The sequence below is a fragment of the Ceratotherium simum genome, chromosome 3, assembly GCF_057802395.1.
Source record: "Ceratotherium simum simum isolate JZ-2026a chromosome 3, ASM5780239v1, whole genome shotgun sequence".
Taxonomy (NCBI): domain Eukaryota; kingdom Metazoa; phylum Chordata; class Mammalia; order Perissodactyla; family Rhinocerotidae; genus Ceratotherium; species Ceratotherium simum.
In genome coordinates this window covers 2,457,667-2,601,845 of record NC_141902.1, presented here as the reverse complement: position 1 = coordinate 2,601,845, position 144,179 = coordinate 2,457,667, and the positions used below count along the sequence as shown (strand labels likewise).

Below are 144,179 nucleotides of genomic sequence, written 5' to 3'. Positions count from 1 at the left end.
GAAACCACCACGCACAGACCCAGCTGAGTTATTCAGTAGTGCGTTATGTCATTCATTCTCTTCTGAAGAGCAGACCTCAGGCACCATTTATGTGGGGTAGAGTTCCAACAGAAGTAAAGTCTGCTCCCAAGGAAATACCACCATCGATTTTTACTGAAATCCTTTATTGGCTAGTCTAACTTCTTTTAGGGTTAGATGAACGTCTTTCGAGTCCTATGGCCTATGAACCTGTGCCACTATTATCACTGATCTACTCCACGAGAAAACAAAAATGTCTGACCTTCAAAATTGTCAAACCAAAATTTTCATCAAAAATTTTTTGGACCTCCCAAGGTATACCTGGAAAACAGTGCAATACTTATTATCTCAGACTTCTTCACATTTCCCTCAGAGAAAATTTTCCCCCTCATCACCTTATCCCCTGCCCTTTCCAAATGCAAAACCAAAAGGCTACTCATAGTAAATTCTAAGATCTATAAGGGAAAAAAATCTCAGTAACTTTCTATTGATTAAAGCAAAAGAACACAAAAATTTTCTTCCGTCAATGAAGTCACAGGAAAAGAAAGAAAACTTGGACCAAACAAAATAGCCCTCCCCTCCCTCAGTCAAGGTTTTCGTTAAAAAGTCCATGATTTATAAGCAGTGCACACCCAGGTTTTCACCCACTGCTGGAGAGGCAGAGGTATTTTAAGTTCCAATCCTATGCATTTTCCTTAAGAAATGATACCTGCTGACCAGAGAGAAGAATTAGCCATGAATCGCCAATAAATATTATTTTATGAACTTTAAGGCCCCAGGGGGACCATTATTTTACCAATGAGCTAGCCTTTTATGCAGGATGGATGAGCACACGGCACATTAGAGCTGCCATCCTACGGCCATTGACTGTCTGTGCAGCTCCCTCTGAGACGCCAGGCAGCAAAATAAACTGCAGCCTGCAAGATGAGGCCTTAAATGACAGTAATTAATTTCAAGTGTCGCCATAAGCTAGGCCCTGTTTTGTCCCACCCTGAGGACCTAAAGCATCTTCTCTTTTTTGCCTTTCCTTCTGGGTAACTTTTCTCTGTGTCTCCGCCCCTCGTTCTGCCTCCTTCTGTGGAGGACGAGGCTGGGGTGAGGGGAAGGGCTCTCTCTCCCCTTCTGTCTTCTTCCTCTAGTGTCTCTCCCCCTGTTTCTATCCCTAAGACTCTCCTCTTCTCTCCCTCTCTCGCTTCGGTATTTCAATTCCAGTTTTCTTGTTTTGTGGGAATAGTACTGATTTTATGCTCCAGGAAATGAGAGAATGCAGCTGGGCAAGCAGCTCCCTGTGGGTGAGTGACTATTGTCCCAATGGTTCCATTTGTCTTCTTTACGGTCTCCTTGCTGCCCACAAAAGGGCCGAGCTCCTGATAAATGGGACAGCGAAGTGTCACATTTTTCCCCTCCAAATGCAGAGTAAACTTTCACAGTCTTGCTCCATTGCACTGAAAAATGAAACTGGAACTACCTGCTGGAAGGTCCTTACAGAATTCCTTTTTAGGCATGGCCCAGGAGTAGCTTCCACATGCTAAACAAGCACTTCGCAGGAAAAATATTTATCCTCATAAAATGATTTCCCACAAGAAAACTTCGGTTCTGTGACTATCTGTCCCAGGAATCCTAGTTACACCACTGACACTAGAACCCCCACCTGTGATGAGAAGTGTATCGACGGGAAAAGATGAGGAGCCCCTCCCAGTGAGCACTGAGTCCTACAGACCCTTCCATCCCTGCTGGCTGCCATGGTGTTAGCAATAAATGTGTACTGGCAATGATGAGGCCTATGTGTTAGGGCCTAGAGTCCTGCCAACACTAGAGTCCTGACCCATCCTTTCTCTTCCCAGGATATTATTAGCTCTCAAAAATAATAGACGTTTTCTTAGATGTTTCAATAAGCCACCACTGTCAAGAATAAGAGCTTCCCTCCACAAGTATATTATTTCACACCCATAGAACCTGTTGCTCCAAACCAGGAGCTGGCACACTGCGGCTCATGGGCCATATCCACCCCATCACTTTCTGTAAAAGCTTAATGGGACACAGCCATGCCCATTTCCTTACATATCGTCTGTGGCTGCTTTTGTGCTGCAATGGCAGAGTTGAGTAGTTGCCGTAGAGACTGTATGACCCTTTACAAAAACAATAGATATACCTGCCCTGCTCTAAGCAACAGAACGCCCACTTATTATACCAACAAAGGCTATCACTCACTGAGTATTTACCATGAGAACATGTAGTTGCTTTACATGGATTATCTCATTTAATTGTCACAACAACCTTATGAGTTAGACGCTTTTATTATCACCATTCTAAGAAAGAAACGAGGCACAATGTATACATATATCAAATCACCATGATGTACACTTTAAATATCTTACAATTTTACATGTCAATATAATTATACCTCAATAAAGTGAAAGAAAGAGAGAGAGAGAGGAAGAAACTAGGTATCCTGTAAGGGAAGCCAGAGTCAAACCCAGACAGACTAGCTCAGGAGCTCACACTAGTAACCACTTTTCCAAATTGTCTCCAGATTTGGGAATGCTAATGCTCTGGCAGGCAAGAAATTGGACAACAGTAGGACATAGTACAAAACAAAACAATGTCTTTTTTTAAAACTGAAGAAAGTAGGACCAAGGAATGAAAAAGTATTTGGGTTAATCAACACAAGAGTTGGAACAGCAGACTAAAATTTTACCCAAATCAAACTTTTAAGTCTCTTTCATAGATTCCTTACATGAAATCCAGGGAAGAGGGAGAAACTAACTAGGTACTGAATAAACATTTGATGAATGGATAGATAGATAATGGATGGATGGATAGATGGGTGGATGGATGGATAGACAGATAATGAATGGATAGGTGGGTGGATGGATGGGTAGATGGGTGGATGGATGGATGGATAGATGATGGATTGGAAGAAAACTAGGGTATCTCACAGATTCAAAGGGAGAATTGAATGGCCAAGAACTAGGGAACAATAGGGACCACAGTAAATCCAGAGACCTCAATAGGAGAATTTAGAGGTCTTCTCTACAGATCACTATCATCAACATGACTCAGCCCCAGTAACATTCAGTTTCTGGGTATTTCCATGCCAGATTTCAAATCCCAAGGAGACAAAAATCTTGTTAGGCCACCTTGGCTCGGGTATGTACCTCCACTAGAGCAGTGGTTTTCAGTCCTGGCCACACATTAGGATCACCTGGGGAGCTTTTCAAGCATAGCAAATCCTGAGCCTCACCTAAGATCAACTGAAACTGAATCTCGGATGGTGAAGACTTGGGTGAACTCAGGACTCCATTCAGCGATTACAGGAAGTAGGGCTTTCTCTCTCCCTGTAGTCCCAGGTGAGCTTGGCAGCCATCTTACAGAACCAACTGGAAAGAGCTGAGAGAATCTCAGAGCTGGAGCACCCGCCTCCCCCCTGCCTGCTGACTCTGGCCTTCTCGTGTACAGGAGCTAATAAAAGCCTCCTTATTCTTTAAGCTAACTTGTGTTGGGCCTTTTCTTACTTGAAAAAATGTGGTACCCTAATGAACAGAATCCTGATCTCCAAGAATGGAACACTTTCACTAATTTGCATCTTCACAATGAAATCATGTCCAGTTAGTTAATCAACATATTCCAAGTGTCCACTCTATCCCCAGACTTGTCCTGAATGCTATAGGGGGTATGAATAATTAGATTCCCTGTGTTCTCAAGAAGCTTATTAAATAATTTCTTAAAATTCTGACCTATGGAATCTAAGAGAAACAGAGCATGATCTGAACTGAGCTAGTATGCTAATAATATATTCCCTTTTTTCTGGTTACTGTCTTTTAGAAGATGGGTTTTCAAACAAATATATAGAAATTGGGTTTTGGGGGGAAATTTTTAAGAATGTTATCTTGGACATTGGCTTAGATTTTGGCCTCCTGATCTGGGAAGAAAACTGGTAATGTTTCTGGAACTATTTGCAGGGCTGACTAAAGGGCAAGCAAAGGAACTCATGAGATGATCAACAGTTGCAGAGTCATGATTTCTATTTTTTTTTAATTTTTTGTTTATTGCAGTAACATTGGTTTATAACATTGTATAAATTTCAGGTGTACATCATTATACTTCTATTTCTGCATAGATTACATCTTTTTCACCACCCAAACACTATCCCTTTCGCCCTCCTCCCTCCCCCCTTCCCCTCTGGTAACCACCAATCCAATCTCTGTCTCTATGTGTTTGTTTGTTGTTGTTATTATCTACTACTTAATGAGGGAGATCATACGGTATTTGACCTTCTCCTTCTGACTTATTTCACTTTGCATAATACCCTCAATGTCCATCCATGTTGTCACAAATGGCTGGATTTCATCGTTTCTTATGGCTGAGTAGTATTCCATTGTGTATATATACCGCATCTTCTTTATCCTTTCGTCCCTTGATGGGCGCTTAGGTTCCTTCCAAGTCTTGGCTATCATGAATAACGCTGCAATGAACACAGGGGTGCATGTATCTTTACGCATTGGTGTTTTCAAGTTCTTTGGATAAATACCCAACAGTGGAATAGCTGGATCGTATGGTAGTTCTATCCTTGATTTTTTGAGGAATCTCCATACTGTTTTCCATAGTGGCTGCACCAGTTTGCACTCCCACCAGCAGTGTATGAGAGTTCACTTCTCTCCACATCCTCTCCAACACATGTTGTTTCCTGTCTTGTTAATTATAGCCATTCTGACGGGCGTGAGGTGATGTCTCATTGTAGTTTTGATTTGCATTTCCCTGGTAGTTAATGATGCTGAACATGTTTTCATGTGCGGATCATGATTTCTGAAGCAAATCAGACTCTCCATGCAAAATCCCATCTCTCCAGTACAGCTTTGCGGGAGGCGAGAGGAGCAGCACTGGTTTCAAAGGGAGCTTCTGACCAGACTCACCCGGATCTCCGGGGCCCTCTTGCTTCTGAATAAACCACATGATCTTTGTGAAGAGAAACGAATCTTCTCCTTGGTGATTCAACTGTTAGTCCCATGGAGAGTGCTTCCGAGATTCGAAAAGACAGAAATTTAAATAATTAAAGGAATAAGCAACTGCAGCCTCTTCTCCTTCAGCACTAGGGAATTCCATATTAGACTGTCAACCTTCTGGTCTGCGAAGCAGCCTCATGGGGCACCAAAACTGCAACCATTTAGGGCCTGGATCGTGCTGCTCAGGCCACGCACAAACTCCCTGACAGGATCCACCACATAGCTGACGGGGCAATTGAACGGGGAGCTGAGGGAATTGGAACCAGGGCTTATCACCACGAGGAGATATATATATATATTTTTTTTTTAATAGAATGTTAGTCTTTTTTAAGCTTTTAATTTTTTTTTTTGAGGAAAATTGGCCCTGAGCTGACATCTGCTGCCAATCTTCCTCCTTTTTGCCTTTTTTCTCCCCAAAGCCCCAGTAGATAGTTGTATGTCATAGTTGCACATCCCTCTAGTTGCTTTATGTGGGACCCTGCCTCAGCATGGCTTGATGAGCGGTGCGTAGGTCTGCACCCAGGATCTGAACTCACGAACCCTGAGCCACTGAAGCAGAGCGCAGGAACTTAACCCTACGCCACCAGGCCGGCCCCAAACCATGAGGATATTTGAAGAAACCACTCCAATATGTTAAGCGAACCTGAGAAAAGGCAAATTCTAATAAAATTTATAAACAGAGAGGCAAACGGGTCTTGATGGTGATGGTGATGATGAGTTAAATTAAAATGTAATGCTGACTCATTTTCCCTTGGAATTCAGAAGTGGTTTTCTTTTTAACTTTTGTATCTCGAATGGTTTCCGAGACTAGCAGTGGGTATCACTCGGTAGTAGTGTTTCGTAGAATATACGCTGCAGTTGCAAAACGGATTCTTTCAGTCTCAAAGAGCAACTGTTTAAATCAACCAAAAAAAGAAACACAGTTTTCTAAATAGGTATGGCATTTTTTTAAAATACGGTTCTCCTAAAACTAGAATGTTAGCACTGTTATTGTGACACGCTTATCAGAAAGACAGATACCCAGTCAACTCCTTACCATTCCTAGTGGGAAGACCCCGTTAAGGATGAGCAGAGACCTGTTCAGCAGAGTGGTGAGCCATTTTTTTAAAAAAACTTGTTGTGTTTATAGCTGTATGGGCCATGCCACATTGCATTCCTTGCATAACTAGCAAGGGGATTTCTGCAGCTTGGAAACCAGAGATAAAATTAATATATTGGTTGATACCACAGCAGCCTCTCAGGTGACATCATTGAGAATTACTATTTTCAGCAGTTCATGGCTCATTTCTTTAAAATTAAAATTAGTGTTGTGGCACCCAAGGATAATTTTCCAGCTGTCTCTCCAGAGAATTATACAAGCCTGGTGAGTTTAATGAATGGCAGTTTACTGCCAGCAGGTGTCAATGCAGTGGACGGGTTTGCATCTAACAGGAACTGGAATCACAGCCTTACCGCTGTGTCTTCATTCAGAGGAAATGCTTATATAGCCATGTTAGCGGATAAATTATGCCCAGCATCTCAATTACGTTATCAAAGTAAATGATTCCTAATGACCAAGGAGGGGATCAGGGAGTGCAGAGAGAAATCAGGGCCAAATGAGTTGGGATGAAATTGAACCTTCTGCATTTTGGCAGATGAGGTCTGAGCTAGTTAGAGGAAATGTGTGGCCAGAGCCAGCAGGAAGAAGTGGAGGTGGCATGGAAAACAAGATTGAATAGGAAATAGGACATGAAGGTCACGAAAGGTGACCAGGGGAGGTGGCAGACCCTGCAACTTCTCGAGACAAGTAACCAGGAGGATCTCACACAGACACTGATGTCAGGTTCCCAAACACATACAGCCAAGCGTGCAACAACCCAGAGGGCTGGAACTGCTTAGGGACTCGGGGAGACCCTATGGGGAGACTCATGTTGGTGCTATGCCCAGGCGTGCCAGCCCTGGGCCCTTTCACTCCTCGATCCTTCCCAGCCTTGCCCTGCTCAACTCTCATGCAGAGGGACCAGTGCCGGCAGGCTGTTTCCCACACTTCCCCAACAACTGGCTTCCAACTGGATTTACCAACAGGGCACTAATAAGAGGCGGGAAGGCCGGAGAAAGGAGAAGCCAGAGTGTTTCTCCCATTCCCCGTCCGTTTTCAGTAGCATCTCCAGCAGAGAATGTGCTTCTTCCTTGTCCCCAGCTCACGCTGGACAGACAGCTATGGGCGACCCCAACCCATGGGCTCCAATAACACCACCTTCCCCCTCTGCCCCTCCAGATAGGCGGGGTGCAGCCTCTTGTTTCTAACCTCTGCAATACCTGCTGTCCTCCACGTGACTCCCGTCTCTTCCCTAACCCATCGTAACCAAGCCCTTGTATGAAACTCACTTTATTTTAAACACTTAGAGTGGTTTCTGTTTTCCTGGTGGGACTTGGAGTGATACAGGAAATAAGAGACGGAGAGGCCACCAGCAAAAGGCCTCAGGAATCTGTGTGACAGGCCACGTCTCTCTTACAACGCACTGGGGCCGGGGAGGTAATCCATTATGAGAAAGTGCCTACAGAGCCAGGTGCCCAGGTTCACATGAATTCACAGCCTTGTTCTCCAACAGGTAGCCTAGGAATTGAGGAAAACCAGGAGCAACACCCTTCCCAGGCAGGCCCTTGGGGAAGAAAACGGGTGTAAATCGAAGCCCTTCCTCTTGCCCTCCCTCCAGAGGAGACTTGAGAAGATGGAGAGGGAGCTACCCGACTGCAGGTGTAGAACGTCTCCCCCCATTCAGAGAGGAGGCCGTGGCATCACAGGATTTCCACAGAATCTCAACGAGATGAACACCCAGCACAACAGAAGAAAGCAGAAATTTCCAGCAACAGTGTGCACCCTTCAGGCAAACAGCAAAATCTTAATTGGAAGAAAATGCTAATTGAAATTAGCTGCTCTCTGTCTCCAAAATCAAACGAGTAGGCAAGCCTGTGAGACCAGAGGCCACGCCCCAGCACCTTGGCAAGGCCCCGGGAAATGCTTACGGAGGATGCGCACCAGTTTCTTCCTCAGATGAACCCCATGGATTCACAGATCACCAAGAACTGAAAGAATTCCGCCTTCCCCAGGGAAGAACCAAGACAATGGAATGGGATGGAGACCACCCAACCCGTCAGTGGAAGGACAGAGACAAATCACAAGATTCAGAATAAGCCGCTGTCCCCGACATTAGTAGTGCGTCTGCGGCTCCTGCTGCCTCTCAGGAACCACTGCCATGCTGCTTTCTGCAAGCTCCTGACAGCGAAATTAAGTCCCCACCACTCTTCTCTCCCTGCCTGTTTGCTCAGTGGAATGAAGTCATTCTCCTCATGCTGCAAATGAGCTGTCTACTTCAAAAATTCCTCGGACACTCATGGCATTTTCTTGAGGAAAGCCCTCCTCTAGCCACCCCTAATTAAACCAGGTGACAGGAGAGGCTCCCTCCCCACCCACTTGGGCCTGTGCCCCAGGAGTGAGTGCTTCCTCACTTTATCCTTCTCTCTCACAGTGGGCACACCGCCACATGGGCCAGCAGCGAGCCAGGTGGGCCCATGTGGAAAGCACTCAGGCCAACAACTCGGGGAACCTTTCTGCAGTGTCTTGAAGAACATCTGCCTCTGGGGGATGCGGGGAGATCTGTGTCTGAGCCCTGGAAGCAGGGTGAGGGTGAGGGAGCCCATCTCTGCAATCAATTGCAGCTCTCAGCTGACAGCTTCCCCTGCAGCCTCCCAGGCTGGAGCCAGGTCATTTCTGCCGCACCAGCCGCCGCAAGCATCCGGCCAGACGGACTGGGAACCTGACCTCCAGGTCCAGCACGAAGAGGCTCCAGCAAGCAACCGCATCAGTGTCGCCTTAGCTTTGAATGATTTTCCATCTCAGAAACTTCTGAGAATATTTAAAGGTGGAGAAATATCTTCTGAAATTAAGCCATCTGGAGGGAACGTACAGCAAAATTCAGGACGGGCTTGTGCAGAAGCAGTCAAGGTCACTAGTGCAGTGACTATGAGGATCTGAGGAAAGGTCCCTGCCAGCCCCACCCTCCTCCCAGAGGCAGTACAGAATAGCGACCAAGAACCCGACTCCAGGGCCAGAGGACCTACATTTCATTCTATGTTCCACCACGCTAGGTGACAGAGCAAGTTGCTTCTCTGGATTTTTATTTTCTTATCTGTAAAACAGAGCCGTCATTATGAAAGCAGCCACCTTGAGGTTATTGGGAGGACCAAGTGGGTGAGACTTGGTAGAACAGATGGTCTTTGCACAAGCACAACTTGCTGTGTTAGCACTCTGTTGCCTAAAAACCCGAACACTGATTTCCTGCTGGCTGCGATTCAAGGATAAGAATTGTGTTGTTTGTTTTTAAGCCATCGACCCCTCTTCTGCGGGTCCCCTGGGAGGAGGCCCGTCGGGAGTGCGTATTCTCCCAATAGGAAGGAGTTGGTAGGGAATTTCTGGAAGCCAGGAGAACTGTGAGGCCTTGCCCTGTAGCATGTAAGGGCTGCACTCCACCCAGTCTCTGGACCCCCTTACCACAGCACTTCTCAAACAAAGCACCTGGGGGTCTTGTTATATTGTATTGCATGAGTTCATAACTCCAGGGGTCCTGAAGCTCTGCATTTCCGACACACTCCCAGATGGTGCTGCTGCTGCTGGTCCGCCTGACACCCGAAGTGCCGAGGCCATTGTGCACCAAACCCGAGTGCCCTCGCTCCCCACGGCGGCACCTGTGACTATCAGCGGGCTGCCCTCGGGCTGCAGGAGCAGCTACCACACACTGAGAGCCGGAGAGCAGGTGCACTGATACCCTGGGGCAGCTCTCACTCAATGACACAGGGTATAAATTCCTCAGTGACCTCACCCCTGGCCTGGGCAAGCTCTGGGGTGTGACCACTGCTACCTCAAGAGCTCTTCTGTGGGACTGAGCCACAGTCGTTCTGTGGACCTGCTTGCCTCCGAACATGTGCTCGGTTTCCTTCTTGTTCCCATCCAGATTCCCCATGATTCTCTTCCCAGATTTGTTTTTAAGGACACTTCTTAATAAATCCCAAGGAATGGCGTTTTTATTCAACAAATACTTACTGTTCTCCCTGACTCCTGCATGTGCCTGACAATGACCCAGACACTACGGATACAGGAACAAGACTCGGTCCCTGAGTCCTCGGTCCCCCTGAGAGTCCTACAACAGCAGAGACCAAAGTCCACAAAGCTAGCTCTTGGAGAGAGCAGAAGCCCACAGTGACATGGTGGCAACCGCAGCACTGAAACCATCCCGCCTGGGAGAACATGTGCAGCTCTCAGCATGCTCATCCCCAAGTGGCCTTTTCCAGTGCTGTCCCAAACAGAGAAATTGCAGGGCTAGGACTGGTTAGCACATCAGCTGCTCTCTCTCCAGCCTTGCCTCCCTGGGGAGCTCTGACAGCAGGGCGCCAGCAGCAGTAGAGCCAGCAGCAGTAGAGCCCGCAGCTGCCCGCAGCTTGGTGGATCTGGAGCCAGATTGGCCAAGCCTGCCCTGGCTGCCCCACTGCATGGAGAGACTCATCCTGTCCAGAGCTGCAGGTGCAAGCTGGCTCTCCGTGGCTCCTGCCCACAGCTGCAGGAGAAGTCACAGCTAGTCGCAGGGTAACATAGGCTAGACCCCCTCACTCCACCCTCCCTGCACCTCTGGGAAGATGGCTGATGTTCCTGAGGCCACGTCTCTCTGGAAGCCACTCAGAGGCTCTGCCAAGCTGGGGCTGCCAAGAGCCAGAAGCCTCCTCTCCCTGGAATCTAAATGAGGAGCCACCCAGGCCAGGTGGACTGAGATCTGCACCATGATGAAGGGAAACAAGGAAAGTGCCCACAAACAGCCTGTAGATATGGAGATCTGGTCACTGTGTGAGCATCTCAAGGGATGGACAGGAGAGGGAGAAAAGCATCCCTCGGAGGGTTAAGGAGTTAAGGAAAGGAAACCTCTCTGGGACCTTGGCATTAGGAATCAGCAGAACCGTGGATTTAAAATCGTGGGCTACAGAGTGGGGCCTTTCAAACCTGGACCAGAATTCTAGCTCTGAAACACCCTCACTGTGTGCCCCCAAGCGGCTTGTAGCGTCTCCTTGTGTCCCAGTTTCCCCACATGTCAACTGGGGGGATAACGCCTGCCTCGTGGGGACGCTGTGAGGGTGGATGGTGGCCTGATGTGCCCAGAAATCAGCCCTCCCTGGGCCTCAGAGCCTCCCCCTCCTCCTTGACCCCTGCAGCTCACTTCCCGTCCCTTCTTTCAAGCAAATCTCCCTTCCTTTTAACATCCATTCTTGTCCTTGGTTTTCTCCAGGATTCACCTAAACTGGAAGGCACTCACCATCGTTGCCCCCAGGAGCCCGCCGCGCCCACAGGAAGCCAAGGCAGCTCCCGGCCTCGCGCTCTAGGCATCTGACCCTCTGGGTCCCCACCTCCCAGAGCAGCTTCTCGAACACCAGATAAACATGCTGTAACTAATCTGGACAAACACATCCCTGAAACCATTTTCCATTGACAGGATGTCTTTTAACTTGAATAAGACAAACATTTCTCTTCATTTTAACTGTGTAGCCCCTGCTTGTGACCACGCGCGCTCATTCGAGGAGCATTAGGTCTCGTTTCTGCACGTGGCTCAGAATGGGGAGTGTCATCGGGGGCCGTGTGTGCTAACAGCCCCCTTCCTGACTCCCAGTGAGGCCCCAGGCAGGTTACTTTGCCTCAAGTCACTTAAAGATGTCTTTAACACTAAAACGAGGAAATCTTGATTCACAGGTATAGCTTCCTGAGATTTAACAAGAAATTACAAAAAAAATTATATATACATGTATTGCAAAAGTTAAAGCACTTCACAAATGTCCAGTAACAGTGAGAAAAACACAAGAATGTTTTTCAGAAAGAGTTGCTTTAATATAAACACCTTTGGGAGGGGTTTTATATATTTTAATCACAACCACATGATACACATTTGATTTGCTTTCATCAGATAATTGGGAATGAAAGTTATAACCCCAGAAAAGACATCTAGCGCTTCTAAGTGCTGAACATTTGAATAACAGTGTTGAGACACCCAAATAAGAGTGAAATGTACCCAAGAGGAAAATTCAGAGATTTCAAAACAGCTTTTTGGAAAAATAAATCAATAATAGAATAACAGAAAGCATTGCAGCTTAAAAGATGGGGGAGGGGACGAAGGTTTTAAAAATTAATGAACTGAGATCTTTTCTCCAAAAACATCATTTCTGTATCATTTCATCAGACTTGAGCTTTCTTAAATTGCCTTTGAAACAAGTTAATAAACAATGCATGCCCGCCCTGTTATGCATTTCTTACAAGGAGAATGTACTCTGAGATTCGTCCTTCAGCAAGCACAGGAGAAACACCAGCGGTCCCTGCGGGCTTTATTTGAGGTCAACAGTGAAGGATAAAAGCGTTCTCAAATGCTTTGGAAGACACAGGAGAGGACTACCTACTCACAGTATCCCTCGTCTAACTTCTGCGGGGCTGAAATATCCACCGCCAGGGGCAACGTCACTCCTGCGCATTAATCCCATTTCTCCAAAGGGCTGTGAAAAATAAACATGTGGCAAACAACAGGATTTCCTTTTTTATGGCTGAATATTATCCACTGTATATATCACATCTTCACGATGTATTCCTCTGTGGACGGACATTGAGGTAGTTTCCACATCTCAGCTCTTGTGAATAATGCTGCAATGAACGTGAGAGTGCAGATGTCTTGATATCTCTTTGAGATACTGATTTCACTCCCTTTGGATAAATACCCAGAAGTAGGGTGGCTGAATCATATGGTAGTTCTATTATTAGTTTGTTGAGGAACCTCCATACTATTTCTCATAATGGCTATACCAATACGGATGAAGCTGGAGGACATTATGCTAAGCGAAATAAGCCAGACACAGAAAGACAAATACTGCATGATCTCACTTACATGTGGAATCTAAAAAAGTCAAACTCATAGAACCAGGGAGTAGAGCAGTGGCTGCAGGATGGGGGAATTGGGGAGATGTTGATCAAAGGGTAAAAACTCCCAGTTATGAGATTAACAAGTTCCGGGGATCGAATGCACAGCATGGTGACTATAGGTAATAATACTGTATTGTATACTTGAAACTCGGTAAGAAAGGAGATCTTAAGTGTTTTCACTACACACAAAAAAATGGTAAATATGTGAGGTGATGGATGTGTTAATTGCCTTGATTGTGGTAATCATTTCATAATGTATATGTATATCAAATCATCCCCTTGTACACCTTTTAAAAAATAAATTTAAAAAAATCTTTTAAAGATAAAATAATCACGTGGGCTGGAACAGGCTATAGATTAACCCATTAGTACCTATCACTGCATTAACAGGAATTTAAATCCCCAGAAGAGGAGTGTTGAACCAAAATATTTTGACAGAGAGGGAAGAGGACTACCCTGAGTTAAAAAAGGAAAGACTGAGACGACATTTCAAAGGGCAGAGAAGATGGAGAGGGTGTGATGTGGACAACAAGGATGCCGTGTTGGAGTGCTGGGGACTTTTTGAAAGGAATCATCAAGATTGGAGAGGAAGAAAAGGGAGAGGGGATGAGACACCTTAAAAGTATCCTCATCTATTTTATTATTTATTTATTTTACAGTTTTACCAAAGGTAGTAACACCTCCTCCAGGAACCCAGCTGTGTCTTATCATACCAGACACAGAGAAGTTGCCAAGGGGATAACTTTTCACTTTTTAAGTTAGGAATTTATTTTTTCTCAAAGGCCACTGAGAAACACGCCCATTAGTTTTCAAGTCCATAGGAATCCACCTTCCACACACTTTAGAGCAAAGTGGAAATCCTAAACTCACTGAGATAAATTTAAAATAAACCTGAGATCAAAATATTTAGTAATGAGCAAGCTGGGGAAAATCTCACCTGCCTGCCCACACTTTGATCCCCAGGTGTCGTGTAAACAAATTTACACTACCCATACTCAACATACCACCAAAAAAAAGGCTTAAATTTCCAGAGAAATAATTATTCAGTAGTTTAGGAAATGGAGTTTGTCTTTGTCGACTGTTGTAGGTTGCGACCTTTACTGTTTCTGAAAGAACTTAAAATATAGAGAAAATTGAGGTATGAAAGTGAGAGACTAGATTACTGTGGAGTTTGTTGCAGCTCTTAGCCTAGTTAAGTGTCAGCTGGAAATGTGCACGGAACACCCAAACAAGGTGAGAGGGAGGGCCGGAGATCCCGCAGAAGGAGAGAGAGGTGAGGGAACTCACTGCCCATCTGTTGGAGAGTTCCTCTTGACACAGAGCCCCTGATTGAAGTTTCATTGCCCAGCAATTTCAGATTCTTCTATATTAAGCAGGCACCAAACCATTCCAAACCAAATGCTGAGTTCTAACTAAGTGAAATGTTCTAACAATTTTAAATTGCTCTCCTCCACTCGTGAAATGACTCCCAATCAACCTCCTATTCCAGAGCATACGAAGATCGCAGGAATTCTGTGAATATTAAGTCACTGTGAATCATGCATGGCAATTTAAAACTACTGCAGACTAATGTTTGGTTGAGAACAGTATTCTATCGGAAAAATTATAGAACAGTTAGTCCAGTTCAATGCTCCAAGACAAACTGAAAAAAACTGGCTAAGAAGCATCACCCAATTACGCATTCTTGTCCTCTGTGTCTACTTCCTTGTGGAGAGAGTGCGACCCACCCTTCGCCCTCTTTGTGGGGCATTAGTCAATCTGGAGGAGACATTATTGGGAGTGAGCCATATTGAAATAAAGTGTCCTGGGGGCAGGGATGGACTGCCCAGGTGGCCAAGGGATGGTGTGCAAAGGAAAGACTGAAACAGGTCAAGGAGAGAGGTGGAAAGACCAAGTTTGGGAAGCAGTCCTAACCGCAGAAGAGAAGACAGAGGCAAGGACCTAACCAGGAAGACAAAAAACTCAACAGAAGCCAGGAGCAATGAGAGCGAGTCAGTGAGGAAAATGTGGGATGCGCTGGAGTAAATGATTCATCACTGGGTCAGGAACCACAGAAGCGCTGTTTTCATGTGGTCCACCTGTGGGTGAGACGGTGAGCTGACAACTCATAGGGACCATGCAGGTTGAGTACTCACCCCAGAGGCTTAGATCGAGGGGTGCAGCCAGGAGTGGCCCAGGGCTACACTCTCAAGTTGTGTTTGTGTGCCTGGTGTGGCAAGGAATGCGGAGAATCCCAGGATAAACACGACATGTGGAGCATCAGCTGTCCTGGGTGGGAACTTAACACTATTTTTATTGTAAGACAATCCAGAATATGTTATGCAGCAGAACTCAAAATTCCCATTAATTTTTTTTAGTTTTCACTGACCTTTAACAACAGTGGAATGTTTATTTTATTAAAGACTTTTGATACATATTAGTAGTTTAATTGTGGAAATGAACATAGAAAACTTTTTAAATTTTCCTCCTCTTATGTTCCTCTTCATCTTTGACTTGCATCAGATGACAGAATGATTTTTACCATAATTAGGGAACACGAGCCCTTAGAGAAAGCCACTAAGTGTCACTTGCTCATAGGTGACCAAGACTGGATGTGTGAGAAGCCACCCATTTTTTATAAAATATATTCAATCTGTGGTATGACCTATGTCTCAGCAGTCACCAGAAAATGTTTATTCATTGTGTTTCTGATTTGTGCCCCAAGAAATGTACCAACTAGAAACTAATCCCAAAATCCACTGTTCTAGGATCTTGCAGGCAGAGCTGACTGTATCTGTGTCTATGTTGTGTCTTATATGGGGCTAGTGCTGCATGCAAATCATGTGAACGAATAAAGCAAGATAACCACAGAGGGAGCTCAGACCGCTGCCCGGCTCTGCCTCTCTGCTCAGCCCTGTCCACTCTTTGTTTTATATTAAAATATAATTGACATACAACATTATATTAGTTTCAGGTGTACAATGTAATGGTTCAATGTTTGTATATATTGAGAAATGATCACCACACTAAGTCTAGTTAACGTCCGTCAACATACATAGTTACAAAAAAATTTCTCTCTTGTGATAAGAACTTTTAAGATTTAGTCTCTGAGCAACTTTCAGATATGCAGTACAGTAGTATTAACTATAGTCTCCATGATGTGCATTACATCCCCACGACTTATTTATTTTATTACTGGAATTTAGTACCTTTTGACTCCCTTCACTCATTTCACCAACCCCCTGCCTCTGACAACCACCAATCTGTTCTCTGTATCTATGGGCTTGGTTTTTTCTTTTTTTAGATTCCACATATAAGTGAGATCATACGGTATTTGTCTTTCTCTGTCTGACTTATTTCACTTAGCATAATGCCCTCGAGGTCATAAGGTGGACCTCAAGGATAAACACGACACATGGAATATCAGTTGATCTGGGTGGGTAACTTAAACACTATTTTTACTTTCAAACAATCCAGGATATATTATGTAGTGGAACTCAAAACTCATTAATTTTTAATAAAGTAAGAAGCTTTAAAAACTGTGGCACTGGGCTAGCCTGGTGGCATAGTGGTTAACTTTGTAGGCTCCACTTGGGCAGCCCAGGATTCACGGGTTTGGATCCCAGGTGCGGACCTACACACCACTCGTCAAGCCATGCTGTGGCGGCATCCCACATACAAAGTAGAGGAAGATTGGCACACATGTTAGCTCAGGGACAATCTTCCTCAAGCAAAAAGAGGAAAATTGGCAACAGATGTTAGCTCAGGGCCAATCTTCTCACCATTAAAAAAAAAAAATTGTAGCATTAACAGAGGGGAGGTCTGCGCTGGGTGCTTTCCCAGAGCTCCCTGGGAGCACTAATTCTCTCTACTTCACCAATAAGGGAACTTAAGTGTAAGATTGTCCAAATGCGTGCATATGGTCGAACCCATTGGGTCACCATTTCTCAGACAAACAAGACTCAAACAAACAACACTTCGTCTCCTGTGGTCTATTTCCTGCCTCGTGACAGATGCACATACCTCTTCGATTTGAATGTTAATTTAAAACCAAATTCGGATAGCAGGTTCTGGAGCCACAGAGCCTCAGGCTCAAGAGGCTCTGCTAAAGGCTGTGTTTGTGAGGACTCTCCTCTGCCTCATGAAGAGTCTCAGGCATTAATGGCCTGAAGAAGATAAACTCCTAAGAAAAAGCCATCTCTTTCGAACCTTTGAGCTGGGGGGTGAGGGCAAGAAGAGACAGGTGGGAAAACCCGAGCTGTGCCAGAAGTCAGCCAGGGTTTGTTCTTGTTCTCCAAGTCGGTGAGAGCAGACACCTTGGAAGTAACACACCAAGATTCAAAGGGTGACCGTTTCCCTCTACTTACCCAGGGACCCTACTGAAACTTAGCTCGACGCACCCAGTGGGGAGATTCCCTAAGGCTGCCCCCAGGTTTCATGACCTACTAGGGAGGCATATGGAGAGGAATTTTAGTTCTGGTATTGCCTGGAGGAAATCCTAGGGATTTCCTAGTAACACATAAGGAGCATATGAGCTCACTCTGAACTGAGGAAATCTGAACACCTATGCCTTGCCTCAGAGGTTTAAACCTGCTAAAAGGACGCCTCACAGTAGATGGAAGCCCACCTTCCTTCCCAGGTCTGCCCCTGAAGAACTCAACACTGAAGGTGCTGTGAGCTGTCCCTCACTCGTGGTGCTGAAATGTGAGGGCTGCCCGCCAGCGCCAAGTCAATGCGGAAAGAGATGGGAGATCATCAGGAGCAGCTTCTGTTATCGTCCACAGAGGTTTCCAAAAGGAGCCACGATCAAAGAGTGCCACCACCACTCCCCTCTGAGCTACTGTCACTGAGAATAAATGCCACCGAATCGCCAGACAGGACCCTCAGCTGGGACTCCCACAGACAGGATTGCCCCTGGACACAGCAGGTCAGGCTAAGTATGAAAGGAGGGGAAACTTTCCTCAGGGATATTTGCAGCTCTCCCTACCACCCCAATGCAACGACATCCTTGCAATATCCAAAAGGAAATGAGATTGTTCACCTTAAATTTACACAATGTTACATGTCTAATCTAGTTCAAGTAAAAAAAAAAAAAGAAATGGGAGATCACTGGTCTTTTGACATATTTATTGAAGGCCTTCTGATAAGTTCACTGAAGGAAAAGGACAATTTTACATTAAACAATTTCATAGGGATTAGAGACGTGAAATTTTGGGCAGTTCCTGCTGTATCTTGAGTATATTAACTCAAGCCTCTGACTCGCTAGGTCCCAGTAGGTGACACTGGAATAGATAATAAAATGTGGTCAAAGGGATGTTGCATTTCTAACTGCTCCACACCTCATCTGTAAACTATGGATAATAAGATCCTCCTCATCATTTGTTGTGAAGGTTAAATTAAATTATCTGAAAAATATGTGAAAAGTCTCTGGCCTCCTGGTTGGAACATTAAGTACTTATTAAGTGGGAGAGTGGCTGTGAGGAAACAGCGAGTCAGGGAATGAATGATTCACACTATATACGTATCTTTACTGTAACACTTATCACAATAGTTACAACTACATTATAATTATTCTTTCATATGTGTCCTTCATAAAGACAAAATCCTTGTTTACGCGGATCCCTGTGTCCTGCCACTACATTGTTTTTTGAGTGCTAAATAACCATCTGTTGAATTAAGTTTACTCCTATGTCCTACTATTAGCCTTCAAGCATGAAGAGTAGACATGAAATTATTGGGGTGGTCTGCAGTCTTCTTGCCTAATACCGAGAAACTTCAGCTGATTATAACAGCAGCTACTCCTCCTTATCTCTAATCTCCTTCAACATCTCTCCTGCATCTTAGCAGACAGCCAAATGTACCTGGTCCACTACACCCCAAGATTGCATTGTTATTGTCTACTCATCATGCTTTGAGGCTAATAGTCGAAAAATACCATATACTTGAGCTGTGCTGTCAGTACTGCCCACAAGTCAGACAGCAGAAAGGAGGGAAAAAGAAAACAGGACAAATGAAGAAAGAATGTGTTATATTTTCTGCTATCACACCTGTGGGCACAGCTGCTGGACACCTTATCGACAATTTTTTTTTATTCCTGCACAGAACTCCTGAAGGTTCACTGAAGGAACAATATCGTAACTTTCCTATAGATTTCCATATGTAGGTTTTGAATTTTTTAATGTTTACTAATGAATTGGTCCAAGCTATACTCCAAAGTTTAGAGATCAGATGCAATTCCCTAAAGTAAATACATTACTAACTTTTTCGAAAAATTAAAATCCTGCTGAGCCCTGGAATTGGCTCATTATTTCATGGATGTCCATTTTACAATTCAGCCTATTGCCCCTAAAGTGACAATCTCTAGACATTTCTTTTTTTTAATTCTGTTTCCCACACATAATTCCAAGTTGACAGAGGCCTGTAGACGTGGCACTAAATGGATTATCCAGACCAGAGAGAACTCTCTTGCTATCTGCATGTTTATGATCAAATCCACTTGCAGCTGCCAAGCCCCACTCTCACCATCGTCACTATACAGGAGCTGCGAGGCAACACAGACCACACAAAACAAGAGCCAGGTCATCGACATGCACGACGAGAATTCAGAGCCAAAGACGCAGTATTTGATCTTGGACCTGGACCTAACTTCATAGTAAAACACAGGTATTTTGAGTCTTTGATGCAGATAATCACAGGAAAAAAAAAAAAAAACCTATGGTGTTTCATCTGATCTCAGAAGGAAATTAACCACGGTTGTTCCATTAAACATCTCAGGGAAAACCTCATTTTACAGAAACACATAAGCTACATTTAATGCTAATTTCAAAGGCCGTTGTCAGTATCTGCGACAAGTTATGACTAAGCCAGTGTAGAAAAGAGGGAGAAAGAAGCCAGTCCCCACCTCGGTGAAAACTGAACAAACGTTGAGAAAGAGCGCCACCTACTGGAATTGGTTTCCCAAACTCCAGCTGAAAACGAAAACACTCATAAATCAGACTGCAGAACACAAAGGTGCCCTCGTCCTTTCCTGCACTAAACCTTCAGCAGGTCATAGGTCAAAGCACAGGTAACATTCTTTGGAGCTGGTTGAGCTTGATGTCAGGTCACACCGAGGTGCAGGGAATTTTTCAGGAAAGTCAAAGAAAAATTTTTTTAGTTAATTGACTTCTTTCAACCACAAATAGAGTTGTATTTTAGCAACCAGAATCGATATTACATAGAAAAATAGGGGTTTTTTTAATTGCATTTCTAAGTGGCCAAGTAGAGCTAATAATAGTATCACCTAGCATTCATGTAACTCTTTAGTTCACAAAGTCCTTTTATATACATTATCATTTAATAATATGTAGCAACTACCGTTCCCATGGTTATATCCAGCCAGAACACACCAGAATGACGTATTAAAGGCCTTCATTCTGATTGCTCAGCGTCTGTGTGGTACCACCTGTTAGATATTTTTAATGACCCTTGACTCTATCACATCCTGATTCAAATAAAACTGAATTGAAAAGAGAAAATTGGAGTAAATTTCAATCAATAGATAATCCCCTCCACCCTCTCACATACACTCCCTAGGTCAATATTTGAGCTGGGGTCAGGGGAGGGATTCTGCCCACCAGTTCTAACCATGCTCCCCCTCAGTCGGAGGAAATACCCTTCACAGGATTTACACACACACACCATACACACTCACACACATTTCTCTGTCCTACCTCGAGGAAACCTCAGTTCCTTCATTCACAGACTTTACTGAACACTACTGTGTACTAATTAAGTTCTAGAAATGCCAGGAAGATAATAAGGAGGAAAATAAAATGGATCTCTGCCCAGTACCACAGGAAAGCCCCACAAGAACTCTAACTGGGTCAATTATCGTCCCAGTTCAAGCTACTATAACAGAATATCATAGACTGCGTGGCTTGAACAACAAATATTGACTTCTCACAGTTCTGGAGGCTGGGAAGTCCAAGATCAAGGTCCCGGCAGATTCCGTGTCAGGGTGAGGGCCACTTCCTGGTTTTGCATGCCCTCTTCTCATTGTATCTTCACACGGTGGAGAGCGGAGAGGAGGTGAGCTCTCTCGTGTATCTTCTTATAAGAATCCCATTCGTGGGCTCTACCCTCATGGCCTAATCACCTCCCAGAGCCCCACCTCCTAAGACCATCACACTGTGGGTTAGGATTTCAGCATACGAATTTGGGGGGACACAAATATTCGTTCCATAACAATTACCTAAATGCTATAAAGCCTAGCAGAAGCAAATGTAGAATACCTACACAACCTAAGGGTGAGAAAGGACTTCAACAAACTGCAAAAGCACAGGGCAAGCGGCAACATGTCGACTGAGGAGGCTTCATCAAAATTCAGCTTTTCCATTCCGCAAAGAGCACGCACAAAACTAACAGAGCACTGACGGAGGGGGAGAAGATATTCACAAAGCTTTACACATTCTAGATTAATCTAGATTAATATCTAGAATGTCTAAGGAACTCCTAAATCCAAGATAAAAAGACAGCAGGCTCAGAGGAGAAATAGGCAGACGATCACAAAACGCAATTTACAGAAAAGGAAACCCCGGGGAGACTGACAAGCGTGTGAATAGACACGCAAATCCATGAGTAATCAGAGAAACGAAAATTAAAACAACAATGGAATGTAACTTCACAACAATTAGACTGCCAAAATTTAGAAAGCTGGATAATGCCAAGTCTTGGCTGGGGTGTGAGACTCTGAGGCCCAAAGGAGAAAGAACGTAAACAAGACCATCACCACCATAATGACTAATAATGCCATAGAAATTAGAGGCATCTTTAAAAAAAAAAAACTACATTTTTGAGTACCTGCTCTGAGCCAGTGCCTGTACTAGTCACCTTCACATGCATTACCGTCTTTAATCCTTGTAACAACCATTATTTTTACCCCCACTTTATAACCCTATAAGGCAACTAAAGCTTAGAGCGGTTAAGGGGCGTGCCTCAGGTCACACAGCTGCAAACAGTTAAATGGCATTGAAACCAATGTTTTCTGACTCAGAGACCAAGGCTCTTCCTCCTACGCCAGAGTCTCCCCCATTTCTCTCTATACCCCACCCCTAGAAACACACCAGTGGGCCCAGGAAAGAAAGTTGGCTTTTAGAAATAAATCACTATAGTTGCTTCTGCGGTAGCAGAATTAGGTCAACAGTGAAACCAACTCCTTGTTGGGAGAGCTCACCAATGGTCTTTTCTGGTTATGCAGGCAGGACCCTAGTCCAGGGCACGGACTGAGAGGAACTACGAGCTATGCCCTAGCGAGCTCCAAGGGTGAGAGGGGAGTGAAGGTGTGAAGTGTCCTGCTTAAAGGGTAAGAGGAGGGAAAATTGGCAGTGGATGAGAGAAGGGGGTGGCAACACGGCTGAGCCCGGGAAAGGACCTGCGAGGAACAATGCCTGCTGTGGGGAGCCATGGCGACTTCGGGAGGAACAGAGACATTGGAGACCCGCCTGTGGTGGTTTCCCATCCTGTTCCGAGCCGGGCTCCGGGACCCCCAGCCCTTCAGGAGAGTGGGCTGGACCTCACTCCAGGCCTAGTGTTGCTCATCCACTCCCACCCTCCCTCCAGACTCCCCGCCGGGGCAGTGGCCTCAGGCAGCGTGTGTGAGGCAATGTGGACACACGTATTGAGTTTACTGGCCACACGCACCACAGCTCAATCTGGAGGATCGCTTTACCGTTTTTCACACATACCATCAATATTCCTTCCCTCGAGGTTTCATTTGACTGCTGCTCAAACCTCTCCAGAAGTCCGTCCAGACTTTTCCTTGGGTTGGAGCTCACTAAAGCATGGGCTGCTCTCCGTCTAATCAATATTCACTTTACTGACTTGTGGCTTTCTCCCCGTGATTTCATTATCGTGGTGGAGAGAGGGAGACCACGCAGCCAAGGCCACCCAAGGGAGTGTGTGCTCGATTCAGTCTTTCTAGACACCTTGGTCCATTTAGTTCATTTGGCCTGGAGTAAAGGGAAAACCACGGAAGCCTTCCTGGAAGAGGTGATGCCTGAACCCACTCTGGAAGATTAAATAAGAGTTCGCAGGTAGAGAAAGGGGAGAAGAGCATCCAGAGGAAAGCAGCAGAGGTCCAAAGGGACGGATGATGAGATGAGTGTCTGAGATAAAGGGACTGTGGAGTGATGGCAGGGCTTGCTGGGGCACAGAACTGACGAGGGCGCTGAGCAGTGTTTAAACTAAAGAATGGCAGGCTCTGATTTGTGCTTTACTTACCCTGACAAAGGATTGCCTGTAGGAAAGCCTAACACAGGATCTTTCCTATTTTTTAATTGATTGGTACAAAAATATTTACAGAGATTTTTTAAAACAAGCCACATTTAATCATGTTTCTCAAATCTTTAGGGATACGGCAGAAAATCCATGATATAGACACCGTATTAACTTCTGGAACATGAAAATAGAAAGATACTTCTTGTTCCCAGAGACACAAATCTAATTTCTAACAGGACATGGGAGGAGAACTTCACATGAGAAGTGAAGGTCACTGCAGATCCAGGGGCCAGGACCTGGCATTGCAGGTGGGACACCAGCTGCAGGAGAAGTCCAGCTGGGCGGGTGGGGAAAGGGCCTCGAGAGGGGTAGCAGGGGGCTCCCCAGTGGCTATGGCCACCAGAGCCATGGGGACAACATAAAGAACCGAGCAGAGGTGTTGCGTCAGAACAGCTCTTTTCCCTACAGTCTAGGACCAAGCCAGGAACCCCGATCACAAACCAGCTCCTGCGGGACTCCTGCCAGCACCTGAAAGAATCCCCTCTGAGTGGTTTTATCCGTGCTCCTCACGTGGTGTCACCCACGCAGTCCCTTCTCCTGTCCTCCCCTAAGCCCTGCACATGACCTTCTCTCAGTTGCACATGCTCAGTTAGGTGTTTGCCTGTTTCCATGTGTGTGGAAATCTGCAGACACACACACACACCCCAACCACAGCGTGCCTAAGCATCTGTCAAGCATGTCGTCCCCGCTTCCACATCTCCAATCTCCTGCAGTACAGCTGGCTCCCAGCACCCTCGTCATCACCAGAGTCAGTCAGGAGGAGCCCACTCCCGTGTGCTGCCCGAGGAGGTGTGAACTGGTCGACACTCTCTGGAGTTGTGCGTATTCTGATTTAGCATTTCCCCTGCCAGGAATTTATCAAATAAATACCCAAATGTGTATGTACAAGAATATCCATCACAGCATTGTTCATAATGGAAAAGGAAATTTTTAACAACTTCAACAATCATCAGTAGGGATATGATTAAATAAATCTTGATACATCTATCTGCACATGGAATACTGTAAAGGCATTAGATACAACAGAGGAAGTTCATATTTACCGCATGGAAAGGTTTTTTATGACATAAAAAATTGAAAAAGCAGATTATAAATTGATATGTCTAAATTTATTCACGTTTGTAAAACATACAAATATGTGTGTATATATTTAAGTATATATATTTTTAAAGTATAAAGCGTTTACTTAGATGATTTTTTCTCTATTTTCTTGTCTGTATGTTCTAAGTTTCCACAATAACAATATTCTATATCTGTTATAAGAATAAAGTTATTTTTTAAAGACAAAGACCCATGGGTTCCAGTTGCCCTCACAATATGAACCAATAACATGATGTAAGCGATGCAAATGTAAACTGGGTAGAAGTACCGTGTTAATAAGTCTATTACTAGTAAGTAGATTATAGCACTTACGACTTGGAAGGCATAGTTCATTGTCCACACATTCCCTTCCAGTCTGGATTCCAAGTTCTGAGAGTGACTCTGATAAACTAAAGCTCATCCTGAGATGTTCCCAGGAGAGTGAATGGCCAGGAAACCTGTCCTTGAGGAATGACTGATGGAACTGGAGTATTTATCCCTGTCACCGATGACCTAGGGCTAGCACAGGAGTTAGAGTCAGTCATGAAAAGGGCTAATGGTGGAAGGAAGATCTGGATCATTCTATCCAGCTTTGGAGGACCAGTGGGTGGAAGTATAAATAAGTTGGATTTTCACTTACAACAGAAGGAAAACATAGAGAAATGGAAGGAGTAAAAGAACCTTCTAACAACTCAAACCTTTTGAAAACTGAACAGGCCAAAGTGATGAGTTAGTCCATCATTGAAAAGGTGCAAAACACAGCTCAGGTCCACCTGTTGGGAATGGTATAGTGGGGCTCCTTGAACTGGGGACGATCCCAAATGTTCTTTCCAACTTGAAGTGTGAAAATTCACTCACCACAATACACAGTCTACAAAACAGATGGAGATAAATCAAAGGCCCGGGTTCAATAACCCACAGAAATGAGGACAACTTAATTCCCTTGAGTGCAGCATGCCTCATTCAGAGCATTCACATTTCAGAATTTTTTTCTGTAGAGTGTGGAGAAATTATTATGAAAATGTTAAGTGTATAAGAAGTGAATGTCACTTACAGTTAGAATGCTCTCTAGCTGCCACATTGCAGTGGTGACAGCCTCTTGTCCCTGTTCCAGACCTAGTTTATCAAAAAAAAAGTTGGCTTGAGGATTTGGGTGGCTGCTTGGTCCTCTAACCAAGAAGACTCATGGTTGTAATCCTTCCACAAGAAGTTTTTCTCACACAAGTTATCTCACTACTGTGACTCTGTTTCTCCTTTTAAAAATGAGTGGAATGCTCACCTATCTCTCACAAATATAAGGATGAATAATGATAATCAATTACACAATTTATCTAGAATATATATAAACTATAATAAAGTACATTTCACTTGCATAACAAATAATATTACAGAATGGGAAATTACATACAAAATGAGGGGTATTTGCCCATATGACGCACACATCAGACCTTACGATTATTTCTCACGCGTATGTGATTGTCACGTGACAGTGTCTCATGAGAATGGGCACCATCCGCACATGTCAGCATCCCCTGGAGAAGCAGAGTGTGGCCTTTGTCTGGAAGTGTTCTCCACAACCCTCAAGTTCTCCTGAGCAGGGTGGGGACAACAAATGGGGTAGAGTGGGTCCGAGTCCCACGATCCCACCTGACAGAAGCCCAGACCAGACAGGTCTGTGTGCTTGTTAAGGAAGAACACAGCATGTCCTGGGACGAGGATCCTAAAGGGGGGATAAAAGGCAACATCAGAGCTGGTCATCAGACTGGTCCCCAATCCAAAGCAGGGTAAAAGTCCCCGTGAAGTTCTGGATTTTACCCATGACAACACCAGTCAGAGCCCAGAGTCTGATGGAAGCCCCAGACAATGGTATCTCCAGGGACCAGACTGAACTGTCATTCAAGTCTTGACTGTCAACATTTATTGACAGTTTACAATGCCAGCCACTGTAAAGTCATTACACATTCACTTAGTCCTCACAGCTCTGTCAGGTGGGAACTGCTATTCCCCCAGTTTACAGAGGAGAAGCCAGAGGTTTCAGTAATTTTCACGAGGCCATGAGGCTAAGCCGGGTCTTTCTGACACCAAACTCTACACAGATACCTCCTCCTAAGGTGACATGGTCAGTCAGGAAACTATCTCACTAATGAAGACCCGACTGTGCTCTGGGATTCAGATGTTGGGAGGATACAAGTTTGTACTGTTATTTCCGGCGCAGATTCCTCAGGCTCAGGCAGCTCCCCGGAGCTTCCCACACGTGACACAATTCCAGCTGTTTGGAAGTTTAATCTACAGACAAACATTAATTGAGAACCTGCCAAAGGCAGGATGCTGAGCTGGGTTCTGAGGTACCTGGATAAGAACCAGACACACGTCTTCTCTGACGAGGCTCGTTACAGTCTAGAAGAGATGATAAGACGGATACAAGCACGTGAACAAAGGTGACGAGACATGACAGCAGGAGAGGCTGGAAGAGGTAAGACTGTTCCCAGATCCAGGAAAGAGGACAAGGAAAGAAGAGAAGGACGAAGCTCCAGGGGAAACGGTGCGATCGAGGCATGTTTATGAGAGGTAGGTTTTGGCTAAAATGAAAAGTACACGAGTAAGAGTCAAGAGAAGTAAGTTTCTAAAGATGGGTTTGGGCGCAATCTTAAAGAGCCCAGATGTAAAAAGTGAGGAATTTAGACATCGTTCTATGAGCCACGGCTAAGGAATTCAACATTATAACATGAGGATCTTGGCCTTCTATGCCCCTAACCACATCCTATATATGTTAAATTAAAAAAAAAAAAAAGGGATCCAATACCAAGTAATAAAATTCAAGTCAAATTCAGTCAAATTTTCATGAATGACCTAGGGTTTACCCCCATGAGATCCTTAGATTGTTTTCCAGGTTTTTGTTTTGTTTTGTTTTGTTTTGTTTTTGCTCTTACCAAACACTGTTTGTAAGGTAGATAAATATATAAACATATATAAATAAATAAATATGTAAATAAACCTCCAAAAAGCCCTTCAAAACCCTGATGAACTAAACATAAACTCACGCTGAATGGCCTTTAAAATCCACACGAGAGATGGTTATAGTACCAGAGTCTCATTGAGTTCACCATATTATATATTTCTTAAATAGTTTGACATATAAGCTCAGCTAACTTTTGCTATAAATTCTGTTACGTCAGGAAAATAACCAGAAATGTATTAACTTGACACATAAGTGATGGTGTCAGAGGACAACCCCGTCTAGATCTTATAGGGCAGCTCATTTTGATGTAGGTTCCACCCAAGTTAAGACCATGCACAGTTGTATGCCAAATCTAGGTGGCGAGGGAATGTGGAGGCCAGCGTGGCACGCTCATTGCCAAGCAAAAGGGCACAATAAGGGAGCGTCTCAGCATAGGTGGGTTCAAGGCTAGAGCCTAAAGGGACTTCAGGGAAAAAACAGTTTTCCAGTCTGAGCCATGTCCTATATGACGATGCTCTTGGCTTTCTCTAGGAAAGCTCTGTACAATCGTTGGGCCAGAACATAGAGTCATACCCCAACATCTTCATTTAATTCTTCAACTGAGCTGGAAATCTGTCTTCATTCAAAATAGAACCAACCATTTATGTATTTAGTATCCACTGTTTTGGGGTTTCTCCAGGGTTTCTGGGGGGGTAGTGTCTTTGAAACAGTATTGATGATAATGAGTGAATCAATCAACTAAACAACAAAATTCACTTATTTATTTATTCAGAAAATTTAGTGAGCACCTATTACATCTAAGCACTGGACGCTGAGGTGATAATGACGAGCAAGATAGACAGTCACTTCTCTCAAGGTCATAGTCTAGCAGGAAAAATGACACTGAGTATCTATTATGTACTCTTATATGCTAAAAACTGTGGGTGTGTTGGTTGGGGAGATACGGAAAGGAAGGAAGGAAAAAATAATAGACCATGATGCTGTCCTGTCCTCAGGATTTTTTCAGTCTAGTCGGAGACACAAGATGTAAAACAACAAAGTGAAACTTCATAAACTTGGGAATGAAAATTTGGCTTCAAAGGGATCACACACACACACACATTCACACACGAGGTTTGAACTTCAGTGTCATCTCAGTAACACATCAGCAGTTTTCCCTGTCAGCAAGGGAATCTGTCTAAAAAAGTCCTAATTAATGAATCTTCCTCTGAAGTCTGAGTCGAGATGCGAAAAGGGCTCTCCATGCTGGCACAAGGCAGTTTGTACACATTTGAGAAACGATTCTGTAAAGAAAAGCTTCAAGATCATCATTACATTTGGAGTGCACCTGCTGGGGAGCCAATTGTTGGACGTTATTAGATGATACCTCAGCAGCCGATGAGGTTTGAATGCATAATTATTGTATTTATGTTCTGCCGAAGTTCGACAGTGTAAAATGTTGTCATTTTCCCTGTGATGTCTGATGTGCTCCTGAGGCCCGGTCCACCTGCTTTCCTGGGGTGATAATGACTCTAAGTTGGTGATTGTGAAGCCCTTGCCCTTGAAGATTAAGAGAAGACGAACCTCCTCCAATGCAAACTTCCTAAAAATGCAAACAGCAAAAACATGATCTGTCATGACATATATATGACATGTGAAGCACAGAAAACTGGCATGGAAACAGGTTACCTCCCGACATCGCAGTTTGGGCTAAAGCAGTGTTTTTCACAATGTAAAGTTATGACTCTAACACCGCAATTCAAGTATGAGAGAATATACTAATTCTTTCTTGTCTTAAAATGAATTTAAACTTGGAGCACTACAAAGACCTCTGTACAATATTCATAGGCAAACTCATCTCAGCGGACACAAATGCCAGCTCACACACGTAATAACCTGTGTGACCACACCTAACACAGTGGTTGGCACTCTTCAGAGAGACTTAGTAAATATTTGTTGAATGAATCGATGACTTGAGTGAATAAGTAAATGAATGGTTGCAAAGGCCCTCTGAATGAAAGGAGCATTCGAGGCTCCTTTCCACCAAGCAGAGTGAGCAGGGAGAGATACCGTGAGTCGGGATGAAGATGAAAACAAGCGCCGGGTAGCCCAGCATCCTGTGTGCTGTGATAAGGAGTTAGGCTGCATTCTGGGTAACACTGAGAAGCTTCTGATGGATTTTTAGCAGCACAGTGACTTGATTTGTGCTTTAACTCTGACTACTACAGCTAGAATGGACTATAAGGATGAGTTAGTGCAATAACAATAGTCCAGGAGAGAGGTGGTGGAGGCTCGGACCAGGGTTGGGTTGGCAAAGGACAAAGTAAATGGATCCAAGACATTTTAGAGGGCAGAGTCAAGGATGACCACCAGGTTTCTGGTCTAGTGATCCAGGTGGATAGGGGAATCATTTGCCAGGATGGAGAGGAGTGGATAGGGCCAGGTGTGGAGCTCAGTTCTGATGCTAAGTTTAAGATGCATGTGAGACATCTGAAGAGAGATATCAAGAAGGGAGCTACATATGAGTCCTGAGCCCAGAAGAAATGTCCAACTAAAGATAAAAAGCACAGAGATGGTACGTAAAGTCATGGAAAGGATCGGATCACCGAGAGAGAGAGTATAGACATGAAGAGGGTCCAGGATCCAGCCCTGAGGAAGTTCAGTAGGGGCTAGCTGGAGCAGAGAGGCCAGTCAGGAAGGAGGAAAATCAGAAGAGTATGGTGGTGTCACAGAAGCCAAGGAGGACAATGTTATAAGAAGGAAGGAGCAAACAACCAGATGGAGGGAAAGTGAGAAGAAGATAGAAAATCTTCATTGGCTTTGCCAACGGTTATTATTGACTTTGACAGCAATCCTAGCAGAAACCGGATTGAAACACCAGGGCAGTGAGGAAGTGGAGGTTGCTTGTAGACTACACTTCCAAGACGTATGAATTTACCTTCATTATTTCCAAATTCTTTCATCCATTTTATCCTAAGAAACAAACAACAAAAAAAAAAACATTTTCATATATGCTACAAAAATGTACAGGCCACTTACTGTAAAATAGTTCAGCCATTAAAAAGAATACTGAATGGAAAAATGTTGAAAAAAAGATAAAACAAGAAAATAAAGATATACGTTGAAAAACACTGTGTTAAAGAAATACATAATAATAAGTTATGAAGGAAATTGACAATAGAAATTCTCTCTGAGTGTGGGATTGTGAAGCATTTTCATTCCTCCATTACACATACGCATAATACAAATTTTATACAGGCATGAATTATTTTTATAATTAGAAAAAAATAAGTTTTGTTTTGTTTTTTAGCAAATACAAGGACCAAACAAAAACACTGTGTCAAAAAAAGTGGCTGTAATTTAGAGGGCTTTTTTGGGCCTTGAAACATGATTTTTCTGATGAGTAATTATTTTCACTGTTTTGTTTTGTTTCACAGGCCTTTGCATTTTCTGTCTTTAATGAAAAAAGGAATGACTTTCTCCGGGAAGTGTGACAACATGTGGCACTTGTAATACATGGAGATACTTTCTCCAGGGCACTCGGGATGTTGTCATTTTGTTCATCTCTAATCAAAGTCCAATGACTTAAATTCACTCAATCTTAATGTTTCCAGGTCAGGTGAGCACTGGGGCTTGCTCTTAACCCCATCGTGGCAGAATTTAATAGGTCGATAGGTGTGGCCTAAAAGGGCTTAAACCCTTGTAACAGCTCTGCCGGCGGAAGGACCCTCCGCTTTGCCAGAGAGCCACAGGGTCTTAGTCAGGGCTCATCACAAAACACTCCGGAAGGGAAACCTTCCAAAAGTCGTTATCAACTTCCAAACTTTCCACCAAAGAAACACACTTCAGGGCAGAGGAGGGTCTGACCTGAGAGGAGCCATGCGTGGAAGACTGCCCTCAGACAGGAGTTTACACTATCTTCCTTCTGGGTCTGCTTTTAGGGTGAGTGTTTGATTAGTTTACTTTCTTCTTCTAATAAATTACCAATAGGAAATTAGAGGAATACCACGTTTTCAAAGCAGGGTCAGACAGTGTGGGGGGCGTCCCACAACCACAGATGCGTCAGAAGACCTGAAGCTCTGGTGTATGGGCGGCCACAGCGGCCTCGAGTAGCCAGCCAGGCAGGGCTGACAGGGAGAGTTTTCTTCCCCAACCTCCACAGTAATAGCTGGTTTCCAAGCAAGGAAATTTCATTATTCTGGGGTACGCATTCAACTACAGATCCTGCCTTGCCTGTAAACTTGTCATTTGAGTCTGAGTTCCATATCTGTTGCTGAAACACAGGGACAATAAATCCATGTAGTTCTGAGTCACGATCCAACCAGCGCCGGTGGCCTCCTGAACCGACGGGAGGGAACCCAACACAAAGAAGAAGATAATCCGTCAGCTCTGTGCCCTTCACGGTCCTAAATCTGTCTGCCAGACCACCCTCCAATTCATATCTATTCCTGGATACATAATTTTTCTGTTCCAGAACATATTCTCTATTTTGTTTTTACAATCCAAAACAGAATTGGCTGCTCTTTGTTTTATCAATTTGTAAAGTATATCTAATCTGCTGCTATTCATTTCCGCCTCTCTCCTGCCTACCAAACATCTGAGCACTTCACGTTTTTGTCTCACTGTATTGTTCTACATTTATATAATTTTCTGACACTCTCAAAACACAAACAAAAAAAAACATCCTCGAGGGAGCCACTCATTCAATTGTTCACATGCCAGATTATTATTACTCAGTCTGGGAGAGACATAAAATATAATTTTATATTTAATAATTAGAAGAGACTCAGAGCTCAAACAGTCCAACCTCCTCATTCTCAAATGACGACCGAAGCAAGCCCAGTGGTGACTGTAACCTGATCGCATCACACAAGGAGACGGCCTGAACCCAGCACTGCTAACTGGTAAAGCACTGGAGATTTTTATTGACGTGCACAGGTCAATCACACTGGCTTTGCATCCGATTATGTGGGCCTCTGTCTTCCTCAGGCCATTGTCACAGTCTGGAGAGTAGGGGCTGTGGTGCGTCCGTTTTACTCACAGCTGCACATATTGCACATGCAGCACTTAATAAATCGTTGCCATCCTCGGTGCATTTGCTCGCTTTGTCATTGGCTTCATGGTAACGAGATGGTTGCTATTTATTAGTACCGCTTACAACACAACAGTGTCCAGCAGAAGGACTGGTCCTTTCTGTGCATCTCAGCTGTCCTAGGAGCACACCCAGCAGAGCCCTGTCACATGACATCGGCCATGGCTGGGTCACCTGAGCACCTCTGGGCCAACCACTGGCAAGGGGCATCAAGTCACCCTGTTCTATCTTGTGAAGTCACCCACATCTACGTAACACTGTAACAACCTGGAAGCTTGTTGGTATAGACGTGTAAACAAAAATGCAAATGCTGTGTGTACATTGCAATTCAGCTTTGTAGAAGTTGGCAAAAACAAAAAAAAGGACCTGGAATACACAAATTAAAATAGCTTTGTTTGGTGGGATAAAATACCTTTATTTTCTTTCTGTTGTAAATTTCTTCCTTAAGATTGTTCCAGAATTTTTTTACAAATCAGATGAACTTTAATATTCACCCACGTAGCCCAGCTTAATTGGACAAAAACCTTTGACCTCTGACTTTGACCCTTCAGGACTGGCTACCTGGGGAAATGGATGCCCTCCCAGCGGGTCTGCTCCAGGAGCAGCTGGAGGCAGGATCCCCCACTGGGACAGCGAGCGATGACAGCAATTTTACTTTTCTCGACAATGTCCGACGAGAGTGAACTGAGGGTCGCTCAGAAAAGCAGGGACAGGTCACATCACACTATTTGAGGAAAGTTGAGAAGGACGGCAAGGTTAGGGAGAGGGCTCGGCCACCCCTCCAACTCTTCGCTAGTCTCTTCAGACGCAGACTTCCAACAGAGGTGGCGACACTATAAAATGACACAGCAACCTCACACGCAGTGTGGCGTGGTGTGAAGAGAAGAGCAGGAACCTGCACCCCCACAGAGTAGGTCAGACAGCAGCCACGCCTGCTGGAACACACTCATCCAGGGCCAACGGGCAGAGGAAAAGAGAGCAAAGCCGTGGAACTTGACAGTATTGGCTGCTGGATGATTTTCAAGAGTGGGAGGTTACACTGCTGGTTTTATAAAACTTCCTTCTTACAGGTCGTGGCCAGGAAACTTGTAAACGAGAACACGGTGCCAGGCCACCGAGACAGCACAGGGGAGCAGTTTCCCAAGGCTTATGGATGGGGCTAACCCCCAAGGGGCACTCCCAAAACAGGGCTGTGCCACGGGCTTCTCAACTCTCCACATCTGCCTTCTTCTCCATGTCCTCCAACAGACGCAAAGCCCTGAGGCCTGAGTCTGCCAGACTAGTTTACTTTGTAGCAAACAAATATTTTCATTTTGGCTTTCTAAGGGTAAGAAATGTTTGATATTGTATATAAGGAAACAATACATTATAAACATTAATCATTACAGATGAAAATGAATTTTATTTATTTATTTACTTATTTGCTGAGGAAGATTAGCCCTGAACTAACATCTGTGCCCATCTTCCTCTATTTTGTATATGGGTCGCCGCCTCAGCATTGCTGACAAGAGGCATATGTCCACGCCCGGGATCCGAATCTGCAAACCCAGGCCACTGAAGTGGAGCACGCAGAACTTAACCTCTATGCCATGGGGCTGGTCCCAAAAATGAATTTAAAAATATATATATTCCATGGACCTACTAAAGAAATACAAATTAAAACAACACAAATGTTTTCTACTTACTATATTAGAAAATATATTTAACAATATTAAATGCCAGAGAAGAAATGAAACTGTAATTGATACTCTGATGCTAGTAGCCATATCAATTAGACTTGCCTTTTTGGAGAATAATTTGGCATAAAAACAGAATGATCATTCTGTTGGAATTACAAACCCATTGCAGAAATATAATTCAAGAAATAATCCAAAATGCAGAAAAGTCTGTATGCTCAACGATGCTTGTCATAGTATTATGTATATTAACCTCAATGTACAATGCATGGAAGTCATTAAAATAAATCATAAAATACAACATCATTGGACTATTGTGCCACTGTTAAAAACTGTAGCTACAAAAACCATGTTTAAGAACAGAAAAAATATAATTTCACTCACACTTTAGTTTTGAAATATGGAGAAAATGCAATATCCTTATTTTGTCTATAATTAATTTGGTTATCCTACTGAGCCCCCACTCATTGACTAAATGGGGAAAAATAACTTTCTTCAATTCTGTCCAGTTTGACGTTTTGTCCAATCTAATAATTTAATAATAATAATAATAATAATCCCTTCAGGTTTTACTCAGTTTCTTGCATAAAATTGTTGGTTCTCTCAGCTAGCCTGTTTCTCCTTATAAGAGGATGGATGGGGAATGCGGTGGCACTGAGGAGAGAGAAGCAGGCCCCCAGCCTTGGCTGGCCCTTGACTGCTGGCTGGCTGGCATCCTTGATCTCTACAGTGCCCGCTTGCGCTCACGGATGAGATCTGCCACCGTCGTAACATATGGCCTGGTCTCTCTCGTGTGGGTGCATTAGGACTCCCTGGGTAACTTGGCCTCACCTTGGAGCTCACTGCTGAACTCTGAGCCTTAGCCAGGTCTCCACCCAGCCCACTGGCCCATCTTCCATCTCTGCCTCTGCCTTAAGGGGGCCTGTGGCAGGCCCACTGGCTCTTGTTTTAGCATCTGTGCTGCATAGGAACTGCTCCCAAAAAACTAACCTCAGCTCCCTGTTCTTTGCTTGAACATCTCGCACTACTTTTCTCTCTGGCTGTGGCCAAGGGGAGAGGAGTCAATAGTCCCCTTCTTTCTGCTCAGGATTACCCTGAGGAATAGACCTCCACTGCTCTGAGTTTAAACTAGAAAAAGGACTCAGGAAACTCATATCTGAATGCTTGTTCTCCCCTTCCCTTTCCCCCTCCCTCCCTCTTCTTCCCTCTTCCTCTCTCTCTCCATCTCTCTGTCACTCTCTCCCTCTCTGTCTCTCTCTCTCTTTCTGCCTCTCTCTCCTCTGTCCTCCTCTCTCCTCTCCTCAGCCCTCCCACAATCCCACAATCTCACAATCCATTGAGACCAGAAAGGGTGAGCTTTTCCTTTACTGTCCGTAGGACATACTTTCTTTCTTCAAATTCCCGGTTAAGCGTAGGGGTTGGCAGGAGACTCTCCACTACACAACTGGAGAACGCTGCAGCCAAATCTTCTAGATTGAGTTGTCAGCACGCTGGTGGGGGCGGGGAGGCTGGGTGGACACAGAGTGAGGGGAGCTAGAGAATTTAGTAAATCTCTCAAGCCTGACCTGTGATGTTCTTGACCTACTGCATAACCCTATTTTGAACATTAAACCAAAATATGACCTTGGTCTTTCAGTTAGGAACCTTGATCCTTGAATACAGAAAACCCAACTCAAACGTGCTTCAACAGGAGAGGAGCCCGGAGGTTTCAGAGTTGATTGATTTAACTGCTCCTCAATATCTTCGCAGGGTCCTTTCATCACTCGGTTCTGCCATCCACAGGCCCAGCCCTGGACATGGCGTCAAAGGACCATCTCTTCTGCTGTCTTCTGCAGAGTGAGGAAAGCCTCCTCACCCTCACATCCCATGGGCCAGACCAAGGTTGACTCTCAAGCCACAGATTGGGTCCCACTTCCCTGAATCACCTCAGGCAGGAAAACACCTGGACAAAATCAGGGTTCTGTCAGCAAAGAGGACTGGGGACCCAGACAAGGAGGAAACAACCGCCAGGGTCTGGCCTGCTGGCGGGGGGGCTGGTCCTTTACTCCGCAGCAACCTCACTCTCGTGAGTCTCAGGAAGATAGGCACCAAGGTTGAGTACCCATTAAAGCAAAAAGAAAAAAGGATATTAAACTTCTTAAAATTACAACCCTTGTTGCATGTTTATAATAGAATGTTGAATGACAAAAGCCAGTTGAAAATATGCATTGACTACATTTAAAGTGTGTTTAAAATTACATTTTAATGCAAGAAAGAAAACACACCAAAATAATAATAGTGATTGTAGTTGAGGTCTTGGAACTGTCAGTTATTTTTCCCCTAATTTTCAAATCTCCTACAATATGAACAAATTTCTTTTGGAATTCCAAGTTCCATTCTATTTTACAAATTCTTTCACAATTCTCATCATTTATTTGAACATCCTATAAAAGGAAATAATCTGCACAGTCTACCAGTATTCATCTTACATACGAAGCACAAATACTCTGCATGAACAGGATAATTAAACAAAATGTCCCTCTGTCATAAATGCATGCTCACTGTACCAAAACTTGCCTTTAAATTGCCCTCTCTCATTAAATCTGGAGAGGTTATTTCGACTGTTTTTCCCACAACCACTGTAAAACTCTAATGGGCTTTGTAATTATTTCCTATTTTTCAAGGCACTTTCTAATTTGTACATTAGTGACACTGAAGCATTTAAGCTACTATTTTTGAGATAATATATCTACCCCTAAAGCACCTTTAAAAGGGAACTCCTAATTCTACTCTCCCTTCATCTCCTAATTTCTTTAAGCCCAAGAGTTAGCCTGGCTTCCAGAGTAGTTAATAGTGTGTTTAAAATATTTAGAGGTTTTCACCATTACGCCAACTCCCATCTATGCAGAAGCTGGTCCTGAATATAATGTACCCTCCTGCCCTGCAGCCACCTCCCTGCCATCCATCCTGTTGGGCGTCGCCTGTGCCCACTGCTGGATCACGTGCCTTCTCCCTGGCGGGTTTTGGGTACTGCCAAGCGTCTTCAAATCAGTCTGTAGTTTCTTTTCTTCTGTGTAACTTACTGGCCTAGAAAATAGTGAGCCGAATGGCAGCCCCAGCATGGTCATCCTCATCCTCTTCTCTACAGTCTGGAAGAGGAGCCTCAGGAGAGGCGGTGCAGACACCTCCTCTCTAGCAGAGCACTTGCTAACAGCTGCTTAAAAGACGTCCTCATAAACTGAAATCTTTTTCTAATTATGCCTTTTGTCATCTTTCCAATTAACCTAACCTGTATTAGTCAGGGTTCTCCAGAGAAACAGAACCAATAGGGTGTGTATGTGTGTGTGTGTAAAGAGTTTATTATAAGGAATTGGCTCACGTGATTGTGGAGGCTGACACGACCCAGGATCTGCAGTCAGCAGCCTGGAGACCCAGGAGAGCCGATGGCGTGTTCCAGTCTGAACGCCGGCAGGCTTGAGACCCAGCAGCTGCCGATGCTTCAGTTAGAGGCCAGAGGCAGGGAGAACTGGCATCCCGCTCTAGGCAGTCAGGGAGGAGGAGCTCCCTCTCACCAAGGAGAGCGTCCGCGTTCTGGTTCTATTTGGGCCTCCAGTTGATGGGATGAGGCCACCCACATAAGGAGGGCAATCTGCTTTACTCAGTTTACTGACTCAAATGTTATCTCACCCGGAAACACCCTCACAGACACACCCAGAATAATGTTTAACCAAATAGCTGGGTACCCCGTGGCCCAGTCAATTTGACACATAAAATTAACCATCACATAGCTCAAGGCTGATTTTTCAAAATAAGTCTGAATTTACCTCCTCCTCGCTAGACTACATTTTTTTTTTGCAAAACTGCTTGCTTACTGCTTTCCATTTCTCTTCAACCACCTTGCCCTGCCAGGTTTTGTTTTGTTTTGTTTTTAAGATGTCACCACTCTGAGTTTCTCCTCTGCAGATTCTCAACAGGGCACTGTCAATATAACACTTGGAAGATCTCAGGTTGTTTTGGTTTATCAAGTAGTCAGAGCTCTTATGGTGAATACCACAAAGCAGTAAATGTGAAAGCATCTTTAGAACTTTTTTTGCTTCTTAGACAAAAAATAAGAAAAGGTATTCATGTTAACGAAATATCACTGGCAATGCTTTCAAAGAACTGAAAGACTAGTCTTTTTGGAAAAGGAATATATAAAAATATGTGCGATTCCTCACAAATAAGATCTTTACAAATAAGATCTTTACAAAAACTGGGGAAACATTCTTTTAATCTCGTAATGTTCACTTCATCACCTGTACAGATAAGAAATTTTCCTTTATTGTTCATGTATATTGTATACACACATTGATTTGGCAGTACTAGAAAATACAAACACAAAACTTCATGTGCTACCTCTTGGGAACTTCCTTCTGTGGAATGTAGCAAATGCTGAACCAAAATTAAAATCCTAAAAGGAATACTGGCCACGCAAAGTGTAGTGGGTTGTTTGCAAAAATGGCAGCAATAGTCCCATCCCCATCTGTGCCCTTGGGCTGTCCCACCTGCACTGACTCTGGGCTTGGCCATTGGGCTTGCTCTGGCCAATAAGATAACAGCAAACATGACACAAGCAGAGACCCAGAAAGTGCTCCCCTTTTTGTGCTATTTTTAGGAAACTGCAACCACCACAACATAAGAAAGTCAGGCCAGCCTGCCCATGATGAGGACACTTAGCCGAGGCAGCTCCATCCCTCCACAGACATCTAGGCAATGCCAGGCACGTGAGAGAGGTCATCCTAGGCTGCCCAGCCTCGCCTCGCCGGCCCTAATCAGAAGAACCACCCAACTTACCCACAGATTGGAAGAAATAATCCATGTTTCTTGGTTTAAGCCATTAAGTTTGGGGGTGATTTGTTACAAAACAAAATCTGAGAGAGAAATTGGTTCCAGATTTAGAGTGTTAATGAAACAAAATCTGAAATAGGAAGCCTTGGTGTTGAGACCAGGTAGCAGGCAGAGCCTAGAAAAGCAACAGAAAAAATTTAGGCAGCTCTGGAAAATGGCAAGCAAACTGTGAGGAGAGGCTGACAAGAGAGGAAGAGCCTATGATGGCGGGCTGGAAAAATGACACCGTGTTAGTGATAAAGAAACAACTGGCAAAACTGTCGCCCATGGTAGTTAGAAGACAGGAAAAAGCCTCATGCAATTGGAGACCTTGCAAGATGATTTCCAGGCCGAATGCTGAAATGTCAACTGACTTATTTTAGCTGATCAGGATGAGGATAAGGTGTGGGAAGAGAGATGGGTTCAGGTTCAAGTAGAGGTCAGAGGCTACAAGGAGGAGCCAGAACTTGCTGGATTGGACAATAACATTCTTTCTCATTTCCAGTCTCTCAAGGCAGTAAAAGATGCTCAAAGTAAGAAACAGCCTCAGGACAAAGATTAAATTAAAGTGACCCTGATGAAGGTAAGGCCAGCTCGGACTAAAATGACTAAGACACTTAAAAATCACGAGAAGCCTCTGAGCCTCCAGCCTTCTGTGAGAAAGCAGCAGACTGAGAGTTACACAGCTGCAAATTCCAGCCATTCCTTGTGGAAATGGAAGGTGTTTTAGAGGGTGGAGCCAGGATCCATGAAGGACACGGACTCGGGAGCCAGTCCAAGGTTGCAGAACCCAGCCCTAATCAGGACCACTCCCTGATCCTAAAGGGAACATGCCCTGGCAGCCTGCGCTCAGCTGGATTTCAGATTGCTATGGACAGCAAATTCTATACGATTCCTATTTGTTGCCTTTTGAACAGACACTTGTGCTGTGGTTATCCCGGCCCTATCTCACGAGGGGGCCATATAACTTGTCTTTTTAGTTCATAAGCTCTTAGATGAAGAGGCTCCCCACTCGAGGAGCCTCATCTGGACCTGATGTGGATCACAGGACTCCAGACCAAGCTTGGTGCCATAATCAGGATGAGACTTTGGGGTCCTGAGTTGGGAATATTTTGCATTTGAGAGAAATGTGAATAATTGGTGACCAAAAGACAGGGTATGCGTTGACTGTAATAATGGCCACAAATTCTTTCCATCTCAGTACCTGCCTTTGCCACGTGACTGTGCAGGTACTCCCGCTGAGAGGCAGACTCCACTTCTCCTCTCCTCAGATCTGAGCTTGGCCATGGGACTTGCTTTGGCAAATAGGAAATGAGCAAATGTCACCCAGTAGTGACTAAAACACTTGTGCACTGGGGCTTTCCCTCTTTCTTGCTGTGCTCCGAACCCTGCGTCCACCATGTGAACAAACCCAAGCTAGCCTGCTGGAGGACTGGGGGCCATGTAGCAGAGAACTGCAGTCAGCTATACCCAGCTGCCAACCTGCCAACCACCTCACATATGGGAGAAGCTATCTTAGAGCATCCAGCCGCAGCCACTCCCCCCACTGACTGCAGCAGACCTGCCTGGCTGAGCTCATCCACACGTCGATCCACTGCACTGTAAGCTAATAAATGTGGTTACAAACTGCTAATTTTGGAGGGTCTTTCTACAACAAAGACTAATTTATACACCAAACAAGAAATGCTTATTGAGCCTTTACTATGTGGAGGTCACTGTTTCAAGGAAAGAACAAAGGAAAATATAAGACACAATCCCTAATCTCAAGAAGCTAGTAATTTATATATAGAAAAACACTCAAAAACTTAACAATTCATGGCAGAAATAGAGGGCCTTAGTTGAATAGGCATTGGATGCTTTAAGAAAATATAAGCTGTCATTGTGGGCAGAAGGGAGGACATGAGAGAGGTTATAGAGGAAGTGGAATTTTAACTGTTTAGACCAGAAGGTTTGGTGAAGTGTGGAAGTGAGTGAGGAAGGAGGAACATACAAAGCAGGTGAGTGGCAGAATGGTGGTTCTAGCTTCTGCTGCAACAGTCAGCAGGACCCCGCCCCATTCTGGGGAATAATAAACACAGTCAGGTTTTGTCTCCGTACCCACTCCTCAAGCCTGGCTGAGGCCCCTGGGATCCATGGTCCTGAGTTCCACAGGCATAGATGGCACCACTGGGTGGGACCACCCACCAGTTATCCCAGATCCTGAGACCTCTTCTGAGGCTTCTTCACTGAACTCCACAGCTACCCATTTCCTGGTGCCCAGCTTCAGCCCTGACCCTCACTCCTGCCTGATCTTCTCTGCGCTCCACGGACATCCAGAGGTTGTCGTCTCAGCAGATGCCCCAGTATGGTTTAGGCTTCTAGCCTTTGAACCTATCCCAAGTCCCTCGATTTGGCCTAATGTCCAGATTTTGGCTTCCCATAGGCCTCATGATAACCCTATCCCTTCCCCTACATGTGAATTCAGTTCAACAATGACTATCAAGCACCTGCTCTGTGAAGGGTCCTACTCTCTGCAGTGCAGGATGATTGAGTAAGAGGCCCCGCTGTCTGGCAGCTTAGAGATGAAGCCACACATGTGCCATAGCAGCTGTGGTGGATTATTTGCAATTCCTCCCATCCCGTGGGCATGCCTCTTTGGGAATGAGAACTTGTAGGTCCTCTCCTCAAGACGTGGAGTCTATTATCCCACCCCTTGAATTCTGGCTGACCTGTGACTTACGCTGACCAGTAGAATGCAGCAGAAATGGCACTGTGTGATGTCTGAGCCACAGCGTCAGGAGGCCCCGCAGATTCCGCTCTCGCTCTTCGAAGGCAGTGCTGCCACACGAGGAAGCTCAGGCTAGCCCTCGGGGAGAGAGGTCCACGTGCAGCAGAGATGAGCCATTCCAACTTAAGCCCCCAGATACCTGCAGAGACATGGGCAACCACAAGAGAGACCAACAGGAGACTCACTCAGCTGATACCAGCCCAAGCCGCTGACACACAGAATCATGAGTGTGGGGGATCAGAATTGGCCACCCCCAAACTTTTCTTTGCCTTGGCTTGATTATTTTTAAGAACAAAAGACTCTGAAAGAAACTTTGGCCTTCCCCCTAACTATATAAAAGAATATAAGTTAGAAAGCCTGTCCCCAGGACAGGGCATCACCATAGATAACTCTGGGTATTGGTAGCCTGTGAGGGTCCTTCCTAAGCCCATCTTATCAAAGTTCTGTTTACCAAACATCTGCTTTTCGTTCTCCATGTGAATTGCCTTCCTCCCCTTTGAAGCCTCAAGCCACTACCCACAACACCCTCCTTTGTCTTTAGCTGAAGATGCTATTTAAGATGACAACCTCAGCCAGATGGCTGAGTTACCCAGTTTTTCCTGGGTCTCTCCCATGTATACATGTTATAAAGCTTTGTTTGATTTTCTCCTGTTATTCTGTCTCATGTGAATTTAATTCATAGCCCAGCCAGAAGGACCCAGAGGGTAGAGGAATTGTCTTCCTCCCCTATATGAGCAAATAAAATGATTGTTGTTTTTAAACCACTAAATATTGGGTGGTTTGTTATACAGCAAGAGGTAACTAATACAGAAGCATAGAGGAGGAAAAGATTAATTCTACCTGTGAGAACATTACTCATGTTTTCTGCAGATAATTGGATATTTTTAACGGATATTTATTTACCCAAATAAGTTGCCGACTGGCAGGACTTCAGCCTGAATTACAAGGTGAAATAATGGGGCTGCAGGATCAACATTAACTAGAACAGTCCGCCCTGGGAGCTGGTGTGGGTTGGGGAAAGAGTGATCACTCCCTCTAAGGTGCTCCTGAGTTTCACAGCTTCTTCCCCGTCTCACCCCAGTTCTGGACCCACAAGTCATTTTCAAGCACTAGTGTAAGGACAATGACCCCATGTCAGTGACGGCCAAGCAAGAAAGGACAGGACTAGAGTGAAGACTTCTCCATAGAAGAACATCCATTTGACGCACATAAAAGATACAGACATTGCTTTCGCCAGGTAGCAAGACTTGAAATCAAAACCTTGTTCCCACCCATCCTTTACTTTCCAAAGAAAGTTTCTTTCCGTTCTCTGTTGAAACTTTGTTCTCTATCGTAAGAACACAAAAAGGAGAGTATCTGCCATTTCCATCAAACGAATATGAAATGAATATTTAAAAGTCCATGAAGCAAGAAAAAGTCATTATTCTAGTCTATTCTTATACCTGGGTTTCAAACAATAAGCCCATTCTCCTCAGAAGTGACAGAGGACCTACTTCTGAAGATAATTAGCAGTAGAAATAGTCCATGAAAAACGTGCAGGGTAAGATAAAAGACCAAAATAGGAGCCATACCCCAAACTCTAGGAAGGGACCAACATCACTCTTCATAACCAAAATTGACTGTAGCTGTGCCTCCCAGGAGGTGCTAGCCAGGACCTGGAGACCAGAAGTCTGAGATGAGCCTCCCACAAGTTCCCTAAAGCAAGAAAGGATGTCCACCCACAGAGTAAATTCTAGGCAAAGGGAAAATAAATTACTGGCCATGGGCAACTCCCTTCTGCCTTCCAAGGAGGGAGCTGTCTTTGGATTTTCTGAGAAAAGTGTGCAAGCTGAGAGGGGGAGCCGAAGTAGTTACTGTAACAGAAAGATTCTAGATATGGAACAGGACAAAGAAGAGAGGCGCGACAAGGCAGAACTGAGAACAGAGGTGTCTAAGGGGGAATTTTAAGGCCATGTGAATCCTCTTCCTGTCTCTCCTTAAAGCCCTCAGTCAACCCACGTTACTACCTGATGCTCTCAGTAGTGGATTTGGGTTTTTTGGTTGAAATGCCTCAAAAAGGGTGTGGAGCCAGGGCAGATGCTCCCCAAAGCAGCTCAGTTAGATGTGGGCTGTACTAATTAGGGTCTCACCCACAGATCCCTGCCTAGTCTCCTGGAACTCTGGATTAGACCCAGCTCAGAAATGGATCCCAGCCATCTCAACACTATCTCCTATGCTTCACTCCCACCGGGTCCCCCTCCAGGGTGGCAACGCACCTTTCTCCCCGCGTGAGAGGGAAGGGTGACAGGAGCAAATAGAGCAATTCGAATAGAAAGTGGACAGAAGAAAGACGGGATGGAAGGAGAACTTTAAATCCTTTCACGCCCTCCTTTCCCCACTTACTCGGGGTGCCACCTTCATCAAAAACCTAGCCTCTGTATGCACCCGATCTTCTCAGAATTCTCTGTCCTGTTCCATTAGGTCTACTTCTCTGTTCTGGCACCAGAACCTGACTTTTTGTTATTGTGGCATTTTCAGATTCTTTAATTTCTAATGGGGCAAACTCTTCTCCTCTTTTCACAGTTGACTTAGCTTTTCTTGGACTTTTATTCCTTCTTCCAGACAAATTTACTCTAAAATTGAGTTTACATTCTGCTCTACTCTTGTCTGTTAAGCACGTGGTCTCCTACGTGCACCTTCTTTCCAGAGGGAAGTGCCCTGGCAGAGCAACGTCAACCAGCACATTCAGGGGGATACCTCAGAACCATGGATCCTTGGCCACCACCCAAAAAAGGAGCAACAAAATCACTTTTTTGTCTAATGTTAGAGCCTGGTGCGCCCACTGAGGAGCAGCAGCCCCATTAAGATCTTTCCGTGAAGAGCTTCTCCCTCGCCTCACTTTACTGCAGTTCCTAGCACTTAGAACTAAATTCCTCGGGGACAGTGAGTCTGAAGGGGAGCTCCTACGGGTCACCACCAGGAGCTCCGTGGAGGCGGCAGCATTAATGGACGCGCTGGAGCGCGTTGTGGACCCGCTCGCCCACAGGCACAGGACGGAGTGCAAACGGGCTCAGTTCAGATCATCTGATCTTGTGTTGGATGCACTGTAACTGCTTTCACAGTGATTTTTTCTTCCTGATTCTGCACTTCTCAGGGTAATTTGAAGTATGTTTCCTTCTCTGAACACATCCCAAGATGTCTATGGGGAAAACAACCTGGGCTCAAATCTACCCAAGAGGAAATTTCCCTTCGGACGTTCAGCTCCAAGAAGGTGCCTGAGCTCACAGACTCACCTCTTGTTCCCCAAGTCCCACCGAAGGGCCAAGGACCTGACAACTCAGACCTGCGTCAGGAAGGGAAACTGGGGGGGGGGTGGGGGGGCAACACAGAGGTGAGTGGGGTTCCTAAAATACGCTGCAGAAGGGGATCAGACTGAACCGAGGCGTCCGTGTGCAAGAGCCACCCCTCGCCCAGGCAAAGGAGCCCTGAGGAGAACCGGGCCCGCTTCTCCAACACACGCTGATGGGACGCAAGCAGAACTTACAACTGGGGGGTCCTCTAACAGACACTCTCTTCCTCCCTCTGTCCCCCTTTCTCACCTCCACCTGCTTTATCATTTATTTAATTATTTGTTTGTTTATTCAACAAATATTTGTTGAGCACCTCTTCTGAGCCAGGCAGTGAGAACACGGTCATCAACAAGGCAGACAGGTTCAGGCTCTCAGGGAGCACGTACTCTAATAGGGAGACAAACAATAAAAATACCAGAAAACACCAGATAATGATAAATGCTCTGAAAAAAATAAGAGTGATTTGGTAGAGATTATCTGTGAGATTTCCTTAGATTGGCTGTCAGGGAAGACCTCTCTGAGGAAGTGATCTTTAAACCGAATATGGTGGAGTCAGCTATGCGGAGGTCAGGGGGATAGCTTTCCAGGCAGAGGAAACAGGTGGTGCAAAGGCCCTATGGCACAAACCAGGGTGGCAGGTTTGCTGTCTCAACTTAGACATCCTGTCCTCTAGTGCACACTCTCAACCCACACGCATACATACACACACACACACACACACACACACACACGGGCAGATTCCATGTGTTCTCAAAGCACTGTTCTCCCTATACAGCATTATCACACTCTGTTAAAATTGTTGTCAACCTGCCCGTAGCCTCCTCTGGAGTCACTCTCTAATGGCAGTGACCATGTGTATTCTCAGCACCCAGCAGTGTCTGGACACAGAAGATAACTAGTCAATATCACTAGTGAATGAACTAATCATTACCCTTCCAATTATAAGCCCCATCCCCTTTCCACTGTGACGTATCACCTCTCCAATACATGAGGACTGTCATTGGAGTAGAACGCTTTTTTGTTTTTATGTTTACTTCTTCCATCTTAGAATTTCCATCAGTTCATATCTGGCTAATAATTAAATTTTTGTTCTCCTTATTAAGCTTTTATATTGTATTGGAAACAATGGAGAGAGGGATGTTGCCAAGTCTACTTCCATTTTTAAATTACCAAGAAATACTCTCCCTAAGTTTTCTTAATTTTCCCCTAGTATCACCTCTGTAAACAGCAGCCAAAAATAACTCCATATACTTGTGTCTACCAACTCAGTGACGTCTTTCCCTAATGCCTCCTTCTGTTTTGTTCCCTTCATTTGATAAAGCCCAATTTCTGACTTTATTATCATGATTAGTCTGATTTTCAATCCCCCATCACTCTCCTCAGATAATCACGCCTTTATCATCCTGCTCTGCCAGCAGCGGCCTAAGCGTTGACTTTACCCTTGCTGTGCTCAGTCCAAACTCACTCACTCCCTGGGCCCCAGACCAAATAATGCCGCGTTCAGACACAGCAGCCAGATGCCGCAGTTCCTCTGCAGTAAACACTGCAATCAAGTCAGTTGATTGTACTTTCCCAGGTTCCTAAGCTCATAACTCTCCTCTGCACGGACAAGAGTCCAATAAAAGGAAACCGTGCAACACCTGCGGCACAGACACTCAGACAAGAGACAGGGCAGGTGCCACGCTGCAATCTCAGATCCCGCCCTGTCCGGCGCTCTCTGTCCCCTGTCCGGTGCTCTCTGTCCCCTGTCCGGTGCTCTCTGTCCCCTGTCCAGCGCTCTCTGTCCCCCCGGACCTCCACATGTTATCTCATTTGACTTTCAGGGCACTGTGTGGTGCCTCTAAATGGTATTGCTCATGATCTCAATTTAAGTTGAAAAACTGCAAAGCTCAGAGAGATTAAGGGAATGGCCAAATATGGCTAGTATTTGGTGGCATTTATTCCGCAAATATTCATCAGCTCCTACTGTGTGCCAGGCCCTGGTCTAGGCACTGGAGAGAAGAGCACTGAACAGGGAAATGCCATCCCCCTCTCGTGACACTGACATTCTAGTGGAGAGAGACAGATGATTGAAGACTAGTCAATAGATCAATAAGACATCTTCACCACGTTCTAAGTGCTATCCTTGAATATATATACCATGCTAGAGGGCCTGGGCAGGCGTCAGAGGAGTGGTGCTGCTTGAGGTTGGAGGTCAGAGAGGACCCCGTTGACGAGGCGAGCTGAGACCTGGAGGAGAAGGAGCAGCCATGTACAGATGGGGGAGGAAGAGTTTCAGGCACGGGAGAACAAGAGCAGGCCTGGCCGTGAGAGTTTGAGTGATGGCGACAAGAGACTGGTTCAGAGATCTCAGAGTCAACATCTCTGTGACGCTTTTGCTCATGGTCACAAGATGGCTGTGGTGCCTCCAGACATTTCTGTATCCATGGTAGCAAGAATGGGGAAGGGCCAGTGTTCTAGTGCATCATCTCCTTTCAACAAGAAAGAAAAAAAACCTTCTCAGAAACCCTCTAGCAAAAACAGTTTGGTATTACTGGCCTGAAGTGGTTCCTTAAAATCCCCACCCACTCACCCAGCAGGGAAGCAGGCTGGGAAAGCAGGGGTTTGTCATAATTGGCTTGGATTAGTCTTGTTCCATCACCTGGGAATATTGACACCTGAAGAAAAATCAAAATTCTGTTGGTAAGAAGGGGAGGAAATGGCAATTAGGTGGGCCATAACAGTGACCGTCATGATGGAGGGGAGAAGTAAAAATGAGATCAGAGAAACCGAGGGACCAGATAATATTGGGCCTTGTATACCACGGTAAAGAGTTAGATTGTTTCTAAATGCAGTTGAAGGGGAGGAAGACTATCCTCTACCCACTCTGAGTCTCTCTGGCTGGGCTACAGATTAAATTGACATGAGACTGAATAGCAAGAGACAATCAAACAAAGCTTTATAACATGTATACATGGGAGAGACCCAGGCAAAGCTGGGTAACTTGACAAATGGCAGAGGTTTTAACCTTAAAAATATTCAGGTAGACAAAGGAGGATGTTAGGGGTGGGGGGAGACAGCTATGGGAGATTACCAGAAAAGCACAGTAAACAAGAGTATGCAGATTTAAGGCCTTGTCTTCCACACTGATAAGAGTTTCTAGAGGTAAGGTCATCCCCTTCTTCCTGGCACAGAGAGGGAGACACATGTACAAATAGATATTTCCCTTATAAATATAAATCTCTCTTATGAAGAGTAACTTCTACTTTTACTTGGTTTTCAGAGCTTTGATAAGAATGGGCTTAGCAAGGACCCTCCCAGTCTGTCCATACCTAGAGTTAAATTCTTTAAGGCAATTAGTGGTGGGGGTGGGAGGTCAAAGTTTTTTTCAGAGAAAATAATCAAAGTAAAAAGACATATTTTGAGGTGGCCAATTCTGATCCCCCACACAGTGGAAGTCATGAAGTCAGGAAGTGACAGTGTGACACGGCCTTATTTACACCTTTAAGAGATTATCATGGTTGCCACGTGAAAAATGAATAGTCGAAGACAAGAGTATCAACAAGGACTTTCCTTAGCAGGCAGTTGCAGGAGAACAGGCAAGAGATGGTAGTGGCTTGACCAGGAGGGCACAGTAAAGACGGCGAGAGGTGAATGGACTTCAAACATATTTTTGGAGGTATTGCTGGGAGGACTTGTGGGCATATAGATGGGGGTTGAGACAGGAAAGACATAAACCAAAAGCTATGGTCTGAACCTCATAGATCCATTATAATAGCATTTACAAAGAAGCCACTGAAAAGCAGGCTCAGAGAGAGAAAGAACACAAGGGCTCTGCTTTAACATGTGAAGCCTGCGGTGTTTGTAGACGCCCCAGGAGCAATCTCAGACCACACCGCCATGGAGGCTGCCGTGCTGCCCAGTTCCCTCTGAGGTCAAAGTGCTAATTCCCTCAGCTGCCAGGAGAGAGGGCTGCTGACGGCTCATGCTGAGTTCCTCCCTGGACAGTGCCCCTGGCCCAAGGAAACTGTGCTGTCCAAGGTTAGACCCTCTCCTTGAGGGTGGCCTGCATCCATTGACTGGTCAATGCGAGGGTGCAATGGCCTGGTCCCTCGCCTCAGCTGAAACTACATGAAGAGCCTTCTCGTACCAGGGTCCCCATGGGATCGGCTGAGGCCTCTGCTCTGACTGAATTAGTTCATCTCCTGCCCAAACCTGCTTCCTCCACTTCCTCCTAAGTATTGTTCCCAAGACCACTCCCCAGTGAACTTCCTGCATATAAATCTCTGTCTCAGAATCTGTTTCCCAGGAAACCTGACCTAAGACGCTTGGTGCCAGGAGCAACTGAGAAAGTAGAATCTAAAATGGCATTGTGAAGCATGTCCACCTGCTGGCTGGCTGTCAAGAAAGACGCCATCACTGGTGGTAGGCACAATACGGAAGCCCCTGGCGTTTGGTGGGAGTGCCGCTGTTAATTGTTATCCCGGGACGGGACACTGGCAGAGGGTGTCTATCTCAGGCACTTGAGAGGTAGTAATTATAAGGGCAGTGGAATCAGATGGTTATTGCTGCTTGCTAGCAATGTATTAGAGAAAGACAATGAAAAGCTGAGGGTGATTAATCACTAATTCAAGGTAAATTATGAAACTCAAAGGTCCTGGTTGATAACATATAAAAACATTTTCATCTCCTGTAGCCAAAAGATAGAAAAAGCTAAGAATTAGTCTCAGGTCCTAATTATAAGCAGAGCAGAGCTCAAGAGAGGGTTGAATGCTCAACCATGACACGTCGACTGTGCCAAGGTCAGAGTTCTGGCTGGGAAGATTCCTATGAATTGGGATGTAGACATCTGGGCTGATGCACTTTAAAACCTTTGAACCCCAGATCCCTCTATGGAAGTGTCCCATTCCCCTATGTTGAAGGCTAGAACTCCCACCTTGCTTGCAATTAATGCAGAGCTCTCTACCTTGCAGGACAACATGAGCAACACCCACCCTCCCCCCATGATCTACCCCCAGCACCTCCCTTCCTAGTCAGTAACCAAGACCAGTAACTAAGATCAAGTCAAAATAGAACCCAGCCAGAAAGTACCGGGCCTGTCAGAAGGAGACACCATACCCCGAAGAAGCTACAGGACCTAGTCCACATTCACTGCAGGAGCCCAGAGCACACGTACGGGGCTACACCCAGAGGCAGCCTGGTTGGGAGAGATTGGGGGATGAAACATACATTTGTGAAAGGAATATAGGATTTAACCCCCTTGCAGGGACTCCGGGAGACGGGACAAACATGCTGCTGATCTAGCTCTTGGAGGCTTGAGAAAATTGATGGCCCCCACCAAACAACATAGAAATGTCAGGATTGCCATGGCAGGTGACAGGAAAGGGATCAGAAGACTCAGAGAAGTGGACGCTTGAGGGTGAATATGCTATTAAGGCCAGGGAACCCGTCAGCCAACTACGTTCTGCAGGAGGCCCAGAAGGACCCTCCACTTAGAGCAATAGGGGAAGCAGTAAAAACGCTGACGTGAGGAGGGCCAGCATTGTTGGGAAGGTCAGGAATGGTGGTCCTCCATAAGCCGGGGCTAACGGAAAGAGCTACATTATGGAACCTGGCTCCCTGATAGCAAAGAGGATGACAGAAGCCCAAAATCGTCCAGGCCAGGGGCCATGCTTAACTGTTCGAAGCAACAGAGATGGCATAGTCAGCGTGGGATCCTGATGTGCAAAGAACAATGGAGCCCCGGGTTAAGAGAACCCGGCATCCACAGGCACCAGACAGATAGATAAGAGTCAGCAAGGTTACTTTTCAATTTATGAATCTTTTTTTTCAAATCAAGAACAGATAATCAGGACGATGAGAGAAACTGCCATGTTCAAAAGTTATGATCCCTTGTCCAATTTCTGGACCTGAGCCTGTTTTACAAACCCAGAACCCGTTGACTGAAGGAGAGTCTGGGTCCCCAGGACGACAGGCCTTGGTGATGGTTACCCAGTCCTTTGCCAAATGGACCTATGTCATTGACTCAGGTGACCACACATTGGGTAAGGGAAATACCAAGACATTTTGAGGATTGCTGGACACAGGCTCCAAGTTGATATTGACACTTGGAGACCTGAAACGTCGTAATGGCCCCACTATTAGAGCAGGGATGAGAGGGGGTCAGATAATAAATAGTTCTACTCCAGGTCCACCTCACAACGAGTCCACTAGATCCAGGGAGGGAACAACCCAGTGGTCATTTCTCTGGTCCTCCCAAAACATAAACATAATAGTTGGCAGAATCCTCAAGTACATTGGTTTTTTTGGCCTCCAGGGTAAGAGCTGTCGTAATGTGGGAGGCCAATTGGGAGCCTCTGAGTACCGCTCCCCAACTTAGCTAAGATGGTGAAATGAAGACCTCAGGTACCATATCTGGCAAACGCAATTCTTTTCCATCCCTACTAAGAAGGATGAGAAATAGTTTGTATTTACATGGGAGGGACAATAGTATGTATTTATCATCTTGCCTCAGGGCTAAGCCAACTCTTCCCTCAGACATGACAGAGTCAAAGAGCCTTTACCATCCAGACATGCTTCCAAACATCACATCGGTCCTCCATCAGTGATAGCATGTTAATTTTATCAGATGAGCAAGAAGTGACTAGTTCATGACGTTGGACCCCATCCGTGCTACAAGAGGCAGTGAATCATCTTGACTGGAGTCAACACTTCTAAGTGTGGGCTTGCCACCCCCACCTGCAGGACTTTAACCAGCACCACTATGGGAGCATGTGTATGGGACTCACAGAGTGTTTGATTCACCGACCTGGGAGCCCATTATATCTCATTGGGCCAAAGAGCCTCTTTACGGTACGTCACACACTGCAGGATCTAGAAGCTGCTGGATTACAGAACAATGGAATGACCTTTGAAAACACAGCTGAGCGGCCAGCTTTGAGACGATCCCTGGTGAAGATGGGGTCCATCCTCAAGGAAGCACTGTTTACCCTAAATCAACCACAATGATATGGTGCTGTTTTCCAAGAGGTAGAATACAAGAGTTTGGGACTCAAGGGCAGAAGTAGGAATGGCCCCTCTCACCTCCACTCCCAGTAGCCCCTTGTGAGATTTGTGCCTCCCATCCCTGGAACTCTGGCTCCCACAGGTTTGACGAGAATATTTCCACCAGGAGACACAGCAAATTTACATTAACCTTTAAGCTACAGCTGCCACTCAGTTTCTTTAGGTTCTTCACGCCAAAACACCAGCAGGCTAGGAAAGCAGTGGTCATCCTGCTTGACCCGGATCAGTAGGATGAGGTAGGGGGTGCTGCAGGACAGCGGGGACCGGGGAGAGTATGTTTACACCCGGCGACCCACTGGGGTGCCATGGTGCTCTTCTGCTCAGTTTTGACGGTAAATGGACCAGCACAGCCACCATGACCTGAGAAGGGCCTGGTGACCAGGCACTCAGGCCCTGAGGGACGAAGATCTGAGTCACCCCACCAGTAAGCCACCTAGCCCAGCCAAGGTGCTGAGGGTGAGGGGCACCTAGAGCAGGGAGAGGGGGGTGTCAGAAGCAGCCTGAGACCAGCCGCAGCAGTAGAGGTAGAAGTTTACGTGGCTGACGTTTCCCTTGTAAGTCTCGCCAGGAAAAAGGAACCACGGAGAATCGCAGAAGAGCTGTTCTCAGAAGGGCTAAATTTATTACGTGAAGCAAGCGGATCCAAGTGGCACGAGATGCGGAATTCAGTGGGCTCCCTGGTGCGCCACCCGGACCTACCCCCCTGGACCAAAGCACCCATTTTTCCCAGGTGACAGGCACTTTGGCTGCTCACAGCCTAGTCCTCAGGAATTGCCCTGAGCTAAAGGGAGCTGCCTGGAGCCCAGGTGTTCCCTCTTCCCATATAATGACTGGTCAGTGCAGGGATACAAAGGCCCAGATTTCTGGAGGACCCTCTCAGCTCTGGAGACTGGCTGAGGCTCTTGTTGCAACTGATGCTTCACTTCTCCTCCTGCCCAGGTCTGCTTTCCCCACTCCCGCACAGAGTTATCCCCAGGAACACTCCTCAGCCCACTTTCTGCTCGCAAATCTCCATTTCAGAGCTTGTCTCCCAGGGAGTCCTCCTCCCTCTTCCTCCTGCCACTCCTCTTCTCCCTCCCCTTCCCTCGAGAAACACCAGCTCACGTGTTCAGGTTTGAAGTTGCAAAACCTAACTGTTAAACCTGGATACTAATGAATAAACTGGAGGAAGAAATGGCGCTAGTCCTTAATTACTTTAAATAAGACTACAGAAAGAAAGAGAGAAGCATCCATTTTTAGTGAATAAGTTAGCAGCAAGTGTGTTAAAACTAGTGACACCCGAGTCAGCACTATGTATGTACACACAAAGGCGAGGGGCAGCCAATCTCTTGTCCTTCTTCCTGGAAAGAACTTTCAATCCCAAGAGAAAACAGTAAGAATGCAAAGAAATTTCCAATTGTGTAAAAAAACAAAAGAGAGAATTAAATAAGGACTCATTAATAGTTTAATGAGAAATTAGCTCAGAAGTTCTAAAAGAATATACACAAAATATTAAAAATAGTTTGCATGTTGAGATTAAAAGTGATTTTTTAATATTTTTTATATTTTTCTATATTAGCTAATTTTGTGTGTATGAGGAAGATTAGCCCTGAGCTAACATCTGTTGCCAATCCTCCTCATTTTGTTGAGGAAGATTGGCCCTGGGCTAAGACCCGTGCCCATCCTCCTCCACTTTATATTCTGGGATGCCTGCCACAGCATGGCTTGATAAGTGGTGCGTAGGTCCATGCCCAGGATCCAAACCCACGAACCCTGGGCCACTGACACGTAGCATGTGAACTTAACCACTACGCCACTGGACCAGCCCCATATTAGCTAAATTTTTTTTTTAAAGGAACCATTTTTTTTTTTTTTTTGAGGAAGACCAGCTCTGAGCTAACATCTATTGCCCATCCTCCTCTTTTTTTTTTTCCCCAAAGCCCCGGTAGATAGTTGTATGTCACAGTTGCACATCCTTCTAGTTGTTGTATGTGGGACGCGGCCTCAGCATGGCCAGAGAAGTGGTCGGTGCACGCCCAGGATCCGAACCCAAGCCGCCAATAGTGGAGCGCGTGCACTTAACCGCTAAGCCATGGGGCCGGCCCCGCTAAATTTTTAAATAAAAAGTGAAGCTGTTTTAGATTGGTGGTTGCCAGAGGTGGGGGGTAGGGAATGGGCGAAATGCGTGAAAGGGGTCAAAAGGTACAAACTTCCAGTTATAAAATAAATAAGTCCTGGGGTTGTAATGTACAGCATGGTGACTACAGTTAACAATACTGTATTGCATATTTGAAAGTTGCTAAGAGAATAGATCTTAAAAGTTCTCATCACCGGCCCGCCTGGTGGCATAGTGGTTAAGTTCGTGCCCTCTGCTTCGGCGGCCTGGGGTTTGCAGGTTCTAATCCCGGGTGCAAACCTACACACTGCTCATCAAGCCGTGCTGTGGTGGTGTCCCACATACAAAATAGAGGAAGATGGGCACAGATGTTAGCTCAGGGACAATCTTCCTCACCAAAAAAAAAACAAAGTTGTCATCACAAGAAAAAAAATTCTGTAACTAAGTGTGGTGATGGATGTTAACTAGACTTACAGGGATCATTTTGCAATATATGCAAATATCAAATCATTATGTTGTACACCTTAAACCAATACATATAATGTTGTACGTCAATTATACCTTAATTTAAAAAAAAATGAAGCTGTTCTAACTTTGAAAAGAGTTTAAGACCACTATAAACAGAAGAGCCTCTTAACCCTAAACATGTTACTTAAAATTGTTTGACTGTTGGGGGCTGGCCCAGTGGCGCTTTGGTAAAGTGCACGTGCTCTGCTGCAGTGGCCTGGGGTCCGCAGGTTCGGATCCCGGGCGTGCACCGAGGCACCGCTTGTCAAGCCATGCTGTGGCAGCATCCCATATAAAGTAAAGGAAGATGGGCACGGATGTTAGCCCAGGGCCAGTCTTCCTCAGCAAAAAGAGGACGATTGGCAACAGATGTTAGCTCAGGGCTAGTCTTCCTCACACACACAAAAAAAATTGCTTGACTCTTTATGTAAAATGTATTTGGATACAAAAGGTCTACATAGACATGAATTCATATCTTCCTGATGACTGAGATCCTTGAGAAGTCATCCTCGGGGCTCCCTCCTCCCTCTCCAGTTTTACCGCATGTCCCTCTGCATCCCCACCATCACAGCTTGAGTTCAAGTCCCACCCCCTCGGACTCACATCCTCTTTCCCCTGAACCACTCCAACGACTTCAAGCTCTTCTTCTTCAGGCTGGCCCCCTCAAATCCATTCTCCACAAGGCCACAGGCCACTCCCCTGCGGGCTCCTCAGATGACCCCTCACCCACTCCCCGCCCTCCTCTCCAACTTCGCCCTCAACATTCTCTACACTCGAAGCTGCTCTGGCTCCACTCTGCAAAACATGCTGTTTCCCCCCAATTTCCACAATGAGTCGATTTATTGGTCAGTTTGTCTTAGTTTGTGTTCTAAAGAGAGTTTAAGGTGGCTGCTTTTCTCTTCACACGTAGGCAGAAAAACAATCAGAGTGATGAGGGCAGCACTGGTGAGGAGGCAGGAGGAAGGAAGGGGCAGAGGACACCAGTGAGACTGAGAATGGATGAGAATGGTCCCCCCCTGAGAAGGCTCTTCAAGAGGACTACTCCTTGGATAGGAAGTCATCATACAGTACAGTTGAGCACTCAGCCTATTGACAGCTGAGCAGAACAGTGATGGAAACACAGCTCCTTTGAACGGGCTCCACCTTGAGCCCTTCCTACAACCACCAACTCAGCTTGAAATTCCTCACTCTCCTCCACAGAAGACTGCTGTGTCATGAGGGATGTGATGGTTCTGTGTTAAAGTGTGTGTGGGAAATACTGCCCGCTGTAGCCATACTCCTAGAAAGACCTATTAAGAGCCCTGAGGAGATGACTTCACTGTAAAGGATGTGAAAGTATACTTGAGTATATTTAGCAATGTGTCTCGAAAGTCTTTAAATATTTATATTCGTTGACTCAGCAATTCCTAGTATAGAACTTAGTCCTAAAGAAACAATCATGGACATGTGCACAGATTTTGCTACAAGGATGAGTTGTATATTTAGTTGATTAAATAAGGAATTACATAAAAGTCCAATACAGTAGGGGGCTGGTTATGTACAGTAGGGCAGATCCATACAACAGAATATCATGTACACAGAAGCAAGGATACGGAACATTTGATGGCATGGACAAATATTAATAAAATATTAAGAGGAAAAAGCTTATACCTGAAGATGAAAGGATAACTCCCTATTTAAAGTTAAATATTACTCAAGAGGGAAAAGACCAGAAGGACTTATAACTGGAGTTTCAAACCCAAATCCTCAGGGTTCAGGCAGATAAACTAGGAAAGGGGGTTCTTTCCCAAAGAAAACAGCTCCCACTCAGCTCTGAGCCCTGACGCTCAGAATGCAGGTTACATGATGCCAATCTTCAATATTTCAGAAAAAGCTAGAAATACGTGTGTTTGTGAGAAACCACTCAATTTTTATATGTTGGCACTCTAACGCAAACAGTGTAAATACTACATAGCCAAATAAAACACCAGTGGCAGCTCTGATTTCTACAGAATGTCAACAGTGGTTATCTCTGGGTGTCAGGATTTCAGAAGATTTTTGTTTCTTCCATTTTGTTTGTTATGCTTTTTCTATATTTTCTAAAGTGAAAAATAAATTATTTTTAATGAAAAAATACATTTTGTTTGAATTTTTAAAAGTTCGATTGTTATTTATTGCCACTGAAAATAAAATAAGAGGAAAGTTGAATTTAAGACTTTAGGCTAGAAATAAAGACAAAGTATAAACCAACCTATATAGTGGCACAACCTGAAGCATAACATTTACACAAGTGTTAGAAAATTAGCGTACATCCTTCCTGGCCTTGGAGCTTTCCAGAAAAAAAAAATCTTTTCTGACATTTTTACAGATTCTTTGCTTTTATTTTATTCTGTAAAAACTGTAAGGAAAATAGATCCATCTATCCAGAATACTGTTTCCCAAACTGTGTTCCTTGGACATTCTGTGGTCAAATGGATTTGGAAAGCACTTCATGGCTATCTTCCTCGAGAGTCCGATGCATATTGACAGGACAAGGCTCTGAACTGTCCTGCAGTTTAAGCACACACACAGGTACATACACACGTGCACACCCACACACGTGTGCGCACACACACACACAACCAGGTGGCTTTGTTTAGCAGAGAGTCTCAAACTGATTTGTCTACAGAACTCTTTTTTATGGAGCATCTATTACCATCCCATACACGCTCATATTCTTTAGGACTGTCAAAGCCAATAATCCATAATCAATCCATAAATCAAAATTGGGGTGAGTTTATTACGAGCCAGGTTTGAGGACTAAGCCCAGGGCCTGCCTTCCCCAAGGAAGGAAGGGCACCAAAGAAGTGGGCTGTACAGAATGGTTATATACCCTCTTGGGACAAAGAGCATACGTCACATATGACAGGAATACGTCTTTTACTGCTGTTACAAGGTGCGTAGCTGGCACAGCAGGTTGGTGGTCAGCAGGTCAGTGGTCACAAGGTGAGCACAGCAGTTCTGTAATTAATCCTTTGTCCCCAAGAACAGATGCTCATCCTTAAGGAAATGCCAATATGGGGGGAAGTCACATCCCTATCTTTAAGGGCATCATCCTTGTCTCTGGGACAAAGTAAATGTTTAAAGCAGATGTTCAATGCATGCTCAAGAGGCCATGTCAGGCCTGTTGAAAAAACAAAGTTGGGCCAAATTAGTTTTACACCAAATGGCTTCCTCATATACTCCAATATATCCTATTGCTTTTCATTTATTTATCAGGACACAGATCAGAAAATATAGAATGAGTCAGGAACAGAAGAAAAAAATTCCCTCAGAAATCCATTCTGTATAATTGATCATTTGTACTGAATTTCGAAATTACAGAGTCAACCTTTTTTAAAGAGGAAGACAGAACTCTGGTATTTAGAAACTCAAGGGACGAAAAGCTGGCTCTCACCACTGGGGAGATTAATCACCTTTACAGTGAGGTGCATCTCAAAAAGCCACACATTAGTGGGTCCCGGGGGTCAGACTCTGGAGCCTGATAACAAAATGACGCTGAACTAAACATCAGCGGGGTCAGCCGTGGGGCAGAACTGAAGACTGCCTGAAAATGGCTTTCCCCAGTTAACAAGACTTCTGCTCGGTGCGGCGGTGAAAATCAGCAGCAGCATTTTACTTTAAGAGAAAACAACAACTGAAGCCCCAGCTCAGTCTCGGCCACCTAGCGCAACTCCAGAGCAATAACCCTGAGTCAATTGTTTTAAAACAGACTCTCCTGTCCAAAAACGCCTGATACTGGACTATGAGTGCCTCCACCCACCAGAGCTGCACCGAGAGCACCTAGGGTGACCAGAGAGCAACATCTCTTCAACCCTCTCCCCACCCCCCCACTTTCCCCTCCCCGTCCCTCTGCCCCCCTCCTTCCCCCTCTCTTCACCCCCTCCCCCGTCCTCCCTCCCCCTTTCCTCTCTCCTCTTCCCCCTCCCCCTTTCTGTATTATGCTGGCTCCCTCATTACTTGAGATAGGGGAACATGGCAGACTAACCTGTTTGTGAGCTTGTACTTGCGTGTGTCAACTTGCATTGTGGGATCGTAACATTGGCAGTATTTATTTTCACATGTATAGTGTTGTCTGCATATCATGTGGCCGTCCGACAGCTTCCTTCTCCCAGACCCCGGCAGGGATCCAGCTAGCCTTGCCCTCTGGGTAACCACCAGCTGTCAACCCTCTCCCACTGAAAATGGGCAGCATCCTCCAGATGGCAGAATTTCTTTTTATTGTTTGGGATTTTATCTTTGGTTTTTCCTGTTTTTGGCTTTACCGGCTGGCTCAGCATTGGCTTGCACACTTCAGAAGATGGCCTCTGGAGGGGACTCTGGCTCTCTGCTGTTTGTTGACTAACTAGGGAAAACGAACTTCTAGTCAATAACCATTTGTTTCAGAAAGGACACAGGCACTAAAAGACACCAAAAATCTGAAAGACATTAAGAATTTTTCAGTTCCAGGAAAAAAACTAGCTTTTTCACGATCCCAGTCCACACGAGGGAGAAGATAAGAACCCCAGTCTTTGTCCGATAATAAGCTTAAGTGAAAGCAGTTTTCCAACCCAGAGCTCTCTTTTCATGGTTTACCTCAGAAAAAGCCTGTGGTGGGATTTTTTCCTTTGAATCATGTTCCCCTTCACGTTCAGTTGATAAAAAGCCTTCTTTTCTGAGAGCCATTTGATGTTCAAAGGGCTCTTCAAAATGCATGTGAACAGCCTTTGGAGGGTTCTTGGAACACCGATCCAACTACTAGGAAAGTTTCGTTAGCTGTAAACAAACTCCAGTGCCAAATTCCAAGTAGGGAGAACTCACGGCACCATCACCAGCCCCTGAGGTCAAGGGCAGGTCAGAGTTTGACCTTTCTCGTGCTTCCGTCCCTCACCATTTAAGCATCAGAAACAGCTACTACTGGACAAAGGGTACTGGCAGCCATCGCAGCTAACTCTCTGTTCCTCTTGTCCAATCATAACACAAAAGGCGCAAAAATATCCATGGTCCCCGTTTTTCAAAAAATTCCTACTAATGCTCCGGTTCCCTCTATGCATCTGAAGCTCCGTGAACGCACAGGGGGACATGTCACTAAGGCTTACATTCTCCTCCTCGTCTGCGTCTTTAGATTTTTTCCAGCAAAGAAACAGACCATAAAGCCCTAGGAAAAGTGGGTACGAACTGGGTCACAGAGAACAGACCACTGATTGGTGTGCTTTTCACTTTTCACCATTGGGTCCAAAAACAAACCACTTTTGGTTGGGGTTTTATTTGGGGTTTTTCTTTTCTTTTGTCCTTTCAGGAAGATTCCATATCCTCTATTAACTGCAATATTGTGTTGCAAAAATTCAGAAAGGGAACTCTGACAACTCTGTCTCTTTGCTTTTTTGTTTGTTTTATTTGCTTGCTAATTCTGAGGAAAATGAATTTCTAGTAAATAACCACTGTCCCTGAGATATCACAGCCACTAGAATACAACAAAAATTAAAGGTTTAAGCAACTCTCACCAGACGACCACATGGTTCTCCTATTCTGACCTCCCTTATCTTCTTGCTAACCATAATAACAGAACTCACCAAAGGTACTGGGCACTTACTAGGTGCATCTTACTGTTGCACTAGCACTGGAAACTCACTTTCTCCAAAACTTAATTTGTCTTTTTTACCAACCTTCTGTTCCTCCTCTGTTCTCCATGGTAGTAAATGGCCTCAACGTCCACCGGGGACCAAAGCCAAAAACCAAAGAATCACCCAAAACTCCTCCTTTTACCCTCAGCCCCCACGTCCAAGTCCCCTGACCAAGCCAGGCTTATCACTCCCTCTGCTAGACCAAACCTCAAGCAGACTTCTTCCTAACTCTAGTCCCCCATCTCCCTTTTCTTAGAACATTTCCTTTAGAAAACTTATAATTGCAAATACTTCCTCTGCCCCTTTGAGATGTATGTAAATTTTTTAAAAGCCTCTTGCCAGATTTAGCCATCTCTCTGAAATGTCACCATCAGGAGGACATAGCTCCCAGTCTCTGGGGGAGGGTGGAATCCTAACTTCACCTAGCACCTTGCTCCAAGCTGTAAAACTGCCTCCTCTCACACAGATATGAGAAAATTCAATTTTTCTTTGGGTAAAGCCAATTAGCAAATCCAGATGACCTGCATTCTCCCTCTCACCCCAGCTCTTAACCATCCCATCCTTTGTTTCAGGGAGTTGAGTTCAGAGTGACTTCTGCCCTCCCTCTCCTATTGCGATAGCTGGGAATAAAGTCTTCCTTGCCCGTTTAACTTCATCTCGTGCAGTTCTCCCTACGACACCAGCCAGCCTAACTCCTTCACACGTCTCATTGTCTTTCCTTCCCCTCCCATCCCATGGCCATATCTTTAATTAGGGCTGTCGTCTCACTCATGTGGGTGATTACAATCGTTTCCCAACCTGGCTCCCTGAATTCAGCCTCCTTTCCCATCCCTTCCTTATACTGCTGTAGCCAAAATAGTTCAGAAAACAAGGTTTAATCACATACTAGCCCTACCTAAAAAGCTTCAAAGGTTCCCCATAGTCATATGATGGTGTGGCTATACATCCACATTTCCCCAAGACGGCCTAGTTTATACCTGTTATCACAGATTAATTACTGTTAACTGCTGCCTTTACTCTCCAAAGTGTCCCAGTTTAGAAGATGATGACACCTTAGTATGGAACCTAAGGGCCGACCTCAACTCATCTGCCTCCGCTCCTCTACACACACCACACTCCAACCACAGCAAACTGCTTAGGACCGCAGACCTCAGTGCTGGCTGTGTAACAGCTAGATCTTAGGTTAGCATGAGGGAAGCTATCTTAGGGAAAGGAGACAACATCGTAACTATGACCCTGGCTCACCAGTCTCTGAGAATGCACTCTAGCCTGCACATAGCCCAGATGATTAAGCATCTCTCGCTTTTGCAAAATACATGATCTGCTAGATCTACAACTCTTGCTTGCATGTATCTCCCAGCTGTGATAAGGATAACGTTGTTCTCTGAGTTCCTGAGGAAGATGACAACCTCCAGAAAGAAAAATTCTGTGTTGGTATCCATCACAAATGACAGAAGAAAGAGACAATGAGGCGCCTTGAAGTTTGTCACACCAGATGATCAACATCCCTAAACCCCTCCTTCCCTGCCCATTTCCCCTATATAACTGCCTCAAGATTATGTATGACTTTAAGATGGTTCTTTAGGACACTAGTCTGCCATCTTCCGATTATGGTAGCTAATCGTATAAATTTTCCTTTCTCAGCCACCGACTCATTTGCAATTGATTAGCACTGCATTGCAGCAAGTGGAACGAGCCCCTTTTCGCTCAGTTACAGCTGCACATCAAAATCGCCTGGAAAGTTTTGTAAAAGCATCTGTGTTTAGGCTCAATATCAGCCTACTTGAATCTGCCCCTCTGGGAGTGGGTCTTAGCATTGATAGATTTTAAAAGCTCCCCAGGTAACACTAATGTGGAACCCAACTGAGAACCCTGACATGTGGTTGCCAGATCAACCATATCATGTTATTCTGGTATTTCTGCTTGTAAGGTCTTAACACCCAGTGAACCTCTACTTTTCTTAAACGTCCTCTCACCTGTGAAGATTTTCCGACCTTTTACAGTACCCTGTTCGTGCCTTTATTACAGGACTAATAATACTGAATTACAATCATTTATTTACATATCCATCAACAGCTAATTCTACTGCTCTGTGTTCAATCTGTCTCTGAAGTCTGTCTCTCCTCTTTTCCCCACACTAGCTCATCATCATCTCTCACTCAGGTGACTGCATAAGCTCCTTACTACTTCTGCTTCCAATCTGGCCCCCCTCCAAATTTCTCCCACTTATCTTTAAAAATTGAATGCTATCATTCCACTATTCAAGTTCCTGATGGCTCATCACCTTCTACAGAGTCATATCCAAACTCCCCAATGTGGAATTCAAAGATGTTCTCAGGTGCCTCCAACACACGTCAGATTCCTCTCACTCCTACTGCACCCACCTCCAACCCCAGAGGTGACTCGTTCGGCTCTGACGCAACCACATGCTTTTGTCTGAGCAGCCCCTTCTACCTGGAATGCCTTACTCTGGTTTTCCATCAGGCAAATTCCTTATTTTTAAAAATTCTGCTAGACTATTACGTCTCTAAAGCTGTGCCCCACTGAGAATTAACCACTCCCTCCTCTTTCCCACATTTTCCCATTTTAAATAGCTGTGGGTCACTGATCACAATTGGGTTTGCATTGTGTCAGTTCCTGCCTCAGCGGACAGTGACCATCTCTAGCGCACAGGCCAGTGAGATAGTAAGCCCCATCCCCAGTAAGTGACTGTTGAATTCATGTGAGAAAGGGTTTTTAAATCCCCAACTGGTAAATTTAAGGTAAGCATCTTTAATCATTTCTGTCCCCTTACCCACTGGGGGAATTGGCAGTGGAAATAGCTTAGATCTCCAAGTCTTAACATTATAAAAACTGTAGAGCTCAAAAAAATCTTTGGAGACTGGGTCCAACGTACATTTTACTGGTGGAAAAAAATTTGAGACTCTTTCCAGACGAAAATACTTCCACATATGAAATCTATTAAGTCAGTGCCTTCTAGCTTTTAGATTTTGATTCTGTAGTTTAACCATGATGACTGGAAGGTCATTTATTGATAGAAATGACAAAGCCAAGTGACTTCTTATAAAATCTTAAGAAAGTTCAAGGAGAGTTTCTCATTTCTAACCTCTACAGCAGAGTTTCAAAGCCACTGCTTTTATACTAAGAGCTGTTATGAGCTGCAAATTGGAGAGTTTTGAGCCTTTTTTGTGCCCTCAGAAGACTCACACTACTCCAAGAGATCTACTAGATCCCTAATTCTGGGTTAGGAATGGCTTATTTGTATAAAGAGTGATGTCCAGTGACAGAGTCTCCCAAACACTTCAGGAACAACTGCCTTGTCAGATGTCAGCATGGTATCTGCCTCTGCATTTAGGATACGTGCGGCTTAGGAGAAATGCATCAGGGATAGGGCCCAGAATTTTTCTTTTCTGAAATATCCCAAAACACATACCGTTCTCTGAAATGTCTCATACACAAAAACGCAAGTAAAGACCTTGGTGCAGATGAAATTTTCCTAACAGTTCCTTAAATCAACCCTCTTCTACAAACAGTTACCTGAGCCGAATGTACGTGGACCTCTTCCCTCAGAGGCAGTGTGAAAGGTGGGCAACAGCTGAGTCCTCAGTTACACCAGAAAACATTTTTAATAATTGTGTATTTATTTTAATGTATCTTAGGAAAAAAGTATAACTAGTACAACACACCCAAGGGTCTTGTAGCTTAGAATGACACAATGGTTGTCATGACTGCAGTAACGCATCTGATTCAGACTGAAGGAGGCGGTGTGCCTGGCGGGGGCAGGAACGCGTCAGGTCTGTCGTAGCTGACTCTCTCAACTTCGGGGAAGCGGTGCTGTTGATGACAGCCTAGACCTCCAACGTGGATCTGCACACACCATGTTTACACACACGTCACTGAGCTCCTGTATGTGTAAGCACCCACAATTTTGTCAGGAAACACAACTGATTATCCTTGGCTCTTTCCAACTATATGGGCCTGTGAGTGACACTCTCACTGCCAAGTGACACCAAAATCAAAAAAGAATACAGCTAAACTAGAACTTCAGCTTTGTTGTAAACTAGGTGATATGAACCTACTATCCTCTTACTATTCAATCTTTTTTTTTTTTTTTTTGGTGGGGGGGAGATCAGCCCTGAGCTAACATCTGTGCTAATCCTCTTCTTTTTGCTGAGGAAGACCGCTTTGAGCTAACATCTATTGCCAATCTTCCTCCTTTTTTTTTTCCCCCAAAGCCCCAGTAGATAGTTGTATGTCATTGTTGCACATCCTTCTAGTTGTTGTATGTGGGACACGGACTCAGCATGGCCGGAGAAGCGGTGCGTCAGTGCGCGCCCGGGATCCAAACCTGGGCCACCAGTAGCGGAGCATGCTCGCTTAACCGCTAAGCCACAGGGCCAGCCCAATCCTCTTACTATTGACTGCTCAAAAAATTCCACTCTTCTCCTCAAGGAACTGACTTTTAGGTGTACATTTTGTAAATCAGTAACATGATATTATTGTTTTTCTTTGTTCTTTATTTAATAGCAGTATGGGGTGTTTCTTTTTTCATTTTATTTATTATTATAGTTATCTTCTATTTGTGACAATTGAAACTGGCTTTTACTTGTAGTAATAATATAATGTTTCTTTTTTAAATGAATTTAAAATTTTTAAAAAGGGAGTGTATTTAAAGAAAAATAGTAAGTAAATAATAGTACAGATGACAGGAAAATCATGAAGATGGCATGAAAGACCCGTTTTCAAGACACTGTGCTGAGGAAAATTCCTCTATAGAGGTGACCCCTCCTCCACAGAGAGTAGATAGCTCACACTTCACCACTGTCAATCCTGAAAGCTAACAACGTGTAAGTAGGCAGCCACCAAGAATATCACTCGAGAAAGCATAGGTAAGGCTAAAAATTGAAAAAAACATTTGGTTTTTGGATAGTACAGAAAAACTCTAACAGGGATGAGCAATGTTCTGAATCAACACCAAGATAACCAAAGACTAGCATAGTCCCTTCTAAACCCTTGGGTCCTTCCTCCTTTACCTAATGGAAAATCTCCAGCTCCCCAGGGAGAACCACTAAGAGAGAAAAAGAGATATCATCTCCAATAGCCTCACCAACCAAAGAAATATTTTGTTGTGCTTTATCTTTCATGGTTTGTGTTTTAAAAATAGGGTTCCTCACACAGACATTTGAAAAACTGTATTCTGGTAAATATGCTTTTACAAACTCCATTCCCCTTTTCGGAGATTTCATAGGACCCACCCCTTAGGGAGTCATGAACCAAGAGTTGGGAACGACAGTCTACCTTACATTATCCTCACGAAAGATAGAAGCTGCTCTCAGCACCCAAGGCATCATTCGTTACTCCTTACAAAGGCACACTATAATTACTTCAGACTGTTTAAATTTTCCCAATGATAATGAAACGCACTGTTAGAAACCATAGTTAACTTGCTACAATAAAGACAAATTGTAGAGAAATACAATTAAACTAAGTTACTTTTATTCTCATTTTAATAACACAAGAAGAGTGAGTTTGAGGTAACATAGCAACTCTGTAATTTATAACAGAAAGTGAGGTAGTAATATGATTTTTACGATAAAAACAAAACAATTGGTATGGAGGGAATGTAAGCCGACTCTGATTAGCATTCCTAGCCTTGCAAATATGCAGAAAAATAATCTTTTACACAATGTTAAATGCCAAGACTAAGAATGGTTCAACTATACTTTGACGGATCTGCACATCTAGGGGAGCAGTGGCAAACACAACGTGGAATAGGATGTACAACCAAATCACAAACCAGGAAATGTGGGAAAGCAGCACCATGAGGGACACGTGGGAATCTCAGTGTCCCCTCCCCACGAGGGACACGTGGGAATCTCAGTGTTCTTCCGGAATCACTTCCAGAGTTCAGCATTTAATCATTTCATACAAACGTTTCCAATGCTTTAATAATTTTTGCATTTCACTAATGAGTAAAGGAAGTCACCAAAAAAAACAATTAATGTGTTCAAGTGCACATTCAACATTCAACAAATATTAAGTAAATAATAAACTTGAAGTGAAGCTGAGACTCTATTGGGGGAGATGGACAAAAAATGAGTAAACAGATAAATAAGTATGATTGGAGTCACAGTGAAGGCAGTAAGGGGCGGAGACAGAGCCCGCAGGCAGAAGGAGTGTCCATCAGCGTCAGGGAAGGCTGAGGCCCAAAGGGTGAGGCGGAGCTAGCCCAGCAAGTCTGCAGGAAAGGGCATCCCAGGCAGAGCAGCTCCAAACACCCTCCCGTGGACAAGGCCTCACATCTTTGTAAGTGGAGGTGCCTCGTCACATGGCTGCAGGATTCTGTTCTGTGTGATCTTCCCCACTCCAGGTACCAAAAGAGGATTGTAAATGCTCGATCACTCATTCTCCCAACCAAGCGAACCAATGGCAGCACTGGCACTGAGACGGGAACCTGCCAACACCCACGCTACTGTGTGGTGCGGGCTGGACGGAGGCACCAAGGAAGAATAGCCGATCTGAAATAAAGGGTTGAGACCAGTAACTCTAGCATGAGCCTCAGAAAAGCCCACCAGGCTTCTCACCAGGAACATTCTCCAGCCTATCTCATCTCCTGCTGCTCCTTCCCTCAGCCCCTATTACACTTTCCTCTTGCTCATGTCTACAATAAAAAGAGGAAAAAAACGGGCCAGCCCAGTGGTGTAGCAGTTAAGTTCGAGCACTCTGCTTCGGTGGCCCAGGGTTCACAGGTTGGATCAGGGGCACGGACCTATGCACCGCTCATCAAGCCATGCTGTGGTGGCGTCCCACATATAAAGTAGAGGAAGTTGGGCACAGATGTTAGCCCAGCGCCAATCTTCCTCAGCAAAAAGAGGAGGATTGGCAACGGATGTTAGCTCAGGGCTAATCTTCCTCACCAAAAAAAAAAGAGAGAAAAACCACACAGTACAGAAAGTTATTAGATGAAAAACAGCAGTTCTGAGCCCTTTTCTGACCTACCAATCCATCTTCTCAGATAAACGCACTTTTTGCCGGTTTCTGCTTTTAGTTCCCTTGGTGATTACTACCATATGTCTAAATGGTAAATCTGCCTATTTCCTCATTTATCAGTTTTAAACAGTTTCTATTTACTCCTTGCTTTTTTTTTACATAACTAAGCATCTTGCAGATCTTTGCAGCATCAATATAAAGAGGCTCTTCATTGCCTTTTTACAGGTGCAATCCCATTTTCTACTGGAGGTCTGGGGAAGAGGTAAGTCAGTGGACATATGGGAGCAGGCAGAGATGTGAGGATCTTTGAATCACACATTAATGCCCACCTGAGAGAACACTCTTCAGAAAATGCACCAAACAACCAAGCAAATAGGGTGACTCAGCCAATGGATGTCAGCCAGACTCCGTCCTCAGCCACCCTCGCATGTACACAACATTCTCATGAGCAGAGCAATCCCCTTGGCAGAGCTGAAGGCTGTTCTTGGACCCACACATGGAGTTTCCCCTCACCAAGGCTTATCCAGCTCCTGTTGCTGAAAAATGTCTGACCTACCAGCCGTAGAAACCAACACTGAGCCCCTAAGATGGTACCATCCTTCACACCAATGAGCCACTTGATGGCAAACTGATTACATCAGAGCCTTCCATCCTGGAAAGGGCAATGTTTCATGCTGACTAGGGATGGGCTTGCCATTACTACCCACAACTCCTCAGCCAGTACCACTGTCCAAGGACTCACCAAGTGTCCCGTACACCGACATGGGATCCTACACACCATCACCTCCGACTAAGGGATGCACTTCACTGCAAAGGAGCTGAGGTGGTAAGCAGATGACCATGGGACCTACAGGCCCTGTCATATGTCCCACCATTCAGAAGTGGCCAACCTGACAGAGTGATAAAACAACATTTTGAAGGCATAGCTGACATGCCAGCTGGGAGATGACACCCTGGAGGGTTGGTGCACTATTCTTCAAGATACGGCACACATTAAACTAATGGCCAGTGTATGGTGCTGTGTCTCAGCAGCCAGAACACTGGGTTCAGGAACCCAGCGACAGACTAGGAGAGACCCTGCTCACAAACACTCCCGGTGACCCACCTAGGGATGTTTGTTTCTCTACCCACGACCTTAGGCTTTGTGGGTCAAGAGGTCCTGGTTTCCAGAGGGGAAACCCTCCGCCGGGGGATAAAGTGAGAGTCCCACTAAACCGAAAGCTACAGCTGCTGCCTGGTCACTGTGGGCTCCTCACAGAATAGACCAGCAGCAAAGAAAAGAGTTACCATACCTGCAGAGAAATTGCAATAATCATCATCGGGTGGTAGGGCTGCTGCAACAACATAATAGGGCTGGAAGAAATGTATTCGGCATTACAGTGATCCGATGGACACATCCGGCCACTCCCACACCCAGTCATAGCTGTAAATGGGCAGGTCACAGCAGCCATGGACTAATCAGGATGTGAAGCCAAGGGCTCAGACCTCTCAGGAAACGGGGTCTGGGTTAATTCAGCAAGCAAGCCACCTAGACTGGCAGAAGTGTCCACCAAAGGGAAGGGGAGTCTAGTGAGAGTGGGAGGGGAGGAAATTGTGAGCATCAGTTGTGACATTGAGACCAAATGCGGTAGTGGAGGGTGGAGTTCATCCACTAACCTTTCTCTTGCAAGTTTTCCTAGAAATTGTGACCACAGAATCCTGAAGATGTGTCTGAATGGAGTGAACTTCACGTGAGAAGCAAAATGATCTGAGCAGTGCAGGGGTGCCCTTTAGGGGATGCTGTTGGCACTCTGCCCAATGCCCTTTACAAGCCAGCACATCACCCCTGGCTATGAATATTGACTGATGACAGCTCTGTCCCCTTCTAGGAGAATTGCCCTCTGTCAAATGGGAATTGCCTTGTCCAGGAAGCCTCACCTGCCGCCACCAGGAGGCCGACGTTGGCCAATGGCTGGATAGAATGTGCCTCCAGATGGGATGGACTCTGCAATACAATCCCACTGTTGGGCCCCCCTGAGGGTTCAGAGTGAGCTGGTCTACAGCTGAGAGCACATTCTCGCTTATCTTTTCCCTGCCTTATCCTGCTTCTCAGCCCCCCTTTCTAGAGAGGTGCTTCTAGCACCTTCCGCCCAGTAAACCATTGGATTTACTAAGGCCTCATCTCAAGTCCTACTTCTAGAGAACCCAATCTAGAAACCACCATACTTAATTGATTCTGCAAAAAATCACATTCACTCACTACTGTTTCACAGCTTACATTGTATTTTTTCCTAACTAATAAAAATAGAAAACAGGGGCCGGCCAGTGGCGTAGTGGTTAGGTTCGTGTGCTCTGCTTCGGTGGCCTGGGGTTCACAGGTTCAGATCCCAGGCATGGACATATGCACGGCTTATCAAGCCATGGCAGACGTCCACATATAAAACAGAGGGAGATGGGCACAGCTGTTAGCTCAGGGCTAATCTTCCTCAGAAAAAAGAGGAGGATTGGCAGCTGATGTTAGCTCAGGGTTAATCTTTCTCACCAAAAAATAAATAAATAGGGGCCGGCCTGGTGGTGCAAGCGGTTAAGTGTGCACGCTCCGCTGCAGCAGCCCGGGGTTCGCCAGTTCGGACCCTGGGCACGCATCGACGCACCGCTTGTCAAGCCATGCTGTGGCAGCATCCCATATAAAGTGGAGGAAGATGGATGTGGATGTTAGCCCACGGCCAGTCTTCCTCAGCAAAAAGAGGAGGATTGGCAGATGTTAGCTCAGGGCCGATCTTCCTCATAAAATAAATAAATAAATAAATAAATGTTTAAAAAAATAGAAAACATTAAATATTTAATAAGAAACAGCACACTCTCTAAACTGAGTCTAGGAGGGTGTATCCACTGAAATTATTTTTCCAAGTGGCTTACTCAAAGCATGAATAAAACATTAGGGTGATCTGCTCTTTCTCTAATCATGTTGTATGGCCAGTGTTACAGGGGCATTTGAACTTGTAGCTAAGACAGCCTCACTAGGAGATGAGGCATGCTGACACAGCATCTCTGATCCCTGAAGGCAGGCCCTATCCCCAGCCTTCTCATGGGAAAATTACAGACCAAAACCCTTCTCACTCAACCTGTGAAATAAGCAGTCAGTCAAAGAGCTTCACCTGCCCACCTGAGGACCTCACAGGGGATTTGAATCCATCTAAAACAAAATTGGAACCTCTGACTGTGGAGGACACTACTTTTATTTTACTGGCAGAATAAGTGAACTTTATCTAATCTACCTGTAAATCTTAATCGAGGGTTTTAAAACTATCAGAAGTTTCTTCCTACGTCTACCCTAAATTCCTTATACAGCAATTTTGTTATAGGCTTAGAAGATAGAGAACAGACTGTTTCTCATCTTTAATGATTTAAACGTCTACACATTTACTCACAGGCCCTAACTTTCTGAGAAACCAGTGTATCAGGCTCTTGACTAACTTTTAGAGCATCTCATCCACATGTCTAGTCTCTCTTCAAGATTAAAATGCCCCAGCACATGCACATCGCTCACCAGTGTTCACAGGAACAGCAGAGGTCAGTCTGGAAAGACAAAACCACTGCCATGAAAAGCCACTCAGCACCACTGCTCTGGTGCTGCTCTCACGCTGGTCTTCCATCCAGACGGCGTGTGGCCCTCCACTTCTACTGCCTCTCCACTTTCTCTATGGAACTTCGGCCTTTTTGTCTAATTGTCCATCTGACAATTTACCTTAATTGTCATCAAAGTCACATCTACTACTCCTAAAGCACTAACAAGACTCTCAGTTAAATATTCAAATTTAGATAAGTTCAGTAATTCTTTCCGTTCTTCAACATGACCTTTGAGAACAATCAAGTGACCCCATTCAGTGTTCACCTGGACCAGTGTCTCCAAGTCACATATCAGAATCCTCTGCGGATCTCTGCAAAAATAGACTTATGCCTGGGACACTACCCTGTGGATTGTGGATCTAGACAAGGTGAAACCTGGCATTTTCCTTCAGAAGCTCCATAGGTGTAACAAGAATTAGAATCATTGAGTGGTTATCAAGTGCCAAGCACTGTACCAAATGCTTGATTATGATTCTGGTGACCACCTCTACTTAAGAACTATTCCTTAACAAACCATAAGCCCTAAATCACCTTTGCAATAAAGATTATTAGCCTGGGAGCCCATGATCAAGCTTAGGAGTCCATCAGTCTCTTCCTGTCGTAGGCAACATTGCGTGCATGTGTGTGTGTGTATGTGCGTGTGTGTGTGCATGTGTGTGTATGAAAAATTCATCATTTCCTCAAAAAGTTCTCTGACATAAAAACACATTAAGAAGGACTGGTTAGAATAAAATTCTCCCAGCATTATACATTCCCTCAACAATGTTCACCCACGTGTATTCCTTCATTCACCAAATATTTGAGCACATGCCAAATACACTTCCAAAGTTGGAGAATATCCATGGACAAAATACAGCCCCTGCCCTCATGGAAATTTGTATTTTAGAGGAAGAGACAATAAATATATAATTATATATTAGGTCAAATAATTCTTTGGCTCAGAACATAACTTCTTAAATTACTGGTACAAATTGCACGATCGACTCAGTGGCATTTGAGACTCAAACCCAAAGCTAATTCCAAAACCCAAACTATTTCCACTTCTTACTATTTTCAAATACAACATATCTTATGATGACAAAATTCTTACCTATCATCTATTACTGCTTACAGTAAATAGTCTCATAAATAAGCGGCATTTTCAGTTTTATAAAATGTTGTGTAGTGTTCAGTTATTCAAAAGTATTGTCAAAAAGGTCCAATAGTCACGTTGCATTTCTCTAAATTCCATGGGCAAGTATGGAAACCGGTAGGTGAGGAAAGCTCCGTGTTATGCACACTTCACTTTACATATGTTATGATCCCCAGAGTATATTATATGTTTTGCTTTAAACAGTCAATTATCTTTTAAAGAGAATTAAATAATATTTGTAAATGTCTTTTATTTCTAACCGTGGTTACCATTTCTGGTGCTCTTTGTGTCTTTATGTAGATCCAGATTTCCATCCAGTATCATTTTCCCTCTGTCTGCATAACTTCCTTTAACCTTTCTTCACTGCGGGTCTGCTGGTGAGTAAGTCTTTCTTTCAGCTTTTGTGTGACGGAAAAATCTTTATTTCACTTTTGTTTTTAAAAGATGTGGTTGTTACAGAATTCTAGTTTGATTGTTTTTTGTTTACTTTGTTTTTTCTTGTTCTTGTTTGTCTTTCCATGGTTCAAAGATGCTCCTCTGTCTTCTGGCAGCATTGTTTCCTACAAGAAGTCTGCTGTCATTCTTGTCTTTGGTCCTTGTCATGAAATGCAGTTTTTTTCCTCTGGCTGCTTTTATGATTTTCTCTTTATCACTGGTTTTAAGACATCTGTTTTGATATGCTTTGGAGTCATTTTCTTTGTGCTTCTTGTGTTTAGGGTTTATTGAGCTTCTTAGACCTATGGGTTTATAGCTGTCATAAGTTTGAAATTTTTTCAGTCATTATTTCTTCAAATATTTTTCTGTCCATTTGTTTTGCAAGGACTTCAGTCACACAAATATTTGGCCGATTGAAGTTGTCCTGCTAGTTTGCTAATGCTATGTTCATTTTTTTTTTTTTTTTTTTTTTTTTTTAAAGATTTTATTTATTTTATTTTTTCCCCCCAAAGCCCCAGTGGATAGTTGTATGTCGTAGCTGCACATCCTTCTAGTTGCTGTATGCGGGACTCGGCCTCAGGATGAACGGAGAAGTGGTGCCTCGATGCGCACCCGGGATCCGAACCCGGGCCGCCAGCATCGCAGCGCGCGCACTTAACCGCCAAGCCACAGGGCCGGCCCTATGTTCATTTTTTTTAGCCTTTTTTATTTCATTTTGGATAGTTTATATTGCTATGTCTTTAAGTTCACTAATCTTTTCTATTACAATGTTTATTCTGCTGTAAGTCCCATCAAGTTTTCATCCCTAAGAGTCCAACTTAGGTCTTTTTTATACCTTCCATGTGTCGATTTAACAAGCTCAATCTTACCTCTAACTTCTTGAACATATGAAATGCAGTTATAATAACTGTTATAATTTTCTTTTCTTCTATTTCACCTGTCTGGAGTTTGATTTTAGTTGTTTCAGTGGGTAGGTACCTCCAGTTCCTGTAACTCCATCTTGGTCAGAAGCAGAATTCTCTTTAATTTAACAATATTTCAAAGATTTTTCATTAAAATATGTGATAAAAATTATTCAGAAGAGAAATTTTGAAGAACACAGGTTTGGTATAGAAGGAACACGTTGAGGACATAAAACATGAGGAAAACATGAAAATTTAAGATGTGGGTTTGATATAATACACTGATTCAAAGCATCTGTAAAAGCCACTTAATGATACCATCAATCTCATTCGTTTATTTCCTGATCTGTGTGGGAGTTACACAGGTGTTCATTTTACAACAATTTGTTAAGCCACGCATTTACACTGTATGCACTTTCCTGTTATTTTGTTTCTTTGTTTTTTTAAAAAGTCATGAAGTCATGTCTTCAAGGAACTTATAATACTAGAGTAAAACTACATACACAAATAAGTAATACCTTTGCGATAACTGTCAGATACATGATCCTAAAAAGTGCTACAGTGCTTCAGGCAGGGAGAGAGAAATCAAGCTGAGTACAAGAGACAGCTTAACAAAGGAAGTAGTCCAAGAAGTGAGTCATCTGCAGTAATAGTTAAGATTTGTAGAACTTTTACTGCTTACAAAGTTATTTAGCATAAGACACATCATTTGAAGGACAGGCAGGATTTCAGTAAAGATGAAAAAAAAAAGGCATTCTAGGCCAAGGAAAGGGCATAACTGAAGACCCTGAAGTATGCTGGAAGCATGTTCAGTGAATAGATAACAAATCGTGTGGCTGGAACTAGGCATTCAGACTAGAAAACTTGGTTGGGGATCTATCCTGGAAGCTTGCCTGTCTAGATGGTGGGCACAGACTCAATCAGGTAGGAAGTAGGGAAACTCCTCCTCTTCTAGTCATCCCAGTCTCCGCTGCCCAAGTCAAAAACCAAAAGCCATCCTTGATTTCTCTTTCCCTCAACCCCCACATCTATCTATCAACAAGTTCCACTTATTCTGCCTCCAAATTATATTCCCAAACTATTGTTCCCTCCCTCCCTACTGCCACCACTGCAGGCCAACCAACCACTCTCTCTCACTTTGGGACTTTAGAGTCCCAGGAAAGCTGAGCGGAACAGGTTGCCTCAGCTCCTCGTCTGTGCGCCCATGACGCTTCCGTGAATTTCCTTACTCCTTGCATAAATAAATCAGGAACCTCGGCAGGCATCTGTATGCGTGGTCTCTTCCACCAATCAGCCCCTCTAACATAATATAGACCTAAAATGCATTTTTCATGGTATTCTGTATTCCTCTTTCAGAGAAAAAACTAAATATCAAAGCTCAATGATAAAAATAAAATATAATCAGCTAAAATTCATGTTGCAGCTAAAATTCTACAGAACAATTTCTGGTAGCAAATAGTCTGTCAAACTGTAAAGTTCAAGTTTCTTTTTAAAAGTTTCTTTTCTTGGGAAATATGATTTGGTGCAAATTCAGATTTCCTCTGATAAGATTTTTATAGCTTCTGATTTGATACTCAAATCCCTTGCTGTTTCTGAATAAAAGCTTCTACTCCTTTGGATATAGCCGTTCCTGCCGTGTCCCTATGATCTTATTAAGATAGCCACGGAAGACTGCTGCATTCAGCTCGTGTCTGCTCTCCACTGCCAAATGGGGTTACACTGCTTCTGGGGTCCAGCTTTTTGATCCAGTGAAACCATTAGCTGCAGGAGCAGGTGAAATTTCATCTTGGTCCCATGAACACCACCAACCACACTCTGCAGAAAGCAGTGCCCATCCAAGCTGCATTATCTGCAATGGATTTTCTTAGGGAAAGGAGTCAGATGTTGATAAAACAACCCTTCTTTCTGTTTAAAGTTGTCCGGGGTTTGTCATATGTGCTAACCAAAATGAACTCAGATAGAATACAAGATCCACCCAGAAGCTTATCTGCTGACTGAAATCCCATCTCACTTCAATCCCATCATCCTTTACCCAAAAAGAACATAGTAAAAGCTATTGAAGAGGGAGGAGGAGGAAAAGGAGGAGGAAGAGGAAGAGAAGAAGGAAGAGGAAGTTGAGGAGGAGGAAAGGAAGGAGGAGGAAAAGGTGGAGGAGAACAAGGCACAGGCAACAGTGCCAGCATCCATGAAGAGGTAAAAGAGATTGAGAACTGAGAAAATGCCGCTGAACTAATGATCAGCAAGTCACTGCTGTTCTTTGAAAAAAATTCAATAGTAGAAGGGATAAACAGCACTGCTCAGAAAATATCTCTCCCTTTCCATCAATAACCCAAGCATGAAAGACTGAACTGCCTAAGTCAGCTTCAAAACGGCTATACCAGGGTGCCAGTATAAATCCAAGCAGCCTATTCCTTTAATTGAAACAGAACCAAGCTACTTAACCGTTCAATAGGATACCTTGAGTGGACAGATATCCACAATATGTTCCTTAAACCAAACTGTGGTGTGGTAGATATTGTTGATGCCTAGCCCCAGAACCCCTTGCACTCTTTAAGGTCACTTGAAGTTAATGGTTCTCAACAAGCTGACAGCTTCCCACCTCAGGCACCTGTGTGCCTCTCTACCCAGAGGGGAACTTGCTTGACAGCAAGCAGGCTCAACCTGGAAATTCGTGGAGAGGACCCTCAAATCTCTAACCAATAGGGGACAGAAGTTGGTAGATAACCATCCCAGCCTCCCTGTCCCCTGCTGGGACAGTTCTGAGGTGTGTCCACAGTTTCTCAGCTCCCCAGTGGGAATGAGCCCCAGTTGCCCAGAGTAGTAACCATTGATTAGCTTCTCTCTCTCTACCTTTCCTCACTTTTCCCACTTCCTCACTGACCTGGGTGCAGACAATAAAATGGTACATTGTGTGCAGAGAATTTTAAAACAATAACAAAACCAACTTAAAGTCAGTCTGCTTTCTATTGACACCACTGATAACTCTAAATAATGTCAGTGATAAAATGCTCCTCCCTGTTGGGGCGAACCACTCCCACAGGCCCCCCCACCATGGCATGCTAAAAGGGTTCGACATGCCCATGATGGCCTTGGCACCAGATGGACTTCAGTTCAACTCAAACTCTGTCACTTACTAACAAGGGGCACGTAACCTTGAGTAAATGACTTAACCTCTGTGAACTCCATTTTATCATGTGTAAAATAGAAACACTAGTAGGACATAGGACATAGGACACAGAGTTGTTGTATTAAATGAGAAACGCACCACTACTCACAAAAATATCTGATCTGTATGGCTCAATAAAGAGTAGGTTCTGTTCACACCATCTGACCTGCATATTTACCACACATTTAATCTGCTGAATTTAATATCAATCATTAATGTGTACATTAGTCCCTTTGATCGTCCAGGAAGAATATGTGGTTAAATTAGGATCAGCAAAAACTATTCAGATCCCTCAAAGTATTTATTTTAATTACATTCTGTTTCCTGAGCTAAAATGTTAAAATCACCATTTATCTCAAACTCATAACCTTTCCCAACATTTATTCAACTCATCTCACATTCTCTATCCCTTTCCTTCTCCTTTATCTTCAATTTTTTTTTTTTTGGTGGGGAAGATTGGTCCTGAGCTAACATCTGCCAATCCTCCTCTTTTTGCTGAGGAAGACTGGCCCTGGGCTAATATCCATGCCCATCTTACCTTCCTTATATGGGACGCCGCCACAGCATGGCTTGACAAGTGGTGCGTCAGTGCATGCCCGGGATCCGAACCGGCGAACCCCTGGCCACCGCAGCGGAGCGCACGCACTTAACCGCTGCGCCACTGGGCTGGCCCCCCTTTATCTTCAATTTTATTTTTTTCCAGTCCCCACTGAATTCCTGATGGGGCCTCCCCTGTCTTATTTACAGTCCACAATGGGAGTTTCATAGCAAAAGAGAAGTGGATTTTGAGTTCCTCATAACCCACTCAGGCTACTATATTACCTGTTTGAATTTTTAATTTCTTTGACTCAAGATTTTAAGTATCATTTCATCTAGCTCTAATATCTTTGAATATGACAGAATGCTGCATTTTTTCATATTCTTCATATCTGATAGGACCTTATAATTCATAAATACATTAAAATGATATTCAATTAAATTCTGGTTATTTCTCATGGCCTTATCTGGCTTTGCCATCCCAGCTTTTAAGGTCATTCTACTGACAAGCACTTTATCAGTATCCGCCTTAAAGCAGCTAGACCAGAGGAGAGGAGTGTTCACTCTGGGGTCAAAATATGGCTATGACAGTCATTGTGTCACCTTGAGCAAGTCACTCATACTTTCTAGGGCTGAATTTCCTCACTGTAATATGGAAAAGATGATAATAGTGCCTATCTTATGGAGTTGTTGCAAGGATTAAATAAGAAATATGCCTAAAACGCTGCCTGGCACATAACATGTGCTCAATGATTTTAAGCTATTATTATTATTGTTATTATTATTGTTATTATTATTTCCAACTTGTAATATACAGCTTTTTATATACATTTGCAACTTGTCCTCCTTGACAGTGAATTCCTGTATGTCGGGATCCAAAACGAGTTCATCTCTTTGAGGTGTTTTCCACGTACGGCCCGTAAATACGAGTGGAACTGAGCACATGGCGCGGTTCCTTGGCTCCGAGTATACGTGGGTGAATGCTCATTTAAACAGTGTCAGTGCTCTACTTCTGCACTAGTGACTTTTACTAACATAACACATAATGGCCAAAAGGAGTTCCCCCTGTTGTTTCCCTCAGGCTGACAGATCTCTCCTCACTGCGGCTCTCTAACTCTCCACCCCAGCTGTCACCCGCCTTCTCCCAGATGCAGTCCCTCTGCTCTGCACACTTCCTCTTTGAAGTGCTGATGGAGCCCCATTCTTCAGTATCAAAAGTCCTCATGCTAGGGGCGGCCCAGCGGCGTAGTGGTTAAGTGCCTGCACTCCAGTTCGGCATCCTGGGGTTCACAGGTTTAGATCCCAGGCGCGGATGACGCGCTGCTTGTCAAGCCATGCTGTGGCGGAGTCCCATATGAAGTAGATGAAGATGGGCATAAGTGTTAGCCCAGGGCCAATCTTCCTCACAAAAAAAAAAAAGAAAGAAAAGAAAAGAAAAGAAAAAACAAAAAAAAAGTCCTCATGCCCACTTTCCTGGCTGCCTGAATTGGGTGTGTGTCCATCTGGACTTGTTTATGTGGATCCATCTAGATCCATTATGCATTCCTACCATTATAATTGCCTGAGTCATTACAATAGTTATATGGCTTTATATTTTATAAAGTTCTTTCAAGAACATTTTCTTATTTGATCCTCATGTGGCTAGGGAAGGATTCATATTATTCCTAATGTGGACCAGGAGAGACTAGAAAAGGTCAGAGAGGTAGTAACTATCAGAACTGAGACTAGAACAAGGATTCACAGTGTGGATGTGTTGTATTGACACTAACAAAGGGGAAATAAAGGCCAGAGAAACAAACTGAAGGCAAGAGCAGCCCACCTCACCTGGTTGGTGTAATGGATGGATCTCTTAATAGACCAGGAAGAACCTTGAATATGAACCCTGGAATATCCATCTCTAACACAGGCCTCTGAGAACCTCGCAAAGAGCAGATTCCACGAAACCCTGATGCTCAAGTAGACACTGGATTCCCTAGAGCCTTCCTCAGTCAGGGTTCCACTAGAGAACTCAGTCCTACAGAAAATGATTGGCGTGATTTTTTTCTCAATTTCTTCCAAGAATGGTACAAAGCTAGTTCCACTCTAGATGCAGAGGCTAGAAGTGAATTCATTATATTCGTTGGATGTCTTAAGACTTAATTCCTTGGTGGAGTCTTGGTTGAGCAGAATAAATGAGTATGAGAGAGTTTACAGTAGACTCATTATGTAGAACAAACTCCACCTGCAATAAGTGCTTCCTCTTATGTATTAAAACAAAATATCAGAGCTGATAAAGGATTCCTCTGGACCCATGCCTAGTTACAGTCACTTACCCAGCAGTCATCGTCTATTCTAGGAGTCAGTCTTAACAAGGCCAATGCCTTAATGTTAAGTCCTATGTGTATCAATGTATCAAAAGAAAAAGCCTACTAATAATCTCAGACTATATGGCTGTTGAAGCCACGTGTTTTATTATATGGGGACCAGGGGACAGAATGTGAACAGATCAGTACCTTCCAGCCCTCCCAGGTGGGAGAACACCTCCAGAGAATGTTCTCCAGGCAATGGGCCAGCCAGAGCGCTCAGTCTATGAACAAGAGTAACTTCAGGTGTCAAGACAGATGATAAATTTTGGAAGCAGGCTGATTGAATCAGGCTGGAGAGTATTTTTCTGAAAAATACTTTCAGAGATTTGTAGAGGATGTTTCTAGAGGCTGGAAAATTGATCTCCGTTGACTCCAGCATGGAAACGTTGACTTACAAGGGCGGTTTTGACTGTAGATTGGTGAGCCAGGGCCATCTGGCAGTAAAAACAAACCAGCTGGGCCTGTTCTGAGCTGACAAACCACCTCCAAGCCAAAGAAACAAATCTGCCTTTGACATTAACACATCCCTTAGTTAAAATAAAAAGCCAAAGCCTCATTCAAGGGAACCAAGTTAGGGAGATTTCATCTTCCGTTTATTTCTGTCCATAAGCTCTTTTTCATACTCTAAACATGTTTACTTTGAGGAGGAAGGAAGGAAGGAAATGCCGTCTGAGAGGGAAAAAAAATTGTGAATTTACAACAGAAGCATAAAGTCCTAAGGAACCAGACCCCTGAGGAATCAGCATAGAATATTATTTGAGTAAATTGGCTTAATCAAGATTAATTCTGCTTATTAACAAGCAGAATTGTTATTAAAGCTAAGTAAGCAGTGGTCTGTGTCCAATTAGGGCAGACAACTCTGGGGGGAAAGACAGAGCCAGGAAGCAGAATGCGAGCTACCCTCAAAAAACGAGGAGAGAGTCTCTGGCAGAGCTCTGGATGCCAGGACCCAAAGGTAGATGCAACCCAGCTGTACTTGAGACAAACTCTCCATTGGCTCTCCCTTTTAAGAAATTAGAATGTATTTGGAAGAGGTAAATAACATGGAATTTCACGTGCAAACGCTACCAGCTCCATTTATGAAAGTCACAATAGCCAACACTTCGTCTACACCAGGTGCCACACTAAGTGCATGTGAATTCTCTCCTTTAGTCCCACTCTCCTGTAGCCCCCACTATGACCCTGGAGGAAAGGACTGTGTTATCTCTTTTGACTGAATTGATTGGTCTCTTTTCTGCTACTTGGGACATTCCAAACGCTCACTGTGTAACTCCTGTGCACCAGGCACTGCGCTGGGCTCCAGGTATGGTTGCTGCCTTCAAGAAACTTTCAGACAGTATGAATTATGGGGGAAAAAACCAGAGGGCTGTGGCAGAAACAATGAGGGAGAGAGGAACCTACTTAAGTGGCCAGGTCAGCTGAGACCTGAAAGATGAGAAGAAACCAGTCATGTGAAGAGGAAAAAGAGAATGCCAGGCAGAGGACAAGGGCTCGGGGCCAGGAAGGACCAGGGGTATTTGCAGGTTAAGAAGAAGAGGGATTGGTGAGAGAACAGTGAGCAAGAGAGAGAGGGCACAAGATGAGTTTGCAGAGATGAACAAGGGCCAGACCCTGTAGAAGGTTCAGAACTTGAGTGTATGCTAAGTCCAGTGGAAGCTCCTGAAAGATTGTAGAGAGGGGTGATCAGATCTGATTTGCATTTTCTAAAAAATCACTCTAATTGATCTTTGGAGAGTAGATTGTAGGAATTCAAGAGGGGAAGCGGGGAGACAAATGAGGAAACTATTGTCCAGGTAACAGAGACAGTGGTGGCTTGAGCTACGGGATGGCCATGGAGAAGAAATAGAGTCTATACATTTTGGAGGCAGAATTAATAGGACTCAACCTACACAATTCTATAACAGCACCTACCACATTTTCTTGTAACTGTTTCTTTGTATTTTTCTGCCAGTGACAGTGACCTCTTCAAATGCAAGAGCAATATTTCACTAATCTGTGGTTCCTCAGAGCCAACCGCAATGTCTGATAAGGATTTGATAAATACATGTCAATGAGGTAGGAAAGATGCACCTACCTCTGGAGGGATAAACTCTCTGTTCTGGGTTGTCTCACCTAAGTTAGGAGTGTGAAAGAGCAAAGCCAGCAAGAACTATCCTAAAAGACACAGAGTCATCCTAGTTACTCCTCTAGATAGGGGACCCAGGACAGCCACGTAGAGTGTGGGTAGATTCTAGCTAAGGAGTATGTTGACACTGTTAAGCTTGGATGATCCAATCCCCCGCTGCTAAAATATCAGAAGAGGTGTATAGTGTAGTGATTAAAAGAATGGGCTTTAGGGGCTGGCCCCATGGCATAGCGGCTAAGTGCCCGCGCTCCTCTACTGGCGGCCGGGGTTCGGATCCCAGGCGCGCACCGACACACCGCTTGTCAGGCCATGCTGTGGTGGCGTCCTATATAAAGTGGAGGAAGATGGGCACAGATGTTAGTCCAGGGCCAGTCTTCCTCAGCAAAAAGAGGAGGATTGGCATGGATGTTAACTCCAGGCTGATCTTCCTCACAAAAAAAAAAAAAAAAGAAAAGAAAAGAATGGGCTTTAGCGTCAGGTTCAAATCCTACCCCTCACCCTTCCTAGCTGTGTGACTTTTGCAAGTTACTTAACATCTCTGTGTTTTATCACCTGTAACATGGGTAATGATGCTTACCGTGGTAGGCAGAACAATGCCCCCCCAAAACACCCTGACTGCTGGAACCTGTAAATATGTTATTTTACATGGCAAGGGGGAATTAAAGTTGCAGATGGAATTAAGGTTGCTAATCAACTGACCTTAAAACAGGGAGATAATCCAGGATTCTCTGGGTGGGCCCTAGGTAACAAGAGTCCTTAAATTTGGAAAAGAGAAGTAGAAGAGTCATTCTCCAAGGGATACAGCATGAAAAAAAGACTACAAACTGCTGGCTTTGAAGATGAAGGAGGCCATGAGCCAATGAACGCAGGCAGCCTCTAGAAGCCGAGAAAGGCAAGGAAGTGGGTTCTCCTCCAGAGCCTCCAGAAGATCACAGCCCTGGTGACACCTTGATTTTTAACCCAGGGAGACCCATTTTGAACTTCTGGCTTCCAGAACTGTAAGGCAATATGTGTGTGTTGTTTTAAGCCACTAAATTTGTAGTAATCTGTTACAGCAGAAATACGAAGCTAAAGCACTATTACCCTTTAGAGGTACTATGAGGATTAAATGCGCCAGTATGCATGAGAATGTTCTTGACTCAGACCAGGCTCCTATAAGCGTCACCCATCATCCTGTGTGAGAAGGAGGCCTGACCAGTTCAGTGTCCCTGGCTGCACAGTCCACTCGGGATAGCATACTTCATTACACGGTTACATAAATTATGATAAATATATTCAAACACAGTTATGTAAATAGAAGCCTTCAATACACAATTTTAGACATTGTGGCTTGAGATACGGACAACATTCTTAAGCATTTTCTAAGTCCCAACATCATTTCTCTCTCACCAAGTTGCTCTATCTGGATAGAACACAATTGAATTGACTCTGCAGACAGAGTCTGATAATTCCAGTTGCCAGTTCTGAAACTCCGAACTGAAGTGGGATTCCTCACCTCCTCCTTCCCATCACCTAGGAAGGAGGGTTTTATATTCATTGTTAAGCATCTCTGTCATTAATGAATAACCTGAGCCAATGCGAAGAGAATGGTAAATATTTCCACTAATTAAGGAAGGATACACTTTCATTATGAACCACAATCATTAGTTGGTTTAAACTGAAATCTTTTCCGTTTAACAAACTCATCACTGCCATTCATTAAAATATGATACGCTTTGCCAGGAACGCCCTTCCACCTGCACCCCTGGCTCAGTGTCACTGGAGCTTCAAACTGTAATATCAACTGAAAATTAACGCCTGACCCCACCCCAGTCATGATTACACCAGTCTTACAAAAACTGGGCCATTCCTGGAATGCTCACGACCTACAAGGCTGAAGATGTCACTGTCTTCATGAGGACCATTTCCCCGGCAATTTATTGAAAGAAAAGCTATATTTATTCCAGTCAGGTTTCGCCCATCTATTTCAAGCTTTCTAATTTCACTCCTTGGTAATTGTTCCCCCAGCATTTCCTGTAACTGTGCCTTATCTGACTCCACTCCAGAGTGTTATTTTTATTGCAATGTAAAATAGAACACATTTTTGAATTATAATTGGAAGTCCTGACTGGTTTCCCATTTAATGCTGAATAATTTAATCCTGGCTAACTGGGTGTGTGGAACCCCCACTTGCCCTGCGGAAAGGCTTACCCTGACTTCTGTGATGCTTCTGGAATACGGCTAATTGTCAGAAGCCGTGTGTAGTGATAATGAGCACATCTTTGCCTCACCTGCCCTCATGAGGGATACTGGAAATTTCTAAAGTGGTGTTTAGATGACTACGATGCTTTTTTGGTGTTCCAAATTATAATCTGGAACATCTTGAAAAGGACTGGACCATCGATCTGATCCAACTCTCGGTTCAAAGGGAATGTGGCTGCCTCGAGGCTCCTCCTGTGGGCTTTCCCAAGAAACAGAAAGTTAACCTTCAGTCATTTTTCACTTTTTTTCTTTAAGAAAAATGGGCAATTATCTTTGCTCTGCAGCGTTCACAAACTTGAGTTTATTCTTCTGAAGGTTTCAGCAGAGTTACAAGGTGAAGGTTTGTGCCTCCGCTAATTAGCGGTTCCACTTCAGTTTGAGGCTTCCGCTATAAAAAGACAAAGGAGGCCGAGAGGACCAGAGTACCGCCGGAATCCTTAGAGAAGTGCTTCTCCGACAAATGTAAATTTGCTAGCTGGAAAATCACATCTATTCCTAAATATATTTTCATCAGAAGCTGACAGTACTGCAAGTGCCTTCTGCCTATATTCGTTTTATTAAATGTTTTCATCTTTTAGAAAAGTTTCATCTGTTCCTAAAAGGAAAAAGAAAGCTGTCCACGTAATTTTAAGTCTTTTCTGACACATCTTTTTATGTTTTTATATTTGCAATTTTCTTTTTTGCATTGTTTGGTCCATTATATGAAAGGATTTCCTTTCAAGTACTGATGATAGAAAATTCAGGAGGACATCAAATTCACTTTGTTTTATTTTTTTTTTTTAAGGGATGAAATGCATCCAAGGAACAAGATTTACAGAGCTGAAGAAGAGCGTTAAGTTCCTTCCACATCTGAGAGCACATGGAAGCCCCGCTCACTACGCATCTCCACAGGGACTTTGGATGGGCTCTTTGCGACGCCAGCACAGGCTTTTGGAAGGCTGTGTAACAGGGCAGGCGTCGTCCTTGACCACAATCCAGGCAATTTTGCACTACTGTATTACACTCCTGCAGGCTCACCCATTTACACTAGCCACACAGCCCTGCACGCAGAGGGGTTTGACCAACAACCTCATTTCTTAGCAAATGGCACTGAAGTCCGATAATCTACCCTGATCCGTCGCTGGTTAGTGGCAGTATCAGGGGATATGAGCAGGGAGCCTCGGCCACCAATCCACTGTCCTCTCCACTCTGCTACATCCTTCGCCACATTGAAGGGACCAAAAGATGCACTGAGTCGTTACGGTGCATTTCAGCCCTGCTTCTCACATCAGGGACCCTGACACCCACTCCCGTACTCAAAGTGGGTGCCAGATGATTGACAGCTGAATAAAAACTGGACAATTTAGAGGCTGTCGAGAGTCAAAGACTTCTTCATATAAGCTCTAATGAGTGAAGCTCTTTTACTAAAATTCCCTCCAGTTTTTGGCTAATAGTTATTATTTATTTGAGCAATTAGTATGTGCCAGCAGCACGCAAAACAGTTTACATTTAATCATTTCATTTCATCTCATTTACTCCTGACTCTTCTATGAAGTAGGTCTTACTATACAGATAAGGAAACTGAGGCTGGAGACTGTTAGTAAATCTCCTCGAGTTACACAGCCAGTAAGTGACCGAAGCAGAACTTTATTTGAAAAGAGAGCCCGCTATGCCACTACAACCAGTTAGTAACTCCTCTCCCTTACAATCAAGTCAAGTAAAATGTACCAAAAATAATTTTCACCCTATTTGTGTTTTTATCCTGGCCTGGCTTGGCCTTGATGGAACAAAGAAAACTCCCAAAACTTGAAAAGGTTATTTTCAAACCAGGTTACAACTTTCCTCAAAATCCCTCAAAAAAAGGACTGATGCTACATCCCAAGGGTAGAACCCTTTTGGATTCTGGTCTCAATTCATTATATTGAGGGCCGGCCCGGTGGTGCAAGCAATTAAGTGCTTGCACTCCGCTGCGGCAGCCCAGGGTTCGCCGGTTCGGATCCCGGGCGCGCACCGTTGCACTGCTTGGCAAGCCATGCTGTGGCGGCGTCCCACGTAAAGTAGAGGAAGATGGGCATGGATGTTAGCCCAGGGCCAGTCTTCCCCACATATTGATTCTTTTTTGTGTGTGTGAGGAAGATCGGCCCTGAGCTAACATCTGCCAATCCTCCTCTTTTTGCTGAGGAAGACTGGCCCTGGGCTAACATCCATGCCCACCTTCCTCCACTTTATATGGGACGCCGCCACAGCATGGCCTGGTTTGTCGGTGCGCACCTGGGATCCGAACCCAGGTCACCAGCAGCAGTGCCCTCGCACTTAACCACTACGCCAGGGGCCGGCCCCTCGTTATATTGATTCTTATGTTGTTTTCAATAAGATAGAGAGGACCTGCTCACCACCCAGCAGACTATGTCCTTCTGTATTCCTTTCCCTTCTGCTTTTCTCACAGGTTAAATAGCTCCAAACCCTTGGAGTTTATCAAAGGGCCCATTTCCAATGGTGTAAGCACATCCACACACCGTGCCTAGATGAGCGGGCTTCTCACCTGGGTAGGTGTGTGCAGCAGCTTTCCCAGGCTCCCGGGCCGTCCTCAGGGAGGCAATGCCCTAGACTCTCTTTCCTAAAAGTGATCTTCCTGAGAACAAATGCACTCAGGGCTCTCACGCTGATTCTCTGTTCCCTCCCCCCCTTCACAAGAGTCCTTTCCCGATTTTATGAAAGAAAGGCCAACCTCACCCACGCCCGTGCCAACTCTCACAGCCAATGCCCTGCCCTGCAACACAGAAACCTCAGGCAACAAGAGGACAAGTCAAAACCATGCTGCTGAGAAAGTCAGTGGCTCTCTAACCAGGCTGTGCATCCTTTTATAAGTCAGATGGTTTCCAATTTACTGCTGTTAACCTAGTTAAATAAAGACTGAGTCAAACAATTCACCAATAAAAACATTTTCCCCTATTCTAATGAAAGATCACTAGGTGATTTTTTTGGCATTTAACTTGAAAGGAGTCCAGAGAGTTGAAATCATAAAACTGTCCATTTATTCACTTATGAACAAAGTTTCAAATGCTTACAAATATAAAAAATGAAAAACATTTAATATTGATGCTAACTCTGTTTCATTCTAGCAAAATTCATCTACAAACATAAGAACTAATTTTTAAAACTTCTGTCCCATTACATGATGCTTTTCCAATTAATTTTACTTTTTAAATTTACTTATTACCCAAATCTGTAATAAGTAAATTTATTACTTAAACCTGCTATAATAATAACTCTATACAGAAAAATATGTGACACTTTGAAACTCATGGCGAGAGAAACAGATTAAGATAAATCCTACTTCAATGTAACTTGCTGTGGTCTTTAGACTCTTAAATATACTGGATACATTTAAGAGGACTGCAATAAGACAAAATAAGAGGAATACAGCAGTTTTATTTTGAAATGTATGTAGCTACCTGTGGTAAGTTACATCTTTTGCATTTACTTAAACTTACATTAAACTTACCTTACGTTAAGTTTACCTTACATAAATTTACGTTAACTTATGCTAATTTCTTTTAATTAACTTAAAAGTGTGAGAAGGAATATTTTGTTTTCCAAAATTCTTTAGAGGCACAAAAGGAAACCATTTGAAGATAAGGTCTCTGAACCCACTCCAAAGCCCTTTTGATCCTTCTTGGTATTTACTCCTACAGCCTAGATTGAATGGTCTTTAGGAGAAATCTTCCAAAAATTGACAATGTTTTGATTAAATCTTAGCCCAGTGCTGCATGCAGGAGAATTACTTTGTGAATCCTACAGCTTTTTTCACTTCCTGTTTGAACATCTCAGACTCACACTTTTTAAGAGAGAGTTCTAATTCCTCACTGGCCCACAAATTTGTTTTCTACCACAGGTATGCTTAACCAGTGCGAAAGTGTGATGTTATGTGTCATATTAAGATAAAATTAGTGTGAACCCAGAGGAAGCACAAAACGTTCACTCTTTGGTCCTCTCCCCACTCTCTAGGGAACAAGGAAGGCAGGATGACTTGGAGTGACCAGACATCCCTTAATGGCTTTCCTTTGTCCCTTTTCTTCCCTGGGTCAAACAAATATGCCTGCAAACCTTGAGCCCAGTTAAATCCCTCTGTAAACAGGGATAAGGGGGAGAGGAAAAGAATGTTGATTTCCCAAATCTGATATATAAAATCAAGGATTTAATACTTCTTAGACTACTGGGAGCCAAGGAGTCTGGTCATGGTTTTGGACTCTTTAAAAACAAGATTAGACCTCAAAGGACCAAGGGTCAAAGTTGCCATATATACCATCACAAAGGTATGGACGATGACTATATTCCAGCAATTTCATGAGAAAGATGGACCTGTTGGCTTTTGGAGAGGATTGGGGGAATTACTGTGAGTCTGGTGCTTAGATCTCCTCAAATCTGAGCTCTGTCTCGGTTCCTCTCTCTCTAAACCTCCTCCACCCTTTGAGAGTTGGTTGAGCTCATGTGGTCAACAAAATCTCCTAAGATTCTGTCTGACAAACGTTGTTTCTCCTGTCTCACCCCGGACCATGTGGGTCACAGCCTACAGAGAGGATGGGCCTGGTTACCCCAATACCCAGTCCTTTTACCATCCCTCCCACTCAGGTTACAGTACAGCTAACCACAGAGGCACTGAAAGCAATTTTCTTTTAAATATGTTAATGGAGGGAAGACATTCAATGAGCCTTTTGGGGCCTCTAGGTTCAAGAGCTGCAGTGGAAAGAAGAAGAAGTGGGGAGGGGGAAGGGGCAGGGGGAGGGAGAGGGAGAGGGGAAAGAAAAGGAGGAGGAGGAGAAGGAGGAGGGATGTCCCAGCCACAAAAAGCACATCATCTAGCTGGGAAGACAGGATAACAATAGAGAACATGTTCAAGTAAAAGATAACATTCAGATTTAGCCATGACTTAAAACTAAATACAATCTATAGATACAGCAGGGAATGATAATTAGTAAATTTCTTAATTAGGATACTTCTTAATCTTCTAGAGTCAATTCTAATTTTTTTCGTACAAGTAAGAATTCTAGCTACTTGCTAAATACAGAAACACCCACGAACAAATGTGAATGAATTTCCACCAACGTGTTTGCATTCCACCATCTCACATTGCTCCACAGGGGCCCAGGTTCAGTCAATGTTGCGCTGTGATTCCCACAAGTAAGGTGCAGGATAGAAGTGAAGCTAGCATTTTCCTTCCGGATAAATGTATAATTAAAATCCTGATTCATAGATTTGCTCATTGAACTCCCTGCTGTGGACAGAGGACATTCTTGGCAGGAAGAATAAGGAACTGTTCCAGAGGGCTCAAATTGCCTTATTTTTAAATACTTCAGTATGCCTGTCTTTGAACACTGATTGGAAATAAAAGAATGTGAGTGGGAGTTAATTCAAGAAGGAGATAAAGAAGACAAATGGCTGTAGAAATGTGATGAGTGCTTCTCAAATGAGAAGAAATTGGATGGGGAGTTCATTGACTACGATGGGGCTCTCTGCTCTGGAAACTCAAGAAGCCATTTAGCATCAAGGAGTTTGCCCTTGGTTTCCATCATGGCCCGGACAGCGATGCAGTTCCCTGGCCAACTCCACCTGCCAGCTGTTTGTGCTCTTACTAAGTCAGTAAGCTGTATGTCAACAGCCCACATCCTGCTAAGCGACGGGGTGTGGAAATCACAGAGAATGCCCCCGGCCCCAGGACAGACGTGCAGGCTGCTACTGAGCAGCACCACTCTGACAGGCCACCCCCTACCCATGCTCTTCAACACCTGCACAGCTGTCTTGAGTAGCTGGTTTTCTCCATTCCCTTTCCTCTCCACTCCAAACTCCGAACTTCAGCTAGCTGGTGGGTCCTCCTTCGTGACTTCATTCCTGCAAACCCAATCTCTAATTCATAGGAAATGCTCCATAAATATCTGTTGAATTTATGAATAATTATGCCCATTTCCCTCTCTTTCCCATCCTGGTTTTCTGACAATTTTAGCACAGCACTTTCAAAGCCATTTCTCTGTTCCACGAGCTCCTGGATCCGTCACTAGACTCTGTCCACTAGACTCTTAATGCCTATCTGGAACTGGATTAGATTTACTGCCCACTTGGTCTGGATCTCCAGCGGCTGGTACCTTCCTGGTAATGCTCCCTTACTAACCTCCTATGAATGCATCTATTCTCCACCTCTGAGCTCAGTCACCCCCTTCACTCCCAGCACGTGCACAGCCAGCATCATCCAGTCGTATAGCCTAACTTAGCATTCCCAACGTCTGTTCTGTTCTGTGGAATGCTACTTCTGTGGGATGTTAACAGATGTTATAAGAAAAAAAATCTGTCAGCAACATGTAGAAACACTGTGTATTATTTTCCCATCTTGGAGATTCACATCATTGAGAAGTTCTGGCGAGGGGAGTCGGGGGAGTCAGGGGGCAAAACTTTGTCTACACAGAATTCCAAACTTATTTCAACCAGGCCCCTTTTGTCATGTGATGCCTATCAATGTCCCACAGAGCTTTATCCTCCAACATATTTTGGAATACACTGATAGAACCCCATTCTGGGAGCAAATTCTGAAATTCAGTGTGGAGGCCACACAGGCAAGAAAGCCATCAATATACTGATGAGTGTAAGTTAAGGAAGACTGGGAACAAGCGGAGTCTGGGGCTTGATCTCGAGAAAGTGATGGGTACAACTGGGAAAGAGAAAGCAAGGGGATCTTCCAGGGCGGTGGGATGCAGGAAGCGTGAGTCTGGAAGCTTCGGAGTTGAAGCTGGAAAGGAGGAGACTCTTAGGGGATGGGTTGTATCTAAAAGGAATTTTGTAAGGTGAAGACTCAGGGGTGGGATCCCCCCAACCTTGAGAATGGTCAGGAAGGAGAGGAACCGGTGAGTCACCAAATGAGCAGCATACCACACCCGGTAGAGTCTTTAAAAAAAACGCTTTAGGTAAAAAATAGGCCATGCTAAGGTCAGCAGCCAGAGCATATTGTCTAAAAAATAAGCATCCTTTTAAATTCTTGGCTCCCTCTGATCCTAATTTTTCACATTCTGATTCAACACTCCTCTCTCTGCTCTCATCCTTCAAAAATCATCACACAGCTAAAACACTACTTAAAAGAAGATGGTGTCCAGACGTGCTATTTACCTTGCTGATTGTACCTATAATATAAGCACATTTATCTCTCCAGGGATCTGCAGTGTAAACTGAATAAATCTCTCACTTCAGTAAAACAGCCCCATGGTAATTTAAATCTCAGCTCTTTCTGAAATATCATGTTGGTAAAGTAATCCTACCACACAAGGTTTTCCTTTTCACACACATGCCGAAATGAGATGTACCCACTAAATTGTACCCCAGGCGCTGAACAGCAGCCTGTTATTACTAAGAAAGGTTGCAAAGATACCTGCTCTGCCAAGTGTTTGCATATATAAATTTCTAAAAGCCCGAGATGACAGCCTATCTGTTGTGCATCTGAAGATAAAAGCACCTACATTCGCTGTAAGCAGGAGATGAGCAGCATGCAACATGACTGATGCTAATCTCCAGCTAGGCTTTTTGCCTCCATGATGGGTTGCTGTTGTGTCCAAGAAAACACGAATCACCATTTTTCCATAAGACCTTCCTCAGCTCTCACAGACACACACATAAGGCTCAGCGCTCCTGCTCAGAGAGTAGACCATCTCCTCTCTCGCCCCGTGTGGAACCCTCCCCACTAAGGAGACTTCACATCAAGGCCCTCGCCTGTCAAGAGGAACACTCTGCTCACTGTGGAAAGGCCTCCAGAAGTGCGGGAACCAGGACAGCACAGGCACCTTTATGAGCATGTGGGACTGCAGTCCACCTTTTCATCCTTCGCTCTCGCAGATCCCTCAAGGAGCAAACTCCGGGACTGTGACGCTGGCAGAACTCTACGGCTGATTTATGCCCTCCCAGGAATTATAGTCTTTGGCATGTAAATTATTTATTTTGTTGTTCCTTTTCATAAGTGTTTTTCCCCAACCAACTTTTTGTTAATCACCACACTGGTAAGAGATTGAATCCAGAATTTCATTATAATCCCTCAGTAACAATAACTAATTTGAGCATTCACCCATATAGATGGATATACCTGCAAAAGGGCAGAGAAGGAGAAATGTTTTTAAGACAAACTCATTCATTTCCCTTCAATTCCCATTTAAGATGAACTGCAGCCCCCAGCCAAATACAAAGAAAATTCACCACTTTAATTCCTTCATTCAGAACATATCTATCAAGTACCTCCTAAGAGTTAAATACCCTGCTAAGTCTTGGGGAAAGCAAAGGTCATACAACCCAGTCCATGCACTGAATCAGTGGTTCTCAACTGAGTATGATTTGCGCCCCCAGGGCATTTGGCAATGTCTGGAGATATTTGGGATGTCACAAACTGGAAGGGGGGTTGCCCCTGGCGTCTAGTGGGTGGAGGCCAGGGATGCTGCTCAACACCCTACAGTGCCCAGGACCGTCCCCCACAACAAAGATTTATCGCACTCCATATACCAATAGTACCGAGGTTGAGAAACCCTGCCCTGAATTAGAAATGTGGTTAGATAATCATTTGAAATACTAACTTATTTTTGTTCCCTGACTTTTCCCTTTCCCTTCTGCCACAGCCAAATAGGTACAGTCAGCTCTATGCTCCTTGCCTAGGGGCAAACAGGTGCATGGCAGGAAAACAGAAGCTTACAAAGATTTCCAACTTTTGTAGGAAGAGGATTTGAGAGCAAAAACAGAATTTCTTGTAGAAACTTGAAAGAGGAAGGATTTCCCCAAGACTGGAAAGAGGTGCCTCTGGATGAGGGGGAGAGAGAACAGAGAAGACGGGCTGTGTGTCTCGGTACAGAGCGAGCCCAGGCCTCACTTACTAGTGACACTCTCGGGGAGCTGGGCAGAGAGGAGTGGCTGTGGCCTGCGTGTGGACCATAGGCAGCCCTGCTGAAGATTCTCAAGCCCCAAGCATGGCCATAGAGAGCAGCCAGACCTGAAGAGGTCACCTCCACAGGGATGACGGCCGTCTGAACAAAACCCACCACCCAAGGGCATTGGGCCCCCAAAATAACTACAGCAATACCTAGAGAGGTATTTATAGGGAAGGGGTTCCAAGAAAGGCTGAAGTTGTTGTGTGTGTGTGTTTTTTTACCTTTTCCAGCAAAATAGAGGCTTGGAGGCAGAGTTGTAGAAATAAAGCCTGTCAAATTTCTTGAACACCTGAGTTTACGAACTAAAGAAGTTTAACTCTACTTTGGGAAACAAGACTCAACCAGAGAAAACAGGAGTTGATTCGTGAGTCTTCAGAGGTGACAATCCCCACAATCTCAGACTTGCAAAAACCCACATTTATTCCACATTCATGTTTTAGGTCAACTATCTGAACACCACGTTTTCTCATTCTAGGACTCAAACTGAAGGAGCAGCTCCTATGTGCAACAAGCCGTTCCTGTGGCAGAAAGGGTGAGAGGCTGGCAGAAACTCACAATGTCTCTGAGAAGAACGTGATACATGCCACATTTGTTCACATTCCATTGGCCAAAGCAAGTCACATGCGCAAGCCCAACATCAGTGAGGTGGAGATGGATATCCCTCCTATGGGGAAGGGGAACGAATGATAGACAATACAAATAATTACCCCAAGGAGCAAATATCAGGAAATGTAACAAAACTATGGGCTGAATTGAGAGGCTGTGGGAACACTGAGAAGGTGAGAGATGGGATGGTCAGGAAAGGCACCATGTGGACATTGCGATGGGAAAAAAGACAGGAAATGACCTCATGTGACAGCCTACTTTGTGCCAGGAACTGAACACTCTGCTTCTCATGTCACCTCAGTTAATCCAACCACCCTACAAGGAATCAAACTCACAACCCTGTCCATGATCATTCAAATCACAGATGATTAATTACCTGGTTCTAAAATCCACATTCTTTCCAATACATGGCACACGTGAGTAAAACTTAAGACAGCTGAAAGGAGGAGGGGATAACATCATAGGCAAAAGAAAAGCTAAGAACAGAGCCACAGAGGCGGAGAAAATCACAGAGATTTTCATTTTCTCACAAATGTAAAAATCTGCCCTGATCAGAGTGGCATGCTGAGTTGGTGAGTTGTAAGAACTAAAGATCAGCAGGAGCGATCAGGTCATGAAGGACCTTGACAGCCCAGAAGAGTGATAAGAGGACAAATGAGGGTTTGGGGCTGGGACATCAGGCCAGAATAGCTATGTGAACTTGGGCAAGCGTCTCTGGGCTCTGGAGTTGAACTCACCCATGCACGAAACGAGAAGGCATGGGCAAGAGAAGATTTCCAAACTCCCTTATGGAGACAGTGCAGAGAGGTCAGATGGATTTTAGGGAAAGGTCATTGACTCAACCTCTTGTTTTATGGTCCCTTCACAGTTCCTAGGTGTCCCAGCCCCAGGCTGCAAGAGCCACTGGGAAGGAAGGGAGACCCACCCACTCACAGACCTGCCTCTGAGAGTGCGGAAAGCAGCCAGACTTGTCTCTATTTTCACAGCCCAAAAATTCTGAGTCTCCGTAAGAAACCACTGTCACTGACATGATGAATGAGGGGTTTAAGAAAGACAAATGTGGCAGGGAGACACGACACAGAATGGAGAGTGCAGGGCTAGTGTCAGAAAAGGCAACCGGAGGGATTTTGCAGCACTTTTGGTAAGGAGGCTTAGAAGTGGGAAAGCAGTGGGAACAGAGAGAAAGGGGCATGAAAGAGATGTTTCCAAGGATGGTGGAAATGCACAGGTCTCAGGGAGTTAATTCAGGGTATGAGATCCAGGGAAGAGATCCATCCCTTCCGAAATGGATTCTTGAAATAACCTGTGAGTGACTCGAATCCTGCCCCCTTCACCTTCTTAGGGTAAAAACTATTCTGTGCTTTTTACCAAGTCAAACAAATCAGAACTTTGGCCACTTCAAAGTGCTCTCATACCACACAGACGGGAGTTGTCACTCCAGTAAATTAGCTAAGTACATTCTAGGTACAATTGTAAAGGGTTCATTATTGACAGCAGAGGTGGCAGCGAGGCACCCTGTGCTTGTACATTGAATATGGAATGGTAGTGATTGCCTATTAAAAGTTTTAAATTTGAGTCCCACACATTTGCCTCCTGGCTCAACAAGAAAAAAAAAATGAGTTTTCTACAGGAAAATATATAAAATGTGTACTCCATAGACATGACAGCTGAAACATGACACATTTCCAAAATCTTAGGTGACTTTTAATTCGTAAAGTCCAAATGTCAGAGGACGTATGGGATCCCAGTCTGATCGCCACCTGGGATATTTATCCAGACGAGAAGGCAGACAAAGACGAAATTGTACCACTTTGGAGGAGGAGGAGGGAGGGTGCTAGTCCTCTCAATAGAACAACACTCAAAAATCAATTTTAACTGGAAATTTGAGAAAAAAGTGCACCAGAAATGGGAACTGGAGAAAAAGCCATTTTCAGAGCCCGCGCTCAGCCACGGTGGGCACTCGGCAGAGGCTGGCCCGTCCTCGAAGCTGCGCTCTCACCTGGAGATACCACCTAAGCCAGACGCCTTCCAAAAACCCTGCGCCAGCTTGGCTCACCACAGGTGGTCTGCCAAGACTTAGAGTTGAGGGGATGCAAATGAAAAGAAAAAAGATCCTTATCCTTGAAAAGTGGAAATGGAAAGGAAGGGGCATTTAAGAGACAGTTCAAGGTCACTGAGGAGTTAAACTTCAGAATTATTAAATAACCATACAAGGGAAATTTAGCCAGACCTGTAGACAAGAGCTACACTGAGAAACCATGGGCTGGGAACATCCTGAAGACCTAGCCCACGTCTGCTGCCAAAGATCTGAGCCTCGATTTCTCCTCTTCTCATCATTGCGCCAAGCACCATGTACCAGGCACTGTGCTGCTATGGGAAATAGCAGCTGGCCCCAAGTCTCGTGGAGGAGACCGTAACAGGAGTATGAAGCACATGCCCTACAGAAGAGCGGATGGGCTCAGCACCCGCTCAGGCCTCCGGCAGGTCCAACATCCTGCAGAGCCTCTGAGCGCAGAGAAGGGCCCCGTCTATACGGCTGAAATGCACAAGGAGGACTCCATCGAGGGATGAGACTTGACTTGTGCCTGAGGAACAGGTAGGACTTGAATAAGAGCGTGGAGGGCAGGGAGGGGACAGTGTAAGCAGCAGGGAAAGAAGAGGAAAGTCAAGAAGTCACCTTCCTAGAGAGTGCATCTGTGCAGGGAGTAAAAAGAGATAAATTGGGGTCAGATTTAAAAAGACCTTAAAAGCTAGATCAAGAATTTGGAAATTTTCTTATGAGGAAGCAATAAAGGTTTTTTTGTTTTGTTTTGTTTTGTTTCCAGCTAGAATCATAGACTTGGATGAAAACAATACAGTATTGGGAGGACTGAGCCTATTAATAATGTTGAACACAGGATGGATTGAAGCAAGGAGACGAGGCAGAAGCTTACGGCAATAATCATGGGGCCTGACCCAGGGTGTGGAGGGAACCTGGAAGGAAGGCACAAGTCCTCTGCCAAGACGAGATGGATTTCGAACTGAAGAATGGACAAGACCTAGAAGTGACCAGAATTACACCACACACAACAGAGGATCCAAAGTGACTCAGAGATCTCCAGGCCGGGTAAGCTGGGTATGAGTGGGGTTATTTACAGAAACAAACAAGTTGGGAGAAGGAACATGTGCATATGGACAGATGATAGGCTTGTCTGGATGATGCCGAGCTTCAGGTGATGTGCAGTGAGGGGCTGGTCTTACAGTTGGTTTCTACCTACGGCACATCTTTATTTTCAGAACCATTTACGAATCATGAAATGACTTAGGTTGCCTAAAAGACAAACAATTTTTAGCTGCTCGTATATTTAAATTAACCTTCAGCCTGGTTGTTTACAGCCGCACTTGCCTCCTTGCTACAGTTAATTGTAGATACTGTACAAGGTCACTCTTACAAAGAGAGAAGTCTAACTGCAGCACACATGCCATTGTTTTCATCACACTTCTGTACTACACAAACGTATACACAGACACGGAGATTGACAGAGTAAGTGCGATGCCTTCCCCCAAAACAAAGAAAAATCCATTTACCCGAACCAGGTAACACAATTATCACAGGGACACCCTTGGAAGGGGAGACTGGACAACCGGATACAGAAGCAAATCCCTTAAGCCCCCACAATCTCAGGGAATAAGTAGCAGAAAAGGCAAGAAATGAGCCTTTTCAGAGAAAAGATACAAAAGACAGCATTCCCAATAAACAAACCAAGGGGAGCAAAGAGTTAAGGCAAAGTGGTAAATAAGGAAGACCCAGTGGCTATAGCTGTTCCTTGAACAGTATCTATTGAAAACCAGAATTTTTGTGAGCACTTTGGGAAAAATTAAGAAATAAAACAAGCATGAGTCAGACAAGACCCTTTGGGATGTGAACATTTAAAATAGAACATGAACACTTCCAAATCTCAGCCTCTGCTAGAAATGATCAAAAGCACTTTTCCCAACTGCAGACCATTTTGTTTAACCTATTTAGTGTATTTTTGCAGCTAAAGAACATGATTTATAGCTTAGCTCTCATTGTAAATACTTGGAGAGCATCTCTTAAGAGGCTAGCATATTAAAATATTAAAAGTATTGGCTTAATTTCTTAATTCTTTTCTTATGGGAATTTTTGAGACCCCCGCTTTTAGATTTGCATAAATGTTTAATAGCTTCTTGAAACCAAACAAAACAGGTGTGCCATTGAATTTGAGAGAAGCTCCAACTTTTACATTTCATTCCTCCTGGAGGTGAACTATCTGATTTAAAGGCACCTTCCAATTTGGTCCTTGATATATCCCTATCCATCCTCCAGGCACAGCCTACTCTACAACTAAACTGCTCAGCATCAGAGAGCCTAGAGTCTCTCTTTGTTGGGGTTCCAGTATCTTCCTGGATTACCACTCCCCATTTCTCAATTTACACAGGCTTTCACACATAAAAATATTCTCACACTCAAACAATAAAAATATTATTAAATTCTTGGACAACCTGGAGATTATCCAGCGGTCATTTTCTTCAAGGAAAAAGAAAAGGGGAAAATGCAAATACTCAGAAGAGAAAACACACTCACACAGCTACTCTGAGTCTCCCATGAACCAGAACCTCACCCGGCTATTTATCATATTCTGAAAGCTGGCGGATCCCTGCTAATGAAGAACATTAACCTCCCCTGATCAAGGAGTTTGACAGTTGATGCCTCTCTCCTCCACTAATAGTCTTGCAGTGTGGGAGACTCTCTCTGATGGGTTCCAATGTTCTCCAAAAAAGAAACCTCACTTGCTCAAATCTGGTAAAATTCTAACCTGATCAACTCTCAGACCTAAAAATACTCATTCTAGAAGGACAGAACTAAAATGGTACTTCCCTTATTCCAGCTGCCAGCAGACTCATAGATGCCTAAGTGTGGATCCATGCTCAGTGATTTGGCATAAACCACAGAAGATAACCAACAACAAAAATTTGTAAATAATAATGGTTTTCTTATTTTCAATGTATATTTGTATATTTTCAGCATAAAAATACTTTTTAGGAACATAGATCCAAGCAGACTCAAGTCTACTGACTTCCCATCAAGATCCAAATGGAGATGACTCTTACCTACCTTTTTCCAACTCATATTTGAGGTCAGCATGGAGTCATTGTCTGTGGGACAGACTGCTAGTTGTCCCACAGTCTCCATCCTCCCCTCCATTCTTCTTGTAATAGAGCACCAAAGTTTCAGCTGGGGACCTGGCCATCCAGCATAAGTAATTAATTTCCCTGTTGGTCATGTGACTAACTTCTGATCAGTAGGATGGAGGCAAAGTGATGTGTGCTTACAGCTTCATCCAGGGTCCAGTGTGAGTCTGTCAGTGGTCCCAACTCGGGCATCTTGAATTCGGTAACATCCGTAGTGTTGTTTTCACCCTACAGTGATTGGGGCGTTGTCCTGAATACACAGGGCTGAGCCTGGTTCTCTATCCCTCCCAGAATTCTGTGAGCTCTCTGACATCCTTCTTATAAGCTCTTTTCTGCTTAAATTAGCTAGAGTTGGTTTACACTGCTTGCGACTGAGAACTCTGACTGAGGCTCAGACACCCGTCAAGGATTTCGTGTGACTAAACATGCGTGGTTCCAGCCCTCGGGGAGTCTCTGGGTCGAGATCACTGGGATTTTCTTCAGCACCTTCCTCCCAATGTGGAATCAATCTCTCTGCAAGATGAGATCAAAGTGATGAAACGTTTCTCTAACAAATATGTCAGAACACCTATATCCAAGCAACCTGCACATCTTAGGCCCCTCCAAGAGGCAAGTCTTTGCTCACAGTGCCCTTATTATTTATTTGTCTGAACAGTGGTACTGCCACAGTTTAAAACTTTTAGGAATTGCTTGAGAATCACCCTGTGCCCGACTTTTATTCTTTTTCATTTGTTTTTTGAAAATATGTGTTTAAAAATTCAAATATTACAAAATGAAAGATTATCTCCTTCTCAACTTTTCCCCTGGGTTTTCTAGACCCCCTCCTAGAATTAATGTGTTACCTGTTTCCTCAAGTCCTTCTGGAGATGAGATAATACAGAAACAGAGAGAGAGAGATATATAGATACATACGCTTATAAATTATATGCTTCATATGCTTATAAATTAATATGTATTTATATCCTTTTTTAACAAAGGCAGTAGTACACTGTTCTGTACCCATTTTTTTTCACTTAATATCTTGGAGATTGTTTCTTATCAGTACGTATAGCTCTGCCTCATTCTTCCCAATGATGGAATACTGTTCTAATTTATGGACACTCCATAATTACTTAACCTGTCTCCCATTGTTGGATATTTATGGCTCCTCCAATCTTTTCCTGTTGCCATAAATATTCTGTACAAGATTCTTTCTGTACTTTAATGGGTGTACCTGTCTGATAAATTCCAAGAAGTGTAATTGCTGGGTCAAAAGTTAAGTTCATTTATAATTGATGAGTACTTCCAAATTGCCCTCCAAAGAGACTGTGTAAATTTATGCATTCTTAAACAATGCATGAGAGTGTCTGGTCCCTCTCTTCTCCCCTCTCCCCACCCCCCGCCTTTTTTTTAACCATCTTTGGAGAATAGGTTTAACTTCTGAAAACTGCCCGAGAGTCATCTGAGGCCAACCCTGATAAATAAGCTGCTCTTGTTAGGTAACACTATTCTGAGCACAGGATGAGCTGTGACTCGAAAAGAATTAAATGAGTTTTCTTATTTGGTTTGTAAAGTGATTCTGAAGTTAGCTCCAAAAGGAGACCAAACATATTTGGGGCAACAGTAGCATCATTCAGATCAGCGCACTGCCTCCCAACAGGATTCTGCTGAAGGAGATGGTGCTCAGTCAGAGGCGGAAAACCCAGTCTACAGAGTCAACAACTCCTACTGCATCACAGTCACACTGCACGTGAGGTGTGAAGATCAAGCAAGGGGGCTTCCTGGGGTTTGGCTTATGCAAATCAGCATCACTACTTTACAGCCAGTTTTTACTCTTTTATCCTTATGAGTCCTCACAACTTCCCCGGGTTGGAGATAGCAAGTGGTATTTCATCTCTGCTGGACGTGAAAACTGCAGAGAATCTCAGGGACACACTCACAACAGCACTCACTCACAATGCCACACAACACGGGGTGTCACCTGGGAGGTAATCAGTGTGCTTTTCTGTTGACCTAACAAACCCTTAGGTTCCATTATGTTTCCAAGGGTCCTTGGTAGAAAGATGAATCATATTTCTGAGAATGATGCATATGCTAATTACATTATAATTAACTAAAATTCCGCCAAATAGAAGGGGAAGATAAGTAAAACTTAGACGTACAACTGGTAATGTTTAACAACCGACTCTCAGGGAGGGAAAAAGCACTCTTTGTAGCATTTGCTGATATCTGTAGTGTAAATGCTCCTACCACGGCTGAGCTCAAACCACCTACATGACATCAACCGGCTCACAGAATTCCTGAAAATCTAACAATTTTCAGAATGCCTGGGCTCCAGCACACCACTGCACGGCGACTACAGAGCTTTCTGAATGTGTTAGAGCATAGAATCTTTATCTGAAGAAAAGAACTCACACTTTCTGGGCTTCAATACACTTCACCTCCGACTTTTGTACTACCCTGGATCGCTGTGTTCTTATTTCATACATGTCTGAACTCAAGCTTTTCTTTAAGCTTCATTATCCTCAATGTGCTGTGCTTCAAAGCATGTAACCTCAATCTTCATAAAAATATATTTTTTACACAGGTTGATGTGTGAGTCTATTAACGTTCACTCATTCAGCACTTCCTTTCTAACTTTTTCTCTATCTCATAAATATGAAATGGGAAGAGAGCAGGAAGCATGTACAAGATCACTTTTCTATATTTACATAATGAAAAAGTTGCAAGTAATGCAAACAAAGGAGTCAAAAGGGGATTCAATACATAGCAATTCAGGACATCTCAATAGATGGGACATCTCGAGAGATGGGACATCTCGATAGATGGGACATCTCGATAGACGGGACATCTCGATAGATGGGACATCTCGATAGACGGGACATCTCGACAGATGGGACATCTCGATAGATGGGACATCTTGCAGAGAATCTGCTCAAGTAGCTGTTGAGTCAACATATTGCTCTTGAAAAGATGATTTTTTTCAACCACAAAAATGTTTAAAGATGATTTAACATGCTCATCAACTCAGTCCATACATGTGTAAATGTGTATGTGCAAGGTGTGAATATCCAGCAATAAAACCCTACATGGACTTCTCGACAACATCCTTCAAAGTGGTCACCTCAGAAGGATGGACAAGTTCAATCACGCTCCCATCGTCCAAGAAGTCCCGGGACCTGGCTTCAGAGCAGTGTGTAAGTCACACAGGAAAATTAGGTAGATACACACCATTATAATCACACCTTATTTAGATGAAAAACTAGAACCATACAGCCTACCCACTTGATGACCCACCTTATTCATCAGACTCAACTCCAAGTGACTTGTAGACATTTCCCAAGATCAAATCTACCTTTGAAGGATCAAGATTTGTCAACATTCAAAAGGACTCCCTAAAAGAAGTTTCAAAAATGTTTTGAGCAGTAGCTGCTTCACTGAAATAATGGTGTGACCTTCCAAGATGATGATTGAGAAGGACACAACTCTTATTTGGAGGTATACACTCTGGCACATTTGTTTTAAAATCTCGTTATGTTATGGGATGTCACATCACAGAGTGGTGAAAACACTTATCTGGGAGTCACTTGTGGGTTCAAATCCTGTCTCCAACATTTCCCAGCCATGTGACCTGGAGCAACTTATTTCCTCTCTCCATGCCTCAGTCTCTCACCATAATCTGCAACATAAAAAGTGAAAATCTTCTCATGGTATTGTCTTGAGGTTGAAACAAGGATAATATATGTAAAATGTTTAGCTCCGTGCCTGCAGTGTGATAACTAGTCGATAAACGGTAACTCTTTTTCCTTTTTATCTTTATCATCAGTCACACATTACATGGTCCTGCATGTTCTTTGGCAGGCGACTTTCTTTATTCTTTTATCTCACCATTAGAAACCTAGAGGCACTACCACACTTTTACTCTATCGGGAGGGCTAAAGTGGGCACGTTTGAGTACCTCAAACTGGAAAGTAGAGACACCAGAGTAACAATTACTCTTCACATACAGTAGAGAAGTAGAGAGAAGTAATACCTAGACAGCAAACCATATTCCTGGGTAGAAATTATGATTCAAATGGAGGACTGATGGAATATAATCAACTCTACTCTTAGTTGAAAAATATAGCCATGGTTTTCATTCAATAGTCATTTCACATGGGAAAATAAGCAGTCTCATTATTCTTAACCTCTGCATCCTTGTAGAATACCATGAGTCCTAATCTCTCGTCCCTGTTCATGTAACATTACAAGCCCTATTGGCCCTCCATAGCCCCACACCCTGGGCCCAACAATGAAGCAAGCCTTGGAAGAGGCATCACCTAGGGAAGAGGAGGAATGGAGCTGAGCCCCGCACACCTCAGGAACAAGTCATGGCCAGTGCACCAAGAGGAGTTGAATGCACCTGCAGGGGACTGTGTTACTCTCCGGGACACCCTCAGAGTGGGGGCTGGAGGAAGGTAATTCAGAGAAGCAGGGAGAGACTGTCAGCTCCCTCACTTTACTTTACAGCTGGCTTTGCCTCCTTTCTTTAATCGAGTCTTCTGGAGTGTCCTTTAATGTTGGCCAAGAACTCAGGAAGTGCTAGGCAGAGCCCAGAGCCTGTAGGGAACATTCTCTTCCCACTAGGAAGTATTTCTAGGCATTAACTTCTGAGAAATGATAAAGTGCATACATTGCAAATATAAAGGGTTATATAAATACTTAACATTTGAAGCATTTCTACTGCTCTGCCCACAAAAAGGCATTACCTCTGTCTTTATGACAGAAGGTTTAATGTCGCTGAATCTTGCTCAAGTGTATTATTCACTTAAACACTGAGGTCCAATTTTATAGTGGCAATTTTTTATCCCAAATCACAGTCACAACCCAATCCAATTCAAGTATCCTGAGTCCACATCCTCCATGAAGTAGCTTGTCTACAGCCGTACCTACTTTCCAGCTCACTGCCTTCTTACATCCCCAGAGCCTGGCCTGATGCTCAACTCACAGTACGTAGGCAATAAATTATGGGTGGATAGATGAACACTTCAAAATCATAATTCGTGTCTCCTTATGAAAGGTGCCCCAAACCAGAGAAATAATAGTAATAACTACCGTGTGTGGCAGGTGCTTTAAGTACATTATCTCTAATCTTCCCCACTACCTTGCAAGGCAGGTAAAATTATTATCCACTTTACATACAGGAAGCTGAGACTTACAGCAGATCAGTAACGATCTTACCCAAGAACTCAGAATTATTAAATGGCAGAGCTGGGCTGTAAACGCAGTCTGTCAGTCTCTGGAATCAGAATTCTTAACCACTTTGGTAAATTGCCTCTAACCTGGGAAATCCTCTCACAGAGATGCCTCCCCTACCACGTCCTGGATCCCTCCTGTCACAGATCACTATGAAGCTGCAAAATACAATAAATAAAATCACCCTTAAAAAACATATAATATATGTAAATAACTATAACATATAAGTTATATATAAATGAAAAATATATGAATTATATATAAATAAATAATATATAAATTATATATATAAGTAAAATTACCCTAAAATCACCCATGAAGTACAGGGTTTATGATTTTGTGTATTCAATTCTGTGGTCACAATTCTTATGCAGATTTAACTTTGAGAAGCACTAAGCTAGAAGGAAAGTCTAGATGCAGAAGCCTACACGTTCTGAGCACCTCACCACTCGGAATGGGAAATGTTCCTGGTGCCTGCAGGATTTACTCCACTCTTTTTTGATGTGAAATACCTTTCTAACACGTTAAAAGATGGATCTGCCGTTGTGACATCTCAGTCTCGGGTAGGTTCTGAAGCCAGAGAGTAGGCTGAGTGGTGGCGGGGTCACCCAATTACCTGCTCAGACAGAACAAAGAAATCTGGGGATGGACACTGCTCAGTTTCTCAGGCTGAGGTCTCTGGTAGATTGGGAAGGAGAGGAGACAGCAACTCCTCTGGAAATTCTCCCCAACTACTTGCCTCTGTCTCGCACGGCCGTGTCTCTTTCCTCTCGCCTCTTATTTTTTCATTCCTTTCTACGTGTATAGCTTCTTTTCATAACTATTTCTTGGACACCTTTATAAAGTGCTTAGTACTGGGCTCTGTTACAAGGTAAATCTCCAAATTCCCTAGACATTTTCTTTCCCTGGAGGTTTCTCGTTTGTCTCCTCCCTTTACTCAGCCAGTTGGAGCCTGAAAGGAGAAATGTCACACTGTGATCCTCTGCCACCGTGCCCCGTTTCAGATTCACAGCCCCCAGCGCCGTTTATTGATCGACGCTGTGAATGTGGTGGAGATGCCGCCTGGTTGAATTCTCAGTTGTGTAAAAGGAGCGAGTGTGAGGATGACCCAGCACAGCCAGTGAGGCCCCGTGTGCAGCTCAGGCTCACGGCCGCCTGACAGCAGCACGTGAGGGACCGTCCCTGCACTTCCCTCCGTAAGATAACGTCCAATCTGCTGCTTTCATTTTCTGAGTAATTCTCAGAAGTTTTAAGAAATGTTCACAATAGTCATTTTTAGACAAAAATTCACTTTAGGAAGAGTATGAAGAGAGACCAACTTAAACTGGTAAAGGACTGACACCAAAACAGAACAAGGGTCCTTAAGACAAGAGGGAAGCCCAGACTCAGGGTTGGGACCCAAGCCTGGGTCAGGAAGTCCGAGTCTTGAAAAGCAGCATCTGTAAAGCCCTGGTGAAAACCCCCATTTCTGGGGTATTTCTAGCCCAGGCAGGCACTCACAGAGGAGGGCGTTTCATTAAGCCACCATGGATCACTTGGAACACGTTTCCTGGTTCTTTTCTTTGCTCCTCCCGCCATCGTTGTATAGTAATAACAATTGAAGGGCAGAGGCGTCGGGTGATAATGATAGATTTTCTCAGCTATTTGGCTTGTGTCACAATAAACCTTAATATTATTTTAGCGATGTGGGCTATTTGACCCAGAAGGATCAGCCTGTTCAATACGTACAGTGGTGGTGCTGAGGAATTAGCTTGCTTACCCTGGGGCAATCAATAGATTGACAAACTAGCCTTTTTTAAGTCCAAGACCTATTTCATAGGAATATTAAGCTTGTGGTGTTCACACAACAAAGGGACCTGAAGCCCGCACAAAAGGTTTCACAGCAGAAAGCATTCGCAGGACACTATTGTGTCTTTAAAGAGGTTCTCATATACACAGAACCAGCCAAACAAGAGAAATAATAGTATTTCTCTTATTTAGAGAGAAAATAAGGGGGAGCGGGGAGCGGCTAAACAGACACAGCCATTCACCTGAAATAACTATGGATAGTCTTGAAAACACGCAAACACAGCCTTGAACATCTAGGAAGAAAAAAAAGTTACTTTGTGTGAATTATCCTGTGGCTGTTGCAACGTCAAACAATGCTCCTATAGCTATTTTGAAAACATTATGTGAGAAGCAAAATAAGTGAGAAAAAGATGAAAAACCGTGCTAATGGGAAGAGGCGATGTTCATACCCTTTCCCCAGAGCTCACAGGGAGCTCCCATGACCCAACCCATTCTCCCCTGTGTGTGAAGGTGGAAAACTATTATAAGTTCATAGGAAGCTTGCCCTAGACGGCACAGACCCCCCCTGACATGTCACCCTAGATGCAGTTCTGGCTGGCAGCCATGGTGTGGAAGGGAAGTGTGGAGCAAGGAACTCTGGGATGGAGATTTTCAGGGGTTCAGCCTCCTCAGAGAGATGCCGCCGTTAGCCTAGTGACCAGTCACTGGGAACTGCTTAAATGCATGTCCCCCTCGGAAAGCTAATAGAGACTGGCCGTCTCCTCAGTCATGAAAGGCCACAAGGGGCCTTGCATTGGAAAAATGGGCTGCTTTCTCGAGGAAAAGAAAACGTTCCTCCGTGGACTTCCACACCGTTATCATGGACTTCCCGTTATGGTGATGTTTATTGCTTTCCCCCCTCCCGGAGTTTTTAAATGTCCCCTATTGAAAAGACAGAACCTCACGCAGTGAATTTTGATTAGAAGCTCATATCATTGCTCTCCTAATACCAGGCCAGTGTTCAAAGGGCACTGTTCCAGAGGCCTGTAATTCCCAGCTGGCGCATGGTCATATTGCAAACAAAAGATAGGATAAATGACAAAACAGGCAAGAAATTATTCAATTAAAAAAGACAGTGTGAGCTATTTCCCTCTAGAACATGTTAATAGCCCTCCGAATGATCCCTCCAGTATCCACGTAGGGTGAAATCGAGCTTTTCCAAGCACTCGGTTGCAACGCCTGACGCCAGAGAAGGGAGCTGGAGGAGGAAGATCACAGCCGGGGAGGGGCAGGCACAGCGGTAACGAGAAACATTGATCACACTCCAAATCAATGCAAGATGCTGACAGGGCTCCGCGCAGGAAAAGCTGGCAGCCCAGTTGCGTCTCCTGCGCCCTGCCGGTCAGGAGGTGTTACTATTCATACACGCAAATCAACAAGCACAGACAGGGCCGGCCCCGTGGCTTAGCGGTTGAGTGCGCGCGCTCTGATGCTGGCGGCCCGGGTTTGGATCCCAGGCGCGCACCGACGCACTGCTTCTCTGGCCACGCTGAGGCCGCGTCCCACATACAGCAACTAGAAGGATGTGCAGCTATGACATACAACTATCTACTGGGGCTTTGGGGGAAAAATAAATAAAAATAAAAAAAAAAAAAAAAAACAAGCACAGACAGCCAAGATTAGAAGAGAGAGGGCAGCAAGAAGAAAAAGACTTCAGCTTAGGTTGTGGATCAGAGTGGCAAGCATTATCATAAACATAAAAACTGAAGTTCTCCTTCCATTCCAGTTCACAGGTGCTTTGCTTTAAAAAAAAAAAAGCAAACCATAGATTCCTTTACATCAAAAAACTGCCCAAATTTGTTTTATCATTGAACAGCTGTTCTTTCAGGTTCTGGCTAAGCCCCCTAAATCTCAGTCTTGATTAGTTTAATCATGCAGTGGGGGCATCTATGAAAAATCTAATGGCCTACCTGGAATTGAGTTCATCAGCACCCACAGCAACATCCTCATTCATTCTTTTCCATGGATCTTGTCCCAGAAGCACCTGGGGAACATGTCTGAGGGTAAATCAGTCTAAGGGCATGTGTGATATGTAGAATAATTACTCAGATGCCCGGGTAACATACAGCAGACGAAACCCCATGAGTAGATTCCTATTGGTGTAGGACTTCTCCATGAGGATGAAGTTTGTGCTTGCTCTCCCCAGATGCTTCCCTGAGATGTTAAAACTCGGACTTTTTACTATGATTATGCACCTACAGCATCACTGTCTGGGGACATCAGCTGATGAGGACAACATGGAGCTCCACAGTCAACAGCAAAAGAGCATCTTCTCCACGCTGGGGAAGTCAACGACAGGCCAGGAACAGGGCCTCGGCAGGAACTCTCCAGGATCCATTCGAAACACCAGTATGAAGAAAATGTTACCACCAGCTTGGGTTAACTGCAGGGCCGTCACCAGCCCTACAGCTCCACAGAGACGTGTGCAACAGCCAGGTGTGTGCTACCCTGACACAGCCAAGTCTGGTTTCCCTGGAATGAAAACAGGCCCCAAATGGGATCCAGGTTAGATGAAACCTGGATTAGAAAAGGATCAGCATCTCCCCTTCCCATTTGGAGAAAAGTCTCTCTTCCAACAAGTTGTATCAATGAGAGCTATTTTATTGGAAAATCTTTTCTAGACTTTGAGGCATTTTGGAGTGGTGAGTGAGTGCCCTGTATGTTTACAGGATGCTTTCATACATGTTTCATACATGTTCCATTTCATCTCATCCTACCACCTAGAAATTCTCCATCCAAAAGTCTGCTGCCATGACTAATTCACCACCCATAAAATACTCTCTAGAACAATTACCATCTTCTGCTTGGTTGTAAGCTGTGCTAGTTATTTTTGCCAAGGATGTTAATGTGTCCTAAGTGCTATCAGATCTCTCTTTAAAGATTTTATTTATTTATTTTATTTCCCCCCAAAGCCCCAGTAGATAGTTGTATGTCATAGCTGCACATCCTTCTAGTTGCTGCATGTGGGACGCGGCCTCAGCATGGCCGGAGAAGCGGTGCATCGGTGCGCGCCTGGGATCCAAACCCGGGCAGCCAGCAGCGGAGCGCGCGCACTTAACCGCTAAGCCACGGGGCCGGCCCTCAGATCTCTCTTTAGAGCTCAGGAAACAGAGTCCTAAATAGCTTGAGCAAAGCTCTCATGATCCCAAAGTGCAGAATTAGTCTTTGATCAAATCAGATTTGACATATTAGTGGAAAAAAAGACATTTTAAAGTCAAAGAAGATCCACATCACAGAGTAAACAAATTAGGGTCTTTCTCTCACCCAACCTCATCTCATATTTCTTTTTTTTTTTTTTGCGAGGAAGATCAGCCCTGTGCTAACATCTGCCAATCCTCCTCTTTTTTTTTTTTTTTTTGCTGAGGAAGACTGGCCCTGGGCTAACATCCATGCCTCATCTTCCTCCACTTTATATGAGATGCCACCACAGCATGGCTTGCCAAGTGGTGCATCGGTGCACGCCCAGGATCCCAACCGGCGAACCCCGGGCCGCCGCAGCAGAACACGTGCACTTAACCACTTGCGCCACCGGGCCGGCCCCTTGTCTCATATTTCTAATCACGTTTCTATCCCCACCTCAGTTCTGGAGAAGAGGAGGCCTCACAATCGACAGTAAAGCAGAGGCTGTTTTTTTTAAAGAACAAGGTTTGAGGTAAGTCAAGGGGAAAAAAGGATTTAAATTAGGATCCTGATATTAAAGCAAATAAAGAGGAACAAATAAAGAGGCCTAAACCCCACACACAAACATCCTTTATGAATGAAATACCTCAAACTTGTCTCTTCTCAACTCAACGTAAAATTCATCACCATCCATAACTTGAAGAGTGAATCCTTCTCACACTGAACATCAGAAAGTGGGCTTCTCTTCTTATCTGTTTCATGAAAAGGTGATTTACTATCCACCATCATTCTTGTCCACTTGTTCTATGACACTGACAGTCTTTCCAGATTGATGTCAGAGACATTTTCATCTTCAGATGAAAGCAGTTGCTCTTATGAGAAATTTATTTTGTCTCTCGTTTTGGAAAAATCTTAAAGTCACTGTGGTTGTTTTCAAATATGTCTGCAAATTCTTCGATACTCCTCCCTTCGGTGGAACATAATTCCTTTTCCTCATATGTTATGTACTTAGTGACTCTCTTTTAACAAATAAAATCTGGCAGAAATGGTGGGACGTGACCTTCAAGAGTTAGTCAAGAAATACACCGCAGCTCCCATCTTGCTCTCTTCTCGGCTCCCTCGGCTCTGGGGAAGCCAGCTGCCATGTTGTGAGGATGTTCAACCAGCCCTGTGGAGAGGTCCACATGGCAAGGAGCTGGAGCATCCTTCCAACGACCTGCATTAATGTTCCAGGCACGTGAGCGAGCCACCTTAGAAGTAGGTCCTCAGCTCCAGTCAAGCCTTCAGAGCACTGCAGCCCTGGCCATTGTCTTGACTATTACCTCAGGAGAGACCCTGAGCCAGAACCACCTAGCAAAGCCCATCCTGGATTCCTGAACCACAGAAACTGTGTGAGATAATAAATGTTTATTCTTTTAAGCCACAAAGTTTTGGCGTAATTTGTTATACAACAATAGATAACTAATAGTCACCATTATCAATGAAAATTTATTGGGCACCTACCCTGCGTGTGATATACATGTGTGGCATGCATATGTGTGTACAGCACCCACTCTGAAGAGGTCATGCTTTTTCTTCAATGACATGCCTGGATCTTGGGGGAAGTTTTGAAACAGGAAGGTACATTCAGTCTGTCGACTCAACTCGTTTAGGGAAACAGGCTTCCCCACCCACTCTCCTCTTCACTCTGGAAAGGATTTTGTTTGTCATTCAAACACAAGTCATGCTGTTATCACGGTGTCTTCAGAATCTGACACCATGCCATATTTATGTTTTGTCATATTTGTTGCCTTCCAAGTGCAGCTGAGACACAGCAACATTTTCAAATAACAGGCGAAGAAAACAAATTCTTGGAAGAAAGCTGTCACCGGATTTTATTGGCAGCACAAAACTGAGATTTTAGCTAACAGGACACACATAAATATTCCTGAGGCCTGCCTGTTCTGTGTGTTCTGTCTCGTCATGAACAGCACAGATCAACCCCTAGACTCACAAAGAAGGAAGGAGCACCGACGCCACCAGAATGACAGCAGCGGCAGACGGCACAGAGGAGCAGCAATTGTTTAGGAAGGCTCGTCTCAGGAACTGCCTCTTGGCCAGGAACAGAACAGGCTCTTTCCTCTGATTTACGCTTTACGGCTGTTTCACTCTTAAGAAGGCCTGAGAGTCTGCCTGCAGCTCAACGAATGTTTCCTCTCCTACACATCGTTCTCAGAAGGACTCAGGCCAGTGTCCCTCATCTCCAGGGGACTGGCCACCCCAGACCAGCCAGGGCCTCTCTCCAGATCACCCATCAGGGCAGCCACAGGTCAAGGTCCTGAGGGCTTGCGCTCCAGCCTAGGTACCAGCTCCTGAGGAGGCAGCCCCCTCAGTGTTTCCTGTGCCTGGACATTGGCACTTCACAGACTTTAAAAACAAAATGAAGAAAATAAAGAAAGGAGGGAAGGAAGAGGCGAGGAAAGGTGGGAGGGAATGAGGGAGGGAGGAGAATGCAAGGGAAGGGGGAGGAGGGAGGGAAATAGATATCAAAGAGATCAAAAGCCCCTCAGCTGTGTGTGCTACTCTTGTTTAGCTCCAAGCAAATACCACTCAGAGGGTGACACACATCAATGCTCCATACATTTGGCCAGAAGTAGAGGCAGTATAGTTCAGCCTAGACAGCCCGGCTTTGAACCCTGGCTTAGCCATTTCTCAGGATTGTGACCCTCAGCAAGTGACATATTCTCTGTACGCTTCAGGTTCTCAGCTATAAAATGGGATGATAGGCTAGACCCCATCTCTCCACGCCATAAGGAGATTTCAGTGAGGCTCTATGGATAAAGCACTAAACAATACCTGCCTAGCGCCTGTGCTCAAGAGCTGTTAGCTGTTCATACTTTTATCGTAAATGCGTGACTGGGTGGCCTGCAGGAGCTGTGTGTCTCAGTTAGCCCTCTGGTGGGGAACAACCACCCGTCTGGGAGCGCGGGTCCAGACCCTCCTGGTCCTCTGCTGCACATAACCCTATCAGCATCTTTGGAGGCAATCACGCCACTTTGCTGAACACCACCCAGGAGTCAAATGGGGTCTGGGTTAAGGCAGACCACAGTTAGAGGAGAGCTCTGGGCATGGAAGACCTACAGCTAGTGTTACCGCACCAGGTCCATTTTTGCCCGCAGCCCAGAGAGCCAATCACCGTGAGGACGAGATTGCAGAGGGAGAAGGTTTAATCACAAGGCAGCCAAGTGAGGAAAACGGGAGAACAAGTCTCAAATCCGCCTCCCTGAAGATAGGGACTCAGGGGTATTTATGGGGAAGGGGGCAAGGTGGTCTGAAATGATTGGAGCTGAGGAGAGATGAGGTAATTGATGATCTGCGCAAGCGTAGTCAGCCTTCATGCGTCTTCGTAGGACAAATGTTCACAGAATGATGGCATTAGCATGTCCTGGCCATCAAAAGGGCCCAGTTGATGGGTTGGTGGTCTCCATCTGGCCTGAAGTGGACAAGGGGTTCAGTTCCTGAAAAAAATAGCTCAAACACCCATTATCATGATAACCCAGGCTCCAGGGAGATGTCATCTATAGGAACCTAGTGGGAGTCAGGTAGCATATTGCCCAAACAGCACAGTTAACAATGAGTAAATTTGTCATGCAGATTTAAGTCCTTGCCTTCCATTCTGATAAGTTTCTAGGTAAGGCCATCCCCTCTTCTCCCTGGTGCAGGGAAGAAGATACCTTTACAAATGGAGATTTTCTTTACAAATGTAAATGTCTCCTATAAAGGGTAACCAGAACTAAGAATGGGCTTAGCACGACCCACCTAGGTACCCGGAGATGTCTATGGTGATGGCATTTTCTGGGGACAGGCCTCCCATCCCAAACTCCTTTGGTCAGTGTGGGGGTGGGGGTCAAAATGTCATTCAGGCAGAGGCATATTTTGAGTTGGCAAATTCCAATCCCCCATAGTTACTAGCTGCTTAATCATCAATGGCTGTTTGCCAGTTTCACTAGTACCACTGCAGCTGAGGCCAGACCCCTGGGTGGAAATGAGGGCACCCCCTCAACTCGGGTTATAAAGCAGCCTGGGGTTCAGCACAGAGAACAATAACACTCTTTCCCATAAATATCTTGCAAGGAGTGAGCTTGTAAAACCACACCCAGCCCTCTGAGAGGCGCCACCTCCAGGGCCAGCCTCACCTATAGCCAATTTGGCCGTCACTTGCAGGACCTTGTCTGCAGGGCGCCCGGAAGGCTTTTGAGAGTCTAAAGTTTCTTTATCAGGGACAAAGACTTGTATTCCACAAGTAGAGATTTCTCAATATGCAAATATGACTGGCAGAAGTAACCCCAAATAGCTGATATCAGACCATCTTCCCAGAGAGTGGGTTTGAAGGGAGCCGTGGAAAGGGAAGGGGGCAGAAGACAGCAGGTGGGAGATGACTGGGTGGGATGTGGGGCATCACAAGGTGTGTTCTCTAGGAAGCAGAAGCCAGAACGGGATGAGCATGCACAAAATGTATGAGGGAAAATGGGGAGGGGTCCAGAGGAGAGTGGATAGCAGGCAGAGGACCATATGAAGGAGAGAAGACTGGAGCGAAGCTCTGCTGCTGCAGTGCAGTTCTGAGTTCAGCAAGGCCATCGCCAGTCCCTGAGCCAACGCTGCCCCTCAGAGGATCCCACGTCCCCAGAAGCAGGCCTGCCTCAGGGTCCCTGCCTCGTTTGGTCGCTGGTTGGGAGCAGCTGAGGGGAGGCACGGCCTTGGCAGAATGTAGTTAACAATCATGTTTTGTATACCCGAAAGTGGCCAAAAGGATAGATCTTAAATCTTCTCACCACAAAAAAAGAAGGTAATCATGTGAGGTGATGGAGGTGTTAACTCACCTTACTGTGGTGATCATTTCACAACATACACGTGTATCAAATCATCACACTGTACACCTGAAACTTACCCAAAGTTATACAGCAGTTATATCTTAATAAAGCTGGAAAAATAACAAATTTAAAAATAAAAATAAAAAAGAGAAATGTGGGATGGGCTTCAGAGCCCAGCAACCGGGGCTCTCCGTCAGAGTCTCCTGCAGACAGAGGGGTGGGTGGGCTGGTGAAGACCTGGAGCATCTCCTGCGGTGCTGGAACCAACACCCTCACCAGTTCATCAGTTCAGAGCCCTCCTCACTGGCTTCTGATCCTGCCCAGAATCCACGAGGACACTCTGGGCCAATCAACCTTCCTCACCCCTCCATCCTTAGTTGTCTGGCTTATGTCTTGGAATTTCCACCCAGAGCCCCCAGAGGAGGTGATCTAGAACAGGAAAAGTGTCACGAGGGCAGCCCCTCCTCTCTCCTCTCCCCTCTCCCTCTAGAGCAACAGGGAGCCTTGGCTCCGGGAAGAGGAATGGCCTCTGAGGCTCTTGTTCCAGGGAGATGGAGAGCAGGGTGGGAAACCTGATGGGCGAGGGGGAGGGGGAGTTTGGGCAGCCGAAAACAGGTTTTCCTTATTTCGCAACTGTGCCAGGGGTCCACCTGGACAGGGGAAGAGGGCTTGCATCACCCATGATAGCCTTCACCTGGATTCCACTTTCCAAAGGGAACTGGTCCTCTGGATTCTCCTGGCTCTCAGCCCCTCGGGGGACAAAGGGTTAGAGAGGGTCCGTCTCCCTTGGCCCCAGAATTGAGCCTCATTTGCTATGAAAAGGGGCCCAGGCTCCCTGTGACAAAGTTGGCTAAGAAAGCTATTTATTGGCAAATAACTGTTTTCAGCTCCCTAACAGCCGTCAGGAGACTCCACAGGGACCTGGTAAGACAGGTGCTTGACTCAAGAGGAGCAGTCACAGACGGCAAGGGACGCGAGGTGGGCAGCCTACCAGGCTCGCTTTGACAAAGAGAGTCTCTGCAGGCCGTGTTTCATTCTCAAACATCCTTGAAGAAGTTCGCTATATGCTCTATAATGTTTCTAAATTATAACAGGAAGTATATTCATAAATTTTATCCAGATCATAGACAACATTCAGAGGATTCATGTGGCCAAACAGGAAAAATAGAACAAGTAGCTCTACCTAGGGAGTAAAATAATTAAAACAATATTACCCCAAACCGAAAAGGAGAGTGGGAGATACTTAATCAGGATATTTTTGTATTAATTTTTTCTTTTAAAGATAAGATTTTAGGGGCCGGCCCGGTGGCGCAAGCGGTTAAGTGCGCGCGCTCCGCTGCGGCGGCCCGGGGTTCGCTGGTTCGGATCCCGGGCGCGCACCGACACACTGCTTGGCAAGCCGTGCTGTGGCGGCGTCCCATATAAAGTGGAGGAAGATGGGCACAGATGTTAGCCCAGGGCCGTCTTCCTCAGCAAAAAAAGTGGAGGATTGGCAGATGTTAGCACAGGGCTGATCTCCTCACAAAAAAAAAAAAAAAAAAAAGAAAATGTGTTTTGGGCCGGCCCCGTGGCTTGGTGGTTAAGTGCATGCACTCCGATGCTGGTGGCCCGGGTTCAGATCCCAGGCGCGCACTGAGGCACCACTTCTCCGTCCATCCTGAGGCCGAGTCCCACATACAGCAACTAGAAGGATGTGCAGCTATGACATACAACTATCTACTGGGGCTTTGGGGGGAAAAAATAAATAAATAAAATCTTTAAAGATAAGATTTTATACATAGATAAATATACAGGCAGACAGTATATGTAAATAAAATAATTTCTTCTTCAAATACACATAGGAGTTTGGGGTATTTTTTTCCATACTCCATAGACCTGAACTTGTTTTCAGTTTATTCCTGGGACCCAAGAGATATGTAACACTTACTGCAGAAATTATTTATCCCATGTATTTGTTAGGTTTGAATATTCATCTATTCTTGAATAGCAGACTGATTGTGACATTGAAATCTTGCATAAGTTTTTTAAAGATTTGCTTAATAACTAAGCTTAACGTGCATTTAGAACAGCACCTGAGCAGCGATGGTGGCGTCCGCTCCTACCTTGCTGCCTGCTCCCGGGTAAGTCAGGGGCTTGGATTCAGTCTCTACCCCCTTGTCCGTTTGTGATCAACTCTTCCCAGGGGTGAGCACACATCAAGCCGCCACTTTCCACTTCCCAGACTAAACGTGCACTGCAGAGGGAGGAGGATTTACCAGCCGCCTCCTGTGTGCCTAGCATGGCACTGCATCAGTGTCTCTCAAGCTTTTTCCATTATTGACCCCCCAAGGGCCTTTTCAGACATTTTTTTCTAATCACTCCCCTCCCCCATTAATTTTTTTTAAAACATATCTTTTTTTTTTTTTGAGGAAGGTTGGCCCTGCACTAACATCTGTTGCCAATCTTCCTCTTTTTTTCTTTTTTCTCCCCAAAGCCCCGGCACATGGTTGTATATCATAGTTGTAGAGTTGTAGCTCTTCTATGTGGGACGTCGCCTCAGCATGGCTTGATGAGCAGTAAGTAGGTCCGAGCCCGGGATCTGAACCGGGGATCTCCAGGCTGCCTAAGCAGAACACGAGAAATTAACGGCTACGCCACCAGGCCGGCCCCCCTCATTAAATTTTAATACCACAAATGTGCTCTATATCTGTTATGTACTGTATGAATATCTGTGCTTTATACACAAAAAGTGTAAAACCTTTTGGCTCCCAAGAACCCCTTGTACCCCCTGGGGGCGATACCACCCCTGTTGGGAATGCACGTACTGGACGCTCCTCATCATCCACTTGATTTGGTTCTCAGCAGCACAGTGTCGTGAGGAAAGCGTAAATCCAAGCCAGACCACCTGGACTTGAGTCCAAGCTACCACTTCCTAGAGGTGTGGGCCTGGAGAATTAACTTCAGTGTGCCTCAGTCTCCTCATCTGTGAAATGGGGATAATAATACCGTGTAATTAATAAGATGATTGTAATTAATAAGATGATTGTGCAGGTTAATTTAGTTAATATAAGTAAAGCATTTAAAATAGCGCTTCGCTCATGGAGAGCACTATACGAGTGGTTGCTGTTTTATTAGCAAATCCAAGACCCCTACGATGTGGGTGTTATAAAGCCTGTTTTAACAAGGGGAGATGTATATTCAGAGAAAGACAAAACTACTGGCTCAAGGCCGCGCTGTTGGTAAAGGCAGAGCTAGGACTGAAGCCCAGATCCTCCAGACCCCAAGACATGCATTTCCTGTCTGTACCACCTCCTTTATAACACGAAACTCACAAAAGTCACCTCTGGATAACTGCAATCAATGCTTCCCATGGAACCCAAACCACTGAGAGAATACTCCTGCCTTCCACCTCCAACATTTTTACAAGCACATAACATCACTCCTTCAAACACCAAGAGACAGTCCTGAGTCTGTTCGGTCCCCTGTAACAAACTACCATAGACAGGGTGACTTAAAAACAACAGACATTTAGTTTCACAGTTCTGGACGCTGGAAAGTCCAAGATCGGGGTCAGCAAGGTCAGGTTCTGGTGAGAGCCCTCTTCCGGGTTGCAGATCGCCGAGTCTCGCTGCCCCCTCACGTGGTGGAAGGGGCGAGCATCTCTGTGGGGTCTCCTTCATAAGGGCACTAATCCCGTTCATGAGGCCTCCACTCTCATGACCTAATCCCTCCCAGAGCTCTACATAAAGCTACTGCAACATTCTTGTACATAGATTTTTGTGTGAATCTCTAATTGTTTCCACAGAATAAATTCCTAGAAGTGGAATTACAGAGGCAAAGTAGGTGAATGTTTTCAAGGCTCTTGAACATAGTGTCAAGTTACCCAATGAAAAGATAATAGCAATTTTCACCCCACCAGCAGTACATGAGAGCCCCTATGGCACCTATGTGCCTCAGTTTCCTCATCTATAAAATGGGGACAATAATAGTATGTACCTAATAAGGTCATTGCTGATTAAGTTAGTTGATATAAATAAAGTGTTGAAAATAGTGCCTACACTCTTGTCACCAGCACTCTTGTCATTTTTCAAAATAGTCACCAATTTAGTAGGTTACAAAATAATATATCGTTGCTTTAATTTATATTTCCTTGATTATTGTTGGAGTTGAAGACGCTTCCGTATATATTTCTTCTTTTGTGAAGTATCTGTTCGTGTCCTTTGCTCATAAAAGGAGAATTTTCAAAAACCCCCCATTAATGCCCTTTATAATACAACCTAGTTAATGATCCTTAAAGCCATTGGAAATTTTTTTAACACATCTTTGAGGCTCAAAAATTCAAACAAGTCCTAATTTTTCATTACTCGACTTTTGTTTTATGGCCATTATCACTTACTCTCCTGCAAGACTGATTAAAAAAAAAACTGGCAGAGGTTTGATTTTTTTATCACCTTTCAGCATCAGCCACACTGAATCAGCCTCTGCCATCTTAAGGAGGTTCACCACCTGTGATTTCACTGAAAGAACTGTATAGAAATAGTAAAAAGCGCTGTGCAAAGGAACAAATTCTGCTCCCAAGACTCTCAAACAGCCAGACTCTCAGTGTTTCTCCACCATGGTCCCCTAGTCACTCCAATACCCTGGGGGAATTCCTGGGAGAATTTACTCAAGAGGCAGATCCTGAGGCCCTTCCTCAGACCTCCTAAGTAGAATCTTAATGACTGAGCCCTGGAATGTGCCTATTTCAGAAGCTTCTCAAGTGACTGACTGTCTGAGATTCCCAATGCTAGAGGATGTCTTGCTTGCCAAAGCACATGGTCTGTTGTCTGTTTTACAAAGAATAATTAAACCAAAGGTAGAAAGACTTTGTCAGAACTACGATAGGTATCTGCCAAATTTCCAGTGTTATTTTTGTTAAGCATGGATCTCCCAGTAATTTGTTAACTGATCAACACAGATAAATAGAGAGACTTGGCCCCTGCCCCCGCCCCCATTTCTAGCTGTGACCTTAATAAGTGACTTAATTGGTTGATCCTCGATTTCCTCATTTGTAAGGAGGGAAATCATGGTACCTGTCTCAAGAATCATTCCAAGAATCTACTTAGACTATGTATGTTAAGTGTCTAACACAATTTCTGGCACCAAAAAAATGGCAGTTGTTACATCAATGGGATGAAAATTTATGCAGCTGAGAAGGAGGAGAAATCAGGCTATAGTGACAGCTAATAATTATGGGACACCACAGTTTATAAACCAATTACACAGGCAATATCTTATTTGATCCTCAGAACGTTTCCGTGAGATAGGAAGAAAACACGTTGTGATCACATCCCTTTTTCAGAGTGAGGCAACTGAAGGCTGACCAAGGCTATAAAGCTACATAGTTAGTAAGTGGGAGAGCTTAAACTTCTGACTCTAGAACCCAGTCTCTCAACACTTGTTGAAAACATAAAAGCACAGAGTTTCCTAGTCTCGATAGTCTCCTCCATAGCCCCTACAGTCATTTGATGACTGGAAATGTTCTCTGGTGTATTGGGTCTAAAGACTACTTTTTCAGGGCTTAGAAAGTAAAATAAACAACAGCTAAATGCAATTGGGAGCAATTATCATTTTTCCAGAATCTTAGCTGGCTCTAAATTACTTTCAAGGTTACCTACAGGTCAAGAGAAACCATCAAGGCCATTTGCAAAACTTCCATACTGCAAAAACCATTCAAGACAGGTTTACAGGTCAACTCAAAATGCTTTCCACTCCCTCTGAGACCTCACAGCCTCTCACACTTAGAGCTGTCGGTTCCTTTCTGGCTCTTGTTACAGATCCCAATCATCCTCCTCGTTTCTTTAAAGAGTGTTTGCATAATATTCATGGTAAGATTTAGGCCCAAATTATCAAAATGAAAATCCTCTGTCCTGAGGTATAAGCTAATGAAAACAGATCTGACTTTTATTCAATTTCCTAAACTCCCGGTGTGGAAGATGCTCTCGTCTGCACCGTTTTTCTTTAAGTTTCTCCACAACAAAAATATTATCTGAAGAATCATAAACCTATGGAGGAAACAACTCATTTAGACTGTAAACAGCCTATCAGTCTTCACAGATCAATGCCTTATTTGCATACAGCCTTGTCTGTGTTTCCAGCTTCAAGTCGGGACCATTCAGAGTTCAGCACTTCATAGTTACACACAATCAACAGTTCGGAGGCTGAACAGCAGAGCGACTGGAAAGCACTGAAAGTAACAAATCTGTCCTGCAGGAGCGTCTATTTCTTTCTCCCTTGATTCTCTTTATTGTTGTTTTGCCTGTTGCCTATTAGCATACCTCTGGGGAAGGTTTCAAAGATGTAATGTTAACGAGCAAACACTTGTGAGATTGCCAGCCATTTCAGATGACTTTCTTTCTTTCCAGGGCACAGAAAGGGGAAAAATGAACTGGCACATTGTTATGCAGCAAAATAAAATTATGCAGAAAATGCAAAATTATGCAAAATATTATTTATGCAGAGCACACCCCTGAAGAATTCAGGGCATCATTGATTAGCAGTAACAAAGTAGGAATAGATCTGAGTATTACTGCCTACTAAAGAACCTTGTTAATACAAGAACACTGTGGACATTTCAATGCAAGAGGCAAGAGTTACTCTATCTGTCCCTAAGCTTACAGACCAAATGACGGGGCAGTGAGCTGGGTGGGGTAAAGGAAGTAGAGATTTGCAAGGGGAGTAGATGTACAAAGGCCTGTCAGAGATTCAAAGCTCACTAGATGACAATAATAAAAACTACACAATAGCATGAACACAGCTAACATTAACTGAATGGTTACTATGTCACGGTCATTGTTCTAAACGCCTATTATGTCACGGTCATTGTTCTAAACGCCTCACGTACATTAACTCATTTAACCCTCACAACCATTCTGTGAAGTAGGTAAAGGTATCAACCCATTTTACAGTTGAAGAAACAAAGGCTCAGAGAAGGTAGGTAACTTGCCAAAGGTCACACAGTGGGTAAATGAGCAAAGACAGAATGTGAACCCAGAAGCCTGCTCTGAAGCCCCTTCCTCTCATGGTCGCTAAAGAATGGGGCTCCACTGTTGGGGAGTTCTAGAGCTGTGCTTCTAAATTCTAAGGTTATAAACCCTATTAAAACAACGGACATTTCCTCAGAAATATGTATATAACCTCATGCCAAATTTTGCAAGTAATTTTGAGGGTACAAGGAGCCTTTGAGGTACGTGCTTGGACCCGTGTGACGATGCCTGTTCTAGATGAAACTAGTAATGAAATTAACATATGGGATTGATTCTGGACACTCACAAATGCAAAGCTGAAAGCAGGGGGCCCTGACTCCCCCGTGAGGCCCTAGAACCTACACAGCAGGGGGCGGGTGGTCACGGCCCAGCCTCCTGGGTGAAGTAGATAGAGGAAGGCTCTCCTGCAGCTGCCCTGATGTGGCTACTGCTGGGAACTGCTGTCCCCACTGTGGACTGTTGGTGTGTGTCAGCCTTTGGGTGTGAGCAAAGCACGAGCTTGCGGGTGGGGAGCTGGGAGACACCAGCAGACCAGAAACATTCCTTCAGCCCTCTCAGTGCCACAGCCCAGTAGGCACGGAAACCCCTCCCAGAGAGCACTGTGCGACCCAGGCCTGAGCTCCCCGAGACCTGCTCCTGTCCCAGGCTTCACTGATGGGCAAACCTTCCATCTTTAAAAAAGGAGGATTCAGCTCCCCATGCCAGGGAACCCCCCTGCAGCCCACCTCTGTGCTCAACTCTCCTGCTTCGGGATTCATCACATCCAAGGTTTACTCTCAGCCTCACCATGTGGAAGGAAGGTGTGATGTACCCTGATGGCTGTTGGGACCTAACAGCATAAATATTTGCCCAGCGTCACTCTATTAGTCAACGGGTTTCTGCTGCAGTGGATCAGGCTTCTTACAAGACATGCTGGAAAAGGGTACATACCTTCCCTCTAAGACCGTTCAGTGTTTACTTCGCTAAAACACTCCATTACTGCACACTAAGTGAGAGAAGGGACACGGGGAGGACTCGATTTTGTGGTGATTAAATGCAGAGTAATTGTTGAAATTATTTGCATTTGTCTGAATAACACTAACTTTAAGACTCTGTCATTTAAAGCAAATTGTTGGATATTATTTTTCTGGCAGCAATAATCAGACATTTTTCATAAAATGGCTTCCTTGCAAGAAAATCACCAAATAATGGCAGAAAAACACCCAGCTCTAAATACAATGAAGCATGAGGAGGCAAAGTCAAAGATTAAAATGGCTCTCACGCTGCGGAGTCATACTAGAGTCACTGAAATGGCGTCCTGCTGTTCCGGGCGCCCTGGGGCCCACTGCTGAGGTGATAATGGGCCCCACACCGGTCTGAGAGTGGCTTCCTCCAGGACGTCTGTAATAGCGGGGCTTAGGGGCACACCAGAGGAAGGGAACGCGGCCCTGGGAGAACAAACGCTTCTCCGAGCCAGAGGAGATGTGCAGGCTTCTGCCCAGGGCTTGGGCTGGTTCCCACAGCTTGTTTGCCCCCTTGTTCCCTGAGGCTAACAAACACACCTCATGAGAGCCGCACAGGGGCCTCCACACAGGCCCACAGTGGGCCAGGGAGCAGGAAAGCCCACAGCTCTTATTTTCTTATTGCCACCTGGCCTCCCTTGTCCCCACCAGAAAAAAGAGATGACGGCAGGGCCCCTTAGAGGAGTGTCACCTTTTTAGACTTAGTTCCTATGTTACACCTCTGCCCGAAAGCCTAGTCCCATAAAAAGTTCCCTCTGATTCTTGGTGATAACTTCCGAGTTATATTTTCAAATAAGAATTACAGATTTAAAATCCCTCTGATTCGTTTTATACATTGCTTTTGAATTTGCCTTCGATTCAGTTCAACAAGTGTGTACTGAGTGTCTTAATGAACCTGTACCTTCCCAATACTTCTCAGATCAAGAACAAGCCCTCCCTCTGTGGTCAGCCCATCAGTGAGCCAGCCCATCCCGTGTGCAGCCATGCCCCCTCCAGTTCCCCCTCAGCCACCCCTCCCAGGAGGCCCTTCAGTAGCTCCACCCCGTGGCTCTCCATCAACTTGGGAACTGCCCCACTGTCCCTCCACAGTGTTCCTTCTGTTTTCCTGTGATGCATGATACTCATTCCCAGCTCCACACCTTCCCAGAAATCTCTGCCTACACGGCCCCCCGCTCACTCTCAGTTTACTCCTACCTTTCCTTCCAAGAGCAGCCACGACTTGTCCCATATTCACCAACTCTCTGCAGAGGACTGCTACGCGACAATGCTCTCTCCCTTCTGGTATTTGCTCCATTTAAATATGCAATTTCTCTCTTTGGTTTTGTATGTGTATAGTTTCCTCCAACTGGGATTTAAAATTTGTAAAACTGGAAACCATGTCTTTTACTTCTTTTCGTGGATTCATCTCACATTCATCCAATGCCTACTATGTGCCCATCATGCTGTCTCTAAAAGGATCAAAAATGGTACCTACTATAGAATATGCACTGAATAAATACGGAAACATCTTTGGCTTAATAAACAAACTCAGAACCCAACGAGGTCATTTGGGTTCCATAGTTCCTTTTTATTCTTGTAGGGAGGAAGATCTTAATACATACACATCCACTCTGCAGATATTTTTAACGTGCAGGATGCTGTCTCTGCACGAGCAGGGGTGACGTCATTTCAAGCGTGAGCTTGCTGTCCCCCCCCACCCCACCCCCCAAGGGCAGGGAGAATAGTCCAACCGACGCCAACCAAGTCATCCCCCTGGGGGAGGGGATGAGCCTCAGACTCTCTCTCAGGACCCTCTGCACTTGGTGGGATGCAGAGTCAGCTTGGGGACCTGACATGAGAGAAGCACAGTCCTACCTGCTCGGCCTCTGCCAGCCCTGACTCCCCTGGGACCCCAGAACCTGCACAGCTGGGAGCCGGGGGCCCTGACTCCCCTGGGACACGCCAGAACCTGCACAGCTGGGGGCCAGGGGCCCTGACTCCCCTGGGACACGCCAGAACGTGCACAGCTGGGAGCCGGGGGCCCTGACTCCCCTGGGACACCCCAGAACCTGCACAGCTGGGAGCCGGGGGCCCTGACTCCCCTGGGACACCCCAGAACTGCACAGCTGGGAGCCGGGGGCCCTGACTCCCCTGGGACACCCCAGAACCTGCACAGCTGGGGGTGGGTGGTAAGGGCCCTGCCTCCCGGGTGAAGCAGATACGGGAAGGCTCTCCCAGCTTCCCACCCCCAAGCTCATGCTTTGCCCACACCCAAACGCCAACACACGCCAAAAGGCCACAGTGGAGACAGCAGTGCCCAATGGCGGCCACATCAGGGCAGCTCCAGGAGAGCACCAGCCCTCAGGACAGCCCTGAGAGGCCAGTGGGCAGCAGACATTTGCGGCTGAGATCCTGTCTCCCCACCCAATCCAGGCCACTCTGGGGGTGCAGGGCACAATAAACAAACCAAATGGAATTAAAATCCTGGCTCCAATAGCTGTGTGACGTGGGGCAAATTGCTTAACTTCTCTCTCTCAATTTCCTTATCTATAAAACAGGGATCATAAAAATACCTACCTCACTGAATGTGGAGAATTAAATGAGCCAAACAAGTGACGAGCTTAACACAGCGCTCATCACTCCAAAATGGATCCTGAGTATTATAACTGTTATCACGGAAATCCAGAATTGGACTTCTTCTCTCTTATCCGAAACGGCCACACACCAAGTGTTTTTGCGAGAATCAATTCGCTTTTCCCTTCCTCGCTGCCCCCTTCCTCCTTCAGATCTTCCTTTTGCTTCCCCTCTCCCCACACTCCTATCCCCACCTACAACCAGGGAAACACAAGGGCTTGTTCTGAAATTACATGTGAAACAAAAGGAAGTGATGGCCCCCGATGAGCCTGACCCCGGTCACGTACCCCACCCTGCAGCGCCACCTCCTGTCCCTTCCTCGTGGTCGAAACATCACTTCATCCACGTTCACCACTGTCATCTCTGCACCAGAAATCCTTTAACTTCTCAGAAAGCAGGTGATGTTTTAGAGATTTTCCATGTGTACCAATTAGAGAACTATAATCAGAAATTTCCTCTTCTGGTTTGTTCCAAGATAATGAAGCATTCCAGTAGCTTCCATTTTGACCAAGATTCACCCAGAAAGTAAATAATGTAGAAAAAGAGAAAGTGTACATACATATGCTGGAGAAACAGAAATTAGTCTGTGTTCATGTGAAATTCTCTATATTCAGTTAAGCTGTTGAGGTTTTATCTTCTCTTTTAAGAAGTAAAACATAATATAGAACATCAGTCTAGATTTTCCTGGAATATGGCATGCCTGCAGATCTCGTTTTATTCCCCATTTACTGAATCTTTTGTTATTAATATTTTAGTCTTTCTGTGCGTTTCTGTGGTGGTCATGGAAAAGTATTTTGCCTTCTAGGAGCCAAATACTACTTCTAATAGATCTGTTAACATGCCCTTCAGTAAATTAGCCAAGAATGTAGCTTTAACCTTTATTTATTAAATAATGAGACTGCTTTCATAAATAAGTAGCACTTTTCTTTATTTAACACGTACTTCAAAAGACGATAAGTAATGCTCCGCTACTGTGGTAGCAAAGTGGTGGCCCCAAAGATGTCCCCATCCTATTCCCCAGAACCTACGAATATGTTACCATGTATGGCAAAAAATATCATTGAGGTTAAGGACTTAGAAATGAGGAGATTATCCTGAATTATGTGGATGGGCTCAATCTAATCATATGAGTCCTTAAAAGTGGAGAAACTTTCCTAGCTATGGTAAGAGAGAGAGAGAGAGATGCAATGACAGAAAGAGTCAGCAAGATGCAGGGTAAGGACACAGCTGTTGCTGGCTTTGAAGGTGGAGGGACACAAACCCAGGAATGCAGGCGCCTCTAGAAGCTGGAAAAGGCAAGGAAACAGACTCTCCCCTAGAGTCTCCAGACAGGAATGCAGCCCCGCCAATTCCTTCATCTCAACCCTGAGACCCCTGTTGGATTTCTGAGCTACACAACTGTCAAATAATAAATGTGTATTGCTCAGCCCACGAAGTTTGTGATCATCTGTTGCAGCAGTAATAGAAGATAAATACACCAACTCAGACCCAACCTTTTGACTTCAAAGCCAACCAGAATGTGAGGCTCTTCTGGCACGCCTGCGAGTTTCCATTAGAAACGGACGGGGTGGGCCGGCCCCATGGCTTAGCGGTTAAGTGCGCGCATTCCGCTGCTGGCGGCCCGGGTTCGGATCCCGGGCGCGCACCGAGGCACCGCTTCTCCGGCCATGCTGAGGCCGCGTCCCACGTACAGCAACTAGAAGGATGTGCAACTATGGAGTACAACTATCTACTGGGGCTTTGGGGGAAAAAATAAATTAAAAAAAAAAAAAAGAAACGGACGGGGTGCATTTGTAGCTGTTTCTACACATGCTGTTCAGTTGCTGGTATACAGTAGCATGAATGAGTGAATGAATGAATGAATGTCTAGTGATTGGAAATTCAAAACAGATGCACAAAAAGGGTTGGAGGAAATAGAAAGATAATGTACTGGTTTACAGAAGACACAGATTATGAACTGTATGATCATTAAGAAATACGCAGCCACTATAATCACCAAGACAGAAAACAACAAGTGTTGGAGAGGATGTGGAGAAACAGGAACCCTCATACACAGCTGGTGGGACTGCAAACTGGTGCAGCCTCTATGGAAAACGGTATGGAGATTCCTCAAAGAATTAAAATAGAGATGCCCTATGACCCAGCCATCCCACTACTGGGAATCTATCCAACGAACCTGAAATCAACAATCCAAAGAGGCTTATGCACCCCTATGTTCATTGCAACATTATTCACTATAGCCAAGAAGTGGAAGCAACCCAAGTGTCCCTCGACTGACAATTGGATCAAGAAAATGTGGTATATATACACAATGGAATACTACTCAGCCATAAAAAAAGACAAAATCGTCCCATTTGCAACAACATAGATGGGCCTGGAGGGTATTATGTTAAGTGAACCAGAAAGTAAACCAGAAAGAGAAAGACAAACACTGTATGATCTCACTCATATGTGGAATATAAACCAACACATGGACAGAGAAAACTGTATTGTGGTTACCAGGGGCAAGGGGGGAGGGGGGCAGGCACAAGGGGTGAAGGGAGACATATATATGGTGATGGACAAATAAAAATGTACAACCCAAAATTTCACAATGTTAAAAACTATTAAAACATCAATGAAAGAAAGAAAAGGAAGGAAGGAAGGAAGGAAGGGAGGGAGGGAGGGAGGGAGGAAGGAAGGAAGGAAGGAAGGAAGGAAGGAAGGAAGGAAGGAAGGAAGGAAGGAAGGAAGGAAGGAAGGAAAAGAAAGAAAAGAAAGAAAGAAATACTCAGCAACTACCAAGCCAATCTTCCTGAAGAGAGTCTCTGCTCCTTTATTTGGGGTGATTATAACCATAATTAGGAAGCTGGTATTATCTTGCTAAGGACATCAAACAATTACATAATTTGATGGTCTACTATGGTAGAATGGTACTGCTTCTGCCAATGAAGAGCATGAGTTCCTAAGCACTATTCTTTGTCAGAAACTTGGTTAAGGGGCCGGCCCCATGGCTTAGTGGTTAAGTGTGCGTGCTCCGCTGCTGGCGGCCCCGGTTCGGGTCCCGGGTGTGCACCCGCGCGCCGCTTCTCCGGCCATGCTGAGGCCGCGTCCCACATACAGCAACTAGAAGGATGCGCAACTATGACATAACAACTATCTACTGGGGCTTTGGGGGAAAAATAAATAAGTAAATAAAATTATAAAAAAAAAAAAAAGAAACTTGGTTAAAATAGGAGACAGAGGATTCCCCTGAGGAGAAAAGAAAAGGCTTAACACATAGAAATCCCTAGTTGAGACAGCATTATAATAAAAACCCAGTGAACAGACATAAGTGATTGGTCTTCCTCAACTTTGGATGGGGGAAAGGAGGCTGCAAAGGTGGGATGGGAAATGTTGACAGGCTGCGTTGAGGATACTGAAGCCCAAACTCACAGAGGGGGTCACCATCAATTAGACAGAGGCACCTGGAGGCTGGGGCTATTTATTTCTTCAAAATGTACAAACTCAGGCCCAGCACTGCACAATTGTATAGGCCTAAGGTTTATTCTTTTTAACACTGCCATTGTGATGGATCTTCCTTTCCAGAAAATTCCATAATTGAGGTATCAGCATATATTGTGAATTCCAAAAACTGTGTACTTGCAATGGTAGAAGAGTAAACTGAAGCAGCCAAAGTTAGAGTTTAGATTCAGTGAGGTTTCTCCATAACTGGCTATGTAATATGAAAATTCCCGGTTGCATTTGTTCTCCCCAAAAGCAACTGAACTCACAGAATTGCAAGCAGCAGCTCTCCCTGAGGTTTCGCGATACCAATAAAAATGTTACAAATTGGAGGAGAATTTAATTTTTTCCACAACCACATTTTACTTTTTCCTATTTGGTAAATTGACAGATGACAGAGCCCATGATGATAATAGTGACAAATCTCCCTCATTGCCATTCAAAGTAAATTAACACATTACTACCTTTAGCCTCCCTCCAGCAACTACAGCTGAGCATTCTCGTTAAATGTGGGCAAAACAGGCGCCTTCTGGGGAGTTTTGACTACATACAATCAGAACATGCACCAGAGAAACCAGACCATAAGGACCTCTGGAGATGTCAGAGTCAGGACCATTTAGTTGCACACTTATTCCATTTATTTGCGATGAAATAGTAGTTTGGTGGTCCCTTAACTGTCTCAGTAAGCTGAATTTTTTTTATTGATGCCATGATAGTTTATAACATTGTAAGATTCCAATTGTACATTATTATTTGTCAGTCACCATATAAATGTGCCCCTTCCCTCTTTGTGCCCAGCCACCAACTCACTTCCCCCTGGTAACCACCAAACTGTTCTCTCTGTCCATGTGTTAGTTTATATTCCACGTATGAGAGATGTCATACAGTGTTTGTCCTTCCCTGTCTGGCTTATTTCACTTAACATAATACCCTCCAGATCCATCCATATTTTTCAAATGAGACGATTCTGTCTTTTTTTATGGCTGAGTAGTATTCCATTGTATATATATACCACATCTTCTTTATCCAATCATCTGTTGATGGACACTTGGGTTGCTTCCACGTCTTGGCTGTAGTGAATAATGACAGTAAGCTGAATTTTTATTACTAACACCAGTCTCTCTGACTTCTCTCAAACCAAATTGAAAGAAAGTTCTGATTATAGCTACTGCAAGACTCAGACACTCAGGGACCGTTCCAAGTTCCCAACTTTCTGTGTTACTTTTCTATGTTACAATAAAATGTCCCCAAAACTATATTTCTATATCTAAAAACACCTACTGCACAACTTCACACACCCAAAGCAACACAACAGTCTTGCTACAGGAGCTGATTGTTTTTGGTGAGGAAGATTGGCCCTGAGCTAACATCTGTTGCCAATCTTCTTCTTTTTTACTTGAGGAAGATTGTTCCTGTGCCAATCTTCCTCCATTTTTTGTATGTGGGATGCCGCCACAGCATGGCCCAACGAGCAGTGTGCAGGTCCGCACCAAGGATCTGAACACCCGAACTCTGGGCCGCCGAAGCAGAACACGCAAACTCAACCACTATGCCACAAGGCTGGCCCCAGGAGCTGATTTTTTTAGTGAAGAAGACAGAATCAACTTGCCTCCTTCAATACATGAAACCCCTTCAAAACAGATTTCAAATCAGAGATGATCCATACAATAACCAGATTCAATAAAAATTAAAACAATAAATACAAATGGAAGAAATTCTCTACTTCTGTGCTGGAAAGACTGCTCTCCAATCACACAAAATCCATTCTTGAAGATTTTTCAAAAGATATTAAAGAAAACCATTCTCCTTCCTAGATTGTCATTGAAATGTGAATATGTGAGTCTTCCCATGACACACGAAGGTAGCCAAAAGTGAAATGGAATATTAAGGTCTTCACACTTCTGCGGGGTTCCTTCTCCATCTCCCTCCCTCTGTGAAGGAACATGTACCCAACAGACAATGGAATCAAAGGAACCAAAAGGGCAGTAATAGACCTAGTCTAGTTCAGTACCAAAGACATTTGCAAAAAGAAGAATGTAAAGGCAAGGTACAAATTATATAAGAGATTTTAAAGATATAAGAATGTGATTTCAGGAATAATCCTGGCTTCCTGGCTGTTCCTGGCTTGACTTTGATACTAACTGAGAAATGTCACTTTTGTGCTTAACTTTAACAGCAATATTCAAGATGTTGAAACTAGTTTCAGGTGGGTGGGACTGGTATAGTGTGCTGGTTGAAAGCTTAGGGTCTAAATCCCATATCTGCCACTTACTAGCAATGATTTAATTTCTTAAACCTCAGTTCCCCTCTCTAGAAAACGGAGATAATAATAAAGTCTGTCTCATAGGATTGTCATGAGGATAAACGCATCGTACAAATCCGCTAAGGTATACTGGAAAGCTGAAGTGGTGTCCATCTCCAACATGAGTTATGTGAGGAACAGGATTATCACAGAGCTGAATGAAAAAACTTCAGCAGGATGAGGTGGAGACAAAACAGGAAGCTTCTGCTGGAGTCTCTGAGGATGACCCCAGAAAGGTGAATGTAAGCAGAACAGTATTGTGTGATTACTAGAAAGACCTAGAGGCACAATCACTATTTGGACCCAACCCCAAAGTCGATTAGGCTGAACAGAAACAGAAAACTAAAAAGGGTGTTGCAAATGTGTGGCTCACTCACCCTCCTTGTTTGAGAGGTTAACAAGAGAGGTGAAAATCTGAAGACTGAAGCAATAAAGCTTCACTGTCTAATCCTTCACGTCCCTTGAGCTGTGATTGACAGGAGCAGGTCCTGAGGTCTGGGGCAGAATCCCAGGGCCGGTCCATATGAGGAGGACCACCAGGAGCATAAGGTTTTCAGTGGGCAGACACACCTGGGGCATTTTCAGAAGTAGATAACTGACAGCACTCAAGCCACACCTACACAGAGCCTGGCCTGCGGGAACTCCCTGCCTTTCAGGAGACAGGCTACGACTTGGGAAGCACAGCTTGTACCCACCCACAAGTGCTCTCCCTGGAGGAGTGTAGGAAGGAAGTCGAAGACCTCACCCCCTGTATCTCCACATACACCAGACCTCCCCCAAAATTGAATTGTTTTTACATAATAACCCAAAGTTTCACAGTGTTCACAAATGGCACTGCAACACCATCCTGGGGCACAAGTACTGATGAACACACTCAGGTGTTACTGTGCAGAGCTGAAGCCTGCCGGTCAGTCGTACTGAGCATACAGCCTGCGTGTGCCAAGCAAGGCAGCGGCTCTTCATCAAAGGATGAACCCAAGCAGATACACACACAACAGGACAGGTGCCTCCAAACGGCAGGAAGCCGAGGGGGAGAAGACACAGGTTCCTGCCCCGCCCTAACACGTCGTGTCACTTGGGTAGGTCCCTTCTCTGGGCCTCCGATTTCTCATTTGTAAATTGAAGTATTGGGACTAGACCATCTTTAAAATTCTTTCCTGCACTTTCCATTTATGAATCAGAAGTTTGGGGGCTGAAACTTCAGCCACTATTTCCTGTTATGACAAAATTTAGCACTACACCCGGGACCACAGCAGGTGTCAGGGAAAACTGGCTCTATGCCCAGAAATGGTTCTGAATTGATTGTGGGGCCCCTCGATGCTGGGGGGGACCTTTCCTCTAGCTTAGGGCAGGGTGGGGACACCACCTGGCAGCAGAAGGAAGAATGTGGTTACAATTTCTTCCTTGCACTCCTTTTCCCCTCTGCCTGAGGTAGCTACTGACTTAGGAAGAAAGTACTAGAAGCCGAAGCTATTTCAACTAAAATTATCAACAAGTCAGACCATAAGGAATGTTTATTAAAAGAAAATAATAAATTCTGCAGTGTGCGGGAACTACAGGTTGTCTGCAAAGTGGCCTGTGTGCTACAGCCACATACACTTTACTACCTGGTAAAATCTGTCTTAAAACTCTTGGCAACAGCCTTCGTTTGACTAACTCGCCTTTGTTTCCCTTGGCTGGCCCAGATATAGGAGAATTATTGCTACTGAATAACACATTAGGCGCTTGCCTTCTGTAGTAGATACACTGTTCTTTGTCCTCTTCTAATGCTTTGTCATATAACTTAACTGCCGCCTGGACAGGGGAGCAACCGTTCACATTGTTTTTATATACATCTTTGCTGAAGATTGAAACCAAATTCAGGATCGTTTGACTCTTGAAAGGTCCTTTCCTCCTGTGGATCTTCGATTCTATCCCCTTTGATATATGTGTTTATACAATCAGCACAGGAACGATTATTTAAAGTTCTGATTTTTTTCTGAAATGTGTTGTCTGTTGGGTTCAAATGAAATGCAGAGCAGTATTTCAACGTCTCACTGGTTTTGGAATTTGGATTCTGGCTGGCAAATCTTGCATTTCTTTCCATTTTCTTTGAATTGTTTAGAAACTGTGCGTGTGTTCTTTTAAATTTACAGTCAGGTCTGCAATTACAACGTAATAGCTCTAAAACGCTCCAAAGTGCCTCTAATGGGAACGAATTACAATGGAAAGTATCAGAAAGGCGCTGAGCATTATTTGGAAAGCAGCTTTGTTTCTATCTCTGTTTATCCTTCCCCAATGGTTCCATTAGGGTATCACTCCATCAGCCTCTCTGCTGGAAAGCATGTTTACATGCATCCGCGCACCAAGCAGTCAAAGAAGAGTAGAACTCTCCTCGGCCCCCTTGAGAACAGAGAAGCTTTCTGTTAAATAGTTTCTAATCCCACCAACGGTGGAAATGCCATCTGGGACAGTTTCAACTCTCTTTTCACAAAATGTATTTCGTGCCTCTTTCCTTGCCCCTTCTGTAAGAGCTCCATTGAACATCAAGACCAATAGCCTCTTCTAAATAAACGAGAAGATATTTCACACCACAGGGTGTGATGAAGTGAGGTGCAGCTTTCCAGAAGCACATGCTGTAGCTCTTGATTATTAAAAAAAATGTAACAATGAAATTAATATAATAGTCATGATCACATACAGTTATAAAGTACTTATTACATCCTGGACATTGTGCTAAACGCCTTACATACATTAGATCATTTAACCCTCACACAAACTCGAGGGGGCAGTACTGTCCCCATTTTATAGATGAGGAAATTGAGCCTTAGCGAATTTAAGCAATTTCCCAAGATCACATAAGGAAACCACATGGAACCAAGTTCTCAGTCCAGTCTGAGCTGGAGCTGGTACTCAGCCAGTTGTGTATGCTGACAAGAGTCAGACGACATCTTATTTCACTTTTTTATTTTTTTTGGTGAGGAAGATTGTCTCTGAGCTAACATCCATGCCGATCTTCCTCTATTTTGTATATGGGACACCTCCACAGCATGGCTTGACGAGCAGTGTGTAGGTCTGCCTGGGATCTGAGCCGCCGAAGCGGAGCTCACGAACTTATCCATTAGGCCCCTGGGCCGGCCTGTCAGACGACAACTTAGAAAATCAACAGATGCCTTGGAATTCACATAATGAGGAAAATGAACTGTTGCTTGCATAGCTCCCTGAAGAATTCCTCCCACGGAGAAACTGTCTTGATTATGCAGACACCTTAATAAAAAAACAGGTAAGACTTAGTAGGTGCTTACTGTGTGCTGGACATTTTCCCAAGTATTCTGCATGTATTAACTCACCTGCTCCTCATTACAATTTCCATTTTACATCATTACAATGACTGTTTCGTAGACGAGGAACCTGAGGCAGGCAGGAGTCCGGTATGGGGGAGGCCACACAGCCGGCAAAGGTGGAGACTCAGTTTGGAACCAGGTTGTTTGGCCCCAGAGCCCCCGCTCCTAACAGGGGCCCCTGCTGCCTCCTCTTAGTGATTATCGACATGCTCACTTGTAAGGAGAGACCAGAACCTGGAAGAGCCAAAGGCAGACGTTGCAAGAGCTACATTGGGTCTGCACAAGAAATTAACAGGATCTGGGGCTTTAGGAACAGGGCAGAAGACAAAGATGGGCCCAGAATCATCACAGGAACCTGCCATCCAAGCCCAAATGATAGACAGGAAAGCTCTCAGAGGTGGGAACAGACGCAGCACCATTCTATTATTTCAATCTTCTTAAATTTATGGAGACTTGTTTTGTGGCCTAATATGTGATCAATCCTGGAGAATGTTCCATGTGCATTTGAAAAGAACGTGTATTCTTCGGTTTTTGGATGGAATGCTCTGTATATATCTACTAGGTCCATCTGTTCTAGTGTGTCGTTTAAGGCCAATGTTTCCTTATTGATCTTCTGTTTGGATGATCTATCCGTTGGTGTAAGTGGAGTGTTAAAGTCCCCTACTATTATTGTGTTACTGTCTATTTCTGTTTTTATGTCTGTTAATAATTGCTTTATATATTTAGGTGCACCTACATTGGGTGCGTAGATATTTACAAGTGTTATATCCTCTTGTTGGATTGTTCCCTTGATCATTATGTAATGCCCTTCTTTGTCTCGTTTTACAGTTTTTGTTTTAAAGTCTATTTTGTCTGATATGAGTACTGCTACCCCTGCTTTCTTTTCATTGCCATTTGCGTGGAGTATCTTTTTCCATCCCTTCACTTTCAGTTTGTGAGTGTCTTTAGGTCTGAAGTGTGTCTCTTGTATGCAGCATATATATGGGTCCTGTTTTTATCCAGTCAGCCACCCTATGCCTTTTAATTGGAGCATTTAGTCCATTGACGTTTAAAGTAGCTATTGATAAGTATGTACTTACTGCCATTTTTAACTTTTTTTTTTTTTCCTCAGTGTTTTAGTAGTCCTTCTCTGTTCCTTACTTCTTCTATACAGAATTGATGGTCACTTTAGTTTGACCTCTGTCTGAAAGCTGTACTCTTTAACTACCCTCCTCCCTCCTTTTATGTTTTTGATATCATATCCAACTTCTTTTTGTGCATTTGTATCCATTACGTTCTAATCGTGGAAATAGATAATTTTTCCTATTTGTGGTCTTCTCTTTTCCCCTTAAATCAGTCCCTTTAACATTTCTTGTAACACTGGTTTCTTGGTGACAAACTCCTTTAATTTTTGCTTGTCTGGGAAATTTTTGATCTCTCCTTCCATTTTGACCGATACCCTTGCTGGGTAGAGTATTCTTGGCTGTAAGTTTTTTCCTTTTAGCACTTTAAATATATCATGCCATTCTCTTCTAGCCTGTAAGGTTTCTGCTGAGAAGTCAGCTGATAGCCTTATGGGGTTTCCTTTGTATGTAACTTGACATTCTCTTGCGGCTTTTAGGATTCTCTCTTTATCTTTAATTCTGGACATTTTGATTATGATGTGTCTTGGTGTGGGCCTCTTTGGGTTTATCTTGTTTGGGGCTCTCTGTGCCTCCTGTACCTGGATGTCTGTTTCCTTCCTTAGGTTAGGGAAGTTTTCATCTATTATTTCTTGAAATAGATTCTCTGCCCCCTTGTCTCGCTCTTCTCCTTCCGGGACACCTATAACACGGATGTTAGTGCGCTTGATGTTGTCCCAGAGGTCCCTTAGACTGTCCTCACTCTTTTTAATTCTTTTCTCTTTTACCTGTTCACCTTGGGTAATTTCTTCTAGTCTTTCTTCCAGCTCACAGATCCGTTCTTCTGTATCCTCTACTCTGCTTTTGAGTCCCTCTAATGAATTTTTCATTTCCAGTATTGTATTCTTCATTTCTGATTGGTTCTTTTTTTATCTTCCATTTCTTTGTTGACATTCTCACTGAGTTCATCTATTCTTCTCCCCAGATCAGTGAGCATCCTTAACACTCTTAGTTTGAACTCTCTGTCAGGTAGGTTGCTCATTTCTGTTTCACTTAGTTCCTTTTCTGGGGTTTTGTCCTGTTCCCTTACTTGGAATGTATTCTTTTGCCTCCTCATTTTGCCTCTTTCCCTGTGCTTGTGTCTATGTATTAGGTAGGTCAGCTACGTCTCCTGCTCTTGGATAGGTGACCTTATGTAAGTGATGGCTTAGGAGGCTTCCAGTGTGCTTCCCTCAGTTCTCAATGTTCCAGGGGTGGCCCCTATGTGGGCTACGTGTGTCCTTCTATTGTGGCCTGTTAGCTCTCCCTATAGGCGCCCAGGGAGGCTGAGTTATGCTCCTGGCCAGCTGTTGTAATGCTCAGCTGCTTGTAGTTGTTGTGGGCCCTTCAGTCTCTTTATCAGGTGTGAGGAGCCCCAGCACAGTTGGCTGCAAGTTCTAATACCACATCTGTGTTGCAGTATTTCTTTTAAGTGAGTAGGCCCCCAGCATGGCAGGTTGTTAGGCTCAGGGCCTTAGAATTGCTGTAAACCTCTAGCCTATTAGGTCTCTTGTCAGCTCTCTGAGGATTGCAGCTGGGTGGGGCTGGCCTCAGGCACAGGAGCACCCAATTGTTTCAGGCTTTGGAAGGTGGGGCAAACCTCCTATGTGGGTTTTTGAGAAGCACAAGTCTTCTGCAGCTGACAAGCCCTGCCGCCCACAGGTCCACACACACAGTCAACACAGTCCTGCCCCGTGTGGCGCCCGACCTCCCAAGCGGACCCAGTCTCTCCACGGCGGGAGCCCCACACACTCCGCCACCACCCCACACTCTCCACCCGCTCCTTGTGCACACCCTGCCCCGCTCAAGTCAGCTCAGTTGCCAGGCTGCAGAAAATCCAGTCACCAATCTATGCAGGCCCACACGTTGCCTGAGGGTTTGTTGTTAGGTGGGGCCAGTCTCTAGGGTGGGCTGCCTGCCCTGGCTGAGCTGGATTAAATCGGTGCTCTAGCGGGTGGAGCAGACCCTGGGCTAGCAGGTCTCAGGGAAAACTCCAATGGCGTCTGTGTCAGCACGCTCACACCAGGCCACAACAATGGCCGCCGCCAATGTCCCAGTCCCTGGAGAGGTCTCACCCCTCACCGAGATGCACTCAGGGCCTATTAGGTGAGTCTCTTGTCACCAAAGCAGTGTGCACCTTTCTTTCTGGTGATTTTAGGATTCTTTCTGGAACGGGTGAGTTTGTGCGCGGGCCCTTTAAGAGCCAGTTTTAGTTTCTTTGTGAGCCGGGTTTTCTGGGGGTGCTACCCAATGCTTTAGTAGCAGCAAAGTCAGATATTATGCCGCTGGTCCCGATTGTGCTGGGTCCACACAATGCCCACAGCGGGGGCGCTCCCCGGCTCAGGGCCCCGCGCCTCCAGGGAGGCTGCGTACCTGTGAGCTGCTCCCGGCGGCCGTAACGCTGGCGGCTTGTGAAGGCGGCGTTTTTCCTCTCCGGAAGGGAGTCTCTGCCTCTTCCACCCCTGTTAGGACTGTCCGTTGTTGCAGGAGTTCCTCTTATCCAGTTTTCAGCTCTGTCTCAGGGGTAATTTTTCCACGAGTAGTTGTAAATTGGCTGTGTCCACGGGAGGAGGTGAGTTCAGAGTCTGCCTACGCCGCCATCTTGACTCCCCCGCAGCACCATTCTAAAGGACATCTGCCATATTTTGTTCTAAGCTGCTTGCTGTGTCACCTGCTAAGCAACCACCTGTTGACATGCAGAGCCCTGAGAGGGGCACCTTGGGCACTAACGGAGCTGGGACGGGGTCTGGCAGAGAGCAGTAGCACAGAAAAGGGCTGGCAGGCACAGGAGGTAAATTGCAGCAGTCAGCAGAGATGCTCGGGGGGAATGGAACCATCCTCCGGTGATCTACAGGGATGACATTACCCACCATAAACGGGATGGAGACTCAGCCAATTTCATTCAGTCTTAATGGACAATCACTGCGACAAACTGGAGGACGTGGGGACACCCAGACAGCTGAAATCTGGGTTGGGTAAATTAAAAGCTTCTGGTTTCTAAAATTAAGCACTCATTCAATAAGGATTTACTGAGTGCCTACTGCATGCCAGGCCTTGAGATAATAGGGATACAACAGTGAGCAAAACAGCCTTGGCCCTTGTCATCTGATGGGGAAGGCTGACAATCAAGCAATCAGAAGGGCTGCAGTGTGACAAATGGTAGGAGAAGGGAAGTCCAGGTGTGCGGGGAGCAGATAGCCAAGGGGCCCTAATCTAATCCAGAAGAGATGAGGCTTGAATGGAACTGAAACCCAGAGCAGGGGAGGAGGGACGCTGACACAGCAGAGGAGAGAAAGCACCGAGGAGAGAGGCTGCATGCTTGGGAATGGGGAAGGGTGCACGGCTGGAACTTCACACTGGAAAATGAAAGACCAGGGGAGTGTTGGCGGAGATGAGGCTGGAGGTGGCAGCTGGGGTGGGTCCCGTAGGACTTGGAAGCCACAGTGGGAAACTAGGGGCAACAGGAAAACAATTCAAGTATCAAACAGGGTAGTGATGCGAGCAAACCAGAGCTGCCTTTTTTTTTTTTTGTGAGGAAGATCAGCCCTGAGCTAACATCTGCCAATCCTCTTTTTTTTTTTGCTGAGGAAGACTGGCCCTGGGCTAACATCCATGCCCATCTTCCTCTACTTTATATGGGACGCCGCCACTGCATGGCTTGACAGGCGGTGCGTCAGTGCGTGCCGGGGATCCGAACCAGCGAACCCCAGGCCGCCGCAGCGGAGTATGCACACTTAACAGCTTGCGCCACCGGGCTGGCCCAGAGAGCTGATTTTAAAGGTTAAAAAATAGGTGAAGAGTGGGGCCAGCCCGGTGGCGTAGTGGTTAAGTACACGCACTCTGCTTCGGCAGCCCGGGTTTCGCACCCGGGGTTCGCAGGTTCCGATCCCAGGCGCACACCGACGCACCGCCTGTCAAGCCATGCTGTGGCGGCGTCCCATATAAGGTAGAGGAAGATGGGCAGGGATGTTAGCCCAGGGCCAGTCTTCCTCAGCCAAAAAGAGGATTGGCATCGGATGTTAGCTGAGGACTAATCTTCCTTACACACACACAAAAAAAAATAGGTGAAGAGGGCATTAAAACAATGTTTTATTGTCCCAAGTTGAAGGTCTGGGGTGTTTTTCAGCTGATAATAAAGAAGGCTTCACTCCTACCCTGAGATCTATCTTGGAGTCATCTCTAACCATCTTCACATCTGATGTGAATTTGCACGGCATCCATCGGCAAAAGTCACTCTCCGTACAATGCAGTGACTGGACCGATTGTTATCACCCTTCTGTCTATTGTGTTAATTCAGATCCCCCAAAATTCTTTTATTTACTTAAAATACACCTTCAGTGTAAGTGAAACACTCTTCTAAGGACTTTACAAATATTAACCCATTTAATCCTCATAACAGCTCTATGAGGTGAGTACTATTATTAATCCCATTTTACAGACAAGGAAACTGAGGCAGAGAACAGTCACACAGCTAGGAAGTAGTAGATGCATGATTCCCACCCGCAGACAGGCTTCACAGCCCATGCACTCAGACCACTGGCCCATGCGGCCTGTCCTAAAGACAAAACGGACTAGACAGAGCACAGACCTAAGTGGACACAGCATGCCCTAGTCATTTGAGCAAACACTGATTGGGCCTGGGCCAGGCTGGTGGTACAACCACAAATATGGCCTGTCCCTCCCCTCTGGAGTGCCCAGTCTAGTAGCAGAACAGACAATAACCCAAAATCACCATCCCTGTGAGAGGAGCGATGAGCGAGGGTGTAAGTGGGTGGACACCTCACTGCCTCTGGGGCAGAGACACCACCAGCAGAGGATTCCTGCAGAGGGTGAAGCTGGAGCTCACGTTGAAGGGCGGGTGGGATTTGACCAGCTGGCAGAGAATGAAGGCACATGAGCGTGCATGACGGTTTTGTGTAGGGCACAGCAAGTTGCTCAACTTGGCTAGAGACTGGGGATGGCTAGAGGGTACGGCAGGGGATGGGACTGGAGAGGTGGCTGCCCAGGCTTGTCTGAGCAGATCGTCCGCTAATAAACACCCAGAGAACAGCCATGGTCTCAGAAAGCACACATTCTGCTCCAACAACCCATCAGACGGAAGAACACCCTGGGAACAGTGGGCCTGCCTCTGTGGATTGTTAAGGCATTTCCTTGGCCAGAGACTTTTGCTAAAATCTTTCTCTCCAGGTCCTGGGTCTTTGCCCGAGGGCCTGATTTTGAAACTGCAGCACCCCCCACATTCCTTCCCCATGGAGCTGGCAACCAAATCTTACGTGTGTAAATTATAGATGATCCCATGGAGGATGGAGTAACACCTCACAAAAGGAGTGACTGCCCTACCTCCTAACTTCTGAGGGCTCCTGTCCCTGTGAAAAATAACTGAACTCTAGGGATAAAAGTAAATTCCTAAATCCCAAGACAGTCATTTTGAAACATTGTGTCAACTTCTGTCACATAAAAGACCCAGAGCAGAGCTTCAGGCCTGTGTGCACATGTCTTCATAATACCTCCAAACCAGCGTGGGTTTAACATGTCTCCTCTGCTGGTAAGAGTCCAGACAATTCTACTTTTTAAATACTTGTTTTGATTTTTTTTAAGCATTATGCCTGGAAGACACTTTAAGCCGAGAAGGTAATTTGACAAACCTAATTACACACACGCAATGCACACGTCCTACATAAATACACATATATGTTCAAACAAAAAGGCCCGGTTGGACTGGAACCAAATGGACATAAAATTAATTAACATGATTTTACGTTATTCTCTACTTAATGCAAAGAGCTTTGCAATGACTTTTATTCTTGATGGCTTCCAACAACCCCACAGGGAAGACTAATATCATTTAGCCATGAATATTGCAAATAAAAGGAGTTCTGTAGAGATTACAGGGTGGCTATGATTTTGTGTGAAATGGAGCAAAATGTTGAGACAAAATCTGGGTAATTCAGGAGAGAAAAATACTAATGCAGAAAAAGAAAGAGAACATCTACTCCAACATCCCCATTTCACAGACGAAGAAACAGAGGTCCAGAGATAACTGGCAGTTGAGCCTCAGGTACATGGCCCGTGAATGCAGCATCAGGACCAGAGTCACCTTCTCTGACATCTGGTTCAACACTCTTTCCAATTCCTTACTTCTCAGACGGTTTACACATAACCACCAGAGGTTCACAGAAGACAGCACACAGGGCTCCCTGGATAAAGCTCAGGCATCCAATGGACTTGAAGACTAGAGGGGAAATAATACTATTTCATTTATGTAACTTGTACATCATTCTAATATTTAAGCATTAGAACAATACAAAACTAGTATGGATTTAAAATTTTTTAATTGTATGAATTTTTTCAAAATACAACAGGAGACTTCAAAGAAAGGCTGTGCTTGAGAAGCCTCTTGGACACAGATCATCCGGAGGAACACAGCCCCACTGCCGCCCGCAGCCTGGACACAGCAGTGCCTGCTCCCCGGACTCAGGTGCCCGGGAAGTAGGACAAGTCCTCTCAATCTCCCTCACCCAGACTGGGTCTGACTCCGCAGAGCTGAAGGACGGGCTGGGAAAGGGAAACCTTCCGGAGGGACATATCGGGGTCTGGTCATCCTCTCCAGAGGAAGGAAAAGGAATGAGGTTGACTTACAGGAGAAGTACACATGGGAGAGGGACCTCTGGGAGAGCTACATAGCTACCGGGAAGTCTCCGGAAAGAAGAGCCAGCCCATCAGCAGTGCTGACGCCCAGGGGAGCAGAAGTATTTTCTGACTCTAGGTATAAAGGCCTGTGTTTGCTCTTGATGGCAAAGAAGAAAGGCTCAGTCCACCACTGGGCAGAAGGAAGTCCTGAATCCGCCACACTGCCAGACCCAAGGGACCAGAGAACCCGCCTACGATGAAACCTTACAAGACTGTGGTTTAGAACGTAAGGGATGTGGGCCGGCCCCGTGGCTTAGCGGTTAAGTGCACCGCGCTCCGCTGCTGGCGGCCCGGGTTCGGATCCCGGGTGCGCACTGACGCACCGCTTCTCTGGCCATGCTGAGGCCGTGTCCCACATACAGCAACTAGAAGGATGTGCAACTATGACATACAACTCTCTACTGGGGCTTTGGGGGAAAAATAAATAAATAAAATTAAAAAATTACAACGTAAGGGATGCAGTCCCAGGGCAGGGTTGTCTCACTGTTCCCTTAGCGAGGAGGAGATGGTTCATGGATCAAAGCCATGGTGGCCACTTGGCCTCTCCTGGTCTCAGCCTCCAAGGCTCCTACTTCCACATTAACCATATCATGCTATAGCTCCATGCTATAGCTTTTCCCTCCCTCGCAATTTCTCCCTGCTCTTGGCTCTAAGAAAGAACTTCTGCCTTCTCCAGCAGGCCCCTCCTGGCCTCCAGGGTTCAGAGGCCGCATCCTGAGTTCTTGTGTGCTTCATATTCTGTTTTCGTTTCAAACTACTAATCCTATCTTCGTCGTAGCTGCCCGTGTGTGAGTGTCCTGTGCCTTAGAGCACTCTAGGGCATACAGCAGCTCAGTAGCTTGTCTTTCCTATTTTCATCAGTTGTATTTATCAGATCAAAAATTAATCTCTTGAAAACATCTTTGCCTAGAGAAAATTCTTCCTCCTTTCTCTGTGACCAATTTTTCTCTTTGCATGAATCTTTTTAAAAGTATTTGCTGTCTTTCCAGAATGTTAAATGTGTTTGGTTTTTTTTTTTTTTAGTTCTATTATCTTATCAGTCATAGAACCTCAGATATCACCAATAAAATGAATTATAATAGAACTGAGAAATATCAACTTAGAAGCTTTGGAAGGGCAGATTAATCAGCATTACAATCACCAGGCTTAGAGGCACTGAGAAGAGAGGGCAGTAGCGAGACACCAAACTAAAATCAGGCATCAGATGAAAGCCTTCTCATTATAGACTCTATCCTACGACCAGGACACCAACAGTCAGGCACACACTTCTTGGCAGGAGACTGGGGAATTCTGGAAAGACACTGAATGGCCCAGAGAAAAGATCTAACAACTCTGATCTTTAAGGCTCCCCTGAACACAAGGTCCGTTTATAGCCTGATCACCCTACAGAGAAGCCCACCTTATATTTACAGATTTTTCCATCAGTGCTGTGTGCCTCACATTTAAATGGGAACAGATAACCAAGGATCATTAGAAACGCAAGGAAAGACTTCAGTATGACAGAGTGAGATCATAAAAACAAATAGAAAAGGAGAACTTGGAGGAAATGGATAAATTGCAAGGAAAGGAGAGGAGAGACATTAAATCCATATAAATGTCATCAGTGAGTGAAAAGAATGTAGCGTTCATGAAACAGAAACTAAACCTATTTTTTAAAAAATAGCAATGAGGGCACAATTCCAATTTAATTGGAAATTAAAATAGATGTGAAAGCAAAGAGAAAACCTCAGTAAGGGCTGGAATATGATCTCATTCAAGGCAATCTCCCACAGCAGAACAAAAAGACAAAGAAACGGAAAATAGCAGCTGAGTAAGAAAATTAGAGAATTAGTTCAAGAGATGCAATGCTGAAATAATGCAAGTTCCATTAAAAGAGAACAGAGAAAAACAGAGAGGAGCATTCAAAGAAATAATGTGAAGTTCACCATGTTCAAGCACAGTGAATGAAGAAAGACAACCTCAAAATTTCCAGGAAGAAAAAAGCAAGGCGGAATAAGACAAAAGGAAGCTTAGAACAGGAGAGCTTAGAAACGGCATCCAGCACACAGAATGGTGAAGGGAAGGCCCAGGACACGGCTGTGTTTTAAGCCTGGAAGTGAACCCCGCCAACGTGGAGCAAGAGGGCAGAGCAGAGGAGGGAGGCTGCACGGGACCACGGGACTGACGGCATGAATGGCGCGTGAGCATCTGGAAATAACTAGTGACAGACATGTGCAGCTCTTTTGATGCATTTGGGAAACACAGCAATAGGTGCAGAGACAAAGCCAATAAAAAATGAGATATTAACAATTCTAGGAATAAAACAAAACATAATTATTAACTTTAACTTTTAAATTTCATTGATTATCCTGGAATGTTATTGTCAACCTGAAAAAAAAAAATTAGTACCAGAGAGGAAACCTATTATATTATGTTTGGCTCATATTGGCTCAGCAATGCAAAACATTTACAACAGTCGTAATAATGTAAACCTGATTATTTAACCAAAATTTGTGATATAACTACTTTAGAGAAATGGGTGAGGTAGCTAAATCATTTTAGTACTATGTACTTGTATGTGTGCACATATTATTTTGATAAAAGTAAAAATTAATTTAAAGTGAATAAGAAAAAGCTGTGGAAAATAGTATGGTGGTTCCTCAAAAGATTAAAAATGGAATTACCAAATGATGCATCTATCCCACTTCTAGGTATATACCCACAAGAATTAAAAGGAGCATGTCAAAGAGATACTTGTATACCCATGTTCATAGCAGCCTTATTTGCAATAAGCAAAACGTAGAAGCAACCCAAGTCTCCATCAACAAATGAATAGATAAACAAGATGTGGTCTATCTATACAATGTAATATTATTCAGACTTAAGAAGGAAGGAAATTCTAACACATGCTACCATGTATGAACCTTGAAGACATTATGCTACATGAAATAAGCCAGTCACAAAAAGACATATACTATATGATTTCACTTATATGAGGTCCCTAAAGGAGTTACATTCATAGAGACAGAAAGTAGAATGGTGGAAGCCAGGGGCTGGAGGTAAGGCGGAATGGGGCATTGTTCTTTGATGGGTACAGAGTTTCAGTTTTGCAAAATGAAAAGAGTTTTGTACCAGTT

The 144,179-nt window shown here is 44.6% G+C and overlaps 2 long non-coding RNA genes across 3 annotated transcripts; both read right to left on the bottom strand.

Moving 5' to 3' along the window:
- Positions 1–40,884: 40,884 nt before the first annotated feature.
- On the bottom strand, positions 40,885–105,792 carry LOC147917393 (uncharacterized). Of its 2 annotated transcripts, XR_015551692.1 has the most exons (5): positions 105,742–105,792; positions 103,798–103,869; positions 101,774–102,155; positions 98,421–99,010; positions 40,885–41,835 (listed from the first exon to the last, which is right to left on the bottom strand). It is a non-coding gene; the product is annotated as an uncharacterized LOC147917393 (long non-coding RNA). The 2 variants fall into 2 exon arrangements; XR_015551691.1 differs by lacking the exon at positions 40,885–41,835 and having other exon boundaries at positions 98,337–99,010.
- Positions 105,793–131,410: 25,618 nt separating this feature from the next.
- Positions 131,411–136,993, bottom strand: LOC147917392 (uncharacterized). The gene is made up of 2 exons (XR_015549566.1): positions 136,747–136,993; positions 131,411–133,157 (listed from the first exon to the last, which is right to left on the bottom strand). It is a non-coding gene; the product is annotated as an uncharacterized LOC147917392 (long non-coding RNA).
- Positions 136,994–144,179: the final 7,186 nt, after the last annotated feature.